This window comes from Pongo abelii, chromosome 7 (genome assembly GCF_028885655.2).
Source record: "Pongo abelii isolate AG06213 chromosome 7, NHGRI_mPonAbe1-v2.0_pri, whole genome shotgun sequence".
NCBI lineage: Eukaryota > Metazoa > Chordata > Mammalia > Primates > Hominidae > Pongo > Pongo abelii.
The window spans coordinates 105,852,641-105,996,819 of record NC_071992.2 but is presented as its reverse complement, the minus strand read 5'-3'; the positions used below and the strand labels follow the sequence as shown (position 1 = coordinate 105,996,819).

At 36.5% G+C, this 144,179-nt stretch overlaps 2 protein-coding genes and 1 long non-coding RNA gene across 4 annotated transcripts; 1 reads left to right on the top strand and 2 right to left on the bottom strand.

Annotated features, from left to right (window-relative positions):
• Positions 1-60,380: 60,380 nt before the first annotated feature.
• Positions 60,381-84,517, top strand: CALB1 (calbindin 1; the record flags this gene model as incomplete). Its single annotated transcript, NM_001133420.1, is given in 11 exon segments — positions 60,381-60,649; positions 61,166-61,242; positions 64,712-64,786; positions 73,896-73,979; positions 74,079-74,135; positions 77,152-77,229; positions 79,657-79,712; positions 79,798-79,837; positions 79,960-80,013; positions 82,423-82,494; positions 82,837-84,517. Coding segments are annotated over 11 exon segments (786 nt in total). The 3' UTR covers positions 82,951-84,517.
• Positions 76,846-82,843, bottom strand: LOC134761952 (uncharacterized). Its single transcript, XR_010141224.1, has 2 exons — positions 82,520-82,843; positions 76,846-77,088 (listed from the first exon to the last, which is right to left on the bottom strand). It is a non-coding gene; the product is annotated as an uncharacterized LOC134761952 (long non-coding RNA).
• Positions 84,518-90,823: 6,306 nt separating the features above from the next.
• DECR1 (2,4-dienoyl-CoA reductase 1) lies at positions 90,824-143,202 on the bottom strand. 2 transcript variants are annotated; one of them, XM_054519188.2, is made up of 10 exons: positions 140,879-143,202; positions 125,451-125,653; positions 123,814-123,871; positions 123,608-123,694; positions 121,739-121,886; positions 105,885-105,984; positions 100,028-100,100; positions 97,832-97,978; positions 91,086-91,148; positions 90,824-90,988 (listed from the first exon to the last, which is right to left on the bottom strand). In XM_054519188.2, the coding sequence occupies exons 1-10, from the start codon at positions 141,041-141,043 to the stop codon at positions 90,929-90,931; spliced, it is 1,104 nt and encodes a 367-aa protein (XP_054375163.1). In that variant the 5' UTR covers positions 141,044-143,202; the 3' UTR covers positions 90,824-90,928. The 2 variants fall into 2 exon arrangements, with proteins under 2 accessions (XP_054375163.1, XP_024106758.1); XM_024250990.3 differs by having other exon boundaries at positions 140,975-143,202.
• Positions 143,203-144,179: the final 977 nt, after the last annotated feature.

Here is a 144,179-nt window from a genome sequence, read left to right as displayed (position 1 = left end):
TATAAAAATTTATGTAGAATAAATATGGTCAAAGACTTAAAAGATAGTCATAATGAATGCATAAATGGAGAATGTCAATTTTAAAATGGAAGCTATGGCCAGGTGCCATGGCTCATGCCTGTAATCCCAGCATATTGGGAGGGTGAAGTGGGTGGATCACTTGAGCCTAGGATGTCAAGATCAGCCTAGACAACGTGGCGCAACCACCCCATCTCTACTAAAATCACAAAAATTACAAAAATTAGCTGGGTGTGGTGGCACATGCCTATAGTCCCAGCTAGTCAGGGCACTGAGGTGGGAGGACCACCTGAACCTGAAAAGCAGAGGTTGCAGTGAGCTGAGATCATGCTATTACACTCCAGCCTGGGTGACAGAGCAAGACCCTGTCTCAAAAAACAAACAAACAAACAAACAAAAACAAATGAAAACGTGAAAATAGCAGAACTGAAAATTACAAATACATGAAATAAAATATGCATGGGTGGGCTAGACACTAGATTAGAGATAGAAAAAGAAAAAAGTCACTAAATTTCAATATAGATCAATACAATTAAGGAGTGAGAGAGAGAGAAAGAGAAACTGGGGGAAAATGCACAAAGCCTCAGAGATCTGTGAAACAATAGAAAATGGTGTAACATAGTATGATTGAAATCCCAGGAGAAGGAGAAAATGAAGAAAAAAACTCAATAATGGCCACAAATTCCCCAAATTTGGAGAAAGGCATAAATGTATATTTACAAGAAGCTCAGCAAATCCTGAGAAAGATAAATACAAAGTAAACCATGTCTAGGTCAAACTGCTAAAAACCAAAGACATTTCACTGGTTATAAAACTCTTGTTCAATCTTTTATTTTTCTCAATACTTTAAAGATGCTGCTTCATTGTCTTCTTACTTGCATTGTTTCTGATTAGAAATCTGCTGCCATCTTGTATTTATTCCACTGTATGTGATACGTCATTTTTTTCTCAAGATCTTATTAAGAGCTTTTTATCACTTGTTTTGAGCAGTCTGGTTTTATAATGGGCCTTGGTTGAGTATTCTTTATCCCTCCTGAACTTGGGGTTTGTTGGCTTCTTGAATCTGTGGGCAAAGCCTCAGATATGTGAGACAACAGAATTAAATTTATAAAATTTTTATTAAGTTAAATTTTTTATTTTCATTACATTTAGAAAAATTTGGTCATCGTCTCTTTAAATATTTTTGTACTCACTTTTGTCCTCTCCTTTGGGGACACCAATTACATGTACATTAGGCCACCTGAAGTTTTTGCCCAGCTTATTCATACTCTTTTAAGTTTTGTTTATTTCAAATACTCTTTCCTCTCTGTTTTTGATTTTGGATAGTTTCCAGTGCTCTGGCTTGAAGTTCATTAATCTTTTATTCTGAAATGTTTACTTTGCAATTCATCCTGTCCAAAGTATTTTATACTTCTTATATTGTAGTTTTCATCTCTGGAAGTTCAAGTTAGGTCTGATTATATCTTCCATGTCTCAACTTTTTGAACAAATAGAATACAATTATAATAAGTACTTTAATGTTCTTATCTGCTAATTCTAATACCCGTATCAGTTCCAGGTTAGTTTTTATTGATTATTTCCTCATTGTGGCTTATATTTTCTTGCTTCTTTACATGACTGGTACTTTTTTTATTGGAAAGCAGACACTGTGAATTTTGCCTTGTTAGGTTCTGGATATTTTTGTATTCCTGTACATATTCTTGAGCTTTTTTCTGACACACAAGTTATAAGTTATTGGAAACAGTTTGATCCTTTCGTATCTTGCTTTTAGAATTTGCTAGGCAAGACTGGAGCTCAGTCTGGGGTTAATTATTCCTAAGTACCAAGGACCCTCTGTGTAATCTACCCAGGGTTTCATGAATCATGAGGTTTTCCATGCTGGCTGGTGGTAACTGACATGCAAGTGAGCATTAGGCACTGTTACCTCCATACTTTGGGGCAGTTCTTTCCTCAGACTCAGCTTGTCTCCTAACACACATGTGTTTATCAGTAATCACCTGACTACTTCAGGAAGATGATCTGCAGATCTTCATGGTTCTCTCTGTGCAGATCTCTCCTTTCTGGTACTTTGTCTTGTAAATTATAGCCCCTTTGATTTCCCTGGCCACTTAGCTCTGTGTCCTTAACTCAGGTAGTCAGCCAAACTTTGCCTGCGTTCCTCCTCCTTGCATCATGGCCTGGAAACTCTCTTAAGGCAAAAAACTAGAGCAATCATAGGAATCATCTCATTTTTCTCATCTCTGATAGATCACTATCATTCATTGCCTTTTCTTCAGTGACTTGAAATTTGTAGTTCCTTATAATTTGCTCATTTTTTAATGTTTCCAGAAGGAGGGTAAATCTAGTTCGTATTATTCCATTTTGGCTGGAATTAGAAGGGTATACTGATGTAAAGCTAACTAAAATTCTATGTGTAAAATATTAGGGGACAAATTTTTAAATGCAAAATTAATAAATGTAATAGTCAAGATTAATTTTGAAGAATCAGTTAATTTGGGGAACAAGTTAAAGAAAATATTATAATACTAGTCAGGTCAGTTTGGAGGCCTGTCAACTTTAATGGAATGCTTTGTTAAAAATATGCCATTCTTCATCCCAGTAGTGTGCCACAGAACATTTATACATGGAGACAGATGGTATTGAGGACCTTAAAAGCCACAGTAGAAAACACTTAAGAGAGCAAAGCCAGATGGCCAAAGAAAAACCTGAATCCATAAGAAAATGCTTATTGCTCTGAAGGTGTAAATACAGACAAGTTAAGATTGGTAGAAGATTTTTGCTCCAGGACAACCTGTACCCGTCTCACATATTTTGCTTTGAAATAATGCACCTACATACTATGTGCTATTCATTTTTAAATGGTAAAATGACTATCCTAAGATTCCAAACATTCTGGCCTGTGAAATATATGTTCTGCTTTATTTTTATATAATTAATATTTTCTTTTTTTATAATATAGTAATATTTAATAATAAAATAATTATATAATTATTTTATATAATTAATATTTTCTTCCTATTTCACAAAAGAAACAGCACTCTCTCTGTGTGCAATGGCACAAGTGAAGTTCAAGTGATTCTCCTGCCGCAACCTCCCAAGTAGCTAGGATTACAGGTGCCCGCCACCACACCTGACTAATTTTTATGTTTTTAGTAGAGACGGGGTTTCACCATGTTGGACAGGCTGGTCTTGAACTCCTGACCTCAGGAAATCCACCTGCCTTGGTCTCCCAAAGTGCTGAGATTATAGACGTGAGCCACCATGCCCAGCCAGAAACAGCACTCTCTTGATTTCACCCTCATCCCCTTGTCCAAGGCATCACCCAACAATTCTTCTCATCTCTTGCATTTCAACTTGCCTCCTACTCCAATCTTTGTCCTTAGCCTCCAGGTGTTTTATTTCTTCACCAACCCTAAATAAATTTCCTGTCAACCATTTTCCTCTTCAAACTCTAGCCTCATTTCTCCTTTTCTCTTTTGCCACCAAATTTCTGTTCCTGTTACCTCTTGAATTGAAACCTCTTTTCAGGCAGTTGCCCTCTGAAAAGGGTTTAACAAATTTAAAAATCTCTTCACAATATTCATTCTTCTCAAACTCTCTAATCTACTTAATATCTTCATGAGATATGAAAGATCTCATGAAATTCTATTTTCTTTGATTTTTCTCCGCTAAGGGATAAACACAGATCATCAGACTCATGGTTACAGAGCACTACTCTTAACTGGCTAACAGTCAGTGTTATACAGAGACTTAAGCAAATGAGCTACGGCTGATTCCAGGCCTGCTGGAATTAATTCTCACAGGACAACCTTTACTAAAATATTTATCAAAATCTGATGTGTGACACATATCTGTCTTTAAAAAATAGATTCCTTGAAAGTAAGAACTAAAATTTGCTCATCATGATCTTAAATATCCAGGTCAGTATCATGCATTCATTAAATGAGTTCTTCCTTAACTATATTAAAGACTGAATAAACTAAAGGACAAAAGCAGTGATAAGTGTTGACAAGTAAATAGGCAAATGGAAATACAATGAAAATTGTACAACCACTTAGAGATTGCATAATTAATAAAACTTATAGTTTCAAATTGGAAATTGGAAATTGCAGCAGCATAAGAAAAGCTACTTTTAAAAAGCTATTGAAAAACCTGGTTAGAAGACATATTTTTAAAATATTTTATTAATAGAAAAATTTAAACACTCACAAAAGTAAAACAAATTGAAAAATGAGCCCATTGTCAAATCATAATGATCAATTCATGGCTACTCTTGGAAAATTCATTTTTAAAACGAGAATCAAATTAGAAAAAATTTTAAAAGCAAAAGCATGTAGTTAATATTGTGGCTAAAATAAAAGAAAAATATTTCACGAGCATCAGCTACGTTAAGGGCCATGTGCTTTTTGCTATTCTTTGGAAATACAGTGTCTGTATCGATCACAGCCAGTGACACCCTCTTCTTAATAAAAGCAACTTTTTTAAGGGGTAGATTTCTGTCTTGATTTAACTTGCTGGCAATTGCACAGGCAGAACTACTTACTTTGCAAATAAACTCAGCTTCACAACAAACTGACAATGCGCCTAAAGGACTTAATTTCACTATCACCTAACTTATCAAGCAGCCTCCAAGATAGCACTGCCCAAATTACAAAGAGAGTAGATGTTATATGTTCCTGAGTTACCACAAGTATCAGCTCAGGCTCCAGTTACAGGATGTGCTCCATCTTGCTGATACAGTAGAAGGATATTGTGGTGTACAATATCCCAAGTGCAGTCTCTGCAGGAAGGATGAGAGTAGATGCATCCTTCTAGGTAAGGCACAGACTTCTAGCTACATCAGGATTATATGTGGTGCTGTGTAAGGTTTTATTTGGTTGATGACATTCGTGTCTTCTGGGAGCTAACTCACTTGGCCTCCAGAGTTCAGTGAAGTATTAACCCATTGTAGTTATCAGAAGAATATCACAAGCTGTCTCACTGGTGTAGTGACTAGAAGAGGGGGAATAAATCTGTTGTGAAGCTCTACTATGTCACTTGGCTTTTCTTGCTTTAAGCAAAACAATGAAAGAGGACCAGAAGTAGCAGTTGCCAACTATTACTGCTTCTTGGTATATTTCAAACTACATGAGAACCTATCTCTGATCTCTTTTTTGTTGTTAACAGCAATGTAGTTGGGAGTCTAGATAAAATCCACACTCCAAGTTTGAGCTTCACCTTCTTCCATTTTTGTTTTGATCCCCTCAACTGCCCTATTTAATTTCTGCTTTGTAGATGCATCAAGTGTTTCTTTGCTGCCCTAATTATCTCAGAATTCAAGGCTTTGAAGTGTTAGTTTTATGGGTTTTTTAAATATCCCACAACATTTGACTTTGTCTCTTCTTTTTATTAAGGAATACTCTGAAGAAATAATATATGGCTTAATTTCTCAACTCCCCTCTCTAGTAAGCTATTTCTCATGAATTTATATCTGAGAAAAATTGAAACAGGAAGTTCAACTTGCCCAGAGCAACTAGCATGATGAGAGGGTGTTGTGATAGGCAATGTGTTATTTCAGGGGTCCCCAACCCCTGGGACCGGTATCCGTCTGTGGCCTGTTGGGAACCAGGCTGCACAGCAGGTGAGCGGCTGGTGAGCAACTACCCGCCTGAACTCCACCTCCTGTCAGATAGATCAGCGGCAGCAATAGATTTCTCATAGGAGCACGAACCCTATTATGAACTGCACATGCGAGGGATCTATTTTGTGCACTTCTTATGAGAATTCAATACCTGATGATCTGAAGTGGAATAGTTTCAATCCCGAAACCATCCCTCTCCCCTCAGCCCCGTTGCTGTCCATGAAAAAATCGTCTTTCATGAAGCTGGTCCCTAATGCCAAAAAGGTTGGGGACTGCTGTGTTATTTGAAACTCTTCATCTGATGTAAGAAACACAGAAATGAAGTCTTGTCAGACACATTAAGACTTCTAATCAGAGGAAAAGGCACTAATTTGGTATACCAGCTGTTGGATAATTGTTGTTGGACAATAAATGATTGAAGAAGAATCAAAGAGAAGACTCTTGCAATTTTGTAACACATGGATGAAATTTCAGGAGAATCATTTCTATGATGCCATTCCTGCAGTAGGAGCTACCAAATTCACTCCATGATGTCAGTGACCATTGTTATTCTGTATGATAATAATTATCTTAGTAGTAGCATCACTAAAATGGGACTGTTACTGTCTATTTAGGTACCTCATTTTCTTGAAGAATTTATGATTGTAGACTGTAGCATAAAACACAACTGTTTGCATATCAGATATCTCCTGGAAGAAGTTTAAAGATTACTCAGCATATTATTTGCCAATCTAGGTTCATTTACCTTTCTTATGAGTTCCAAATTAAATGTGAATTAGTCCATTCAAGCCATCCTTCACAGGGATTTTCTAGTGCCACAGTGATTTTTATCCTCCTTCTAAAAGTAACCTTCATTAGTATGAACAGTTAGTTTTCCTTACCAGAGAGAGCTGCCACATCCTTCAAATTCACCCTGGATAGGCAATATGTTGATGATTATTTCCTTTTACTCCTTTTTTTTCATCACAAAACCTGCTCTTTTGGTATTTTCTATATCTGTTAGTGGTATCACCATTTACTCATTTGTCCAAGCTAAACATAAAAAAATCTTGTAATTGTTCATTCTTCCTATTTAGAGATTCTGCTATGTCATGCCCATTTTGCCTCTTCTATTCCTGCTGCCTTAGTTCCAGCCATCGTCATGTCTTACCTTGACCACTGAAGTAGTTAAATAGTTTAAGAAAGGGATAAACTTGCCTTTATTTCTTCTCTCTTTCACACTAATGCCTGAATTAATTTTTTCAGAATTCCTTCCCATAAAATACTCAGTGATTTTTCTGTGGCCTACACACAAAGGCATTACTCAAGAAATATTTAGAGTATCAACTATGTATTACAAATTAAAGAGCTGAGTACACAAAGGTAAAAAAGATAGACTCCTTTGCTCTCAAGAAGCTCACAATCTAGAAGGAAAAACAGCATATCAACATATGTGACAAGTGTTATGATATTAGAGTGATATGCAATGGACAGTGGTAGCATGATATGAAAAAGAAAGAATGATCCATCTCATCTGGAGTTATTGGAGAAAAATGTATGCATGTATGCCTTTGACTCTATCCTGACGTATGTGTAAGTTTTTTCTAGGAAGACAAATGAGAGAAGGCCTTTCAGGCCAAGACAACAATATGTGCATCGGTTGCAATACCAGAGTAAGCATTGCTTATTTAGAAAACCATAAGTTATTAAACAATGGGTAAGAGAGTATAAATGGTATTAGATGATGCATGTAAAGGAATCTAAAAATTTGATCTGAAGGTTATGATAAGCCATTGAAGAAATTTAAACAGGAGTATAATATAGGTCAGGTTTTTGTTTTACAACAAAGAGGCTGGAATGAAAGGGAGAACAACTGGCATGTTATTACCATAGGTAAGACATGACAAAGCCCTGAATTAAAACAATAGCAATTGAATTTGTCATGGCTGGAGTTAGGGCAGAGAGACAATGAATCCTTACCAAGTAATACAAGGCTCTACAAATTATGGTCAAATTCTAGCATAGTGCTTTCCACACAGTAAGTAGTTAACAAACCCAATAAGTATCTGTTGAATGAATAAACAAAATTACCTTCTGTATCTATTACTTATCACTGCCTAAGAAACCATCCTGAAACTTAGTAGCTTAAAACAGCAATGTTTATTACTTCTCACAGTTCTCTGGGTTAGTTGGGTGCTACTTCTGTTGATCTTGCATGGGTTCACTCACATCCCTGCTTGTCAGCTGGGGCTGGTTCCTCCCAGATGATGTGGTCTTGCTCTTTCCATGAGAACCTTCTCTTCATGTTCTCTCTTTCCACATGGTCTCTCTCACTTTTTTTTTGAGGGGTGGTGGTCACTCTTTGTCTATCAATCTTTCATCCTCAAATAGGATAATCTGAACTCTTTCAGCCTTGATGATTTCAAGGCTCTAAGCAGGCAAGCCCCATGCATGAGCATTTATCATGCTTCAACTTACATCACACAGTCAAGCTTAGTCAATATGAGAGGAAATTTTACAAAGTGGGTCTACTGGTAGGTGTGATTCTTTGGATACCATCATAAGAGCAACCACACACCTCTCTATTTATTTTACACCACTTCCCTCACAAGAACCTCATGTTTTAACCCATTGGTGTTCTCCTTTGTTCCCAGAAATGTCATGCACTTTCATGCCTTCTTGACTTTAGCCAGGTTTCTCCCCTTATACCTCACAGTGCTCCCTTCTGCACTGGAATATTATCTGCTCACAAATAAAAAGTACCTATTTTCAAAAGTTAGCTCAGATGACATCTCCTCTGAGAAGTCTTTCCTGCAAAACACATAGAAGGAAGATCTTTGCCTCCTCTCACTTACTTTGTTCATAAGTTATAGTAGTAACTTCAATGTGGAGGGTAACCCTGGCATTCTTGGCAGAACCAGTATAGTGATTCATAACTAGAAATAAGTTATATAGAGCCTACTTCCAAAGAACTTATTTCAGGGCAGAAAGAGGAAACTTCTTGAACAAAAGAGGGATAATATATCAGAATTTACTTCTGGGCCCACTTTTGAGACCCCTCCTCTTAGCCTCCCACAGGATCTACTACCTGTGTCAGAGACCATTTGCCCATGTGGTACTATTAATCAAAATGGTTCAAAAAGCCCTCTAGATTACTTCACATTTCATGCTTCTATCAAAACATCTCATGTACCCCATAAATAAATATACCTACTACGTACCCATGAAAATTAAAAGTTTACAAAACAAAGAGCACTCTAAATTATCACTTTAAACAATGTGACACAACTGTGGATATTCAGGATACCCTAGTGCATGATATACATAGCGGTCAGACTTATAGTCATTTTAGGGAATGAACTTCTTGTTATATATATGGACATTTGTACCAAAGGGTCTGACAACAGTTCTAGAAGCTACATGCAGCAACTGCAGGTAAGAATTAGTTGCTAGTTTGCTTACCATGTTGTGACAGAGATAGTAATCTTTATTAAATATTCTATTTGCTCTCCAATGCTCCCCAGCCTCTTCGCATCTAGGTAAAGACATATAACTACTTTTAGCCAAATAAACAAGTGCAAAATAGGCTATGCATGATTCTCCAGTCTCTCTCTTCCATTATTATAACATCTGAGTGGAGACCACTAATCTAGATAATACTGCTACAAGAGCATAGTCTCCAACAATCCTGGTGCAGAGCCCTCTGTCAACTATGATGACACAATGCAGAGCAAGAAATAAACTTTCGTACATTAAGACACTAAAATTTGGAGGTTGGTTGTTACCAACAACACAACTTACTCTAGCGTGACTAATACATATTCCTCAAACATTGGATTTTGCTTCAGTCATCCTTGAAATAATATTTGAACAGACATTTATTGAGTGCCTATTATGTACCAGGCCCTCTATTAGGTATTTGAAGTCAGTTGATGTTTTTAAAAATGCTATCTTCTGGAGTTTACATTCTAATCAAGAAAATGATAATTGCTATCAATAATTGTGACAATTAAGCACAAACAACTTTGACAGGAGATACTGTCATAATATTAAGAACATGACTATATGTATATTTTTTAGAAAACACAAACGTTGAATATGCTTAGCTGGGAACATAATATATTATTTATTTACATTTTATTCAAGTCTTGCTCTAAATTATTTAAAATGAGTAGCCTCTTGAAAGGGGCACCAAAAATTTTAGAATTCTGAGAAAAGGTGAATGAAAAAAGAAATAGTCACTACCTAGCCAAAGACTACTGTCATGCCAAATACAGTAATCTGTCTATACCCAGCCAGAGAAGTCAGTCATCATCAGCTTCCACTCATTATTTTAAAAGCATGTAGACAGCAAAGCCAGATTTCTTCTTGTCATTTGCTAAGGCAAATCACTGAGTTAAGGGTCTCAAATCCAAATGCCTATAGTACAGGTAGAAGTAGAAAAGGAAAGTAAACCAGGTGTTTGTTTTTGAAGTATCAGCTGCTAAAAAGATAACCATTTTTTAATTTTTACTAAATTATGGCTCAAAAATATAACAATGCAAACATGTATTATAGTGGAGATTATATTTTAAATTGTGCAATAGACATACACATGAAAAGACAGAAGTTGCTAAGATTAATTTTCTTTTTTCTAATTCCTGCTCCTTTCTTTCACACCAAGGTGACCACATCTGCTTGCATATTTTACCTGGTACATGCAGTACAGAATTTAGCCTTGAATCTTTTAGTAGAGAGTTTGATTGAGTTTTATTCAGAAAATAGCTATTCACAAACATAAATATATCTGGACATGTATAACATCTTTGTACAATGTTTTTTACCATTAATAAAACTGCTGCACAGAGATATTTGTAGAATTTTAGTATTTTAGACCTTCTATTTAGTTTTTAGTGACATATTTCTGCAATTCAGAAGATTCTTTCTTTGCATGATTAAAATTAATTGAGAAAGCTTAAGTTAATTAAAACTGAATGTTAGCTTATTTTTATAAACTTTGAAAACAGAGAGTATTTTCTAGAATTCAGTCTCAACTTCAATATCAGAGGGAATGTAGTTTAAGCCATAACTTTCACCTGTGGAAACCACTTCATCAGAAGAATATAAACCAATATTCCTTGTCAGATGGTTTCCCTAAGATTCAATTTTGCCTAAAATGGGCACATTAAGTCATTTGTAAACACTTGTGAAGGTCATTTCAAGGTATATAGATGTATTTTAACATCAACCCAAAAGCCTAAGATGTATCCATTAGTTCTGAAGATGAAGCAACGATTTTCCCAAGATGGCATGAGTCAGTCAATTTCTTTCACTCTTAAAAACACAAAAGTCTTTTCAACAGCACAGCTAAAGTGGTACAACTGAGTCACTAGTCTCTGCATAATACAACAGAAGACTTAGTCAACAGTGCTTCTAGCACATAAAGTAAAACATTGAGTTATCTACATTTCAAGCCACAGAAGCATTTCCAGCTTGAGTGTCACTTACCCCAACCAAGTCAGAGTCTTTTTTTTTTCCCACCATTTAGTACAAAGTAATTCCTGGCAAATTGCAATGTATTCATCCAAAGTTTACCCCCTGAGATTTTTATCCCAGGAGTTTGATGTTAACACAGACTTCCACAGAGGTTCCAGTTAGAGTCACTCCCTAGTATTTCTTGCCCCATCTTCATTAAGCATTGCAAGACTTGTTTCAACAAGTTCTGTTTTCTGATGTTGTGCCTCTCATGGGCTTTATTTCCAAAAGGTATTAAGTTTCATTTATAACATATATAAATGTATCGAACCAGGTGATATTTGTTTTATCTGGGTTTTCATCAGCTGCAATAAAACATGACACAAATATTTTAACTTCTTCCCTCAACTTATCCATTAGCTTCTTAGCTGTTTCTTCAAGACCTTGAGCTCATATTTCAAGTTAGAATTTCAAGTTAGAATGAGCTCAAGAACTTGAGCTCATATTTCAAGTTGCCAATTTAAACAATTATTTATGTTTAAGACGCATAATTTCCTGTGTCTTTATACTCTTTGATAAACTCCCCATCTATAAAAGGAGTTTCTTATGCCAAGGCAATTTTTGTAGGTAATACTAGAAAAATTGATAGCAATATTACTCAGATATTTTAAAATTCAGAAGCAAACCAAGTAAAAATAATTTCAGAACCTTTTCTCAAATCATTATGTTTCTCATCAAACAAGGTTTCCATTCATCAATCATATTTCTTATTGTGATTGCTTACATAATAGTATTAAAAGCTGTATTTTTTTTAAAAAAAAACACACATTTTGCATATTAAACAGATAGGAATAATCTTCACTTTTGGAAAGAAATATGCTCTCTGCCATATGCTGTGCTCTTAGATTATTATTTGTTTTCTCTCTTTTGATAAGGTATTTGTAAAAGAAATCATCTTTCTTTCTGCAAAAGAACATGACAATACAAATGCAATAATATATGGCAACTGAAATTCAGTCTCTTTATTAGGAGGGCAAAAAGGAAACTACATTCACTCTGCTACTGAATTTGAGCCTAGTGATGTCAGATCTTCTGATTCTCCAATGAAAGGCAAAACCTGAATTTTCTATAAAACCACCCAACTTTTATAGGTTGACAACTAATTCCTATAATGTTTAAAATATTATTCAGTCTAAACAAAAGTCAGAACAACATTCTGGCTTATGGTGGGTCATGTTTTTACATCACACAAATTCAGCCCCTTGTCCAACTTCCCTACATCTCACCTCAGATTGGGCTGCAGAGCCTGATTTCATAAATTCTTAAGTACATCAGTTATGTGTGGCCACTATCCATTGAAAGTACTGCTTGACATTCAAAGAAATAGTGAAAAAATGAATTTATCCAATAACTTATCAACGTTACATTAACATACTATCATCAGCATACATTGAAATATTTCAATGTGTTAAAGGAGTTTTAATCAAGAACAATATGTCAATCATGGCCTATATAACCTGAATCACAAATTAATAGAATAAAGATCAAAACATTATTCTTATCCATTAAAACAAATAATAATTTGTTTCATCACATAGCCAAAAACAGTCTGAAGAGAGCTTGTTTTACAAATCCTACACAATAGTTTTTACAAATCCAGATACATGCACAAAAAAAATCAGACTATTTCATTCCATGAGAAACAATGTGCAAGGATTCACTTTCTGACATTCTTCTCCAAGTAGGGAGACAAACTAGCAAATAAATTATTGAATCATAATGAGCTATCTGCATGGTCTTCAAATTCAACTATCATTTAACATGTAAACATTCAGGGCCAATAAGGCCCAGGAGATAAAGCCTGAAGGAAAGGCCAGGCATTCAGCTTGGAGAACCCAAGTAAGAGTAAAAAAGAGTAAAAAAAAAAATTTGATAAAATATTTTAAATATATAACATATGAAAAATGTTTTACACACATACACACACACACACACACACACACAGTTTGTCTCCAAAAGACAGAACATATTATGTACTGTATTTAAAAAAAAAGGTCTTGAAAGTTACATTTTCTGTTAGCTATCAGGATCCAAGAATATCTTCTCTTAAATTCAGAAAGAGCCTTATATATCATTAAACATTTATGTTTAATGATAAGGACGACATTATGTCATACAAAAACAACTGACCAAATGTGATCATCCCTTTCTTCTAAGACAAGATTTTATCCTGGGATGCATTGACAGACATCCTGAATTCCTGAAGTCCCTGAAAGTATGGATAAAATTTTGTGTGTATGTAAATTTTTCTAAGAACAGAGCTTACAGTTTCCATGAATTTTTTTTAAAATAATTGAACACATCCCATTGGTTTTAAATCATTATTGTGCTAGGAGCTGTAATGAAAGAAAGAATTTGATCAGTATTTCTGATTAAGAACCTAAGATAACCAAACCTTATCTAAAAAATAGCTTTCAAGTAAGTCATTCATAATTATTTCGCTAGGTCCTCATTAAATATGCAGTAAAGAATTAGGGCTGTTCAATAAATTCATTAAAAAAAGTAGTGAAGTATTGAAAAAATATATGGATTGAGGAGCCAGACAGACCTATGTTCTATCCAAGTTCTGCCTCTAATTAACTACATGACAAACAAGGTACTTAAACATTCTGAGCCACTATTTCTCCCTCTGTCAAAGGTAATAATTCCTACCTCAACAATGACTACCTTACAGAGTTTCAGAGGAATTAAAAATTCTGGCAGTTCCTGTGCCTAGTAGTAATTCAATAACAGTAAGTTTCCTTTCTCCTTTCTTTCCTACTGATTACCTAAAATATCTACTACATTCATTCCTGGTAACTGTGAAGGCCAAAGCTAGGTAACTTGTAAAACTGGCTACAGGATATAAAAACACCTCAACAGTATCCACCAAAATAAACAAAGGGAACCTAATATTCTTTCAACAGTGCTAAAGCCAAGAAAGGCCCCGTTCATGTAACAACTCTAAAAACTATTAACAAAGAGCAGTAAATATTTGACCGAACCTAGAGAGTAAACTGTCACTTATAAGCCTAAGGCTGAGTCACAAAAGGGAAATGGAAAACATTTTCAAGGGTAGTATTCCCTAGCTGGTGGAAGAGACTGCAGAAAAAAATTATGAAGTCAAGAGAGTACTTTTCCTGACCAAAACTGGCTTTGGGATGCAACTGGAGAGAGTAAATTGAAGGATTTCAGGACACCCACCAGGGCCCCTTAGATAAAGGGTGTGGCCACAGTGTTTGCACTCAGGGGTCCCTTGGTATGGACAGCACAAAAAAATAAAGTGGAGTTTTGCCACCTGAAAATATCCACAACTACTCTTGAAGTGGGCAAGTGTAAGATGAGGCCGAGGGCAAAAATTAGACTACATTGGCTCCCAATGCCCACAAGAGAAAAAGCTGCCATTAATCTGTATGGAAGTGAGAAAATGAAGATCATTGCCCTTACGTATGTATACTGCCAGATTTCTATTTGAGACTGTACTTTATATTTTCCTACTTCAGAGAAATTAAAATGTTCTTTCTTTTATAAATCTATGATAATAGTAGATAGAAGCTTCTCAATTAACTTATACTGCAAATTTTAAAATTGACAATATTATGTCTTTGCACAATTTAAAAAAATCTTATTCTCTTTGAAAACACAGTCTATAACTACTAATCCACCTAGCTACCAAGGGAGAGCATGCCTGCCAACATTTATTATCAATTAATCTAAATTCATCATTTTAATCATTATTAATATGACCAGACAACAGAAGTTTCCCAAAAATGTGGGGGAAAAAAACAGAAGGCAAAAAAGAAATTGACCACACTGGGTGATCAGAAGAAATAACTACTAGTGAATATGCTAATTCTGGAAACAGGACAGAACTTTAAAAAAGCTCTAATTAGAATTCTCAACGAGATTTGAAAAACATAATATTGCTTTTTTGAGAGTAAACTGCTATAAAAGAGCGCAAAAGGAGAACAAACACTTTTTAATAATTAGAAAATTGATTGACAGATTAGATAAATCAATAGAAGCAATGATTAGCAGAAAGAGTATTGCTCTGAAAACCAAGTCTATGAATCAAAACTTGAGAAATTCTTCAAGAAGAGGATTATGATCCTAGAATTATGTATGGTATGTCAAACTATCACTCTTGAGTGAAAGTGAACATTTACTCAAGAAACGAATGAATGAATTATAGGTACAAAGCATTACAAACCTATTAAAATTGTGAAAGCTGGTAGCAGATGTTGTTTCTCCCCTATGTGGGCCTGACTTCAACTGAAATTAAAAAAAAAAAAAATTAATGCTATCTTTCTCTGCCAGAGCCCATTCAGACTACAGATGAAGCAGGCCCTACCCCTGGTAGCCTTCAACAAGTTAACTAATAAGAGAAGGTCCATAAATCCACCAGCTCTCTCATTCTTTGGACAGTATAACTCTGAAATGTGTTTTCTACACTGGCTCCCACAACTGTCCCAGAGAGATTAAGCTGCAGTTGCTCAAAATGACAAACGCTTGCTAACGCATCCTTTACTGGCTTTCCTACCTTCTCTTTACCAATTCCCCATGTCCCTACCTACACTTCCTAGAAATGACTTGCCTTTGAAATCCTGCAAGCCAAGCTGAGATTACACTTCTGCTCCAAACAATTAGTCAAAATTTATAAGAAAAAACTATAATCAATGCAAGAAAGAAAACCACAAGCACAACTGGAAATTTTGGCACACCTCCCTGAGAATTTGATAGAAAAAGGAGACGTGAGTAACAAATGGCAAGTTTGATACAATGACTTGAATAAAGGAGAATATAATCAAAGATCTGCCTTTCCCATACAGCAGCAAACCAAGAAGACTTGCAGAAAAATTCAAAGAACAGATCATTTCTACCTTATTTAAACCATTACAGAGAAGAAGGAAGTTTTCACTATTAATTTTATGAAGCTACTATAACCTTAATTCTAAAAACTAGTCAAATTTGCATGTCTACCTGTAAGCATGCACTCACACACTAACTATAAAGTGATATCATTTGAGAGTGCAATGAAAAACATTCTAATGAAAATACTAGAAAATCAAATCCAAAATTATATCAAAAACATTACCACATGACCAAGCTGACTTTATTCCAAGAAAAAAAGGATTACACAATTTAGGAAATCTAATACTGTAGTTTGTTATATTGATATGTCAGTAGATTAAAACCATACATTTGTTTCTATAGATGATAGAAAGTCATAAAATATATCTATCCCTGTATTATGAATAGAGCTTCCTTAATGTGATTCAGACTAACAGAAAAAAGAAAGCATCATCATCTCTAATGGTGAAAATGAGGCACTTCTATTCAAGTCAAAGAGAAAATGAGAATATTTGCTGTCACTTCCATTACCTGACATTGCTCTGAAGTTTCCAGTCAACACAATGAGTCAAGAAAAAGAAGAGAGGTAAATATAGGAAAGCAAGCAAGCAAATTATCAGAATTTGCAAATGATATAATTATCTATCCAAGAAAAGTGAGAGCACCCAATGAAGAACTTAGCGATTACAAAGCATAGTAGATGACTACATTACAATATTAGTACACAAAATTAGTAAATCCTGTTAGCAATAATCAGATGTTTGAATGGAACAGCCCTTTTCATAGTCCTATAAAATATGAAAACTATATTATTACTAAACGTGAACCTAAAAAAAAACTATACCACTATAAAATATCTGCGAAGAACACTATAAAAGTTTACTGAAGGGCATAAAAAGACTTTCTAAATAAAGTTCATGACATACGGATTCTTAGATGGGAAGACTCAATTTTGTAAAGATGTCAGTTTTTTCCAACATAATTTATAAATTTAATGTACTGTAGTTCCCTATAGAAATAATGGGGAGAATGGAACTTACCAAACGGATTATTAATTTCCTAAGGAAGAATATATTTATGAGAATGACCAAGACACTGTAAACAAAGAAAAATAAGTGAGAATTTGTTCTACTGAACAGCAAAATTTATAAAAAGCAATAGTGATTAAAACAATATGTCATTGGCACAGAAAAAGACAAATAGATGTAAAAGATAAAATAGAGATCCATAAATGTATGAAAACTTTTGTATTATAAATGTGGCACTTCAAATCAGTGGGGAAAAAGGATAGATACATATAACAATTTTGAAACAGCTGGCTGAACACTTGGAATTAAAGTTTTGTGTGTCTCAGATAAAATCCAGGTATATGAAAATTTAAATAATTTTAAAAGTAAAATTATTATAATAAAACAAAGGAGAATCGTATTTTAATACTGAAGAAGAAAAGCAAAAGTTATTTCTTAGGTAATAAAAAATACAGAAATTATAAAGTAATGTAACTATGTATTTAAAATTTATAAGACAAAAACATTATGAATAAAATTTAAAAACAAGTAAACAGAAAAATTTCACAATATATACAAGAGACAGACAACATTCATAGTAAATAATGAATGAATAATGTCCTATAACAAAACCCTAATATTATATTATTTAGTAATATGATCATAATATATAATACCCTATTAGGAAATTAGGCAGAGATTAAAAACAAGCAATTTACCGAATAAGAAAAACAAATGATTGCAGGAAAAATTGCTCATTAGTTATTATAAAAATATCAAAATTCTGTTGTCTTTCAACCTGACAAATTTGCAGTTTTAAAAAATTTTAAGATGTTTTAAAATATTTTAAGGTAAAGTGCTAGCAAGGACGCAAGAAAACAGACACATATATTTTTTATGGAAATGTAGTTTGAAAATAACTTTCAGGACAGCCATCTCAATATCTTTCAAAATTACATATTATTTAATTTAGCTGTTTATTTCTGAAAATATTTACAAAAATAATAGGACAAAGGTATATGCACAAAGATGTTTATTGAGACATAATAGCAAAGAACATTAACTGGGATGTTGCTTGTGGAAAAACATGAAATAAGTTCTCAAAAAGATCAAGCACCCTTTTGTTTTAACATGGTAAGCAGTCTACAAAATGCCTTTAAGTCAAAGAAGCATCTTACATTCATTTTGTATCACTGTGATTATATACACATAAAAAATATGAATAATTCTAAAGGATGGAAGTAAGTACCCTAAAAAATTAACAGTAAATAACATTATGAAGTGGAATTACAGGGGGATTTCAAATTTTTCTGTTTTTAATATTTACCATAATTTGTATTACAAAAATATTCCATTTTGAAACAAAAATGAATAAGAAATTCCAAATTTTATATATTTTTTCTTTTTCTTTTTTTTTTTTTTTGAGACAGAGGCTCACTCTGTCACCCAAGCTGGAGTGCAGTGGTGCAATCTGGGCTCACTGCAGCCTCCGCCTCCCAAGTACAAGCGATTCTCGTGCCTCAGCCTCCTGAGTAGCTGAGACTACAGGTGACCACCACCACACCCATCTAATTTTTGTGTTTTCTTAGTAGAGTTGGGGTTTTGCCATATTGGCCAGGCTGGTCTCAAATTCCTGGCCTCAAGTGATCTGCCCCCTCGGCCTCCCAAAGTGCTGGGGTTATAGGCTTAAGCCACCACACTGGGCCTAAAATTGTAATATTTTTTAAAAAGCCATCTGACTGGCATCTTTATTACTTCCAGTGAAATCGCTGGTCTGAGTAAATGTTTACATTATCCATAAGCAGTGTAAAATAGGGGATTTTTTTTAGAGCTTGTGAATACAGTTGTGACTTAAAAGAAAGCACATATTTGATACTGATCCAGTCTATAGCTGAGTTTTAACAGTTTTGAGAAACAATATCTACCAACAAAACATCTATAGTTCCAAGATATTTGAAATTCTTAGCAAAGAGACTATGCATACAATAGAAAAAATAATCAAGGGTATTTTTTTTTCATTTTTAAAGGTTAATGTTGAGTAAGTCAGCAGATGATACAATAAATGACAATATTTTGTAGATCAGAGAATGACTGATTTTAATATTAGGCGTTTCAACCAGTTTGGACACAGCAACTCATTTGCCCACTTACATTTCCTAGCTACCCAAGGAGGTCATTTACAAGATCAAAGGATCTGAGTTTCATCAGATTGATCAAAAGATGCCGTATATGTACGTTCTTTCACAGACACCCATTAGCATGAATGAAAAGAACATGCTTATGCCAAATAAATATATTTTCTTTGTTAGTCTGATAGAACTAACATGAAAGTACTACAATATTTTTACTTATACTAAAATTTTACTGACACCACAAAAAGACATGCAGAATATTTTTTCATACACAAAGGAGTACTTCTAACACAGTGTATATTAGCCTAGATACAACGTAATTCCATGAAATCCAGTCAGCCAGCCAACCAAGTGAACTTTTAACATAAATACTCTAAGTCTAGAGGTGTGAAAGCTTTTTATGTTCCAAACATTTATTTACCCCCTCAAATGCAATAGTTTGTAAAAACAGCACTGTCTGCTGTGTAAATAATGTGTATAGTCTTTGAAAGTTCATAGTTACATAATTATCCTTTAAAGCAATCTCAGGTTTTGTCATGGTAGGCTAACAAAGGAGTTTGTATGAAAAATATAAGAAATGTTCATTTAAAACCGTTTATTTATAACAAGTTCTCCAACAGCATTAATGCTGAGTGGAATATTTTTACCTCGAAGATACAGGATTCTATGTTTGAATTCATTTTGAATTATAAACAATTTAGTTGTATAAACAGATTCTTTGTTGATGGTTTTCCTCTATTTAGTAAATTAATTTGTGGATGTAACCCAGTCACAATATAATTTTCATAAGCAATATTTTTAGCAACTATGTCTACCAAATAGCCAAAGTGTCCATCTATTATTCTGATTAAATAATGAAAAAAGCAGCCAATTTGATTTTTATAAAATAGGTTAAACATGTATTTGATTTTAAAAGCAAAAGCAAGAGGATGATTGAGTACATTTCCACTGTCAACTTCTCTGACATTGGTTAACTCTGTCTAATCGTTTCAAGATAAAGTTGTTACTTAGGTTGGGTGTATTTAAAGGTATCGTGGAAGAGTAGATGCACACAATAAATGTGAGGTTAGTCAATTACGACAACGCATATAGCCGAAGAAGCAAGAGAACACCAAGAGAGCACATGCACCTTTCCATTTAAGTCTTTCAACAATGTAGATGTCTTACTATTCTGTACTTCAAAGGAGGAAACCAGCATATGAAAAATGGAATAATCTTTCCAAAGTCACAAACATGATAAATGTTAGATTCTATTTTAAAACCACAACCCCAAACCTCCTCATGCTGCCTCCACAAGGCTCAAAGCAGTAGGTAATGTAGATGTTTTTGACAATATGAATTTATTTTATCTTTGTATTTATTTCACCGTTACATATGAATAATTATATTTACAAACTAGTACAAGTAGGTGGAGCCCAAGTTTCCTTGGTTAACAAGCAACAGGGCTCAGACTGGAATTGAAAATATGAAAACATTAGCTTACCTCTTCCATGCACTTGGCTAATAATCTTTTAAATTCCGTACAGTGATGGAAAAATAACAAAATATTAAGAGAATGAAACCTTCTTTCCAGGGTCAGGTAGTTTAATCAAATTCAGAGTACCCTGGGGAGAACTGCTTTGCCTATCTCAGACTCAGTTTCCTAAACAGGAAAGGATGCTAGATAATGAATATTTTATTGCTATCTCTGTTTTTCCTAAGGAGATAATAAAAGGAAAATTGAATTAATTTAGACATTCAGGAGAAATTATGACATTTTAAATAAAATCTCTTCCTCTCAAGAGTTAAAAAATAAATAAAAATAGCTATTATGTTGCTCCAAAGTTACCATAACTTGATAGAAGGAAAGGAAAGAAGGTACAATGACTGGCATAACCTACCTGATTCTCTCCTGGGATTTAACAGCTCTTCTGGGATTCTAATCAGTTGCTTCTTTCCCCGTAATATTAATACCCTAGTGGCATAAAAGAGTTACTGCATCTTCTTACAGGGAACAATTTTTCCATCAACCTGATTACTCCTAGTACCTTGGTTTGTTTTGAACTCTTTGAATGAAGCATGGTATTCTATAGTATTCTAGCTTCCTATTGGTTGTGCTACCCTGCCTAGTTTTTATTAAGCAATGCAATCTCGACTTTTTTCTATGAATAAGAAATCACAGACCGGAGAAATTTACTTGCTAATTTACACTAATGATGATGAGGACCATTGAAAATTATCACATTTTGTGGATTAGAAGGTAAATAAACATGATAAAAATTAAAGATACTGCCCAACTAAATATACATTTTCTCAACAATTGCTTGGTTGGAATTATTTACATAAACATCCTTTGATCTAAACTGTACCAAGATAGTCAAATATCACTAAGTGTTAGTATGTAACACTTTCAACCATTTAATCTTTTCTAAGCAAGGGGGTGAGACACTCCAATTTTTCTGAGAGAAAAAAAAACAGTCTCCACATTTCTTTTCTCCCGCAGAGCAAAAACAAGAGGAAAGAGGCTTAAATTCTATTAACAAGGAAAAACTCATTTTAAATGGTTGTTAAATGCTGGAATAAGGATAAAGGTCAAAAAAAAAGAACAAAGATAGGTTTTAAGTAGAGAATAGACTTTCTGTTTCCTGGAAGGATTCAGTTAACATTCAAAGACATCAGTTCCTACAAATCTAAAAAGCCTTAGTCTGCATTAACACATTAAAAGATGGGCCTTACCTTCTTCAATTTATAGGCAAGGAAAAAGACACAGCAGGATGAAATGGCTGCTCAACACCATACCATGAATTTGGGAATCACCAAAATTAGAATTTCAGGAGTCAGACCTATATTTTTCCACCTTGGAAAACATACTTTTCACTATCATCGTTGTCTAACTAAATAAATAAATGGTGCTTGTGGTTTGGGGAACATGGGTAGCAGAGCAGATGAAAACTCAAATCACAATGCTGTACCACTCCAAAAAATATTGGAGCTATGTTTTTGTTTTCACCCTTTTCTCTTTACATAAATTTTATATCGCTCTAAGACTCTTTACTCTTCAGAGACCTGATTATACAGCCACTGGCACAGCTTGCTTGGATTTGTGAGTTGTACTAAAGAAAAAGAACTTTGAGTTCCAAATGTAAAGACATATGAAAGAAGCACAAGTTTCCAATTTGTACAACATCAAGTATTGAAATTATTAATGACTTTTAAAACAAAGACCAAGGAGTTAATTTTGTCTCCAATTTGATAAACAGGTTTCTCAAAGAATTAGCAATCACATTCACCTAATATAAATTTGAATTCCCGCTATTATTTGGAATAAAGATAATTGAAGCTGTTATCAAAGGATTCACCCAAAAAGGACTTTTTTTTTTTGAGGCAGATTCTCGCTCTGTCGCCCAGGCTGGAGTGCAGTGGCCTGATCTCGGCTCACTGCAAGCTCCACCTCCCGGGTTCACGCCACTCTCCTGCCTCAGCCTCCCCAGTAGCTGGGACTACAGGTGCATGCCACCACGCCTGGCTAATTTTTTGTATGTTTAGTAGAGACGGGATTTCACCGTCTTAGCCGGGATGGTCTTGATCTCCTAACCTTGTGATCCATCCACCTCGGCCTCCCAAAGTGCTGGGATTACAGGCGTGAGCCACCGCACCCGGCCAGGACTTTTTAAGTAAGTGTTAAAGTAAGTTTAGCGTATAGCTGCCTCCTTTCCTATGTTAAGTCCAGCCTGAAGGTTTCACACAGTGAACTGTAACCTAATTGGATGTGTAAACCGTCTGTAATCTATTCTGGTAACAAGTAGCTGAGTCCCAACCAGTCACAGCAGTCATACTTCAACCACTGACAGGCGGCCAACTGTTCAAATTCTATTTAAATAAGGCAAATGAGAAGCTGTAACCAATCCAGCTGTTTCTGTGCCTCACTTCGGTTTTCTGGTCATCACTTTCCTTTTCCTGTCCCTAAGTCCTTCTCAACTATGCAACAGTACTAGAGTTGCTCTGAACCCATCTAGTTCAGCAGGCTGCCTGATTCAGGAATCATTCTTTGTTCATTTTAACTCTGTTAAACTTAATTTGTCTTAAGTTTTTCTTTTAACATAAGTAAAATTCACAGCAATAAAAATGGGAAAATATATAATGGAGAAATAAAATCTAAAAACATGCACTTATTTTATGGCAAACTCTAGACAGAGAAACTTAAAGGTATTTTAAGGTGGAAGAGAACAATAGTAATCACAGTCGTAATAATAATAATAGCAAGGTAAGAAAATAGTGCCTTCACTTAAAAAGAAAGACATTAACAGGAAGTAAACTGGCTAAAAGGTTTATATATACATCAATTCATATATGTATACACACATATGTATGCATGTAGATATATGGGTATACATATATGTAGACTACATACATACATTATTATACGTAAATACACATGGTTTATGTGTGTGTATGCATACAGACTAGTTAAATAAATCCTCTTCGTTCTAATTCTCATCACATGTCAATCCTTTCTCACTAAATCCTAAATTTTACATTTTTAAGACTACTAGCCAACAAAGTTCCTAACCACCCTATATGACTTTTAGTTACTTAATCTTCACCTGCATAAAACATTATTAATAAAAATTATATAAGGATTGCAATTTGAACATAAAAGAATATTGAAAAATCTAATCTTCTGGCCATTAACAAACAAAAAGCCCTGTAGCAATATTGCTCAGTAAATCCTTAAAAGAAAAAAAAAAAAAATCCACTGCTTTGCCACTTCTCTCATTTTGCAATTCATGATAACTGCAAAGGGAAATAATTTTTCCTTCACTGTTTGTACTTTACACCCACCAATGTTAATGAAAATGACACTTGAGAACAAATGCCAAATTGGTCTTTAGTGTTGCTGGAGCCCCCAATGTGACTAGCTGAAAATATGCATAGCTGATGACATGGCAAATAAGTCTCATTGGGGGTAATTCCACAGCTGAATAACAACAAATTTGCATTAGCAAATTCTAATTACACTGACTAATTTCCTTATCATCCCCTATGGCAATACAGACCTTTTTCAAGTTCACAGGAATCAAGGGATGAACTAGTTAACCTTTTAAGGGTGTGTACCTTAGTTTTGGGGGTTTTTTCCATATAATACTTTATTGAGATGCCCATCATATAATGTATTTGCTTTTGAATCACATTATATTATTTCCATAATAAAGAGCAGTTGGAATTACACAATCCAGAATCTCCAGTATTTAAGAATGCTACTACCTATGGATCTCCCTAGTTCCAACATGTGGCTAAAATGAATATATTCTCAAAGGATAATTATGACTTCTCAGATACACACAAGTGCATAATGGAATATTGTATTACATACATGTAGGCAAAAATTTATATTTCATTAATTGAGATCCAAATGTTCATAAATTACTCCAAATACTTTGTTATAAATTCACACACACATTTGTTTTACACAAAGGCCAATGCTTTCTTTTTTCCTGTTCAGGATACAGAAAAATTATGCGGGCTAAATATTAGAAACATTGTTATAACTGTCATGAAGTTTTCAGCAGGCCAAACACAATATAAACATCGTGAAAACACAGCCCAGCCTCCTGGGCTCTTATAAGCTACTTCACACTCCTTTACAACCCCACATCCTCCCTCTGCTATTCTTAATCTTTACTGTGTAAATAAGAAAACACTGCATAATGGAAGGACCCTGGAATACATCTTCAACCTGTGATGCCTCAATGCCACAACTCTCTTCACTAGGGAAGGCTTTCTGAAGCTGCTGGTTTCCAAATATCACAGATATTTAGAGTTGAAGGAGATCTTTTAAATGTTAGTGCAATCCCTTTTCTGATTTTTTAATTTCATCTACAACAGCTAATGACACAGAATATCCCACTTACTACTAATCCCACTGTCCAGATTCCATTTCTGGACAGTTCTGACTTTCACTCTTTTTCTCAAATTTTGAAATTAAAATCTCTAAATGTTTTATCCATTGGCCTTAAAGATAACTTTTTAATAAAAGGTAAAAAGACATACAGATTTTTTAGAACATTTTAAGTGCTAAAGAAGCCAAGAACCCAGAAAGCCAGTTAACAGGTTAAAAACAAAACAAAACAAAACAAAAAAACAAACAAACAAAAAAAAACAAGAACAGCCAACTTTTTGTAGTCAAAGGATCAAAAACAATGGCAGCCTAACAAAACAGAAGACTTACTACAACCAAACAAAGAGAGAAAATTATGGCACACCCCAGACCTGCCAGCAAAAGCCAAGAAAGGAACATAGACTTCCACTCTTATCCAGCTATAATAAGGCACCCTTCCTGCTGGGGGGGTGGGAGGTTAATCAGAGAAGCTGGAGTTGGGGAGCAGGACTTTAATCCCACCTGACAGTAACTCCCACCCCCATGATGTCAGTGGAAGCACATGTGGGCAGTAAACAGCCTCCCCTTTCCTCTCAACCAGAGTGGTGTCAATGCAGCCTGCGAGGAGGTTTGATTCCCACCTATATCCACCAACAGTGAGACACTCTACCCCTACTCTAGCGTTTCAGTGGAGGCTGAGGGGAGACTTGCACTTCTACCTTCCAGAGATAGGAATGAGGCTGCAGCCATGTTTGCCCACAGGTGCAGTGTCAGAAAAGACCTACTACATCATAAGATTTAAATCAAATCCACAGTGTTACTACATCATGCCAAAAATATGCAGGATACAATAAAAAATCTCCCATCATACCAAGAATCAGGAAAATCACAACTTGAATGAGAAAAAACTATCAACAACACCAACAGAGAGGTGACACAAAGGGTAAACTTATCTAACAAAGATTTTTAAAGCAGCCATCCCACAAATGCAAAGAAATAGTTCTTAGCAAGGAAATAGGAAGTATAAAATATAATGTATAAAATAGAACCAAGTGAAATCTCATAAGACAAAAAAAAAAATCAAAAAATCTCAGCAACAGCCATAATATCAGAATGGAGAGGACAGAAGAAAGTATTGGTGAACTTGAAAATAGAATAATTAAAATTACCCAAATTAACGAATGGAGAGAAAATAGACTGAAAAAAAGTTAAACAGGGTTTCCAATGGTACTATAACAAAAGATTTAACAGTTGCGCCATTGAAGTCCCAGAAGCAGAGGAGAAAAAAGGTAGGCCTGGAAAAATAATGAACAAAACAATATTATAGTTGAAAACTTCTCAAATTTGGCAAAAGATATAAACCTACATATTTAAAAAGCTAAACAAGGGGGAAGGAGCCAACATGGCCGAATAGGAACAGCTCCGGTCTACAGCTCCCAGCGCGAGCGACACAGAAGACGGGTGATTTCTGCATTTCCATCTGAGGTACCGTGTTCATCTCACTAGGGAGTGCCAGACAGTGGGCGCAGGTCAGTGGGTGAGCGCACTGTGCGCCAGCCTAAGCAGGGGCGAGGCATTGCCTCACTCGGGAAGCGCAAGGGGTCAGGAAGTTCCCTTTCCAGGGGTGACAGACGGCACCTGGAAAATCGGGCCACTCCCACCCGAATACTGTGCTTTTCCGACGGGCTTAGGAAACGGTGCCCCAGGAGAGTATAGCCCGCACCTGGCTCAGAGGGTCCTACGACCACAGAGTCTCGCTGATCGCTAGCACAGCAGTCTGAGATCAAACAGCAAGTCGGCAGCGAGGCTGGGGGAGGGGCGCCCGCCATTGCCCAGGCTCGCTTAGGTAAACAAAGCAGCCTGGAAGCTTGAACTGGGTGGAGCCCACCACAGCTCAGTGAGGCCTGCCTGCCCCTGTAGGCTCCATCTCTGAGAGCAAGGCACAGACAAACAAAAAGTCAGCAGTAACCTCTGCAGACTTAAATGTCCCTGTCTGACAGCTGTGAGGAGAGCAGTGGTTCTCCCAGCACGCAGCTGGAGATCTGAGAACGGGCTGACTGCCTCCTCAAGTGGGTCCCTGACCCCTGACCCCCGAGCAGCTTAACTGGGAGGCACCCCCCAGCAGGGGCAGACCGACACCTCACACGGCCGGCCAGGTACTCCAACAGACCTGCAGCTGAGGGTTCTGTCTGTTAGAAGGAAAACTAACAGATAGGACATCCACACCAAAAACCCATCTGTACATCACCATCATCAAAGACCAAAAGTAGATAAAACCACAAAGATGGGGAAAAAACAGAGCAGAAAAACTGGAAACTCTAAAAACCAGAGTACCTCTCCTCCTCCAAAGGAACGCAGTTCCTCACCAGCAACAGAACAAAGCTGGATGGAGAATGACTTTGACAAGCTGAGAGAAGAAGGCTTCAGACGATCAAATTACTCCGAGCTACAGGAGGATATTCAAACCAAAGGCAAAGAAGTTGAAAACTTTGAAAAAAATTTAGAAGAATGTATAACTAGAATAACCAATACAGAGAAGTGCTTAAAGGAGCTGATGGAGCTGAAAACCAAGGCTCGAGAACTACGTGAAGAATGCAGAAGCCTCAGGAGCCGATGCGATCAAATGGAAGAAAGGGTATCAGCCCTAGAAGATGAAATGAATGAAATCAAGCGAGAAGGGAAGTTTAGAGAAAAAAGAATAAAAAGAAATGAGCAAAGCCTCCAAGAAATGTGGGACTATGTGAAAAGACCAAATCTACGTCTGATTGGTGTACCGGAAAGTGACGGGGAGAATGGAAACAAGTTGGAAAACACTCTGCAGGATGTTATCCAGGAGAACTTCCCCAATCTAGCAAGGTAGGCCAACATTCAGATTCAGGAAATACAGAGAACGCCACAAAGATACTCCTCGAGAAGAGCAACTCCAAGACACATAATTGTCAGATTCACCAAAGTTGAAATGAAGGAAAAAATGTTGAGGGCAGCCAGAGAGAAAGGTCGGGTTACCATCAAAGGGAAGCCCATCAGACTAACAGCGGATCTCTCGGCAGAAACCCTACAAGCCAGAAGAGAGTGGGGGCCAATATTCAACATTCTTAAAGAAAATAATTTTCAACCCAGAATTTCATATCCTGCCAAACTAAGCTTCATAAGTGAAGGAGAAATAAAATACTTTACAGACAAGCAAATGCTGAGAGATTTTGTCACCACCAGGCCTGCCCTAAAAGAGCTCCTGAAGGAAGCGCTAAACATGGAAAGGCAAAACCGGTACCAGCCACTGCAAAATCATACCGAAATGTAAAGACCATCGAGACTAGGAAGAGACTGCATCAACTAAGGAGCAAAATATCCAGCTAACATCATAATGACAGGATCAAATGCACACATAACAATATTAACTTTAAATGTAAATGGACTAAATGCTCCAATTAAAAGACACAGACTGGCAAATTGGATAAAGAGTCAAGACCCATCAGTGTGCTGTATTCAGGAAACCCATCTCACGTGCAGAGACACAAATAGGCTCAAAATAAAAGGATGGAGGAAGATCTACCAAGCAAATGGAAAACAAAAAAAGGCAGGGGTTGCAATCCTAGTCTCTGATAAAACAGACTTTAAACCAACAAAGATCAAAAGAGACAAAGAAGGCCATTACATAATGGTAAAGGGATTAATTCAACAAGAAGAGCTAACTATCCTAAATATATATGCACCCAATACAGGAGCACCCAGATTCATAAAGCAAGTCCTGAGTGACCTACAAAGAGACTTAGACTCCCACACATTAATAATGGGAGACTTTAACACCCCACTGTCAACATTAGACAGATCAACGAGACAGAAAGTCAACAAGGATACCCAGGAATTCAACTCAGCTCTGCACCAAGCGGACCTAATAGACATCTACAGAACTCTCCACCCCAAATCAACAGAATATACATTTTTTTCAGCACCACACCACACCTATTCCAAAATTGACCATATACTTGGAAGTAAAGCTCTCCTCAATAAATGTAAAAGAACAGAAATTGTAACAAACTGTCTCTCAGATCACAGTGCAATCAAGCTAGAACTCAGGATTAAGAATCTCACTCAAAACTGCTCAACTACGTGGAAACTGAACAACCTGCTCCTGAATGACTACTGGGTACATAATGAAATGAAGGCAGAAATAAAGATGTTCTTTGAAACCAACGAGAACCAAGACACAACATACCAGAATCTCTGGGATGCATTCGAAGCAGTGTGTAGAGGGAAATTTATAGCACTAAATGCCCACAAGAGAAAGCAGGAAAGATCCAAAATTGACACCCTAACATCACAATTAAAAGAACTAGAAAAGCAAGAGCAAACACATTCAAAAGCTAGCAGAAGGCAAGAAATAACTAAAATCAGAGCAGAACTGAAGGAAATAGAGACACAAAAAACCCTTCAAAAAATCAATGAATCCAGGAGCTGGTTTTTTGAAAGGATCAACAAAATTGATAGACCGCTAGCAAGATTAATAAAGAAAAAAAGAGAGAAGAATCAAATAGATGCAATAAAAAATGATAAAGGGGATATCACCACCGATCCCACAGAAATACAAACTACCATCAGAGAATATTACAAACACCTCTATGCAAATAAACTAGAAAATCTAGAAGAAATGGATAAATTCCTCAACACATACACCCTCCCAAGACTAAACCAGGAAGAAGTTGAATCTCTGAATAGACCAATAACAGGAGCTGAAATTGTGGCAATAATCAATAGCTTACCAACCAAAAAAAGTCCAGGACCAGATGGGTTCACAGCCGAATTCTACCAGAGGTACAAGGAGGAGTTGGTACCATTCCTTCTGAAACTATTCCAATCAATAGAAAAAGAGGGAATCCTCCCTAACTCATTTTATGAGGCCAGCATCATCCTGATACCAAAGCCTGGCAGAGACACAACAAAAAAAGAGAATTTTAGACCAATATCCTTGATGAACATTGATGCAAAAATCCTCAATAAAATACTGGCAAACAGAATCCAGCAGCACATCAAAAAGCTTATCCACCATGATCAAGTGGGCTTCATCCCTGGGATGCAAGGCTGGTTGAATATACGCAAATCAATAAATGTAATCCAGCATATAAACCGAACCAAAGACAAAAACCACATGATTATCTCAATAGATGCAGAAAAGGCCTTTGACAAAATTCAACAACCCTTCATGCTAAAAACTCTCAATAAATTAGGAATTGATGGGACGTATCTCAAAATAATAAGAGCTATTTATGATAAACCCACAGCCAATATCATACTGAATGGGCAAAAACTGGAAGCATTCCCTTTGAAAACTGGCACAAGACAGGGATGCCCTCTCTCACCACTTCTATTCAACATAGTGTTGGAAGTTCTGGCCAGGGCAATTAGGCAGGAGAAGGAAATAAAGGCTATTCAATTAGGAAAAGAGGAAGTCAAATTGTCCCTGTTTGCAGATGACATGATAGTATATCTAGAAAACCCCATTGTCTCAGCCCAAAATCTCCTTAAGCTGATAAGCAACTTCAGCAAAGTCTCAGGATACAAAATCAATGTGCAAAAATCACAAGCATTCTTATACATCAATAACAGACAAACAGAGAGCCAAATCATGAGTGAACTCCCATTCACAATTGCTTCAAAGAGAATAAAATACTAGGAATCCAACTTACAAGGGATGTGAAAGACCTCTTCAAGGAGAACTACAAACCACTGCTCAAGGAAATAAAAGAGGATACAAACAAATGGAAGAACACTCCATGCTCATGGGTAGGAAGAATCAATATCATGAAAATGGCCATCCTTCCCAAGGTAATTTACAGATTCCATGCCATCCCCATCAAGCTACCGATGACTTTCTTCACAGAATTGGAAAAAACTACTTTAAAGTTCACATGGAACCAAAAAAGAGCCCGCATCGCCAAGTCAATCCTAAGCCAAAAGAACAAAGGTGGAGGCATCACACTACCTGACTTCAAACTATACTACAAGGCTACAGTAACCAAAACAGCATGGTACTGGTACCAAAACAGAGATATAGATCAATGGAACAGAACAGAGCCGTCAGAAATAATGCCACATATCTACAAGTATCTGATCTTTGACAAACCTGACAAAAACAAGAAATGGGGAAAGGATTCCCTATTTAATAAATGGTGCTGGGAAAACTGGCTAGCCATATGTAGAAAGCTGAAACTGGATCCCTTCCTTACACCTTATACAAAAATCAATTCAAGATGGATTAAAGACTTAAATGTTAGACCTAAAACCATAAAAATCCTAGAAGAAAACCTAGGCATTACCATTCAGGACATAGGCATGGGCAAGGACTTCATGTCTAAAACACCAAAAGCAATGGCAACAAAAGCCAAAATTGACAAATGGGATCTAATTAAACTCAAGAGCTTCTGCACAGCAAAAGAAACTACCATCAGAGTGAACAGGCAACCTACAAAATGGGAGAACATTTTCGCAACCTACTCATCTGACAAAGGGCTAATATCCAGAATCTACAATGAACTCCAACAAATTTACAAGAAAAAAACAAACAACCCTATCAAAAAGTGGGCAAAGGACATGAACAGACACTTCTCAAAAGAAGACATTTATGCAGCCAAAAAACACATGAAAAAATGCTCACCATCACTGGCCATCAGAGAAATGCAAATCAAAACCACCATGAGATACCATCTCACACCAGTTAGAATGGCAATCATTAAAAAGTCAGGAAACAACAGGTGCTGGAGAGGATGTGGAGAAATAGGAACACTTTTACACTGTTGGTGGGACTGTAAACTAGTTCAACCCTTGTGGAAGTCAATGTGGCGATTCCTCAGGGATCTAGAACTAGAAATTCCATTCGACCCAGCCATCCCATTACTGGGTATATACCCAAAGGACTATAAATCATGCTGCTATAAAGACACATGCACACATATGTTTATTGCCGCATTATTCACAATAGCAAAGACTTGGAACCAACCCAAATGTCCAACAACGATAGACTGGATTAAGAAAATGTGGCACATATACACCACGGAATACTATGCAGCCATAAAAAATGATGAGTTCACGTCCTTTGTAGGGACATGGATGAAATTGGAAATCATCATTCTCAGTAAACTATCGCAAGAACAAAAAACCAAACACCGCATATTCTCACTCATAGGTGGGAATTGAACAATGAGAACACATGGACACAGGAAGGGGAACATCACACTTCGGAGACTGTTGTGGGGTGGGGGAGGGGGGAGGGATAGCATTGGGAGATATACCTAATGATAGATGATGAGTTGGTGGGTGCAGCGCACCAGCATGGCACATGTATACATATGTAACTTACCTGCACATTGCGCACATGTACCATAAAACCTAAAGTATAATAATAATAATAATAAAAGAAAAAAAAAAGAAAAAGCTAAACAAAATCACAAATGAGATAAACCCAAAGTAATTTACGCCAACACATATCATACTTAAGCTTTTAACAACCAAAAGACAAAACAGTTAAGAACATCTACAATGTTAAAATAAGGGAACTCCAAGTCTGAAACCAGCAAAGTATGATCTTGCAGCTTAGTTGAATCATAAATATTTAGATGGGGAGCAAAGAACTAAAATTAAGTGACTGATAGTGTAAAGAAATTGTAGGGTTAGGGAGATTCTGAGGATGGCTAATGGCTGAGGTGGGAAAGGCTGGAAAAGTCATAGAGGATATAGAGGATATATACCTGGTTCTGCAAATATTAGTTGTAACATGAGTTTGTTTCCTAAACTCTAAAAGAGTTGTGCTAGAAAATTTCAAAGATCTCTTCTATAATAATACTAAGATTCTAAGTTCTGCTCACACAAGACAGAAAGTATCCCATAGTAAAATGAGCTGCAGATTTTGTGAGTATAAAAGCATGCATTGGAGTTGAGGAGGTAAGGTTCAGTTGCAACCTACAAAAGGAAAGGTTATAAAAAGTATTGGTGGGTCACAATAACCAGTACATCTGCTGTCTTTTTATCTGTAGTCTCCGTCCCAATATCAGATCTAAGCTGATCTAGTCTCTAGTAGTGAGTTCTGGGATGAATGGAACCAGCTTGAACTGGCTCTCAAGAGCCACTTGTTAAATATCCAGAAAAAAAAAAAGTTTGCAAGCCAGTTGTTCAATTATTGGTAGCATACAGCTGTGGTGGGAGTATTTCCACCACAGAAATGGGCAAGTACTACAAAACAGAGCATTTTATTCCAAGAGCAGTTTACTAGCATACCACTGAACGGCAATTCTTCTTCCACAGGCTATAGATTTATTCATATTTTGGCCCCTGCCTACCTCTCCAACCTCATATCTCACCATCACCCTCCCTCCATTCCCCCACATTAAATTCTTAATTTTAAGCAATACTTAAAAGATGCAGGCCCAGAAGCACCTTATGCTCCCTCTAGGCTCTGTGCTTTTGTACATGTTGTTCCCTTTACCACCACCACCATCACTACATCCACCATCAGCACTAACCCCCAAATCTACCTTCGACTCTACTTTTGCCTAGATAATTCCTTCTTGTGCTTAGATACCATCACATCCAGGAAACTTTTCCTGCCACAGTTGACTGGATTAGGTACCCTCTGTGTTCTCCCATAGGACTCTATAGTATCTTTCTATAACACATATCACATGGTGTTGAAATTCCTTGTTTACTTCTCTGTGTTTCTAGCTAAAGAAAAAAACCCTTGAAAACAGGAAGTGCCTGATTTAGTATTGCATCCCCAACTTATATACAGTGGAGGGCACATAGTGATTGTTGAAAAATTGTTGCTGAATAAAAACTTTATTAACAAATTCCAGACCAGTATTTGCTTTTCAGTTTCATTATCACCCATGAAAAACATTTCCAATTATGTAAGTGGAATGGGTTAGAAAATATGATTTGCTTTTGGAAAGTCAGTTGAAATTCAACTTCATTAACGTAAATACATTTCATAAGTGAAAAATGGCTCTATATATGCTCACATATCTACATATATACTTAGTGCATGTTTATCTACTTATAGATAACACTCTGCTTATCTTCAAATAATTTTTAAACAATGCTTATCATCATTAACATTATAATTATTGGTGCTTTAGTTAATTTGCATTTCCATGACACCAAACACCACGGTGCTGAGTGCTGTGCATATAAGAACATTCTAATTGCTTTCCATCTAACTAACAAGATATTTGTTTAGTGCTCATCAAGACTCTCCCTGGGCACATACATGATGTTAAAAAGGAAAAAAAGAAAAAACAATGAAAAACAACACTTTCCTAGAGGAATTAAATCTTTCAATCTGATTCAACTCTGAGTATACCAAAATTTCATTATTCCCAGAAACAAAATAGAGAAGAATCCAACTTTCTAATGCTCCCTAATGGTCAGGGAACATTCTTAATGTTTTGTTTCCTGAAAATGCACACACAAAGATCTTGGAATAAAATTTGTTTTGTGTCAGATGGATTTTCAGTGTTTCTTTCTCTCTTTTTTTTTATTTGTTACTGATTAGCATATTTTACTCTCATTTTTGTTGGGACCTTAAAATACTCCTTTTTCATCTCCCTTGAAGACATTTTTCCCAGGAGATTTATTGATTTTGTGCCATGGCTAATTGAAAGGGGTTTTGATAACCTAAGAGTCACTGAGACTGCACTCAGCTTTGGCAATCACAAAGTACCTCAAAAATATACTTACTGCTTATGATCAACAGATCTCACTTTGCTTCATGCTGGCATTGTTTGCAATGTGGAAGTCAAAAGGTCATGCAAAATGGCACCTGTGGTTAATGAATTATGACCCACGAATGGAAATTAACAATAACCATCCAATAATCATGCACCAGTAAAATCGCCATGGAATTTTTCTAACATAAAGGGCATGGGAATGGTTGCCCTAGTCAATTAGAATGTATCAGGATTAGATGCATCTTAAGATAAGAATCTTGAGTCTAAATTGAGCACTTTAATATGTTAACCTTAATAGATGCTTATTATAACTGCATTAACCACCAACTACTTGAACTGGCTAGCATCCCACCAAGCACTTTACATATGGTTCTTTTTTAATTCTTACAACAAAATGAGGTAGAAACCACCATTTTTCAGATTTTAGAACTACTCTTGACCAAGGTCACACAATTAGTAAGCAGCAAAATCAAGATTTTAAGTAGGTTTCCCTAACTGCAAAGCCTGTGCTTTTTCTATTACCCTGCAGTGCTTAATCGAGGATAAAAGTTATCTTTTAATGCATGATAGGATAACATTAAAAAATGCTGAATTGTTTAAACTCCCCAAACTCTCAAAAAGAGATGTAAGCCCACTATTGATATTGTTATGAATTTTACCCATGTATGCTGTTCTATCTCCCTTTCTACATATTCAACTTCAACCCACATCCTCTCTAACACTAGGTAAACCAGAAATAAATGCCTTTGGAATCTACTATTTTTCTTTCCCTAAACAAAACAAAAAAAAAATGACATTTTGGGCTGGATGACTAAAAAATTTATTTTAAAGAAAACTGAAACTAAAAAAATATACAAAATATTTTTTATATTCTGATATCCTCGCTTTCTCATGTACAAGAACAGTTAGTTGGCATACCGGCCTGCTTCATGCCCACATTTACAGACTGTCATCCCTAGTAAAAAAATTTTTAATCATGAAAATGGACGAATTGTCTGTTAGCATAAGTGACAGTAAGACGTCAGCATTTTTTTTCTTTTATTGACACAGCTATAAACTCTTTTTTCTTATAGGGTTCATTGGAAAAAGTAAAAAGAAGCCAGAGTTAAATGCCCACTAACATGTAAACCAAAAGTACATTCATAAAATACAACAGCATAAACTGGCTCCTTAAATTTTTTTATACAGGAGAATCTGATTGGATGGAGCGACTGGAAAACTTGACTTAAAACTTGACTGAATAGCAAGTAGACTGAGAATTACATACTGGGGGTTGTTAAAGCCCCAGAAACTTGATTATAGCTACTGAAGAAATTTCAAAGTAAAAACGAAGTTTCCTCTCTTCCAAAATTCTAATGATGGGTTTTCCGGTTTTGCGTGTAAGGAGCTTGGAAACGACCACTCCATCCAAACAACAAGTAAAAAGTTAAATAGATTGAAAAAACAACTCTTTTTGTGTATGTAAGAGCAGTAAGGTCACTAGATTAAACTGCTGATCCCAAAACTGGAGAAACAGACAGGCTAAAAGAGGGAGTCACAAGTTTCTGGAGCAGAGAATGACAAGTGGAAACTGTGGAAAGGCAGGAAAACCTGAACTGTAATTGACAAGTTGCTAGAGACTCAGTGCAGACAAGTCTGACGGTTAAAAACTCCAGAGAGACACCGTCAATGGGCACCCCCTACAACACACACACAGACACACACACACACACACACACACACAATATTGTCAGATTCACCTCTAAGAGCTCCCAGATTTCTAAGTAAATATCTGAGAAAAATCCCCTCTTGCTCTTCGCCGAGGTGGGGGAAATTGAACCATTCTGAAATAAGCCAGAGCACTCTGTTCTTAACAAAGCCTGCCCTCAGGGGAAACTAGTTAACCAGACACTAACTTGCTGAGGTATTATCAGAGCCTAGCTGACCTGGGGAGAAACAAATCTCTAACTCCAACCCACTCTAGCCTTCCATGTGAAGGAAGAGAAACACCCAACTCCTCCAGCCCACTCTAACCATCCTGTCCAACCTAAGGGAGGAGGAAAAAACCTGAGAAACATTTGTGAATTTCACAGGCCAGAAGCACAGGCTCACTAAAAGACTGATACATATTCATGGAATTATAGAATGCTTCCCCTCCCCACACACCTTGCCACCACATTATTAAAGGCCTATTTATAGCAGTTTTTTCGACCCAGTACATCATGTCCAGCTATCAAAAAAAAAAAATTATAGGGCACACCAAAAGGTAAAAAACACAATTCAAAGAGACAGAGCAAGTACCAAAGCCAGACATGACTGGGATATTGGAATTATCAGACCAGTAATCTAAAACATCAATGAATATGTAAAAGTTCTAATGGATAGACGGCTTGCAAAAACTGATGGACAACGTAAGTAGAGAAACAGAACTCCTAAGAAGAAACAAAAAGAAATGCTATAGATCAAAAACACTGTGACAGAATTAAAGTATGCCTTTGGCAGGCTTATCAAATAGATACAACTAAGGAAATAATCTCTGAGTTTGAGGATATATTAACAGAAACTTTTAAAATTGAAAAGCAAAGAGAAAAAAAGTGGAAAAAAACAGACTATCCCAGGACTATGGGACAATAATAAAAGGTGTAACGTACTCATAATGGGAATACAGAAGAAGAAACAGAGAAAAGAACATAAGAAATATTTGAAACAATAATGTTTGAGAATTTCCTCCAAATTAATGTCAGACATAAAACCACAGATTCAGGAATATCAGAGAACACTAGGCAGGCTAAATGCCAAAAAACAAGCAAACAAACCAAAAAAACAAACTACACCTGGGTAAATCATTTTCAAATTACAGAAAATCAAAGATAAAGAAAAAAACCCTGAAAGAAGCCACAGGAAAAAAAGCACCTTACCTGTAAAAGGAACAGAAATAAAACTTGGATTCAGCTTTTCCTCAGACACTGTGCAAGCATGGAAAAATTTGAGTGAAATATTTAAAGTGTTGAGAGAAAAAACACCAACTTAGAATTTTGTATCCTTTGAAATTATCCTTTAAAAGTGAAGGATAAAAGAAGACTTTCTCAGACTACCAAAAATGAGGAAATTTGTTGCCAGTACATCTGCCTTGCAAAAAATGTTAAGTTCTTCAGAGGGAAGGAAAATGATATAAGTCAGAAACTCAGATCTACATATAGAATAGAAGACCATTGAGGAAGGAAAAAGTAATGTAAAATAAATATGTTATTTTCTTAGTGTAACAAATGTTTGTTCAAAATAACAATAGCAACAATGTGTCTAATTATGTACACTTTTTATATATATACTTATGCATGCTAATATATGTGAACTGAATGACTACAATGAATCTGGGGATCAAATGGAAGAATTAGGATTATTTTGTTACTATAAAGTACTCACATTATCTATAAAGCACTATGGTGTTATTTGAAAGTGGATGTGGATTAGTTGTCAATGTATATTGAAACTAGATGTGGATTAGTTGTCAATGTATATTGAAAACTCTAGGGTAACCACTAAAAACAAAGTTTAAAAAGAAGTATAACTAATATGCTAAGGAAGGAGAGAAAATTAAGTCATATAAAATTCTCAATTAAAACTATAGAAGGCAGAAAAAGAATGGAAGGCAAAGAAGGAACAAATAACAAGGGCAACAAATAGAAAACAATAACAGATATGGTAGATATTAATCCAACTATATCAATAATCACTTTAACATCAATTTTTTGAGAGACAGATGTTGTCAGAGTGGATTAAAAAAAAAGGCCCAACTCTATGTTGTCTGGAAGAAACCCACTTTGAATATAAAGACACATATAGATTAAAAGTAAGTGGATGAAGAAAAATATACATGTAACACTAATCAAAAGAAATCAGGAGTGGCTGTATTAATTTAAGACAGAGCAAACTTCAAAGCAAGGACAATTAGCATGGATAAAGAGCAGTACACAATGATCAAGGGGTCATTCTGCAAGAAAATATAACAATCTTTAATATGTATGTGCCTAACAACACAGCATCAAACCACATGAGGCAAAAAATGATGAAAATGCAAGAAAGGAAAAATAAATGAATCCACTATTATAGTTGGAAACTTCAACATTCCTCTATTTGAAGTGGACAGATCCAGCAGACAAAAAAATTATTAAGGACATAGTAGAACTCAACACCATCATCAATTAACTGATGTAATCAACATTTATAGACGACTTCATTTAACAATAGCAAAATACACATTCCTTTGAAGCTCACATGAAACATACACCAATATAAAGCACATTCTGCACCAGGAAACATATCTTAACAAATGTAAAGGAATGGAAATCATGAAATGTCTGCTCTCAGACCATGGTAAAATTAAATTAGAAATCAATAACAGAAAGATAACAGGAAAATAAAAAATGTGTGGAAATTTACATACTCCTTATTTATTTATTTATTTATTTATTTATTTTTGAGACAGGATCTCACACAGTGGCCCAGGCTGGAGTGCAGTGGTGCAATCATGGCTCATTGCAGCCTTGACCTTCTGGGCTCAGGCAATTCTCTCACCTCAGCCTCCCAAGTAGTTGGAACTACTGGTGCACACCACCATGCCCAGCCAATTTTTTTGTGTTTTTTGTACAGACAGGGTTTTACCATGTTGCCTAGGCTGGTCCTGAACTCCTGAGTTCAAGCAATCCTTCTGCCTTGGCCTACCAAATTGCTGGGATTACAGGTGTGTGCTACTATGCCTGAGCTACCATACTTTTTAATAACACATAGGTCACAGATGAAATCTCAAGAAAAATCTAAAAACATTTGGAATTAAATAAAAATGAAAACACAGCAAAATTTTTGAGATGCAATGAAAGTAGTGCATAGAGGGAAATTTATAGCATTCAATGCATATAGTAAAAAGCAAGAAAGATAGAAAATAAATAATCTTAAGTTTTCACCCTTTGAAATTAGGAAAAGAAGAGCAAATTAGATCTAAAGTGGGAGAAAATAATAAGAATGAGAGCAGAAATCAATGAAATGAAAAGAGGAAATCCATAAAAAAGCTCAACAAAACCAAAAGCTAGTTCTTTGAAAAGATCAATAAGATCAATATGACTCTTGCCAGGTTAACTAAGAAACAGAAAGAGAGAACACAAATTAGTAATATCAGAAATAAAAGAGGGGATAAGAGAGAACACAAATTACTAGTATCAGAAATAAAAGAGTGGACGTGACAACAGATCCTCTGGACATTAAAAGGATAATAAGGGAATTCTTTTTTTGTTCCTGAGTCTCACTCTGTCACCCAGGCTGGAGTGCAGTGGCGCGATCTCAGCTCACTGTAACCTCCACCTCTTGAGTTCACGCCATTCTCCTGCCTCAGCCTCCCGAGTAGCTGGGATTACAGGCACCTGCCACCATGCCTGGCTAACTTTTTGTATTTTTACTGGAGACAGGGTTTCACCATGTTGGCCAGGATGGTCTCAATCTCCTGACCTCGTGATCCACCCTCCTGAGCTTCCCAAAGTGCTGGGATTACAGGCGTGAGCCAACGCACCCGGCGATAATAAGGGAATTCTACGAACAACTGTATGCTCATAAATTTGTAAGCTAGATTGAGCCAATGAACCAATTCCTTAAAAGACACAATTTGACAAAACTCATGCAAGAAAAAGACGATCTGAATATACTTTTATTTATTAAAGAAATTGAACCAATAATTAATAACCTTCCAAAGCAAAAAGACCAAGCCCAGATGAGTTCACTGGTGAATTCTGTGGAATATTAAGGAAAAAAAATTGTATGAATTCTCTACAATCTCTTTCAGAGGATTGAAGCAAAAATAATATTTCTTAACTCATTCTATGAGACCAGCATTACCCTAACACCAAAACGAGACAACAACATTATAAGAGAAAACCACAGGCCAATATATCTGGTGAACATGGATGCAAAAATCCTCAATAAAATACTAACAAACTGAATTTAAGAACACATCAAAAAGATTATACTCCACAACCAAGTGGGATTCATCCCTAAGGTGCAAGTTTGGTTGAACATACACAAATTAATCAAAGTGATACACTGCATTAACAGAATGAAACATAAAAAAACCCATGATCATCTTTATAGATACAGAATGCATTTGACAAAGTTGAACACCCATTTGTAACAAAAACTCTAAACAAAATATATATAGAAGGAAACTTCTGCAACACAATAAAGGCTATTTATGAAAAGGCCAGAGATGTCATAATCAATGAGGAAAAACTTAAAAGCTTTTCCTCCAAGATCTGGTAAAAGGCAAGGATACCTACTATCACCACTTCTAGTCAACATAGCAATGGATTGCAAGAGCAATCAGTGTAGAAAGGTAATCCAAATCAGAAAGGAAGAAGTAAAATTACCCATTTGCAAACGATCTTATACGTAGAAAATGCTAAAGACTCTACAAAAAAAATAAAAATCTATAGAAACTAATAAATAAATTCAGTAAAGTGGCAAAATGCAAAATCAATATACAAAAATTAGTTGCTTTTCTTTACACTAATAATGATCTAATCAAAAAAGAAATCCAGAAAACAAGCCCACTTAAAACATGTCAAAAATAAAATGTTTCAAAATAAATTAAATCAAAGAAGTGAAATACCTGTACACTGAAAACTATAAAACCTTGATAAAAGAAATTAAGGAAGGCACAAGTAAATGGAAATGTATCCCAGGTTTATGGGTTAGAAGAATGAATCTTGTTAAAATATCCATACAACCCAAAGCAATATACAAATAAAACATAATCTATATCAAAATTCCAATGGTATTTTTTCACAAAAATAGAAAAAAAATTCTAAAATTCATATGAACTATAAAATACCTTTTTTAGTCAAAATAATCTTGAGAAAGAACTAAGTTAGAATCATTACTCTTTCTCATTTCAAATTATATGACAAAGCTTTAAGTAAGCAAAACAATATAGAAACAGACACTTAGATCAACGAAACAGAAAAGAGAGCTAAAAAAATCCAACCATATGGGTTGATGTATGCAGCAAATCACCAAGGCACACATTTACCAAGGTAACACAAACCTGCACATCCTGCATATCTACCCCAGAACTTAAAAGTTGAAGGATAAATATTTTTTTTAATGGGGAAAAATCTGAATGGACATTTCTCTAAAGAAGGCCAAAGGGTATATAAAAAAGTCATCAACATCACTAATCATTAAGGAAATGCAAATCAAAACCATTTCAAAATGAGATATCATCTCTTACCTGTTAGAATGGCAATTATAAAAAAAAAGAATGGCGATTATCAAGAAGTCAAATGATAAGTATTGGTAAGGATGTGAACAAAGGGACACCTTTGTAAACTGGATGGTGGGAATGTGAATTGGCACAGACATTATGGAAAACAGTATGGAATTTTTTCAAAAAACTAAAAATAGAACTACCCCTGTGATCCAGCAATCCCTGCTCTGGGTATGTATCCAAGGAAATTGAAACTGGGATCTCAAAGAGACATCTGCACTCCCATGTTCATTGCAGCATTATTCACAGTAGCCAAGGTATGGAAACAACCTAAGTGTCCTTCAATGGATGAATGAATAAAGAAAAAGTGACTATTTTTCAGACATAAAAAAGAATGAAATCCCATCATGTGCAGCAACATGGATGAAACTGGAAGACATTATGCTAAGTGAAATAAATCAGGCACAGAAAGACAAAAAAAAAAAATCAACCGTATATGGTTAGCTAATTTTCAACAAGGGCACCTCACATACACGATGGGGAAAGGATAATCTTTCAAAGAATGATGTTGGCTACATTGGATAGCCACATGCAAAAGAATGAATTTGAACCTTTATCTTACACCATACACAAAAATTAACTCAAAATGAATTAAAAACTTAAACATAAGACCAAAAACTGTAAAATTTCCAGAAGAAAGCACGGGAATAAAGCTTCCAGACATTGGTCCAGCAATGATTTTTCAGATATCACAAAAAACCCTCAGGCCACAAAAGCAAAAACAAATAAGTGGGACTGTGTCAAACTAAAAATCTTCTGCTCATCAAAGAAAAAAATCGACAAAATGAAAAGGCAACCTACATATTTGAAGAAAATATTTACAAACCATATATCCAGTAAAAGAATAATATCCAGGATAATATAAGGACGTCATACAACTCAACAAAAAAATAAAAATAAACAATCCAATTACAAAATAGACAAAGAACCTGAATAGAGAGAAGAAATACAAATGGCCCAGAGGTGTATGAGAAGATTCTCATCACCACTAATCATGAAGAAAATGCAAATCAAAACCACACTGAGATACCACCTCACACCTATTAGAATTAATATTATCAAACAGACAAGAGATAAGTGTTAGAAAGGGTGTAAATATATAACCAAAAGAAATGAAATTGTTATTCTGTAGAGATATTTGCACTTGCATGTTTATTGGAGTATTATTCACAATATCCAGGATATGGAAACAATCTAAATGTCCATTGATGGGTGAATGGATAAATAAATTATTGAATATAATAAAATATAATATAATGTATACACACACAATGGAATATTATTCAGACTAAAAAAAAAAAGAAGATCCTGCCCTTTGCAACAACATGAGTGAATCTGAAAGACATTATGTTAAGTGACATAAGCCAGACACAGAAAGAAAACTACTGCATAATGTCACTTATATGTGGAAACTAAAAATGCTGAATACATAGAATAGAGTATAATGGTTGTTATAAGTGGAAGGGGATAGGGAGATGTTGGTCAAAGGGTCCAAAGTTACAGTTATGTTGGATAAATAAGTCTAGAAATCTAATGTAAACTATGATTACTGTAATTAATAAATACTGTATTGTGTAATAAAATTTACCAAAAGAGTAAATTTCAGGTGTTCTTACCACACATATACACACAACAAGGTAATTATGTGAGAAAAATGATGTAATTTGTTTCACTGTAGTAATCATTTTAGTATGTATAGGCATATCTTGTTTTATTGTATTTATTGCATGCCTCAGATCCTGCACTTTTTACTAATCAAACGTTTGTGACAACTTTGCTCCAAGCAAGTCTATTGGCACCATTTTTCTAATAACATGTGCTAGCTTTGTGTCTCTGTCACATTTTGATAACTTGCTATGTTTCAAACTTTATTATTATTATGTCTGTTATGGTGATCCGTGATCTTTACTGTTACTATCATAATTGTTTGGGGGCACAATAAACCACACCACATGAGATGGTAAACTTCACACTTGATCTTAGCCAAAAGGCCGAGAAGCGATTGAGATGACAAACTTATGTGACTTCTGACTGCTCTACCAACCAGCTATTTCTCCAGCTCTCTACCTCTCCTCATACTTTCACACTCACTAAGACACAAGAATACAGAGATCAGGCCAATTAAAATACCCCTATAATGGCCTCTAAGTGTTCAAGTGAAAGAAAAAGTTGCACATCTCTCACTTTAAAACATAAGCTAAAAATGGGTAAGCATAGTGAGGAAGGCACTTAATAAGCTAAGATAGGATGAAAGCCAGGCCTCTTGTGCCAGGTAGTCAAGTAGTGAATGCAAAGGAAAAGCCTTTGAAGAAAACTGAAAGTGGTACTCCCACGAAAAACACAAACGATGAGAAATCTAAATAGCCTTGTTGCTGGTATGCGAAAAATTTTTGTGGTCAGGATAAAAAGATCAAACTAGCCACAACATTTCCTCAAGCCAAGGCCTAATCCAGAGCAAAGACTTCACTCTCTTCATTTCTACGAAGCCTGATAGAGGTGAGGAAGCTGCAGGAGAAATGACTGAGGATAACAGAGGTTAGTTCATAAGGTTTAAGGAAAGAAGCTATCATCATAACATAAAAGTATAAGGTGAAGAAGGAAGTGCTGATACAGAAGTTGTAGAATGTTATCCAGAAGATCTGACTAAGATAATTGATAAAGGTGGCTACACTAAACATATACTAAACACAGAATTTTTTTTTTTTTTTTTTTGAGAGAGTCTCGCTCTGTCGCCCAGGCTGGAGTGCAGTGGCATGATCTTGGCTCACTGCAACCTCCACCTCTCTGGTTCAAGCAATTCCCCTGCCTCAGCCTCCGAAGTAGTTGGGATTACAGGTGCACACCACCAAACCTGGCTAATTTTTTTGTATTTTTAGTAGAGATGGGGTTTTACCATGTTGGCCAGACTGGTCACGAACTCCTGACCTCAGGCAATCCGCCCACCTCAGCCTCCCAAAGTGCTGGGATTACAGGCGTGAGCCACCGTACCCAGCCAACAACAGATTTTTTTAATGTAGATAAAACGGCCTAGTATTGGGAGAAAATTCCATCTAGGACTTTCATAGCTAGAGAGAAGTCAATGACTGGCTTCAAATCTTTAAAGAACAGTCTGAATCTCTAGTTTAGGGCTAATGCATCTGGTGGCTTTAAATTGAAGTCTACATCTTTTATGATTTCAAAAATTCTAGAGCCCTTAAGAATTGCCCTAAATCTACTCTGCCTATGCTCAATAAATGGAAAACAAAGCTGGATGACTGCACATCTGTTTACAGCATGGTTTACTGGATATTTTAAGCCCACTGTTGAGACCTACTGCTCTGAAAAAAAAAAAAAAATGATTCCTTTCAAAATTCCTGCTCATTGGCAATGCATCTGGTCTCTCAAGAGCTCTAATGGAGATGTACATGGAGATTAACTTTGTTTTCATGTCTGCTAACACAACAATTCTGTAGCCCATGGATGAAGGAGTAATTTCTAATTTCAAGTCTTATTATTTAAGAAATACATTTCATGATGCTGTAGCTACCAAAGATAATAATTCCTCTGATGAATCTGGACAAAGTAAACTGAAACTTTCTGGAAATAATTCACCATTCTAAATGCCATTAAAAACATTTGTGATTCATGGTAGAAGGTCAAAATATCCACATTAACAGGGATTTGAAAGAAGTTGATTCCAACCTCTGTGGATGACTTTGATTCAAGACTAGTGCAGGAAGTAACTGCAGACATAATGACAATAACAAGAGAACTAGAATTAGAAATGGAGCCCAGCCAGATGCAGTGGCTCACACCTGTAATCCCAGCACTTTGGGAGGCCTAGGCAGGAGGATTGCTTGAGGGCAGGAGGACTGCTTGAGGGCAAGAGTTCAAGACTATCTTGAGCAACATAGTGAGACCCTATCTCTACAAAAATCAAAAAATGAGGCATGCATAATGGCACATGCCTATGGTACCAGCTGCTCAGGAGGCTGAGGCAGAAGGATTGTTTGAGCCCAGGAGGCTGAGGCTGCAGTCAGCTGTGTTCATGTAACTGCACTCCAGTCTGGGTGACAGAGTAAGATCGTGTCTCAAAAAAAAAAAAAAAAAAAAGAAGTAGAGCCTGAAGATGTGACTGAATTGCTACAATCTCATGATTAAACTGTAATAGATGTGGAGTTGCTTCTTATGGGTGAGCAAAGAAAGTAGTTTCTTGAGATCAGTCTACTCCTGGTAATGATGCTGTGAACACTGTTGAAATGACAACAAAGAATTTAGAAGATTACATCAACTTAGTTGATAAAGCAGTGGCAGAGTTTCAGAGGATTGCCTCCAATTTTGATAGAAGTTCTACTGTGCGTAAGATGCTATCAAATAGCATCTCATGCTATAGAGAAATCTTTTATGAAAGAAATGGTCAATAAATATGGCAAACTTAATTGTTGTCTTATTTTAAGAAATTGCCACAGCCATCCTAAACTTCAGCAACCACCACCCTGATCAGTCAGCAGCCATCAACGTCAAGGCAAAACACCTCCACTGGCAAAAAGGTGATGACTCACTGAAGGCTCAGGTGATCATTGGCATTTTTAGCAATAAAATATTTTTAAATTAAGGCGTGCACACTGGTTGTTTTTTTTTTTTTTTTTGACATAGTGCTATTGCATACAAGAGACTACAGTATATTGGAAATATAATTTTATATGTGCTAGAAAAAAAGTTTTGTGTGACTTGCTTTATTGTGAGATTGGCTTTATTGCTGTAGTCTGGAACTGAACTCACATCTCTGATGTATGCCTGTGTATACATATCAAAACAAATTATTTACCATATATAAAATAAATATGCTTATAAAAATAATCTTAGAGAGATAGAAATTATTTTTAAAAAGAAAAGGATGAAATAGAAATTTGGGGTTGAAAATTACAATAACTAAAATGAAAAATTCACTCAAGAGGCTCAACAGCAAATTTGAGATGACAGAAGGGAGAATCAATGACTTGACAATAGAACTGTAGTTATAATTCAGTCTGAATAGCAGAGAAAAAAAAGATTGAAGAAAAGTCGACAGAACTTCAATGGCCTTTGGAACAACATCAACCATACTAAGCATGTGTAATTAGAGTCCAAGATGGAGAGCAAAAAGAGAACAAAATATAAAAAAAATTAATAATGGCCAAAAATTCCAAAGTTTAATGAAAAATATTAATCTACATATTCAAGAAGCTCAATGAACTTTAAGCAGAATAAAGTTTCTACACCCAGATGTGTCATAGTTAAACTGATGAAAGATAAAGACAAAGAAAAAATCTAAAGAAGAAAAGAAAAGAAAAAAAAGGCAAAACAATCAATTGCTAACTTCTCACCAAAAACAATAGAGTCCAGAAGGCAATGGAATGACATATTCAAAGGGTTAAAATAAAAATGTAGTCAATCAGGAATTCCATATGCAGCAAAACTATTCTGAAAATTAACATGAAATTAAGATATTCCCACACAAACAAAGCCTGGCAGAATTCATTGCTAGCAAACCTGTCTTACAAAAAAAATTAAAGGATGTTCATCAGACTAAAAGAAAGTGAAACCAGATGAAAATTTGAATCAAAATATGGAAATATAAAGAGTGATAGATGGTAAATATATATATAAATACAAAAACTATAAATATATTTTCTCATTTTAGCTTCTTTAAAAGAATAAGTTTCTATAATATAGTAATTTTGACACTTCTTGAGTTTATAAAATATATACATTATATACTATATAAATAATATAATGTATAATTATATGATTATATAATACACACACACATATACACACACATAAAAGTGAAGAGAAAGAAAAGACAGTGAAAGCAAAATTCAGGAGAATTATTCTAGAGTAGATTGAGGGGTTTAAATGTATATTTAACACCTACAACAATGACTAGAAAGGTAACTCAAAAGTAGTAAAAAATTAAAAGAGTTACTAAAATAGTTTGCTAAAAATATTTATTTTATCTTACTGGACAAAAGTAAGCAGAAAGAGAGGAAGAGATAAAAAAGACATGGGACAAATAAAAAATAAAGAGCAAAATGATAGATATAAATACAACCATATCAATAATTACATTAAACATAAATGAACTAAATATCTCATTCAAAAAAGCAGATGTTAAACAAGAAGGAAAAACCCCAACAGCATGCTGTCCAGAAGATATACTCCTTAGATTCAAAAACTACAAATAGGTTCAAAGAAAAAGAATGGAAAACACATGCAATGTAAAGAGTAACCATAAGAGAGCTAGAGTGGGTATATAAACATCGAAGAAATAGATATTAAAACAAGAAATATTACAAGAGACAAAGAGGGATCATTTCTAATGATAAGTGCATCAATGCATCAGGAATGTATAAAACCATTATAAATGTATAAACAGTTAAAAACAGATTGAAGCATTAAAAACATGAAGCAAAAACTGACAAAATTAAAAGGAGGAATAAATAACTGAAAAACAGTAATTGAATATTTTAATAACTCACTCTCAATAATTGAGAGACCATCTTGACAGAAATTCAGCCAAGTATATTGAAGATATGAACAACTGTATCTACCTACCTGACCAACTTTACAATCCTAAAACAGACTACCCAAAGACTGCAGAATATACATTTTTTTTTCAAATACAGATGAAACGTTATCCACAACCAACTATAGAATGGGCCATTAAATTAGTCTCAATAAATGTAAAATGTCTGAAATCATAGAATATATATACTTTGTCCTCAAGAAAATTAAATTAAATATCACAAAAGAAATAAATCAGGTTACACGGACAATAATTTTAAATAAAACAATACACTTCTAAGTAATGCATGGGATAGAAAGGCATCTCAAAGAAAATTTTTAAAATATTTTGAACTTAATGAAAACAAAAGCATAATATATAAAAATGTATGCGATGCAGCTAAAGCAATGCTTAGAGGGAAATTTATAGCTTTAAACACGTATATCAGAAAAGAGGAAAAATCTCAAATCAAAAACCTAAACTTATGCCATAAGAACCAGAAAAAGGTCAAACTAAACTCAAAGCAAGCAGCAGGTGGAAAATAATAAAGATTAATTAGAAATGAATAAACTAGAAATTGAAAAACCAAGAGAAAAAACAGTAAATTGCAAGGTTAGTCCTTTAAGAATATCAACAAAACTGACAAACCCTTAGCCAGACTAACCTGGAAAAAAAGAGGAAAGTTCCAAATTACCAAAATCAGAGATAAAAAGAGAACATTACTTACATCCCTACCTAAATTTAAAGCACTATAATAGACTATTATGAGCAATTTTATGCCAGCAAATTAGACAACTTAGATAAAGTGCACAAATTCCCAGAAAGACGCAAATTACAAGAAACGTATTCAAGAAGAAATAAAAAATCTGAATTGGCCTGTAACAAGTAACAAAATTCAATAAATAATTTAAAATCTTCCCAAAAAGGAATGCCCAGTCCTAAGTAGCTTTACCAGTGAATTCTATCAAATATTTCAATAAGAAATAATAATTCACATACTCTTTCAGGAAACAGAGGAGATAACATGTTCCAATTTATCTTATAAAGTTAGTATTATCCTGATACTTCCATCAGACGTATCATAAGTTTTCTTTTAAGAAAAGAAAACTAGACACCAATATCCCTTATGAATACAGATGCAAAAAGATTAACAAAAAATCAAATAAATATTAAATGTTAAAATTTAATAAAATATTGACAACCTGAATTCAACAATATATTAAAAGATTAAACCGTATGACCAAGTAAATTTGATCCCAGGAACGCGAGATGGTTTAACATTCAAAAATCAAGTAATGTAATACACTGCATTAACAGAATAAAGGACAACAAACCACATATATGATCTGTGTATCTGTGTGTCACTTCAAGTGATACACAGAAAGTGTTTAACAAAATCTGACACCAATTGATAATTTCAAAACTCTTAAACTGGGAAAAGAACCTACCTAAACTGATAAAGGACAGCTATGAAAAAAAACTACAGCTAATATCACACTTAACGAGAACACCAAATGTGATGGCAGTGGCCATCACGCTGGCTGCAGTAAGGAGACATGGCTCAGGCTGCACACACCATGGAGCTGGCGGGAGCCCCGCCCCTTCTGAGTTGGAGCTGCAGCGCTTCCAGTGCCACTGCAGCTGCCCAAACTCAGCTGCAGACCCAGGCCTCCTGCTCTATGGAGCAAGCAGAAGCCCCTTCCTCCTGGATGGGACTACATCTGCCCAAACTGCAGCCCTGGATGGGAGCCTCCTTGTGCTCTTGGGGAAGGCCTGGAGCAGGCCGGATCTGCCTTGCCAGGTGCGGCTGCAGCCACCCTCCTAGGCGCAGGACCTGGGCGTCTCTGCAGCCTGCACCCTAGGGGGCTGCAGGAAGGACCCTCCCCCGCCGCCATTTCCGCAGGTTCGGGGGTGTCTGCTCCCACTGCCTGGTCTCTCTCTGCTTCTGATGCTGGCTCCGATCTTGAAGTGGGGTTGGGGCAGAGATCCGGGGCCTTGAATGGCAGTGGCAGGCAGAAAGAGTCCTGGGTGGAAGGGGTAGGTCCCCAGTAAGGCCCCACCTTCAGGACAGGGAGGGCCTGAAGGCTGAGGGCCAGGTGGCCCGTCCAGCACCCATGGGCCAATCCCCACGCACTTCCTACCCTCTGAGGTCTATAAGAGCCCTGGGCTCAGCCAGAGCAGTGCAGAGTGTGGCCAGAGGACAGAGAGAGTAGAGAGAGTTGATGGGACTGGGTGACCAGCTTCAATGAGACGTACCCTCTCTGCTGATAGCTGGAGACAATGGGACGACCAACTGCAGAGAAGAGCACCCTCTCCGCCGAGAGCTGCAGAGATGACCTGCAGGCAGAGAGGAGCTACCCTCTCCGGTGAGAGCTTCACAGACACGGAGAGACGCCCGCAGAGAGGAGCCACCTCTCCAGGACCTTCTCTCTACTGAGAGAGGAGTACCCTCTGGGACGAGAGCTGCAGAAATTACCTGCCTACAGAGAGGATCTACCCACTCTACTGAGAGCTTCAGAGACCTCTAGACACCTGTGGAGAGGAGCCATCCTCTCCAGGGCCTCCTCTCTGCTGAGAGCTGCAGAGACAACCTCTCCAGGGCCTCCTCAGCTGAGAGAGGAGTGCCCTCTCCGCCAAGAGCTGCAGGGACGACTTGCTGGCAGAGAGGAGCTACCCTCTCGGCTGAGAGCTTCAGAGACCTGCAGAGATGCCTGCGGAGAGGAGCCACCCACTCCAGAACCTCCTCTCTGCTGAGAGCTGAACACTCGACGGGACGACCTGTCCACAGAGAGGAGCTACGCACTCCTCAGAGTTGTTCTGACACTAAGTAAAACTCTTCTTTTTCTTCTTCACTCTTCACTTGTCTGCACACCTCATTCTTCCTGGGTGCAGGACAAGAACTTGGGCAAAGGCGCAGTGGCCACAGAGGTTTCTGGCCAGAAAAATCGACACCCCAGAGATCCCGGAACATTTTCTTCCTAAGAACAAGAACAACGCAGAGATGTCCCCGCCCACGTCTTCTATTCAAATTGTTCCGGAGGAGTCTGAGGAAAACTAGGGGCAGGAAATGGAGGATAAGGAAAAGAAGAGGAAGGGGAATAAGAAGAAGGAGGAGGAGGAGGCAGTAAAGGGTGGGAGGAGAAAGAGGAAGAAGAGGAAGAGGAGGAAAAGAAGAAAAGAAATTCTGGTTTAAAATGAAGAAGTCAAAATGTCTATTGCAGGTAAAATGATCCAATATGTAGAAAATCCTAAGGAAGCCACACACACACACAAAATTACTAAGAACTTGAATGAGTTTTACAATGTCACAGAATATAAGATCAACACAAAAAATCAGTTGTACTTCTACCATACTACCAGTGAAAAATCTGAATGCGAAATTTAAAAACAATTTTATTTAAAATAGTATTAAATGAATTCAATATTCAGAAATAAATTTAACAAAAGAATGCAAGATTTATAGACTAAAAACTACAAAATATTTCTGAGAGAAATTAAAGATCTAAGTAAATGAAAAGATATTTCATAATGACATATAGGTTACATATTGTTAAGATGGAAATTCTCTAACAAATTGATCTACAGATTCAACACAATCCCTGTCAAATTATAGCAGGCTTTTGTGTAGAATTGCCAGTGTGACCCAAAATTTTAAGGAAATGCAAAGGACCTAACAATGTCAAAGCAATTTTTGAAAAAGAAGAAAAATAATGGAAAATGTACACTACTCAAGGTCAAAACATACAATAAAGTTAATCAGGACAGTGTAGTATCATTACAAGGATAGGTATTAACATCAATAGGACAGGAATGAGTATCCAGAAATAAATCCTTTTATTTATAATCAATTAATTTTCAACAAATATATCAAGACGAATAAATATAAAGAGAACAATCTTTTCAACAAATGATGGTAGGAAATTTTGAGATCCATATGCAAATGAGTAATCTTAGACCCTTACCTTACATCATACACAAAAATTAACTCCAAATTGATTGTAGACCTTAATGTAAGAACTAGAATGTAAAAACTAAAAGATAATTTAGAAAAAAAATTTGTGGCATGGGATTAAAGATCTCTTAGATGCAACACTAACACATAAGCCATAAAAAGAAAAGAAAAGATAAATTTTATTAAAACAAATAAAGTTTTAATAATAAATAACACTTTATTAATAAAGTGTTTATAAAAAACACTTTAAAAGACACTACTGTTAACAAAATAAAAAGACTAGTAACAGACTGGGGTGAAATATTTGCACATCATATATTTGATGGAATACTTATATACATTATAAATAAAGAGCACTTAATAGTCACAGGAAGAAAAACAACCCAATTTACAAAAGAACCAAGGCTTGAATAGACATTTCACAAAAGTAGGCATATGATTGACTAATAAGAACATGAAAAGTGCTCAAAATCATTAATCATAAGAGAAATGTTAATTAGAGCCATAATGAGATACCCTACACATCGACTACAATGGCTATTCTCAAAAACACAGACAATAACAACTGCTGGTAAGAATGAGGAGAAACTAAAATTTTCAAGAATTGTTAATGGGATTATAAATCATAAAGCCACTTTGGCAAAAAGTTTGAAAAATTTTTTGAAAGTTAAATCTAAATGTATCTTGTGGTTTAACAATTCTATTTCTAATAATCTACCCAGGATAAATTAGAACATTTGCCCACAGTTTTGTATGTGAATGTTCATAGCTGCATTATTTATAATAATGCATAACAGGAAACAATCCAAATGTCTACTAACTGGTAAATGAATAAACAAAATATTCTGTATCTATAAAATGGAATACTATTGAATAGACACAGCACATAAATAGTAATAAAAATGTAAGGGATATACAATAGAATAGTGCACAGGCATAAAAAGGAATGTATTAACAGCATTTGCAGTGACTTAGATGAGATTGGAGACCATTATTCTAAGTGAAGTAACTCAGAATGGAAAACCAAACATCACATGTTCTCACTGATATGTGGGAGCTAAGCTATGAGGACGTAAAGACATAAGAATGATACAATGGACTTTGGGGACTTGGGGAGAGTGGGGGGGCAGTGAGGGATAGAAAACTACAAATATGGTGCAGTGTGTACTGCTCGGGTGATGGATGCACCAAAAACTCACAAATCACCACTAAAGAACTTACTCATGTAACCAAATACCACCTGTACCCCAATAACTTATGGAAAACTTTTTTTAAAAGTAAGGAAATGTTGATACATGTTACAATGTGGATAAACCTTAACAACATTAGAAGCTAAATGCAAAAGACTGCACAATGGATGATTCCATTTATATAGAATGTCCAGAAAAGTAAAATTTATAGAAACAGAAGTGAATCAGTGGATGCCTGGGGCTGGAGGAGTGTAAGTAGAGATTTACAAGCAGCAGGCCTAATATAAATGCAAAAGGTGAAGGAAAAGTTTTAAAACTGTATTTTGGTGGTGGTTTCCCACCCTATAAACTTATTAAAAATCAATGAATTACACACTTAAAATGGGTGAACTTTCAATAAATCTATTAAAACTACTAAATATTTAAGCAGTATTCCTCAACGATGTTGGCACATTTGGACCATGTGGATAATTTTAAAATTTATGTCTGTGTCCCATTCTTTGATATTTTGATTTAATATTCTTACGATCTGGCATTGAGATTTTTTTTAAGCTGAGTGATTCTAATACACGGCCATATTGGAGAACCACTGCAATAAAGTCTTGTCCTTCCTTGAGGTCATTAATATATGGTATGCTAATCTTACTATTCTAACTCTCAATTAATTTATTTAACATCTTGTTAAACACTCACTATGTACTAGGCACAATATTTGACACAAAGGAGACAAAAAATTAGGAACACTTCATTTCTGTCTTTATGGACTCATGAACAAGGGAGAAGTACAATCCTAAAGGTATATCAATGTAATAAATTTTATAATAAAAGTAAGTACAAGGTTAGTGGAAGTACAAATAAAGGAATGATCAGTTTTAAGCAACAAAAGAAAAGGTCAAGAAAAGCTTAAGATGTAGTGAATCTTAATCCTGGAAGATTAGAGGGAGAGGAAATGGCAGACAAAAATATTCAAAGAATTGACTATTTGGAGAAAAGCAAGTAATTCAGCACAGCCTTAAAAAAAATTGAGGTGGGGGGAGAATATTGAGAAAACTGATGTCAGTTTTCTCAGTGAAATTAGACAAAGTGAAATTAGAGGGTATTTCATGTGCCATACCATGGGAAACCACTGGATGAAAGGACATGGTCATGTATGTGTTTTAGAAAGAGCACACTCACCAGGTGTGTTGGCATGTGCTGGTAGTCCCAGCTACTTGGGAGGCTGAGACAGAGGATCATTTCAGCTCAAGAGTTCTGGGCTACAATATGCTATGCCAGTTGGGTGTCTGCACTAAATTCAGTATCAATATGGTTACCTCCCAGAGCAGGGGACCAACCGATTGTCTAAGGAGGGATTTAAAGTTGGGCCTTTGAAACCACTTTATAAATAACTGTCCAATAGTTGAGAGTCCAGGCAGGGAAGACAGAGAATAGAAAACTACTCAAAGATACTCTACAGATGGAAGTATTACCCTTGGCGAGAGGCCAAGAGAGAACAAGCTGGCACAGTCTATACCTGGGCAAGGCTGCTGATGGATAATACTCCAACAGAAAAATGCTGAAGAAGGAAGAAAAGGAAATTTCCCAAAAAGGAGAGTAACATGAGCAAAGACATTCTCAAAATATATAGGATTTTTTAAATTTTATTTTTTTGTGGCCAGAGAGTTGGATATTATAGAACAGTGTTGCAAATAAGGCAGAAAATATATTACAAAGTTCTTTGGAGTCTAGGCTTATGGACCCAAAATCTATTCTTCATGCAAATGGTACCCACTGAAATTTTTGAAGATTAACAAATTTGCTCAAGTTTAAAATACAATTGATTTAAGATGCATGATTATCATATATCAATTTGCCAATTATAGAGCATTAGCTATAAGATGCATCACATATCAGAGATAAAATATAAAAAGTGGAGTTTAAAATTGATGAAAATTGGTATCAATGGCAGAAGCCTGATGACTTTAGGTAACTATATAAAAATTTTATAAAATCCGACTCTCATTTTTATATCATTTTTTCTTTATATATCAGGGGATTCTCTATCTTTGAAGAGTGAAAATATAATTAATGCAAATTAAAATATTTATAACAGTATTTTCTAGCTTTTGTAATTCAGGTGGTTAGATGAATTTAATGAGGCCAAGGACTTCAAAATTATCCCAAGTGTGCCAGTTAATAACTAGGAAAATCACTTTTGCTCAAGGCCACAGTCTATACTCCTTTCTAGAAGTCAATTTTGCAAATGCATACTACTTATCACAAAACTACCAGAGCAGGCACAGTCACAAAATTATAGAATTAAAAAGGTGGAAGAGATCGCAGAATTTATAAAGTCAAAACACCCTCAGTGCGTATATCCCCTCCAAGACACTCCCAGTAAAAGCTGGCCATTCAGCTTCTACTTCTACATTCTTCCCTGCAAACTGTGATCCCGTTAGGTCCAAGACTCTGTCTTGCTTATTATGGTAGCATCCTGAATAATATACTGTAGTTAATAAATATTTCTGAGTAAGTGAATGAGTGTTCTTATGGGGGAATTGTACCATTCATGCAGTAGTATCCATTGCTGTAGAAGAGCTCAAATTTGAGAAGCATTTTTAAAGGGCAGTAAAAGTCACCTCTGGTGTCTCTGAGAAAATCTGCCACCTCTTCTTATGTAAGCCTTGCAAATACTTGCAGGCAGCAACTCCAAGCCACACTTTCCTATTTCAGTCCACAGTTTGCCACATGTCATTGTTTCCAAGACTTTCTACTGTGCCCTATATGAGCTACATTTGGTCAGTTAAAAAAAAAAAACAAAAAAAACAAACTTCTGGTACCCAGAATGAAATAATTATTTACCTAGCCAGCCCAGGCGACAGAATTCTCTGACCAAAAGTATGCAAATCCCTCGCTTTGGGGGAAAAGTTCTTCAAATGGCAGTATCATGCTGATGAGGGATCTTTCAGGGAACACTAATAGGTAAAACTGTGAACTGCCCCAGCAGGCTTCATTCATCTATTAAGGACATCTCCGTGAGGAACTAGGATGCCAAGAGAGAGTGATGCATTATACTTCTCATGCAATTAAACCCATAGTAAAATATTTTGGGGGGTTTTCTTTCCTGAATGGAAGCTAAGAAAGCATTCATTAAACCTGGGAAGTTCTAAGTCTTCCAATTTGCATAGTGAATTGGAACTGTGGTAGCCTGAATGAATATGAATGGAGATGTGGTAATTCAGTAACATGAAATGGGAAATGCAGTTTAATTACCCCAGAGATTTTTTTTTGAAACATAAATTGCTTCTACTTTTGTAACAATATTGGATTATGAACCCATTCACCTTAATGTTGTGTAATGAAGCCTATAAAGCAAGTCATAAAAATGCTTTGTTTGCAATGCTGTTTTTAGAAACTCCAATCTTATGGAAAAATCTTCTCATTATTGAAAGCATTTGTAGTTCCCCCAGAATCCTAGAAATTAAAAGATTCCTGAGCGCAAGGTCCTTCCTACCTAGTTAATGAACGAGGGAAGAAATATTCCTCAAGTTACCTCAGATCTGTAGATCTGGATCATACAGTTCTTTACTAGTACCATAAAGTATAATTTAATCTAGAAATGGCCCAAAGTATACATCTGAAAAGAGATATTGATTTGAAGTGACAGTCTAGGACCAATAACAATTTTAAGGAAAAACACTTTTTATGAAATTACATTTCTGCCATTAGAAAAAATATCTGAAGAATAACAAGTTCACCTCAGAAAACCAAAAGGTAAATTTTAAAAAATTAACATTGAATGAAAATTAAAGGAAGAATAACAATCTATTTTTTACTTATTACATTAGTATAAAGTTTAAAAAGCAATAACATTCATAGTTAATGAGGATAAATCATCCTCAGACTTTGGACATTTGAGTATAAATTGCTACAAATTGGAGCAAATAATTTGGAAATGTGTATTAAAATCTAAAATATACATTCTATTAACTAAAAATACTGCTTTTGGGACTCTGCCCTGTTGTAATCAGAAACATGTATAGCTAATATAAATGTATAAAGGTGTTTATTGCAGCATTGTGTGTCACAGTGTACTACTAGAAATAAATCTGTATATCTGTAATAGTTAATTAATAAAATATTAAACTGTAAAAAGTATACATTAGATGTTGATGTTAATACTGGAGGGATGCCCTTGAATTAATAATAAAAAGTTGAGGGATAATGTACAAAACATAGTCCCTTTTCTGTAAAACCAAATAACAACAACAAAAAAAAAAACCTTTAGATATGGATCTATATATTTCCATAAGCATGGATCTTTTAGTGTTGATTACCTCATGGTAGGGGCAGCACTAAACAGTGCTTTAGATCTCCATAATCTACATTAGTTCCCTCAAAAGCCACTTCATATAAACATAAAAAGAACACACACAGAAAAGTGTACTTGCTGTTTGGACATAGTTCCAAGGAAGTCTCCCATTTATTTCTCACTCTCTCTCAAGTCACAGCACCTATATATTCCTAAATGGAAATTTGGAAGTTGCCATAGCTTCAGGAAAGTGAATAAGAAAAAAGATTACTTTCATATAAATATTTTTAACTTTTACAAATTATCTTGTAATACTTTTGGAAGTTAAGATAAAATTCTAAAAAACCAACAAACAGATTATGGTGAAAATGTTTAGGAATTTTTACCACAATGTGTGGTCTCGTTTTAGGAAGAAAATTAATTTTAATTGTTTTTTAAAATAGTAGAAATGTTGCTCTTTTTTCATCAGTTTGTTCAGTCCATATTCCTACATACTTTTTCTAGCATTTTTCTTTGTCTCAGAACTGTATCCAAAGTCTAGATATTGTTAGCTCTGTCAAGACTAGCAAGGGTCAGAGTGATTCTTCAAGTCATTCCTTAGTCACTGTGTTCTCACCCTCTCTTCAAAGTTTATTCTCTAGCACTGGTCTCCAAGTTCACACACTATATTTTTCACACAGTGACCCTGGCCACTAATATAGTGACCAATAGGACCATAAGTGAGAATCAGATGAGGTATCAGAAGTAAAAATAGTGTATGAACTGGAAAGTACTATGGAAGTGAGGATTCCATTGAGAAGATTACTGAAATAGGCTAGCTTCAAATTGATGGGTCTCTGAAAAGGATACTTACAAAAAAACTCCACAAATATAGTACTGGATAGAGCCCTAATCTCAAAAACATAAATTTGAGGGGTCCCAAACTCAATTACACAAGGTTAAGAATATAGAGCTTGGTAAATTCTTTTTTTTTTTTTTTTTTTTTGGAGACAGAGTCTTGCTCTGTCACCAGGCTGGAGTGCAGTGGCATGATCTTGGCTCACTGCAACCTCCGCCTCCCAGGTTCAAGCCATTCTCCTGCCTCAGCCTCCCGAGTAGCTCAGATTACAGGCGCCCACCCCCATGCCTAGCTAATTTTCGTGTTTTTAGTAGAGACGGGATTTCACCATTTTGGCCAGGATGGTCTCGATCTCCTGACCTCGTGATCTGCCCGCCTCGGCCTCCCAAAGTGCTGGGATTACAGGCGTGAGCCACCGCGCCTGGCCGGTAAATTCATTTTAATTCACTTTAAGTTTATATTGGCTATGTGTAGATTTTCTCTTGTTCCTTCATTTTGTTTTAGTACAATTGTAATTAGACATTTGGGATACATTTTTAGTGGACTTCAAGGTCCAAAAGACTCAAAGCCAAATACTCCAGAATCACTTATGTAAATAAGAAATAATCCAAATATATAATGAATTATATTAAAATACATAACACATGTACATATGTATATATAATACAGAACATATATACATATGTGTGTATACACACATATATATTACATATATATACACGTAACATAGCATACATTTAGTTAGATAGCTTCTCCAACTCTGATGGTGACTTCCAATTTCTGAAAAATTCTCCAGTAGGGGTTGCTTGGCATAGAAAAAAGGAGACGTGTGTGTTAAGGCCACTGAATGGGGCTGTGGTGGTAGCTACTTATGAAGCTGGATCAGATCTTTCCTTTCTCTGTTTTAGATTACTCACTCCTTCTAAACTGAAAGGCAGTAAACTCTAGTATCTGTAAGATGACTTCCTTATCTAAGATTTTAAGGTTTTATAATTTAACTGTTTTACTTTCCAATTATAATTCTACTTCACACTGAAAAGAAATCCATAATCTCGCTTTTTCATGTTGGCAAGGTTAGTTCATAGAAACCATCTTAAAAAACATTTATATGATGGCACAAAATAGAGTGATTATTGATAGCAGTCAACTCATTGTATACATTAATCAAATTATTCTAATGTGTGCCAATCTTTCACATGCTTTTTTTTTTTTTTCAAACAAATACTGAAAAGTCTTGGAGAAATCACACAAGAATATAATAATCCTTTATGTGATTCTACCCGTCATCAGCTTTCCCCTTCTATCTGAACATTAAAACCTCTCTAGGTAACAAAAGTTTTACTATAATATTCAGGAATAAGATTCTTCCTGGACTAGGAGGATGTAGGGGGAAATGAGCCTGTGTTTTCAGCATCCAATCTCTGAGCAAAGGATCTCCCACCACCTGCTGCTTCCAACAAGCCCAAACTCTCGCTCCAGCTAGCTTTCCTGGGAAGAGAGCAGAAAACTGGAAGGGAGGGGAAGAAGGTTGGTGAGAGCAAGAGGCGGGGAGTGAGGAATGGGAGGCTGGAGGAGGCGTGGCCCGGCTTGGGGCCGTCGGGATAAATACTGAGAACTGGGTGCGGGGTGTAGGGAGAGAACTCTGGAGGAACGCTGAGCTGAGCAGCACCGAGGACAGCGCCCGGCAGCGCCCGCGCCCAGGTCTCCCTCCGCAGCCCTGACTCGCGCACACGCTGAGCTTTTGCTCACTCCCCCTCGCGCGGACACAGACACACGCATATTCACACACCCAGACACACACCCCGCTGTACAATGGCAGAATCCCACCTGCAGTCATCCCTCATCACAGCCTCACAGTTTTTCGAGATCTGGCTTCATTTCGACGCTGACGGTGATTATCTTCTCTTTTTAACTGTTTCAAGACCCGTTTCCATGCCCCTTCCCATTCTTTGCCCTTTTCTGAGCCTCCTGATCCCATTATCCCTCCTTTCTATTCTTTACTTCTTCCCCCTTCTGCCTAATCTTATCTTCTTATCTCCCCGACTGGCCGCCAAACTGTCAACCTGAAAGTTTATATTGTTTCCACCGTAATCCCAAAACCTTAAACTTTTGTCTTTCCAGGAACGGTAATGGGAGGAGAGAGAGAGCAGGGATTGGGGGACACTGCCCCCCCAAAGTTTCTGTGGCTGCGCTTAGCACCCCAACCATCCTCCTTTGTCCTCAGTGGATCTAAAGTTTGATACCCCAGGAGGGGAGCGCTGCCGCGTCTGCACGCTTTGCTGGTTAATCAATGTCCAGGCAAGAGAGAGCCTCTCGGGTCGCCAGAAAGATAACTGTCTTGGAAAGTGAACGGGAAAGACACTTGGAATGAGATATCTGACACCTGGGTGCCTCTTTGTCTTTGCAGGAAGTGGTTACCTGGAAGGAAAGGAGCTGCAGAACTTGATCCAGGAGCTCCAGCAGGCGCGAAAGAAGGCTGGATTGGTAGGTTCAAGTTTGCGAAAAAGAAAAAAAGACTTTTAACCCCCAAATTAAAACATTCTTGTGTTTTCACAGAAAGCCAGCAGCGTAAAGCGCTTTCTGGGTAATGTAAACGTTTATTGACTGCGAAAGGCAAGAAAGAACACTTTTCCAACTCGAATACAGAGAAAGGGGAAAGGGAAAGAGACTGAGAAAGAAAGAGGGAGAGAGAGAGAGAGAAAGAGAAGGGAGGGACAGAGAAGGGAGGGAAGAAGGGAGAAAGGGAGACAGATTTTCTAAAGGGAAAAACCTTGCTATCTGAAATTGGAGCTTTAAATATATATATATATATTCTATACTAGTACTTGCATTAATAGGTCTTAAAAGGGAACTGTGGGTGCATGAGATTCTTTAGCGGATCACCACCTCTACCACTGAGCTTGATTAGGTAATTTTTAACTTCTCTTTTACTGTGTAAGAAATAAGGGGGTAGAAATGCATTTCTGCCCCTTGGTGGTCAAGAAACAGATCTGCAGATGATGGATCTCTTACTCTATCACCAATTATTATTGTTGTGATGTTGATGTAATTGGGGAGATGAGAAAACATCTTGTCCTCACTAAGGGAAAGTTGCCCAACTTGCAACCTAACAGTGAGCAAGAATTTAGCAAGAAAAGGTCTTCATTTCTGTTGAAAGCAAGAAACCCAAAAGGTAGAGAAGTAAAAAGTAAAACAATTTTAAGAATTTCATGTATTGTAAAAAAAGCAAAGTGATACTCTGATGGGCAGCAATTGATGGTGTTTTGAAAATGGCTATGTTTGTTATTTAAGCCATTAGTTAATTAAACAAATGACGATTCTTATTCATTATAAATGACTCCCTTTGGGCATAAATTAACCTGTTAAGAAAATATGTTGTCAGCATAAATATAAAATACAATCAGCTTTTAAACGTAGATGAGATGGTTGTCCAGAGGAAAATGGGTTAAAAATTGTACTACTCTATCGAGGTTTATGTAACACTGCCTTTCAGAAGGCAGTGTTGAATTGGGATGAGTTACACGTTAATGGTCTTTGGCCTTTTTGACTATGTTTAGAAAGAGATTTTACACTACCAATGATGTATATATTATATAGCAGATCACCACCTCTAATATTGAGTGATATATATAAAATTAAATAATATAACTTTTTGCCCTATCTAAATTGAAAATTGTGTAATATACATCTCTGTACAGCATATTCAAAAGAATCCCAGAGGGCTCTAAATGTATTATAATGCATTACAGAACTATCAGTTACAAAAATCATTGACCAAATTGATTTTAAACCAGATTGTGCTCTAGGGATAGTTTTACCCAGATTTAATATTATATAAACTAAAAGTATAATAGAACGGAATAAAATAGCATAAAAATGCTTTATATACTCTCCACCCTCCCCTTATCTTATATATTGCCATGTAAATAAATTTATGCAATACTGTCATTATAGCTTTATGTATCTTTGGCTAATCTAACAAAAGCAATTATCTTCCTCATTTAAAAATACATAGTTTAAAATCCGGTTGGAAAAGTCTTACTTCCCATAAAATTTAGAATTAAAACCTTGGAAGATGCTTCCGGCAGGTAATGATTATATTTTATTTTGTCCAGAAGTAATTTTAATATTGAAATCTATTTCAGCTTAGAAATTTAAATATTCATGAAATTAAAAAATATTTTTCTTCCTCTGATTTTAATATTTGTACCTTTTGTAAGCAATATCTTCATGTTGGAGATTTAGAATTTAATTATTTTTCTCTGTTTTGGAATATTCAAAGCTCCAATTATTAGACTATAATGTAATGATACTAAACAAGCATAGTTATAGGATTATATCAAGTTGCTTAATACCTTGATTCTTGAGCATTTTTCTGGAATGTAAATACAATCTGGATTTTTCTGAATTGAGTATTTTTCTTGATTTGGGTAGTTAAAATCTAAATCAAGATCTGGATTCAGAGTTTCATATAGTAGATACATGTTTCACTATACTACCAACTTCATTGCATTAAACCTACTTGTATATAGTTCTTCTCTTCCTTTAGAACATAAAAATTGCCCTTATAAACCAGGCTTTTCGCATTTCTAGCCATAGGATAACAGATTTCATTGCATTAATGGAAACATTGTTTGGCTTTTCGTATTAATATGAAATATAACAATGCAATATATTTTCAGAAACTATCCTTTTACACTAAACATAGTGTTTGGTCTTTGTAGTTGCACTCATTTTTATACATTTTTAATTGGTGGTGATTATATGCTTTGCACTGTTTAAAAAATAGATTTTGACATACTTGTCAGAAACTTCACAAAGTAAATGTCAAGTCTGCTAGTGAAAGTAGTGGTATTACACCATTTTAAAATTTAGGGACAGATGCTTTGGTTTTTGTTTACGTTAAGGTGTATGTAAAAATAAAAAAAACTGTAGGACTTGATATTCCCACTATTGCCATGGTTGGACACTTTCATTTTCTTACAATTGTTTCTATAACAAAATTAAATAAATACAAATTGTAATTTATCCATAGTCAGTTTTATAAAGACTAAAATATAATTATATTGCTTTGTTATTATTTATTATCTTGGTTCTACTAAAGATGTCTACATTGGTTCCAAACGGATTTTGTAAATACTAGTAATAATGATATTTAGTCTCAATATAGTCCTATAATTATATTAACCTATCTATCCCCAAAGCAAACTTGTGTGGTAGATAATACCACCATCTTGTTAGCTACGATGAAAGCTGAGACCTTAATTTGCTTTCCCAAGGACGTAGAATAGAACATTAGTAAGGGCTGACCTATTTTAAATAGGCTTCAGCTAATGCAACAGGGCTATTTTAAATGGGCTATGTTGGAGGCCCAACGGTAAAAATTAAACCTCCTATAATTTTTAAATTTATTTAATTGATGAACGCCTCTTTTATGCTTAAAACAATCTTTGCTTACAAAGTGAGTTACTCTTTAACATTCACATTTTTTGCTTGTTCAAACTGAAAACATATATTACTTGCCATAGATAAAACATTATGTTAGAATGAGAAAAATGTTGTAAGACAAGATAGTGTAGCAATATAAGGTAATCTTTAGTGAAGCAAGCATTGTTAAAAATATATTGATGGTGATGATTATGTTAAAATTCACTAAAAGTTATGAATGGAGTGATTCTGACTACACTTTCAAAGGATAGCACAGTCTCAAAATTAATAATAGAAGATAAATCATATTAACTGAGAAATAATCATGATTACAACTCTTTCATTTGGAACTGATAAATACCGTGTATCAGTTATGCCTTTAATTTTTATGAGAATAGTTAATCATTATGCATATTTCTAAATGGTTCTAATTTTGGTTTTTCTTTGCAGTAAATTATTAACACCATCACAAGCATAACTGGGTATTTTTTTAACAAACCTCCTACCTGCTTTTATATAATTTTAGGAGTTATCACCTGAAATGAAAACTTTTGTGGATCAGTATGGGCAAAGAGATGATGGAAAAATAGGAATTGTAGAGGTAAGGAATTTATGCATTTTTCTGATTTAATTTTAATAAATGAATTTCAATTTTGAAGTTGTCTTCAAGTCAAGTACGATATAGCAAGACCCATTCAGAGAGGTTTATTTTACCTAAGTAATACATTATCTTCTGTACAGAAGTATAAAGTTAAAAAATGTTCACAAATGAAAAACATCTAAGAGTATTCCTAACCCAGGGCCTAAATTTCATATATTACAAAATTGAGACCATGGAGAAATAAAATTGTTTGCCTCTGGTCATACAGCTGTTTGCTGGCACAGGTGCAGTTAGAGGAACAAGTCCCTGACTTCTACATGAGCATCAATCACATTCCATTACCCAGCCTCACTTCCATACAGTGTCTAAGCACATGGTCCGTCAGTATTTCTTATCACTTAACAGTGTAGACTTGACTTTTAAAATATAAAATAAAATGTTTGCAGTCCCTGTGAAATATTTACAGTCCTTATTTTTCATGGCAAAAAGCTGCATCCTGGTTTGACAGTTGGCCTTAGTAAAAACAGAAGAATTTAACTAGAGTGAGTGAATATTTTATGATCTGTTATAGGTACAGATTTCATGTGAATCTCTGAAAGTTAAAACTGTGGGTGTCAAATCTTATCCTTTCACAATGACTTTTCCTATTAAGGGCAACTTATTTTTGTCTGTGAATCAAGGAAGCAAAACCGATTATGCATCAATTCTTCTGCATTCTCAGATTTGTGAAAGAGCTGTTGCTTCCCTTATGTCTACGTTTCCAGCCTGTGGTGTCTTAGCCTCTTTCTTTATCTCAGCAGCCTATTAGAGAAATTGGGTGGAAGTCTTTGTCCAGAAAAATTAATTAGATCATAATTTAAAATATGCCAAATCATAACATAATTATGTTATTTATATAGTGTTTCTCAGTGTATTAGATTGCGAAGTATTCTGGCTCTCAACAACATTTAGTAATAATTTACCTTTGATTCAGAGAAATAACCTGGTTTTCAAATAATTGATCTTATAGGACACTTGTGATGCCAATGTGAAATACACTTATTTTAAAACAGCTGATACAAATAGAGTTAAGGGAGGACATACTATTATTATCTTTGTAATTAAAAATTTTCCCTGGAGTACATACTTTCCCCTTTACCTGTGTGTAACTCATTACTATATAAATAGATAATAGTAATGGGACTTACAGATTGACATATAGGCCAACTAATCAAGATATGAAACCATCAAGGATAAGAAAATAACTTTTAAATTAAACATAAATGAGATGAGGTAAATCTAATTACTCAAAACTAGTTTGGAAATATGACATCAGTGAAATTACGGATTGGCTCTTTTAGAGTTTGACATACTTTATAATCCTAGTTAAGGAAAACCTGTCAACTTACAGTTAACATACTTCACCTTGAAGGACTCCAATGGACTCAGCTATTTATTCAATTTCATTTCTTCAGTGATACTAGATTGTGCAGTAAAGGGCATTGATCTGATTCACATGGATTTTACATTTTTATAAGGATAAAATGGGTGAGCATGTTTTGAACCCCGGTTTTACTTTATGTGATACAGTCTAATCATTTATGACTTATTATTTGAGCACTATTTTGAATGAGAGGTTAGAGGCCATTTAGCAGACGCATTGTCCTGGAGGTTTAATGAAAGAAATTTCCTCAGAAGTTTTAGATAAGAAACTGTTACAGGAAAGAAAAGGCTTTCTGTGTAAGGAAAGATATAGAAATATAGGTAACAGAAGAGGACGGAGAAGGCAATGAAGTCTGAAATAAAGAAGTGAGAAGCTTTTATAGCAATAAAAATAATAAAAGAATTCACATTTGTATAAAACAAAATTGACAAAGTGTTTTCAAATATGTTATCTTATTTGATCCTCATAACTAGAAAATTAAGTTAATTTAAATATAAAATGAAGATCTATTTTATAGTTATAGCATGTGAAGCTTCAACAGGATTTGCCTAAAGTCACAGAAAAAGTAAGAAATAAACGGTAGAACAGCCAGAACCCAGCCATGTTCCCCCAAACTATTCTGCCTTTTTTTAAATAATAAATAATCTGTACATTTTCTGCATCAAAAGGAAAGGTTTTCAAGCTTCAGTTGGTTGATTACTTATGGCAAGGTTCTAAGTTTAGCCGGGTTGAATAGGGATGCACAAAGTGTTCTGCAGAGAAGTTATTTGGGCAAAGCACTCGAAACATAATTTCAGCAGAACTTTTGATCAGCTGAAGCAGAAATAATTTAAAGGGAGACAAATGAGATACATATAAACTGATTATAAGGTTTTAGTGTTCCAGGACATGGAACTTTTTGCTAGATGGGACTCTTGGGAAGAACTAGCCAACATTCCTCATTTTAAGGATGAAGAAACTGAAGCCCAAAAAGGTCAAATGATGTATCCAAGGTCCCACTTGCAGGGAGTGACAAATTCTATATACAGACTTAGATCTCATTCTGATTTTAGAACTCTTTTCATTAACCTGAGTTATCAGCCAAGACATAGGAGTAAGGGGTCTGGAAGAGGGCATTAGTTTGAGAGAAGAGAAATGGAGAATAGGAGGAAAAATAGGAGATTGCTTCAATAGTTCATATGCATGTTGGTTCACTCTGTGATGGTTAAGAGTGAAGAAAAGAGAAATTCTGAAAATAATTGGGAAATAGAAATTAAAAGTTACAGATTACATGTAGAAAATGCGGAGAGGGAGAGTAGGAAATGTCTGATCTTATATTTTGCTCTCTACTGTAACCAGAAAGCTGTATTAAATGAAGTTCATCCTTTCTTTTTCCAATTTGACATATATCACTTGCTTAGAAATCCTATAAATAATATAGAACACAAAAACACAAATTCTAGCCAGCTGTAAAGGAATGCAAAATCCTATGTTTTCTGCAATTTATAATAATCTACTTACTGACATCAAGCACACATTAACTTTGGTGTTCAAAGGGAAAGGAAGATGGATTTACTTATATGTTATGCTCACTTAATAGTTATATTCACAAACTCATCAAAATCTAATCAAAGTAAACCAAATGATACTCATGCAGTGGTCTGTGTCCCTGATGGAACAGGCCAAATTGGTTTGTCTCTGAAAGATGTCATTCAAAAGATTAGAAAATGTAATGGTTAACTTTCAAAGTTCTGACCTGACAAAGTTAACTGACACTTTCTAACAACATGCATTTGCTACCTAGAAACAAATATGTTTCTTTCTGAACTTTCTAATTTCTTGCCTTTAAATAGATTTAAAAATTCACACAAATACAGTTTAGAAATAAAGAGATTGTTAACACAAACTCAAGACAGGAGCATCAAAATTTTGAGATAATTTAACAAATAACAGGATGGTCAAAAAAATGTTCCAAATTTATTCAGACTAATAGCTCTACTGCAAAAAACGGCTGATTAAAATAATTACAAAGGAAGACTTAATGATTTAGCAGATAATAGAGCTTTCTTCTCTGGTGTTCACATGAAATATAGGTATTTCTCTTAAATGGGTGTCAAATCTCTTAAGTTTTTCACCTGATCCTTTTGGCAATGTGTGAGAACCTACCATCCTCTCCATTCTTACTGTTTCTATCTGTCCAGGTCAGTGCATCCATTGAAAAACAGACCTAAAAGCTATTTTAATCCTAAAACTGTAACAACCCTCCCAGGGAAGCAAGCTCTTCTCCAGCCTTTCCCTCTTTTCATCTGCAGTGGGATTTGAGCCTGTGAGCTTAGCCATAGTGAATATAATTTTTTATGGAAGACTACTTTTCCACCACAGAATTTTGGGAAATGACTGACAATGAAATCTGATTTTAAAATTCCCTTCGCATAGATTTTTCTAAATGATTTATTAGGAATACTTTTTTGATTGAGGATTTTAATGGAGGGTGATGAAGGTAAGGGACAGTCTCTAAGCCAAGAAAGTCAGACTCTGCCTTCAAATCTGGCTCCAACTACAATCTATGTAAGAGCAGGCCATTTACCCTCTTTGAGCCTCTGTTTCCTTGGTAGTGAACAAGGATGACAATGTATTAACTTCATAAGGTTGTTATGATCATCAGTATCAAATAATACATGTTGAACAAGTAGATCGACCCTGGCACACTGTAAAAACTCAACAAATGTATTTGCAGTTATTGTTACATATAAAAATAACTTACTACAAAATCGACCCCATCTTCTGAATGCCAAGCCTTTCCCCTCACTTATTATATAATTTGTCAAATTCAAATTATTAAACTGAAAGAGCTTTACATTTTTGATAGTTATTTACCTTTCAAATTTCCTGGACTCACTTCTCACTGGCTAGGGAAAACGTTTTTCTGGTTCTCAAGTGAAAAAAAAAATGAATGCTTGGCTAATACATGTTCAAGAATGTTAACATACCATGATTGTCTTTAAAAGTTAGGAATTCTGCCTCATGTGCACTGTGATATAATTTGTATCACTAATGAAGTTGCCTTTCATGTATACTCTCCTCACAACTAGTGCTTAGCTTTATTGTTGTTTTTATCTCCTGCTTTGAAATTGTCAGGGGAAAAGTTGTTTGAAAGTATCTGCCTCCCTATATGGTTCTCACTAGTGGTGACTGTGGTCACCAGCACAGTGCCTAGTATTTAGTAGCCAAATGAGCCACAGCAAGGGATTTCAACTTACTCCAAAACATCAGGCAAAGGCTCTGTATTATGCTAGAAATAAAACAGAGATGTAAAGACCCCTGTTATGGGTAGAGTTTCCTGGGAAGCAGATTTGAGTGGAACAGTAGCAATGAGCAGGCTTATTAGGAAGTGCTCTTGGGATCAATACCCCGGGACGGAAGTGAAGAGAATAGATCTGGGCAGAGGGAGAAGCTAGGCTGTGTCACAGTCTCAACGGGGACATCAGCTGACCCTACAGTGAGTTCTGAAGCTGGGATGACCCTTCAGGAATGTCTCTAGTTTTGAGTGAGACCGTTGGGCCTTTATATCCCCATGTTGATCAGTCACAGGATGCCACTTACTTGGGGACATAGCTCTCTTCAGCCCAGGTATTCCTTCAATGGGGCCTCACAGGTGAGGCTGCAGCAACACTCCCAGCACTTGAAGGGAGTTCTGGGTAGCATATTACAATGTCCACCCCAACCCCTATTCACAGTTCAGTAATAAGTTATTGGAATTATCTCCAAAGGAACTTTACCTCCATTTATTTACAGCCTATCCTGATGCTAGACAAATAGTTAATTGCCTTTATGTATTGCTTCAATAAAATATTTACTAAAATTTGTGCAGTTTCTGGGCCACAAAACAGTAAATAAGACACAGACCCCATCCTCAAGGAGCACGTAGACTAGCAGGGGAGACAAGCAAGTAGAAAGTTGTTGGGGTTTTTTTCCTACTCTTGATGACAAGCAACCAGTTCTCAGAAACGAAGCTCTGAGGGATTCTACTTATTTCCTTAGCTACCTGCCTTCCACTCATCCCCTTGATATTCTTCACTCTCTTCTCCAACTCATAAAAAAGTTTTGGGAGTTCATAAAAGAGCAGGCAGGCAGCCCAAAGATTACAGGATCACCAATAATGTTGGAATAAGAAGTATTGGGTACTTCTATAAACAGCAGTGACTTAGCATATCTGAGAATAAAGCAACTCTACTTAAAACCTCCTATATGAAAGACCTTTGGCACGTTATAGACATAGTCATAAAGGCTACAGCTGGAGAATTACTGTGCCAAGCTCTGAAACTTGAATATTGATTCATACACGTTGAGAGAAGAACCGAGAGACAACACAGGACCACCACATTGTGAAACATATCTTAAGAAAGATTTCTTTATATTCACTATAGCCACATCCTATATACACATAATAATCTTTTATATGCTTAAGACTCCTTTCTAACATTTATAAAATAGGATGGTATCATGTTGAGTGTAACATTAATGGTTCAGTGAAATTAAAACAGATTGAATATGTTGCACATTGATGTGATCTGTATTTTTTAATAATTTAAGTATAAGACCAAAGCAGTATGGGCAAGAAATACACATTTATAGTAGACATGAAGAGCATTTTTACTATCTATGTATCTGACATTCAGGAGACCTCTCAAATTTATGTGAGTTACATGAACTTTTATGTTGAAACAAAGATGGCAATTTCCCTAATTTTACATTTAGTGATTGCTTACTAGTTCATTCATTTATTTTTTTCGTTTTTATGTATTCAGTGAATTTGGAGATGTAAAATATTTAAAGAAAAATTATTCTTGTTTGTTCAAAGCAACACACACTAATTATAAAAATCCAAACAAAATAGAGAATTATGATGAAGATAAGCAAAAAATACTCTAAATCCTTTTAAGTACATGTTTTTAATAAAGTAAAATTACTAACCAATCCACAAGCATTTATTTCAGGCATATAACATGCTAGATATCATGCTGACCATTCAGGGGATGCAGAAAAGTATTATTCCCTGCCCTCTTGAAATTAATGGTCTAGAGGAAGGTCATGCAAAAATTGTAAGAAGTATCTAACAAGTTGCATACTAATAAATAAAGGACGAGTTGGTGTTAGCTATCTCCTGTTTCCTAAATGAACACTTACATTCATGAAAAAAACATAATAAAATGTGGCTAGACCTTCTATATAATGCAGAACCCTCCAAAATGTATACATAACATCCATTTCCATTGTTCAATCTTTCCCTTAAAATGTCTGCCTCTGATATATTTTCTTCTCTTTGATGTGTTTTATTGTCTTCCATCTTTGTTCCCTCTTCTTTCTTGCGTTACTTTTTCTTCTCTTCCCATCTTCCTTAAAATCCTCAAGAAGACATTCTTCAGAATCCCTCCAGGAAAGTATTATTATAGAAGAGGCCAGGCTCAACAAGACTGGATGGGTGTGGGTGCTTCTCCGTCCTCCAGAGCCCCTCTCCATGCTGAGCCCACCCACTGCCATTCTCCTTCCCTTCTCCTCTTCCCCCTTAGCTCTCAGGGGAGACCTACATTCTAGGCCTAACTTACCAGATATCTGGATACTTTATAATGAAAATCATTTATAGCTACTTTCCACTAGGAGCCCACTTACAGATGAGGAAAAAAAGGTATTTTTATAAGGAAAATGGTGTTTTAGATTTCAATGAGTAGAAACAGCCTATCATATTTAAACTACCTCATTGTCACGTGTAAAAATCACCAACAAATTCATTATTTGCAGTCCAAGAGCAAAGAAGCAACCAAACCATTCTATTACTGTCTTCAACAAGCATGTTGTTGACTTAATCTACTAATAATCACCAAATTAAAGTGATTTTCAGTCTGCCAATCATCAGGTCATCATTCAACCTCTTTGGGCCTTAGCATCCTCAATTGAAAAATTTGGTCTTTGAATTAAATTAAATTACATTATTTCTGAGGTATAGAATTTTATGATTCAAGTATTCAAAGGAATTGAAAGAATGCAAAAGTCACAGAAGTATGTCCTGAGTTTAATAAGGGACCTGGATAACACACACACACACACACACACACACTGCAATGATGCAAATGTGTTTATGTACCAAAAGTTAATTACATTTTTTTAAAAGTACTGGCACATTATAAACCCCCATTTTTACTTTTTAGATATATTATCATCTACTCACATTAGTGACCTTTCTTTAAAAATAAATAAGAAAATGTTTTATAACTAGGTCATATTAAACATGTTGATATAAGGTTTGGCCCTTTCCCTTAGTCTCACCCACATGTGTAGTGCCTATAAATCGAGTGGTTTTAATTTGAAATATTATTTCAAAAATCTAAAAATAAGATAAGCTAAAGGGCATACACAGGCATAAGAAAAATTAGATTCCTTGCATATAAAGTAGAATAGTGCATTTTATATTAAATTTTAAATTTTTAAATGAACTTAAAAGGATGAATTTTTTTAAAAAGGTTATGATAGTATTTTCCATAACTTGGTAGAACTTTTAGAACTGACTCTGACTTTAAGGCTGATCTAGACTATAGGGTCTTGGCCTAAAATCCACGGATGAGGGTCCATGCCCATGATCTAGGGAATTCATCAAATTCTGGAAATCAGATGAAATGTAGTGTGTGTAGATTCATTCTTTAATGGTGAAAATGCAGTGCTTCCAACAGAAGGCGTTTTGAACCCAATATATTCAAGGAACACTGGCTTCTATTTCAAGTCCTTGTTTTAGTGATGAGGGTACTGAAGTCCAGAAATGGCTCGGGGTTGCTGGGGACTACAGCTAATTAGCTACTGTGCCAGAAATAGATCTCACATCTGCAGTGGAGCCATCAATCCAGCTCCCTCCTTCTCTGCACGCAATAGATTAGTCATAAAATGGGATATGGAATCCTTTTTCTTCCAAAAAAAAAAAGAGAGGAGGATTGAAGTTATGAAATGAGATCTAAGGGAAAATGTCATAGAGGCATGCCGTGGAGATCAGAAAATAAACCCCAGCTCTGGATTCAAGCAGTGGATGTCCTTCCAGCAGAAAGCAACGGTTTGAGAACCGGCTTTTCTTATTCCAGTTTAATGCCCCACCATTCATGGTGAATTTCTTTTCCATTGCCTTACGATTGTCTTTGGTTTATCTTCTCTTGTATCTCATGGTAGGCTTTCTCCTAGGGCTTGGGAATACATTTTCCCTCTTCACTCCCCTCCCCAACATTTATGTTCCTCATGGTTTCTTTCACTTCACATGAAATTTATGGCCCCCACATGTGCCTTTCTGTGATCCTGTGAGGAGACAGGAGAGAGGCATAGAACACTACTCTGTGGCATAGAACACTTGAAGGGTTCAAGCCACCAGGATGAATCTGCCTGAATGTCCAGCAGACAAGAAGTGGCCACGCTAGTTCTACCTGAGCACAAGTCTGCTGCGGCCACCTCACTGACCAAAGAACCAAGCACACAAGGGCACACGAGCGTTGGAGAATCGACAGCACACCATAGGAAAGTACCAGAAAGGGAAAGCCGACTCTAATGTTTTTCCTCTCCCACTTTTCTAGCCTGTGAGGGAACATGTTGAAGAAAAACTAAGCAGCAGGTAATGGCAGAGACTTGTTTTTGAGCAACTTACAACAAGTTTCTCTCTTCTTAAATCTTTTTCAGTTGGCTCACGTATTACCCACAGAAGAGAATTTCCTGCTGCTCTTCCGATGCCAGCAGCTGAAGTCCTGTGAGGAATTCATGAAGGTATAAGAAAGCTGCCCCTTTAAGAAAGCTGCTTAAAGTAGGAAAATTGTTCCTTTTATTAAAAATGTGTTTGTTTTCCTTATCCAAAATTACTTACAGACATGGAGAAAATATGATACTGACCACAGTGGCTTCATAGAAACTGAGGAGCTTAAGGTAAGCAAATAAAAACTTCTACTAAGTTTTTCCTTTCAGATGCAATTATGAACTAAGAGTTTCCTAGCTTTTCAAAAAACCTCCCACAAAAGAAACTAATGTTGAACAGTGTCACATTTTCACCTACTCTTCGACATTGTTAATGAAGTACCAGATCAAAAAAGCAGCTTCAATTGCTTCTTGAAATTCTGTGCAGTAATGCCAGAAATTAACGTTTTCTGTGGTGTACACAAATATAAGACAGACAGACAGACAGAATTATAGATAAGCCGAATAAGCCATTCATTTTATTGAAATTTGTAGTTTTAGTTCTCAAAATAAACACATATATATATAAATTTCCTTACAAAAGAAAGAAGAAAAAGTTAGTGAATAGCTACTGTATGCCAACTACTTTACACATAATGTCTTATTTAATCTTTGCATAAGTTGTATGACATTGTATTACCCCAGTGAGGAAGAGTTGAGAGAAGTTAAATGATATACTGAAGGTCACACAGAAATCGGACAGAGCCGTGATGTGCAAATCCAGGCTTGTCTGCCTCCAAGTCCTGTAGACATTCTATACAACCTACTGTCTCTCAACAACGATGATAAAAAATAAAAAACTTCTATAATTAAACTTTTGAAAAACTGAAACTTAGAGAATGAATTTATCACTTCGGATATCACAGAGGAGGATATAAAGGAAAAGGCAGAGATCTGAAATCAAGTCTTACCTCATTAATTACTATAGCTTTCCAATTTTCTCTAATCTTTAAAATAAGGGTAATAAATCCTTCCTCTCAGGCCTATTGTGAAGCTCCAGTAAGATTCTGCACATGAAAGCTTTTGTGACATGCAACATAAAATAAATTATATTATTCATGAACTCAATTTACTAGCCTTTCAGGAATATGGAAGTATTCTTCTCATTTCCTCAAACCGACCCCAAAACATCTCCATCTGAAAGACCCTACTTTTTCTATTTTTAGAACATAGAGTGACTAAAATATAAGTGAGTTAATATTTACTGACTATGTGTCAGGCAGAATACAAGGTGCTTGAAATGTATTTTAAAATTTAATCCTCACAGAAAATATGCAAGGCAGGTATTATCATTCGTAATATAAAAACAGTGAGATTGGAATGCAGAGAGATTTGACGATTTTTCAAGATTACACAGCTGCCTAGGAAGAGAACCTAGATTTGTACCTAGAATATCTGATAATGCTAAGAATGATTCCCCACCCCACCCCCACAGCACTACATGCTTTCAGACTTCATTTATTAAGAGCTCCTCTTTCGCTATGTGGGGAAATATGAATATCAGCAGTTCTAGTCATAGTTCAACATAGTTTGAGTAGCATACAATTTTAAAGATGGAACTGGGACATTTGGGCCATGGCAAAATGGCTAAAACATACTCAATTGTATCCTCTTGAAAATGTAAACGTTTTTAATGTGAAGTCACTGAAAACAAGGTATTTTACAAACTTGCAGCTCAGCAACCCACAAGGTGACAGTTAAGCCACTGTGTTTTTATTTTATTAGTTAGACCAAAAATATTCTTTTAAAGATCCTTTTTAGTTCATAATGAAAACCTTAGCTCATTTCCAATACTGACCTCTAAATATTCTAAAAGTCTCCTTCTTTGTTCCAAATTTTATTCTCAGAAAGAGATTCTAAATAGAAGTCCTCTTCCCTGGGGAATTTTGAAGCTAAGTTGGCATTCTTTTTTAATGGATCTTTCAAGAAAGCTAATTTTAAGATCCATAATAGAGTAAAACATCACTTGCTCTCAGACACGACTTTGAATCTCTGCGTCCCAAGGTTTCTCCCAGGCTATTTTTGTGACCACCATTTTAGTCTCTGATGAGGCTTTTTAACCCAATTAATCTCTGACAAAAGCCCCAGAAGGCTCAAAAATAAAATTCAACCCCAACAGATAACTTTGAATTTTCCATGCTTCGCTTTGGATTTGAAGTGGAATATTTGAAGTAAAAAAATTTTATCAAACTAAGAAAAGAGTCTCTTTCCTTTAAAAAAGTGACATCAAATCAGCCCAGAACTGGAACATTTAGGAGGGAGATAAGTCATTGCTGAATCAAAGAAATCTAATCCTTCAATAATATCTGGGCACAGTATCTGCCTAGTTTTTCCTAATTGCATTAATTCATTTTCTGAGAAAATAAAGGAGTTACAAATGAATAGCACTAAACAAAATGAATGACTATTATATGCTTAAGTGCTTACACTGTCACTTATATGGCAAATCTTTGTAAAGCTTTTATTTATGTTTCTGTTAAAAAAAATTAAATTCACTCCTAAGCTCCAGCTGTCAAGTTAATAATCATCTTTTTTTCATCCTTCCCACATTAATCTCTATTTTAATATGATTCATATATCTTTCAAAGATTCAATGACATCAACTGTGGCCAATTTTGTTAATTTAAATAGTCAGCGGAAGCATTTTAACCAAAGTGCTTTGGACTGCATCAAGCCAACTGGCCCTCTGGAGAAATAAGCATCATGCTGGCTATAAACTAATGTGTAAATACAGCCTGGGGAGCAGAAAATGGATTTGAAATTAGGGATAGATCTCTATCTGGTTTACTGATATTTTTTCACACATATTCCAAAGGCATAAAGGCCCTTGTGTTTCTCACAGAACAATCCAATGAGTACTTGTGAAGATATCAGTAAGAAGAAATGCATCCATTGGGCTGGCTGGTTTTAAAAGGTTTTATTCAGGTTAATTGAAATCATAAAGTCATGGTAATGCACAGACAAGGACCAATGAAGTCTCAGGAAAAAGCAGGTATTATTCCTGTCAAAGGTAGTTTCATTGCTGGAATGCCAGGAGGACAACCTGGTTTAGTCTTTCTTCTATTATAAGTTCCTCTACTCACCTGCTTCTACCCTCAAAAGGAAACTTTCTTTGCATTCCTGGTATGTCCTGTTCCAAGCCATTCTGAAATGAAAGTAGATGATATATTATTAATGAAATTAATCTAAGTGTTCTTTGTTTTAACAGAACTTTCTAAAGGACCTGCTAGAAAAAGCAAACAAGACTGTTGATGACACAAAATTAGCCGAGTATACAGACCTAATGGTAAGACTGATCTTGAAAAGATTGCACCCAAGAGCTCATGAAGTAGTATGATGTTCTTGCTAACTCCCAAGGCTACACAGGATGAAATAAATAAACGGTGGTGTGGGCATCATATGCACATAGGTATCATTTTATTTGAAAACTGAAATACTTAGGGATGCTTACATCTTGTCATTTTGAGTTCTGCAGGCATTGGCTTTAAGACTCAACATATGAGCATTTTCTTCCTTGTAGAGCTGTGTAATTTTTATCTATCAAAAGATGACTTGTTTTTCTTCCAAAGCCAGTGTAATTATATCACTAAATTATATAACTTACACATATATAAGGTACACTATATATATAAATTATATCACCAAAAACTCACTTATTATAGAGTTCCTAAATCCATTTTTATCATAGTTTGGGAAATCACACTTTGTTGAGTTTAAAGAGACCATCTAGCTACTTTATTAATTAAGCAACTTAAAATGGGTCTCCTTTTGATTTTTGTTGTTTCGGGGTTTTGTATTGGTGCTTTGAATGAGGAAATCTAAATATGCCCTAAGGCTGATGCTATGGTAAATAGTGACAACTAAGATCAATTATAGAATGTTGATAATAGAGCCAAGAAAACTGCTTTACACATAGGCACTTACTGTTTCAGAAAAAAAAAAGAGCAGATAAATAAGGTTCCAGATAAAATAAAGCAATGTCTATGAAGTCAGTTTGTTTCTATTGGACGAAGTTTGCTCATTTTGACTCATCACAGAATTAGGATTACCAGGAGATACATATATTTATACAGCTTTCAGTACTGTGAAGGTACTGTGAATTCTTACTCCACGGATTTACATCAATAAACCATAAACATGGCTCTATACTACAAAAGCTACTGTTATATTAGATTGAAGAAGGAGTTAGACTTTTTAATTACTCCAAGAAACAATCTAATAAAGGGTTTGATTATATTTGATGTAACTGAGGTTTGCTTTCAGCATCTCAGCTTACTTTTATCTGGGTTGGGGGAGGGGGAACTACTAGAACTTTACTATTGCCTTATTCACTAACTAGTGCTATTTATTATAAAGTGGGGCTAAATTTAATTTCAAAACAACCAAAAAGGTTTTCATGGTCATCTTTCATTCCTCATTACATCTCCACTTACAATAGCACTAGCAAACAAATGGGGGAGAGTTTCTTGATATGTGTCACAATCAGCAGGTCTAAGCTCTGAATAACTTTTGGGTAATGGACAATAACCTACATTTATCAATTTTCTATTTTGTTCCAATCTTAAGGGACGCCTATTTAAAGAAAGGCTCCTTTCCAGGTAGAATATTGAAGCAGCCTTTCAAAACCCACTCAGATGGGAGTTTCCCTCTGTTGGATTGGCCTGACATATCTGATTAAATGTCATAAACCAGTTCAAATCCAGGAAGCAAATTAATCAAGAGCTAATTAAAATTTAAATATATATGTTGGGAAATATTTCCCCATGGGCACAAAACTAAGTGATCGAGCTGTCCAGTATCTTGGTAGATAGTGTGACAATATCAGAATGTATGGTCAATGGATTATAAAATGTTTTGTCAGCATGGGACCCTGAAAAAAATCTGCCTCCTACAAAAGATTCTTAGAATACCTCAAACACAGAATGCCCTTCCTTTCTTTCTTAAAAAGATGTCAGTAAATCTATATCCATTATAACACTGGACACATTCTGTTCTTTAAAAACAAAAATAATGTTAACTTTTCACATATTTAGTGTTCATTCAGTATACACATTTTATATATTTAATGTAATTCATATATACTACTTTGGTATAACATATTATAGCAATAGTTGCTACTGTCTAAAAAGGTGAATGCTTCCCAAATACGGGTATGAGTGTGTTTACATCTGGATGTGTCTTTGTGAATGAGGTATATATAAGTGCAATGGAGAGTTGGAGAGCTTTATGGAGTTTCTAATACCCAATAGAAAATAAAACAATTCAAAATTATTCAAAAATTCTATTCTCTAAGGATTTATTTGTCATCTGTTTTCTGATTCTGTTTGTGGTATTCTATGCTCTAAAAGGGTGAAATACATATTTATTTTCTTATTGGAGAGACTCCAGAAGTGCAAAAACTGTCAGACACCATCCCCCCCACATCTTGATACACATATAAATGTATTTGCAATAAAAAAGAGACAGTATTCTAGAAGCATAGCTAAAACCACTATTTCTGTTTGACTATTCTATATTATTCTGATAAACTCTAGCAATTGACATATTACAGAATTAAAAATTTGCATTGAAAGTTTTAAAAATGCTAGTTTTTAAAATTTTACTGTATATATACAAGTAGTTGATAACTCAAACAACTTTATTTTGAAGTTCATCTCCTTCATGCAATAAATTATTCCTCAAATAGCTAGAATAATGGCATTCTGTCTTTCAGCTGAAACTATTTGATTCAAATAATGATGGGAAGCTGGAATTAACTGAGATGGCCAGGTGAGTTTAGGAACCATGAAAAATGTTGTAAGTGGATCCTTTTCAAAAAATGTAATATATTAATATAATGTTTTTCTCTCAAAAGGTTACTACCAGTGCAGGAGAATTTTCTTCTTAAATTCCAGGTACTTAACTTTTTACTACCTTAAATAATATTTTCCTTGAAAAGCTAGAATGTGGGAGACTTGTCAAGGGAAACATACTGAAACATAGTAATAATATTTTAACATTTACTCTCTATCTTTAGGGAATCAAAATGTGTGGGAAAGAGTTCAATAAGGCTTTTGAGCTGTATGATCAGGTAAAAGTTTGTTACTTTTTCCTTTCTTTTTTATTGAAGTAAGAACACAACATAAGATCCTCTTAAAAAATTTAAGTATAAAATACAATACTGCAAACTATAGAGACAATCTTGACAGCAGATCTTTAGAATTTATTCATCTTATATAATTGAGACTTTATGCCCATTGGTGAATAACTCCTCATTTCTCCTTCCCCCAGCCCTGGCAATAACATTCTACTTTATGAGTCTGACTATTTTAGATACCTCATACAAGTGGCATCATGCAGTATTTGTCTTGTACTGAGATTGATTGATCATATGCAGTTCTATTTTTAATTTTTTGAGGACTCTCCACACTGTTTTTCATAGTGGATGCACCATTTTTGCATTCCCACCAATGTATACAAGAGTTCCAATTTTTCTTCATTCTCACTAACACTTGTCTTTTATCTTTTTGATAATAGCCATTCTAACAGGTGTGAGGAGATATCTTATTGTTAGTTTAATTTTTATTTCTCTGATTAGTGATGTTAAGCATTTTTTCATTTACCTGTTGGCCATTTATATATCTTCTTTGGATAAGTGTCTACTCAAGTCATTAACCCATTTTTTAAATTGGATTATTCATTTTTGCTATTGAGTTATAGGAGTTCTTTATAAATTTTGGAAATTAACCCTTTTTGGGATGTGGTTTACAAATATTTTCTCCCATTCTGTAGGCTGCTTTTGCACTCTGTTGATTGTTTCCTTTGCTGTGCAGCTTTTTAGTTTGATGCAGTCTCGCTTGTCTATTTTTGCTTGTGTTGTCCTTGCTTATGGTTTCATATCCACAATATCATTGCTAAGAACAATGTCATAAAGGTTTTCCTTATGTTTGTTTGCTTCTAGGAGTTTTACAGTTTTAGATCTTATATTTAAGTTTTTAATCTATCTTGAATTTATTTTTTATATGGTGTAAGCTAAGGGTCCAATTTCATTATTTTGCATGTGGCTGTATAGTTTACCTAACACCATTTGTTGAAAAAAGCTATCTTTGTCCCATTTTGTGTTTTTGGCACCCTTATCAAAGATCAGTCGACCATAACATGTGAAACTGAGAGCTCATTAGTCTATGTTTCAATTTTTGTTTCAGTGCTATACTGTTTTAATCACTGTAGCTCTGTAATATATTTTGAAATCAAGAAGTGTGATGTCTCCAGGTTTGTTCTTCTTTCTCAAGATGGTTTTGGGCTATTTGGGATCTTTTGTGGTTCCATATGAATTTTAGGGGTTTTTTATTTCTATAAAAATTGCCATTGGGATTTTGGAAGTGATTGCACTGAATCTGTAGATGTGTTTGAGTAATATAGACATTTTAACAATATTAAGCCTTCCAATCCATAAACACAGGACGTCCTTCCATTTGTTTCTCTGTTAACTTCTTTCATCAGTATTTTATGATTTTTAGTGTATAAGTTTTTCATCTCAGTTAACTTTATTCATAAGTATTTTATTCTTTTGGTGCTCTTGTAAATGGGATTTTCTAATTTCCATTTCAGATAGTTTATCATCACAACTAATTTTTGATTGTTAATTTTGCATCCTACAACTTTATGGAATTTGTGTATTAATTCCAACAGTTTTTGAGAGGTCTTTAGGGTTTTCTCCCTATAAAAATAATATCTGCAAACAGGGATAATTTAACTTCTCTCTTTCCAATTTGGATGCCTTAAAATTTTGTTCTTATCTATAATTTGATTCTTCAGAAGAATTTGGAAAAAACGATTATGAAAATTACACAAACAACTCCTTCTTTTCATAGGAAAGGTAATACGGTATGCCCAAATTACACAAACCCCTGATTCGAATCCCACACTATCATTTACCTGCTTTGAGACTTTGAACAAGATACCAAACTCATGTGAGCCTCAAAATTTCTTCATTTGTAAACAAGAGATAATAATAACACCACTTTGCAGGATTGAATGAGGATTAAACGAGGTGAAAATATCCAGCAAAATAAAGGTTATTTGTGATGTCACTAGGTCACATCCTTTGCTTCTAATTTGTTTACTCCTGGACCTGTGGGCTCTAGCAGAATTCTGCCACACCCTGGTGTGACATGGAGCCACATACCTTCCCCAGCCCTCCGTTTCCTCACTTGTCCTAGAAGATATGATATTGTTAACATTAAGTGAATTACATGTGTAAGTACTTTGAAAAGTTCAAGATCTTTTACAAATATAAGGTGTTGAATGAGAGGTAACTAATACCTTGCATATTTTACAACTTTGGAGCAGCTAAAACTTGGGTGACCTGACATAACAGATTATCTGCCAAGTATGCAGTTGGGAGACTTTCTAAGGATTCCAATTATTTCCATTTTACTTCATTTCCCACTACTGTAGATGGAGTTGGTTGTATACTATTTTATTTCTCCTCCCCCAGGACGGCAATGGATACATAGATGAAAATGAACTGGATGCTTTACTGAAGGATCTGTGCGAGAAGAATAAACAGGTAACTTAGTTACCATGGCACTTACTTCTTTAAGCAGACTCTGTGGATCCATCCAAAACCAACCGCACATCCATTTTGGAAATCTACTTTAACAATTTATAGAGGAGCAGAAATAGAATTCAGTTCTTAACTCAATTTGGTTCTGGCCTAAATCAGGGTAACTGTGATAAATAGATTTTAAAAACAACCTTGTGATTATTCACATTTGTATAAGAATTTAATCCAGCTCTTTTGTTAATGGATTGATGTAACAAGTAGTTTCATCTCACATTTTATCACTTGACAGTGGTTAATTAACTTCCATATTTAACTGGATTACAATGCCATTTATGTTCTATACAGGATCTGGATATTAATAATATTACAACATACAAGAAGAACATAATGGCTTTGTCGGATGGAGGGAAGCTGTACCGAACAGATCTTGCTCTTATTCTCTGTGCTGGGGATAACTAGAGTTGGTGGCCGCAACCACTTGCTAGTGATACACTGTATCTAAAAAATAACTGTGCACTATAAGGGAGTAGGCTGTATTTTCTTTTATATCTGTAAATTTAACTGCATATAGATAATTATCCAGGATGTGTGGCTCATTCTTTTCAGCTTGTTTCTATACTGTTTGTAATATACAGTTTTTGTAACCATATGATTGAAAAGAAGAAAGTCTATGCTTAGGCCAGTCAGTACATCCAATTTTAAAAAATAACATATTCTTGCTTTCACAAATATAGTTGGACAAGATTTCCCTAAAAATTCCATCCACCAGGATTAATCTCTAAAATTCTAGTCTCTGATGTGCAAATGCACATTTGTCACTGAATAATGGAATTATGTATAACAAGCCAAACATTCTTATTTTAGACAATCATAGAACTGCCCCATAAAATATTTCTAAAGCTTATTTCTATTAGGAGGAATGTGCTTTTGCATCTAAAATACTCACCAAAATATAGTTAATTGTGGCTTTATGAAGTTAACAGTCTCATTACAGATTTAGCTTACTAATCAACAGCATGTCTACTGCTTGGATCCATACAAAACTATCAGTTCAAGTTGATGTGACAAGGGAAGGGAGCACCAGATGACACATAAATCTGTCTGATTCTATGCCTGTATTTCCAACAAACTTACTGTCGGAGGATATGACCTAAATCCATTTTCTAAACTGTTTTCACGTGTTGCAAATTATTATAGTCAACTGCTGTTTTATGTCATACTCTGTGTAATCTCTGATTAAATTTAATATACTGCGTATCCTGGTGTCTAGTTTGCATACTTCCTGGATTTTCTTTCTATGTAGAACTGTTCATTTCCACCAAGGGTATCTGCTGCCTCTGAAAATATTTTTTTCTAGCTATAACAACTCTATTTTTTACTACATAATTAAATTTTAATGTAAAATTCATAGCATCCTGATTATTGAATGTTATATCATCAATACTTTTGTGTATTCTGTGGATTCTATATTTCATATTGAGATCAGCATTCAAAATAGTTCTATTTCTATCTGCAAATAGTTTCAAATGAGTTTAAAAAAATAACATCTGAAAAGAAATGCTAATGTAATCATTTATCTTATCTAGCAAGAAGATTCTAAAACATTCTTTAACACACATCTAAGTCACAGTTTCACATATTTGTAGCTAGAATATCCTATACTGGTTATAGTTGATATGTAACAGTTGGTGATTTTAGATTTCTTTGATTGTGAAACAGGGAGCTATGAGAGATGTGTCCATGTGAAATTTACAGTTACTGCCTAGGAGTTAATGATCGTTCCGGGTCAGCTTGAATGTCCCCATTCTATAAATTCAACACTTATTTTCTGAATTCATAAAATAACCAGAAAATGTGAGCTATAATGTTTCCCTCAAGAACAAACAGAAATGAGATTTGCCAAAAACTAAAATTCAACAAATGATGTTGAGTGGGAGATTGGCTTTGCCTTTAGCGTGTAAATGGAAGCACTGCCATTAGACTGAATTTAACTACTAAGAATAAATAAAGAAGAAAATAACCTTAATCTCTTGTATTTGTTTTTTCTTCAAAATGTCAACTGACATGCGATCCATGATGGATCCAGGTGGAAATGTAGGATGAAATTATTATGGCCTAAGGAATCTAAATAAACGTAAATGTGACTCAGTGAACTACTGGATACTTTATTGAATTGAGGGGTGTCTCTAACATTAAAATTTACAAAGAAATCTCAAAGTATCCAAATATTTGAAGTTTTCTGCCCAAATAACACAGTCAAATATTTCTTTTAATTTTCTTTTTTTTTTTTAAAGATGGAATTTCACTCTGTCACCCAGGCTGGAGTACAATGGCATGATCTCGGCTCACTGCAACTTCTGTCTCCCGGGTTCAAGCGATTTCTTCTGCCTCAGCCTTCCAAGTAGCTGGGACTACAGGTGCCCGCCACCAGGCCCAGCTAATTTTTTATTTTTAGTAGAGACAGGGTTTAACCATCTTGGCCAGGCTGGTCTCGAACTCCTGACCTCATGATCTACCTGCCTTCCCCTCCCAAAGTGCTGGGATTACAGTCGTAAGCCACTGTGCCCGGCCCATAGTCAAATATTTCTTCATGAAAGATCTCCAAAGGAATAATAGGAACATACAGAATTTTCCTATATTTAATTCTTAGAAAAATAACTGTTCACTACCAAGTATGCACCAAAACTCTACCAGGTTTGGCATTCTTACAGTAACAGCATGAGCAAAGAAAGAAAAACAACAACAACAAATTATGATAGGGAAATTTCTGAAGAGACTTCCTAGAGGGCTGTCAGGAATAACTGTCATGAATCTAGCACCAGGATTATCATGGTAGACTTTAATTCCTGAGCACTATCAGACAAAGAAATTCCTACACCTCAGCTACATCAGTCACACTTACCTATAAATGACAGGTCTGCTTCCTCAAGCAGAGAAGAGGGTGAAGAATGAAAAAAATGAACCTAGATAGGCAAATATAAAATTACAGGCACAATGCCTATCTCATACCACAAATAAAATTCATTCCAAGTTTATTATCAATATAAATGTGAAACATATGTAAACAACACAGGAGAATAACTTCAATACCTCATGCATGAAAATACTTCTTCACATCCAATTTTGAAGAAACAAATTGAAAAACTGGACTCTATTAAAATTAAGAATTTCTGTTCAGAAAAAGACTACAAACTTTAAAAAAAAAACTATTAAGAGAGTGAAAAGTCAAATTTCAGAGTGGGAGAAGATATTTGCAACACATATACTTGACAAAGGCACATATCCAAAATATATTAACATTACTCCTAGAAACCAATGTTTAAAAATATAACCCAATAGAAAAATGTGTAAGAAAGTTGAACAAATATTTCACTAGAGGATACCCAAATGATATCCAATAACATATGCAAATTAATCAACTTTATTAGTAATCAGGAGAAATGCAAATGGCCAGGTGCAGTGGCTCACGCCTGTAATCCCAGCATTTTGGGAGGCTGAGGCAGGAGGATCACTTGAGCCCAGGAGTTTGAGACCAGCCTGGCAACATGGCGAAACTCTGTCTCTACAAAAAGTTAGCTAGGCATGGTAGCATGCACCTGTAGTCCCAGCTACTAGGGAGGCTCGGGTGGGAGAATCACCTGAGCCCAGGAAGTCAAAGCTGTAGTGAACCGAGATCGTGTCACCGCACTCCAGCCTAAGCAACAGGAGTGAGACCCTCTCTCAAAAAAAATAAAGCAAATTAAAACAAATGAGATGACACCACGCACTCACAGAATGACTCAAAGTAAAGAGAATTTCAATGCTCACTACTGGTGAGGATGCAGCACAGTGGAAGTTCCCAAACAGCTTGGTGGGAGGTTAAATTGTGAATAGTCTTGGAAGCCATTTGACAGTATCTACTAAATTTGAACACAAGCATACCCTAAAACCCAGCAATTTCACTTCTAGGTATTACCAATCTAACAGAGAAAGGTGTATATATTTTCGCCAAAAGAATAGAATGTTCATGGCAGCTTTATATTTGGCATAGCCTCAAACTAGAAACAATCCAAATGTCCACTAAGAGCAGAGCTAACAAATAAATTGTGGTATATTCATATATACCTTATATTCTATGGAATATAACAATGAGAATGCATAAGCAATTATTACACAGAAAGAAAGCCAAAAAACAGAAGAATACATATTGTGTGATTCTATTTATATAAATCTCAAAACAGCTTAACGATGGGGTTAGAAGTCAAGACAGTGGTTAGTTGTGAGAAGGAGGAAAGGAGTCGTGATGGTGGGCAGAAGGGAGGCTTCTGGGTTCCTGGTAATGTTCTGTTTCTTGACCTGAAAAATGGTTACCTGAGTGCATTCGTATTGTAATAATTCATGATTTGTGCATATTTATAAGTCATACTTCAACTAACAAGCTAAAAAAATTGATGGGCTTTCTCTTCTTCAAAGCTTTTGTAATGTAACTGTTACCTCCTAAAAACCCTGTTATTGTCTCTTGATTTAAGTTATGATCCCAAGAAATATCTAACTGGGTAAGAGACATGAGCTTGACTTACTGTGTGACCTAGGGCAAGTCACATAATTTTCTAGGTCTGCAGTTTCCTCAACTGTAAAATAAAAACATTGAGAATTTGCATTTTCTAAGGCTTTTCCAGCTCTAAAATTCTATTATTCAAAGTCATTAAATTCTCATTGTTTTAGTTTCCACAAGAACAATAAGGAAACAATGGCTGTCACTCTATACCTGAAACATTTCCTGGAGGTGGTTTCACATGTTAATGGTAAGATAAGTGATATTGTTACCAATAATCTTTAATTTACTGAGTATTAACTCTTCCACTAGTAGAATAGAAGCAGGACTCTTACAGAAGGTATTGAGTGACAAAGTAGTAATTCTTAAGGTGAACATTGATGTGGTTACAGCCCACATGCGGTCTGTCATAGAATACAGTGATTACCCATAAACAATGTTTGTTTCTCTTTCAGACTCAGGAAAAAGTATCTGTTAGTCAATATCTCCATGATCTCTCTTCTCTGATCCTCTCTGCCATGCTGGCAAGCTTTGCTTTCTCATCAACCATTTGTAATGAACACATAATAATGATGTAATAGATGACTAAGAAACTATTAAAAGAGCTATTTTTGTCTTTAACAGAGGAAAAAATTGCATACAAACTCATACAAACCAAAAATTTTACAATACCCCATTAAGATACCAACAGGTAAAAAAGACAAACAGGAAATTCAAAAGTGTAGAAAAGTATTCGATCTCACTAATAATTAAATAAGTTTTTAATGGTACTATCATTTGTTACGTGTAAAATTGGTGAATAGTTTTAATTGTTGGCAGGTATTTGTTGAAACGGGCACTGTCACACATTACTTAGGAGGGTTTAAACTCACACAAATCTTTGGAATAACAATTGGATATGTATATCAAAAAAACTTTAAAAGCTTCATAACTTTGATTAATAATACCACTTCTAGAAATGAGGAAAAAATTCCAAATTCTAAAAATGTGTTATACATAAAAACGTTCATAGTTTTATTTATAATACTGAAAAATAAAAGTAACCTGTGATCTCACTTACGTATGGCATCAAATAAAGTTGAACTCATGGAAGTAGAAAGTAGAATGATGATTGACCGGGCACGGTGGCTCACGCCTGTAATCCCAGCACTTTGGGAGGCCTAGGCAGGCGGATCACCTGAGGTCAGGAGTTCGAGACCAGCCTGGCTAACATGGTAAAACCCTGTTTCTACTAAAACTACAAAAAATTAGCTGGGCATGGTGACATGCACCTATAATCCCAGCTACTCAGGAGGCTGGGGCAGGAGAATCGCTTGAACCCGGGAGATGGAGGTTGCGGTGAGCTGAGATCATGCCACTGCTCTCCAGTTTGGGCAACAAGAGTGAGACACCATCTCAAAAAAAAAAAAAAAAAAGAAAAGAAAAGAAAGTAGAATGATGGTTTACTAGAGGTTGAGGGAGTGGGAAGAAGGGGGTTTCTGATCAAAGCGTACAAAATTTCAGATAGAAAGAACAGGTTTTAAGATCTACTGCAGGGTGACTACGGTCAATAATAATGTACTGTATATTTAAAAATAACTAATAAAAGTAAATTTCAAATGTCTCTTCATAAAGGCCAATAGGTAAGAGAGGTGATAGATATGTTAATTAGCTTGATTTAATCATTCCACATTGTATACATATATCAAAACATCACACTGTACCCCTTAAATGTACAGGGCACCCCATAAATGAATTCAATTGTGATTTGCCAATCAAAAGTAATATTAATAATAATTTTAAAATGCATCGGCAAGGGAGGCATTAGCATTCTTGAAAAACATTAAAAAACAAAAAATTTTAAAACAAAGGCCAGGCTCAGTGGCTCACGCCTGTAACCCCAGCACTTTGGGAAGCCAACGCAGGAGGATTACTTGAAGTCAGGAGTTCAAGACCAGCCTGATAAAGATAGCAAGACATTGTCTCTATAAAAATTTAAAAAGATAAAAATAATAAATATAAATAACCCTATTTCCAATAAATTAAATAATGATACATCAAAACAATAGAACACTAAAAATAATATTTATCTGAAAAAGGATCTGATTTATCATGTAATCTGAATTGGTTTTTTTTGTTTAAAAAAAGGTTGAGACAACACTGGAAAAAAAATAATATTTATTAAGTTATATAAATGTAAACATTTAGTATAAATTTAACCAGAAAGAGAAATATGGCTATATTGGTGGAATCAGTGGAGGGAAAGAGTGTGTCTTTGTGTGTTTGGTGAGAGGTGGGTGGGAAGGTGGGTTTGGAAATGGAATGAGTGATAAACCATCATTATTGGCGTGTGAACACAATATCAACACAATAGTGTGATAGTGAATAAGTCTCACAAGATCTGATGGTTTTATAAATGGGAGTTCCCCTGCACAAGCTCTCTTGAGTGCCACCACGTAAGACATGACTTTGCACCTCACTCACCTGCCATGATTGTGAGGCCTCCCTAGCCATGCTGAACTATGAGTCAATGAAACCTCTTTCTTTTATAAATTACCCAGTTTTGGTTATGTCTTTATTAGCAGCATGAGAACAGACTAATACACAGGATTAGTACTAAAGGTAAAATGGAGACTAGGTACCTGTCTGCGTTTTATTTTGAGAGTATTGTATTGCAAGCATGTGGAGGAAAAGTGTAACAGCCTAAAAAAAAGCCCAGTGAAAGTCAGTACAATTGGAAATGTCAGGCCACTTATTCCAAACCTATAACATTCCCCTGTATGTACACAATTAAATGTAATAAATGTAATTTATGTACACAATTAACTGTCAATGTAATTGGGGTTTCCATGGGGCTTGTGGCATATAAATTCAACCAGGAAAACTGGATTCCTTTGCAGATTTATTCAGATGAGGTAAGATGGAAGCTGGTTTCCTCTCGTGTCAACTTGGGCAATGGGGATAGTCTAGTGAACATGTTATAACTGACTCCTGGGAAAGCAAAATGGACATTTTAAAAATATAGGCTCAAAAGTATAGCTCTGTAGACTTGAGACTTTAGATTCATTATTATTTGATTTTCAGGATGACAAATTAGTCAAACCAAAGATGAAATTTAATCAAATGATACACAAAAATATTTTATAGACTTTCTTTACCTCTTTTACCCAGAGAAATCTATTCTTCTTTTACAGCTGGGATGGCATGCTATCTCTTAGGCATCACATTCTCTAAACTCTGGAGACAGAATGAATTACTTCCTCCTCCACACTTAAATACTGCTGGAATAATACTTATCACAATGTACCATAAATAATTATTTATAAGTTTGACTATCTTGCTAGATAATGAATTTCAAAACGGCAAGGGCTATAGCTTATTCAGTACTAAATAAAATGCCTGGCCACAAATAGGTCCTACTAAAAATTAAAGGTTTGAATTAATACTGAGTTACCCAAAGAAGATAATTCACAAGTCCAATGAAAAGAAAGTATACTGGAAAGGCAAAGTCTATTATATTTAGTGTGTATCCTCTAATTTCTTTCTTTTAGGCCCTATCAATATAGGTAAAGTATAATATGTAACTCAAATGCTACCCCCACCATTGAGTTTCTCCTGATTTTCCAAGTCACAAAGATCTGTTCTCTCTGCACTTCTAAGCACTTTTTACCTCTATCAGTAGGTAAAGAGGAGCCTTTACCTACTCTCCCCATGCCTCCTTTTTTTTTTAGTGTTTTGAAGGACTATATTTCATCTTATTTATCTTTGAATATACAATGGCTATCACTGGCCTGGCACATAATACATATTCAATGAAGGTTTGTTAATTAAGAATTTATTAGACTTGAAATAGTCAAAAGATGAGAGATAATTTGTTTCATTTCTATTCCCTTTTCTGTAACCAAGATGAAGGCCAAAGTGGTCTTAGGAACCTTTTGTCTTCCTGATGAGTCCTTCTATGGTGTCCCACTGCTCCTTGGTGACCTAATACAAAAAGATGTCAATTTAATGTGCTTTTTACATGTTTTTAAAGCTTAGTATCCTAGCTGCTGATATTACATTATACACACAAAAGCATTACCTTTCTCAGGTCGTTGAATTCCCCTGAAATAAGTACTTCCTCTCCACCATCAAATTTAATGACCTGGAAAAAAACAAATTTTTAAACTCTGAAACTAACTCCTTTTAAAAAGTTTCTGAACCACTAGCCATTTTCCCATACTAACTGGATGGAATATCTCTTTGGCACTTTAAATCAAGCCCAAATTTTAAAGATAAAACTCATGATTAAACCTAAATTGATTTACTCAGTTTATAATTCTATTTCTAACATCTCCACAATTTCCAATATCTACCCAATATTGAAGATCATCTTAAAGGTATATCTACCAAGGTAATCTGCATCTATTAATTTATCACTTGATATGGTTTGGCTGTGTCCCCAAAAAAATCTCATCTTGAATTGTAATCCTCAATCTCTCTCTCTCTCTTGTCTCCCTTTTTTCTCTCTCTCCCTCTCTTTATCTCTATTGCCTGCCACTATGTTATGACTCTTCCCCTTCAGCCATAATTGTAAGTTTCCTGAGCCCTTCTCAGACATGCAGAAGAGTGAATCAATTAAACCTCTTTTCTTTTTTTTATTTTTTTTTATACTTGAAGTTCTAGGGTGAATGTGCACAATGTGCAGGTTTGTTACATATGTATACATGTGCCATGTTGGTGTGCTGCACGCATTAACTCGTCATATACATTAGGTATATATGCTAATACTATCCCTCCTCCTTCCTCCCACCCCACGACAGACCCCCATGTGTGATGTCCACTACCTTGTGTCCAAGTGTTCTCATTGTTCAATTCCCACTTATGAGTGAGAACATGCGGTGTTTGGTTTTCTGTCCTTGTGAGAGTTTGCTCAGAATCATGGTTTCCAGCTTCATCCATGTCCCTCCAAAGGACATGAACTCACCCTTTTTTATGTCTGCATAGTATTCCATGATGTATATGTGCCACATTTTCTTAATCTAGTCTATCATTGATAGACATTTGGGTTGGTTCCAAGTCTTTGCTAGTGTGAATAGTACTCCAATAAACATACATGTGCATGTGTCTTTATAGCGGCATGATTTATAATTCTTTGGGTATATACCCAGTAATGGGATGGCTGGGTCAAATGGTATTTCTAGTTCTAGATCCTTGAGGAATCACCACACTGTCTTCCACAATGGCTTAACTAGTTTACGGTCCCACCAACAGTGTAAAAGTGTTCCTATTTCTCCACATCCTCTCCAGCACCTGTTGTTTCCGGACTCTTTAATGAACGCCATTCTAACTGGTGTGAGATGGTATCTCATTGTGGTTTTGATTTGCATTTCTCTGATGGCCAGTGATGATGAGCATTTTTTCATGTGTCTGTTGGCTGCGTAAGTATCTTATTTGAGAGGTATCTGTTCATACACTTTGCCCACTTTGTGATGGGGTTGTTTGATTTTTTCTTGTAAATTTAAGTTCTTTGTAGATTCTGGATATTAGCCCATTGTCAGATGGGTAGATTGTAAACATTTTCTCTCATTCTGTAGGTTGCCTGTTCACTCTGATGGTAGTTTCTTTTGCTGTGCAGAAGCTCTTTAGTTTAACTAGATCCCATTTGTCTATTTTGGCTTTTGTGGCCATTGCTTTTGGTGTTTTAGTCATGAAGTCCTTGCCCATGCCTATGTCCTGAATGGTATTGCCTAGGTTTTCTTCTAGGGTTTTTATGGTTTCAGGTCTAACATTTAAGTCTTTAATCCATCTTGAATTAATTTTTGTATAAGGAGTAAGGAAGGGATCCAGTTTCAGCTTTCTACATATGGCTAGCCAGTTTTCCCAGCACCATTTATTAAATAGGGAATCCTTTCCCCATTTCTTGTATTTGTCAGGCTTCTCAAAGATCAGATGGTTGTAGATGTGTGGTATTATTTCTGAGGGCTCTGTTCTGTTCCATTGGTCTATATCTCTGTTTTGGTACCAGTACCATGCTGTTTTGGTTACTGTAGCCTTGTAGTATAGTTTGAAGTCAGGTAGCGTGATGACACCAGATTTGTTCTTTTGGCTTAGGATTGTCTTGGAAATGTGAGCTCTTTTTTGGTTTCATATGAACTTTAAAAGTAGTTTTTTCCAATTCTGTGAAGAAAGTTATTGGTAGCTTGATGGGGATGGCATTGAATCTACAAATTACCTTGGGCAGTGTGGCCATTTTCACACATTGATTCTTCCTATCCATGAGCATGGAATGTTCTTCCATTTGTTTGTGTCCTCTTTTATTTTATTGAGCAGTGGTTCGTAGTTCTCCTTGAAGAGTTCCTTCACATCCCTTGTAATTTGGATTCCTAGGTATTTTATTCTCTTTGAAGCAATTGTGAATGGGAGTTCACTCATGATTTGGCTCTCTGCTTGTCCATTATTGATGTAAAAAATGCTTGTGATTTTTGCACATTGATTTTGTATCCTGAGACTTTGCTGAAGTTGCTTATCAGCTTAAGGAGATTTTGGGCTGAGATGATGGGGTTTTCTAGATAAACAATCATGTCATCTGCAAACAGGGACAATTTGACTTCCTCTTTTCCTAATTGAATACCCTTTATTTATTTCTCCTGCCTGACTGCCCTGACCAGAACTTCCAACACTATGTTGAATAGGAGTGGCGACAGAGGGCATCCCTGTCTTGTGCCAGTTTTCAAAGGGAATGCTTCCAGTTTTTGCCCACTGGCTGTGGGTTTGTCATAAATAGCTCTTATTATTTTGAGACATGTCCCATCAATACCTAGTTTACTGAGAGTTTTTAGCATGAAGGGCTGTTGAATTTTGCTGAAGGCCTTTTCTGCATGTGTTGAGATAATCATGTGGTTTTTGTCTTTGGTTCTGTTTATATGATGGATTATGTTTATTGATTTGCATATGTTGAACCAGCCTTGCATCCCAGGGATGAAGCCCACTTGATCGTGATGGATAAGCTTTTTGATGCGCTGCTGGATTTGGTTTGCCAGTATTTTATTGAGGATTTTTGCATCAATGTTTATCAGGAATATTGGTCTAAAATTCTCTATTTTTGTTGTTGTGCCTATGCCAGGCTTTGGTATCAGGATGATGCTGGCCTCATAAAATGAGTTAGGGAGGATTTCCTCTTTTTCTATTGGTTGGAATAGTTTCAGAAGGAATGGTACCAGCTCCTCTTTGTACCTCTGGTAGAATTCGCTTGTGAAACCGTCTGGTCCTGGACTTTTTTTGGTTGGTAGGCTTTTAATTATTGCTTCAATTTCAGAGTGTGTTATTGGTGTTCTCAGGGATTCAACTTCTTCCTGGTTTAGTCTTGGGAGGGTGTATGTGTCCAGGAATGTATCCATTTCTTCTAGTTTTTCTAGTTTATTTGCGTAGTGGTGTTTATAGTATTCTCTGATAGGGGTTTGTATCTCTGTGGGATTGGTGGTGATATCCCCTTTATCATTTTTTATTGCATCTATTTGATTCTTCACTCTTTCCTTCTTTATTAGTCTTGCTAGCAGTCTATCAATTTTTTTGGTCTTTAAAAAAAAACAGCTCCTGGATTCATTGATTTTTTTGAAGGGTTTTTTGTGTCTCTATCTCCTTCAGTTCTGCTCTGATTTTAGTAATTTCTTGCCTTCTGCTAGCTTTTGAATGTGTTTGCTCTTGCTTCTCTAGTTCTTTTAATTGTGATGTTAGGTTGCCCATTTTAGATCTTCCCTGCTTTCTCTTGTGGGCATTTAGTGCTATAAATTTCCCTCTACACACTGCTTTAAATGTGTCCCAGAGATTCTGGTATGTTGTGTCTTTGTTCTCCTTGGCTTCAAAGAACATCTTTATTTCTGCTTTCATTTCGTTATGTACCCAGTAGTCATTCAGGAGCAGGTTGTTCAGTTTCCATGTAGTTGAGTGGCTTCGAGTGAGTTTCTTAAACCTGAGTTCTAGTTTGATTGCACTGTGGTCTGAGAGACAGTGTTAGAATTTCTGTTCTTTTACATTTGCTGAGGAGTGCTTTACTTCCACCTATGTGGTCAATTTTGGAATAAGTGCGATGTGGTGCTGAGAAGAATATATATTCTGTTGATTTGGGGTGGAGAGTTCTGTAGATGTCTTTTAGGTCTGCTTGGTGCAGAGCTGAGTTCAATTCCTGGATATCCTTGTTAACTTTCTGTCTTGTTGTTCTGTCTAATATTGACAGTGGGGTGTTAATGTCTCCCATTATTATTGTGTAGGAGTCTAAGTCTCTTTGCAGGTCTCTAAGGACTTGCTTTATGAATCTGGATGCTCCTGTATTGGGTGCAAATATATTTAGGATAGTTAGCTCTTCTTGTTGAATTGATCCCTTTACCATTATGTAATGGCCTTCTTTCTCTCTTCTGATCTTTGTTGGTTTAAAGTCTGTTTTGTCAGAGACTAGGATTGCAACCCCTGCCTTTTTTTGTTTTCCATTTGCTTGGTAGATCTTCCTCCATCCCTTTATTTTGAGCCTGTGTGTGTCTCTGCACGTGAGATGGGTTTCCTGAATACAGCACACTGATGGGTTTTGAGTCTTTATCCAATTTGCCAGTCTGTGTCTTTTAATTGGAGCATTTAGCCCATTTGCATTTAAGGTTAATATTGTTATGTGTGAATTTGATCCTGTCATTATGACGTTAGCTGGTTATTTTGCTCGTTAGTTGATGCAGTTTCTTCCTAGCATTGATGGTCTCTACAATTTGGCCTGTTTTTGCAGTGGCTGGTACCGGTTTTTCCTTTCCATGTTTAGTGCTTCTTTCAGGAGCTCTTGTAAGGAAGGCCTGGTGGTGACAAAATCTCTCAGCATTTGCTTGTCTGTAAAGGATTTTATTTCTCCTTCACTTATGAAGCTTAGTTTGGCTGGATATGAAATTCTGGGTTGAAAATTATTTTCTTTAAGAATGTTGAATATTGGCCCCCACTTTCTTCTGGCTTGCAGTTTCTGCTGAGAGATCCACTGTTAGTCTGATGGGCTTCCCTTTGTGGGTAACCCAACCTTTCTCTCTGGCTGCCCTTAGCATTTTTTCCTCATTTCAACTTTGGTCAATCTGACAATTATGTGTCTTGGAGTTGCTCTTCTCGGGGAGTATCTTTGTAATGTTCTCTGTATTTCCTGAATTTGAATGTTGGCCTGCCTTGATAGGTTGGGGAAATCCTCCTGGATAATATCCTGCAGAGTGTTTGCCAACTTGGTTCCATTCTCCCCGTCACTTTCAGGTACACCAATCAGACGTAGATTTGGTCTTTTCACATAGTCCCATATTTCTTGGAGGCTTTGTTCATTTCTTTTTACTCTTTTTTCTCTAAACTTCTCTTCTCACTTCATTTCATTCATTTGATCTTCAATCACTGATACCCTTTCCTCCACTTGATCGAATCGGCTACTAAAGCTTGTTCATGCGTCACGTATTTCTCATGTCATGGTTTTCAGCTCCATCAGGTCATTTAAGGTCTTCTCTATGCTGTTTATTCTAGTTAGCCATTCGTCTAATCTTTTATCAAGGTTTTTAGCTTTTTTGCGATGGGTTCGAACATCTTCCTTTAGCTCAGAGAAGTTTGTTATTACCAATCGTCTGAAGCTTTCTTCTCTCAACTCGTCAAAGTCATTCTGCGTCCAGCTTTGTTCCGTTGCTGGCAAGAAGCTGCATTCCTTTGGAAGAGAAGAGGTGCTCTGATTTTTAGAATTTTCAGCTTTTCTGCTCTGGTTTCTCCCCATCTTCGCGGTTTTATCTACCTTTGGTCTTTAGTGATGGTGACACACAGATGGGGTTTTGGTGTGGATGTCCTTTCTGTTTGTTAGTTTTCCTTCTAACAGTCAGGACCCTGAGCTGCAGGTCTGTTGGAGTTTGCTGGATGTCCACTGCAGACACTGTTTGCCTGGGTATCACCAGCGGAGGCTGCAGAACAGCAAATATTGCAGAATGGCAAATGTTGCTGCCTGATCCTTCCTCTGGAAGCTTCGTCTCAGAGGGGCACCCGGCTGTATGAGGCGTCAGTCGGCCCCTACTGGGAGGTGTCTCCCAGTTAGGCTACTTGGGGGTCAAGGGCCCAGTTAAGGGGGCAGTCTGTCCGTTCTCACATCTCAAACTCCGTGCTGGGAGAACCACTACTCTCTTCAAAGCTGTCAGACAGGGACGTTTAAGTCTGCAGAAGTTTCTGCTGCCTTTTGTTCAGCTATGCCCTGCCCCCAGAGGTGGAGTCTACAGAGGCAGGAAGGCAGGCCTCCTTGAGCTGTGGTGGGCTCCACCCAGTTCAAGCTTCCAGGCCACTTTGTTTACCTACTCAAGCCCCAGCATTGGTGGACACCCCTCTCCCAGTTTCACTGCCGCCCTGCAGTTCTATTTCAGACTGCTGTGCTAGCAGTGAGCGAGGCTCTGTGGGCGTGGGACCCTCTGAGCCAGGCGTGGGATATAATCTCCTGGTGTGCTGTTTGCTAAGACCATTGGAAAAGCACAGTATTAGGGTGGGAGTGTCCCGATTTTCCAGGTACCGTCTGTCAGGGCTTCCCTTGACTAGGAAAGGGAATTCCCCGACCCCCTGCACTTCCCTTAAACCTCTTTTCTTTATAAATTACATAGTCTCAGGTATGTCTTTAGCAGCGTGAAAACGGACTAATACATCACTGAATAAATGTCATAGGCTAAACAGTATATATAATATTTTATATTATTTACAACTAAATACATATTTTAAATCATATTTACATTCAGCATTGTCAGGATTGGTTCCACAACAGACCTCCCTGCCCCAAACACACTCCTGAAAAAAAAGTGAAGAGAAATAAACAACGCTTACTGCTCCATTAATCCAAGAAGCATAATCACTACAAAGGAAAGCAGCAAGATTTGCAAGTTCTTCTACAGTCCCCAGGCGACCACAGGGAATTCTGTCAATCATTTCTTTCTCAAATGTTCCAGTTGGGTCCAGACGGCTAAAGGCACCCTTAGAAATTAAGAAAACAATTAGGCTGTGTTGGGTTTTTCAATCAACTCCTTTCCTACTCAAGAAAAAAATGTGTATAAAACGGCATGCTACCATGCAGCTTAAAACCTTAGGCTTTGTAAGTCAAAAAGAATTTCACCAAATTCTTCTTAAAAAAAATAGATCACTGGAAAACAGAACCCTTTTAATCTTAGTTTCTTCTATGTAAAATGAGGATATCTATCTTAGTTACCTCACAAAATTGTTATAAGCATCAAATGAAAAAATGTATATAAAGGTATCCTGAAATATGTACAAGCTTAGGTGGTAAAGGCAGTGGTATTACTGGCTTTTCATTTAATAAACACAGAAAAGTGGCTCATAGGAAATATTTAAGAGGAAATTCCTGTTCTTTCATCCCAAAGTATTGGAAAAGGAAGAAAACAAGTATGTAGAAATTCAATTAGATTCTAGAGAGAGAAAAACTACAACTAAGTTGGCCAAACAATGTGCTTTCTGTCAATGATGTGAAGGAACAGACCAAGATGAATTATAGATGTGCACTGATCAATAAAAACAACTGGATTTTTCTGTACTACTGCCTTGAAATTTAGGTGGCAGTTTTCCTCAATAACGCAGCTGTAAGACAGAACAAATACTCAGAGGACTCCATGAGAGACCTCCAGTTATTCCCAGGAGGTTATAAAGCCCAGAGACAAGGGGTTGCAACTGGTCCCAGTCCTGGTTCTAAAAAGTGCATGCTAGGGAGTTTCTACACTTCAGTTTTATTTTAATCTCTTTAACAGTAAATAGTTATTATTTGGGTACAACTCCTATCTCAGTGACTAGACTGTAAACTCCTTAGTGGCAAGCACTTTCTCAGAGATACTTCTGTATCTTTCTCAGTACCCCTGGATACAGTGAACAGTCAATAAATATAGGTTAAATAAATAAAATGCAGGTGATTTTTCCCTAGATATTGGGGTCTTGGAGAGAAGCGTTTGTGTCTATAAGCCTCTTTTCAGATATGCTTAGGACAGGGCCACCCTGAATCATGTGTTTTAATGTATGTTTTTAAGTTTCTTTCCACTAATTTTATTAGACTGTTTAGTATTGAATTGTCAGATAAATAAGATAGTCAATCAAGTTTCAATCACTCAGGAAGTTTTTATTTCTATTTCCCATCCTTTAAACTGCTAAATAAACTAATATGGCCATTTCCAAGTTATTATTTAATACCCAGAGCTACCTATAACCCAAATATCCCTTAGTATTATTTTCCAATATGTTTACACAACTGAAACAAGTTACCAAATTTTGCCTGGTCTTTCAACATTACATCTGGTTGGCATTATAAATACTTGCTTTAGGTGAAAACCAAGAGAAGTGTGAGAGTGAAGTTATTTTGGGATAATGAGAGAGCAGAGAAGCTGTGGACATTCTGAGCAACATCTGTAACAACATTAGAGATAATTACAAGTTGCAATAAGTATCCACAAGGATTATTCCTTATAGGTGAAATCTATGCTGTCAGAAGGACTTATAATCAGACATGTGGGCGTTAGATGACATGCATAATTGACTGAGAGTGAAAGGGCACATGCATGAGTCAAGGAAAATGCTACCTACCTATAGCAAGACAAAGCCTGTATAATAAGTTACCAAAGCATCTCTCAAACTAAAAATAGAGTTACATTTCCTTGATTTTTTTAAAAAAAGGATGTCAGACAATGTAAGAGCCTTTAAAATGTCGTGAAAGTTAACAAATACAGGACAATAACTGACCACTGAAACAAATCAAACAAAGTGCCAACATTGATGGCATAAAAGATCCCAAAAGATTAAGACACTGAAATTGACATTATGAAGAAATTACATAGCTGCTATATTCCTGCCCGCCTCCTTATTTCTTATATTCGATAATGAATAAAGGCAAAGGCCTCTTCCCTAGAACCAGGGCTCTAAACCTAGGCATCTCTGGAAAGTCCTTTACACAACAATCAGAACATATCTATCAGTGTTTCATTATTTAATCATTCACAATGTGATAACAAGCAAAATACAACTTACTTTGGTTTTTATAGGCCCTGGTTGAATCACATTGAATCGCATTCCATATTTACCCCATTCAGCTGCAAGAGACCTAAAAATTAAAATCAACAACATACATTCTGAAATATTATACCATATGTTAAAAACAGTAATAACTGAGACTCACTAGATGCTTACTACATGCCAGAGATTACAACCCCAACAGGTAGGTACTATTATTGTTCCCTATATTACAGATAATATAACTAAAGCACAGAGAGGTTAAATCATTTTCTCTATGTCATATGGCCAATTTGTCAATCTCAAGAGGTCTAGCTTCAGTCTGTACCCTTAGTCACTCTACTGTACAACCTAAGCTTTACATTTAGTGTCCTTAACCACTATGCTATACCACCTACAATTTGTAGTTTAGAATATGAAGTCCAATGTCAATATACATTTTTAGAGTAGGTATTCATTATTCACATAAAAACGTGAGTGCTTCATGCCCTTCTCTCACATTTTCTGGAGTTCAGTCTTGTAGTTACAAAGTTAATTATAACTTTACTCATAGCCCTGTACACTGGATTACAATGTCTGTAACATCAGAAGTGCTTTATTTGAGTAAAAGATTATATCGATTGAAAATATAAACCACATCCATGTCTAACTAGGCTTTAATATAATTGTTGAACCAAACTTGAAAGGAAATAGGAATCTAACAAAATCTTGCTTAATGTCCTGAAGAAAAATATAACACTAATAGCAAACAAAGAACTTCAAAGGAACTTGTTTTAAAAGCTTACTTTACAGATAGCTCTTTTAAAATCTAAATTCATTTTAGGAATTTACATTCATATGTATATTTGTGTGTATATATACTTAATGTAATTTCAAATAATGACAAGGTAGCTTAAAAGAATACATATAATGCAAATGAGGAAGACAGGATAATTTGAAAGGAAGAAGGAAAGAAAAAAAGCAAGATAAAGGAGAGAAAAGCCGGGATAACGAAATATAATGGAGCCAAGAATGAAGCTAATATCTAAATGTACTGAAGTGTGTGATGTTCCATATAACTGCAATAGTCACATCACAAATTTGTATCTATTCTTCCCATGACTCTATACAAAAAAGGTAAGCCTAATCAGTTACACAATCCACAGTACCCATAAAGAAAAAGCAAGCTAATTGCTCAGGAAAAGCACAATTGTTTCTAATACAAAAAACTGTTTAAGTCTTTCTAGACTTACAAAAGGAAAATTGTGCAGTATAACAATCTCCTTAAGACACTGTATCCTTGCAATAGATAAAATGGGCTAAGTTCAAACTTGACAAATGGGATCTAATTAAACTAAAGAACTTCTGCACAGCAAAATAAACTATCATCAGAGTGAACAGGCAACTTACAGAATGGGAGAAAAGCTCTGCAAGCTATCCATCTGATAAAGGGCTAATATCCAGAATCTACAAAGAACTTAAAGAACTTAAACAAATTAAACTTAAACACAAACAACCCCATCAAAAAGTGGGGGAAGGATATGAACAGACACTTCTGAAAAGAAAACATTTATGCAGCCAACAAACTATGAAAAAAAAAAGCTCATCATCACTGATCATTAGAGAAATGCAAATCAAAACCACAATGAGATACCATCTCACGCCAGTTAGAATGGCAATCATTAAAAAGTCAGGAAACAACAGATGCTGGAGAGGATGTGGAGAAATAGGAACACTTTTACACTGTTGGTGGGACTGTAAATTAGTTCAGCCATTGTGGGAGAGAGTGTGGTGATTCCTCAAGGATCTAGAACTAGAAATACCATTTGACCCAGCCATCCCATTACTGGGTATATACCCAAAGGATTATAAATCATTCTACTATAAAGACACATGCACACATATGTTTATTGCAGCACTGTTCTTAATAGCAAAGACTTAGAACCAACCCAAATGCCCATCAATGATAGACTGGATAAAGAAAATGTGGCATATATACACCATGGAATACTGTGCAGCCATAATAAAGGACGAGTTCACGTACTTTGCAGGGACGTGGATGAAGCTGGAAACCATCATTCTCAGCAAACTAACACAGGAACAGAAAACAAAATACTGCATGTTCTCACTTATAAGTGGGAGCTGAACAATGAGAACACATGGACACAGGGAGGGGAACATCACACACTGGGTCTATCAAGGGGTGGAGAGCTAGGGGAGGGATAGCATTAGGAGAAATACCTAATGTAAATCACGGGTTGGTGGGTGCTGCAAACCACCATGGCAAATGTATACCTATGTAACAAACCTGCACATTCTGCACATGTATCCCAGAACTTAAAGTATAATTGAAAAAAATGGGCTAAGTTCTATGAAACTATCAGACATTCATTAATACAGTCTTACAGCATCATTTCAAAGGCCAATTCAGTAAAACCAGTTCTACAGGATAGGGTACATGTAATCTCAAGATAGTCTGTTAATCTGATTTAATCCATGAATGTATTTTAGAGAAATGGGTGGGCTGTATCTCTTTCAGACAGAACATACATAAAAATTGCTTCTCTGAGTGATGTTTTTGACAAAGTTCATTGCCATAGCTATCCTGGGCATTTATTTAGAGTGTATCTACTCTAAATTGCTTCATGTCTCAATAAAATTACTGTACTGAGCAGAGTCTATATTATCCTATGAAAAACTGAGCAACCTGTTACGAAAATCTGCCTAGAGGAAAAGCCATCCTCTTTGTGCTCAGAGGTGTGCCAGATACATTTGTTCAATTGCTAGCATGATCTTTCAACTGTCATTAAGCTAGCTGATATACTGAAGAACTACTGTAATCTGATAATGAATCCACCTCATACAGTTATCTCTGCATGTTAAGATGCTAAGAACAATATATTCAACATGTTAGCCATTATTATTGTTCATTCAACCAATGTTTATTATATACTTACCATGTGTCAATACTACAAATATTGCTTAGCCTCAAATAAAGTCAGTCCCTGCTCTCAAAAGAGCAGTCCCTCCCTCTCAAGAGAGGTGAGCCTGGTTATATAATGAATTAGTTACTAGGCTGGGAATTGTGTGAGGTAAGCCATACCTGCTTAAAAGAAGAAGAACCTAAGTGGGAGTGACAAGGAAGGCTTCTCTGAAGAGTTAACATTCTGAGCTGATGGGTGAAGAAGGATTAGGAGTTTGCTGCAAGAGGCAGGGGAAAGGAGGAGCTGAGAGAGTAGAAGGTAGGATGGTGACATGGTTTGGCTCTGTGTCCCCACCCAAATCTCACTCTGAATTGTAATAATCCCCACATGTCGAGGGTGGGACCAGGTAGACATAACTGAATCCTGAAGACAGTTTTCCCCATGCTGTTCTCGTGATAGTGAGTGAGTTCTCACAAGATCTGACAGTTTTATAAGGGGCTTCCCCCTTCCCTTGGCACACATTCTCTTTCCTGCTGCCCTGTGAAGAGGTGCCTTCCACCATGATTCTAAGTTTCCTGAGGCCTCCCTAGCCATATGGAAACTGTGAGTCAATTAAACCTCTTTTCTTTATAAATTACCCAGTCTCAGGTATTTCTTCATAGCAGCGTGAGAACAGACTAATACAGATGGAGAAGGAAGACAGCCAAGACATATGGGTCAGTATGAGCAAAGGACAAGGGCCCAAACAACATGTAGAATTTGGGAACCTATAATGCCTTATTTAGTAAGACTGTGTACTATAAAGTATGAGAAGAAGGTTGATGGGAACTCAAGCTGTAAAGGAAGGCACATGTTTACTGAGCGTCTATTATATGCAGGAACACAATAAAAGCAGCACAAAATCAGTTCTTAAAGGACATGAGATGAAAAGCTCTACCAAGACTGAAGAGTCCTTACAAAACAAATATTGACATTGAACAAATGTTGCCAAAATAGTCAAGTTCTCATTCTTTATTTCCAACACCACCTGACCTTAAAAAATGGTAATTATCTCTATTCAGACTAAGATTCAGCTTGTGAATAAATATTTCTTTCTATCTCAAACTAATGTGTATTACTGACTTAAATATTAAAAATGCTCTGGGATTACTAAAAGAAGAGTACCATAATTCAGCTCAACAGGCATGGAGCACCAGCTATGGACTAGACTCTTCTGGTCCAAGTGGGGAAGTCAGATTGTTTAATGTTATGTTAATGGAGGAAACCCCATCTCTACTAAAAGTACAAAATTAGCCAGGTGTGGTGGCATATGCTTGTAATCCCAGCTCCTTGGAAGGCTGAGGCAGGAGAATTGCTTGAACCCAGGAGGCACAGGTTGTGGTGAGTCAAGATCGCACCATTGTACTCCAGCCTGGGCAACAAGAGCAAAACTCCGTCTCAAAAAAAAAAAGCCCACCATGCCCTGCTCTCTCTCTCTGCTATATTGGTATATTACCTTCATTTTAGAATCTATTTATTAGTGTTTGTCCTCTCACTAGATTGGATTAAACAAAGTTTTAAGGCACAGAGAGGAGGAAATGATTACAGAGAAAACATCCCAAAGGAAGTAAGCAAAACATCACAGCAAAATTCCAACAACAATATAACTCAGGCATAGACATATGAAAGCTGTATGATAAGTTTAGGGAAACATGGAACAATTCAATGGAAATTAAAGCATGGAAATAATAAACAGAATAGTAAAAAAATTTAAGCTCAGCTAACAACGAGGACTGTTCTATTTCCATCACTATCATATCCCTAGGACGAAGCACATATAAGGTATACAATAAATATTTCTTGAATAAATAAATTAATTAACAATGGCCAGTGACAAGTCTGTTTAGAATGCCATAGTGAGTTCTGGCTTTTATTCCAAAGAGTGACAGGAAATGATCTAAGGTTTTTAGCTGGGGAGTGTCGTGAGCAGACATATATGTTCTTAGAAAGATAATTCTGGTGAAAATGTGAATACAAAATACAGGGGGAAGAGACTGGTAGCAAAGAAATATACCATAATTATAGCAAGCCAGACAAGCAATGAAATGATGAGAACCCCCATTATAACAAAGACAATGGAAAAGGCCAATGGAGGACAAATTCAAAAAGCAATCATGGCTGGGTGTAGTGGCTCATGCCTGTAATCCCAGCACTTTGGGAGGCTGAGGCAGGAGGATTTCTTGAGGTCAGGAGTTCCAGACCAGCCTGGGCAACATAGCAAGACCTCATCTCTACAAAAAAAATTTTAAAAATTAGCCAGGTGCTGTGGCACCTGCCTGTAGTCCCAGCTACTTGGGAGGCTAGGTGGGAGGATCGCTTGAGTCTGGGAGATTAAGGCTGCAATAAGCTGTGATTGTGCCACTGCAATCCAGCTTGGGCAACAGACTGAAGTCCTGTCTCTAAAAAAAAAAAAAAAAAAAAAAAGCAGTTATACTCTGCTGAGAAAAGGCCACTGGACTTGGCAAGTGCTCATAGTCTGTGTTAGTCCCATTAATCTTATACAGTATCTACAATAAAAGAATAAAGATGTGCTTATGAGAGGGGTTAGGGATGGCACTGATAAAGATCTATGGGAGAGCAAAAAAGCTATAGTCCTGTGGTGTCTAATATGTAGCCACTAGCCATATACAGCTACTAATTTTTAAAATTTAGTTTCTCAGTCACAGTGGGATATTCCAAGGGTTCAATATCTACACGTGGCTATTGGATAGTGCATATCTACAGAACATTTCCATCACTGCAGAAAGTTCCACAGGACAGCGCTGCTATAGACAAATAGGACTTATCTGGGAGAAAAAATGTATGTCTCATGGTGAATCCAAGTCTTTGTTTACTTTTCTCTGGATAGACACCAGAAAGCAGGAATTTAGTTCCCTGAGCCACCAAACTGTATTAGTTATGTTCAGCAACAGGATTGACAAGGAAGTACTTACTTGCTCATGGCTTCCACACCTGCTTTGGCAGAAGCACTTGGTACTACAAAACCTGAACCAGTCTCAGCATAGATAGTAGTAATAGCAAGAAATGCTGCTCCTGAAATTTTAAAAGGATACAGTTGATTAGCAATATAGCTGTATCACTTCACATAAGGAAAACATTATTTATAAAAATGGGATCTGATTAAAGAGGGTATAAGAAAAACTGAAGTATTTTTTAAAACTTCACTCACTCTAAATTAATGAGAGAATAATCTAAGACAATTGATATGTCTTGCTACTAATCTTGTGATTTAGGATGGCCCAGTCTACACTTACTTGGAATGTATGCCTGGCGAGTCAATACGAAAGCCCAAATCTCAGAGGCATGCCCCTATTGCACCTTGTGCAGCTGGTCAGGATTCCCATTAACTAAGTACTACTTGAATAAGAATAAATCAGAATTAAACTTAAACCAGCAGGGACTTCTGCATCCAGCCATAATGAACTTACCCTTCTGCTATAAACATCAAGAAAACTGAGTAAGACATATGCTACAATCATATACAGATACTGCACAGCAGGCAGGGAAGGACTACGACTCTGAGAGAAGGAAAATGAATAAGCCCTGAGATACCCTAGCTTTTTGCCTAAAGGTACTATATAGATGGAAGGATGAGGAGGAGGAATCTAAGCAGAAAATGGCATTCACACTGAGTTAAGAAGATAGAGATCGGTTTGGGGAGCCTGAGGAAACTAAGGTTTCTAAGAGTTCCTCCAAGGAGGAAAGTAGGCAGAGATATATTAATAGAACTCCATAAAGCTGCATGGAGTCTCAATGAGTCTTTAGACAAATAAGCTGTACATGTTTAGTGTGAGATTCCATTGAGGCCAGGCAAAGAACAACTACCAGGAAGCTGTAAGTGATGCAATTCCCAGAGCTTGCATAGGGCTGGGAGACATGGGAGTTCTAAGCAGCTTCATTGAATATCCAGAGCTTCCAGTAGAGAGCTCAGAAAAAAAAAAAAATGCCTTAGTAGGAGGGTTAAATTAGCCCCAAAGTAAAGACTACTATATACTTGCTGAAATAAAGCTTTAAAATGACCCTTAAAAATGATTAAGCTGATGCACAAGTAGTTTAGAAGCTTTCCAAAATAACAAAAAAACCACACACCTCAAAAGAAAATTAAAATACACACAGACACAAAACACACAACAACAACATAACATTCACAGCATGCAATAAAAAATTACTGCACATAAAAAGACATAGAAACCTAACAAGGAGAAAAATTATTAATAGACAAAGAGTCCCAGAAATGACAGAGAAGACAGAAGTAGCAGACAAACAGCCTTTTAAATGTTATTACAAATATTTTTAAAGATTTCACTGAAAATATTTATACAATGAGAAAAATGGAAAATACAAAATAGAAACCAATATGGCTTCTAAAGCAGAAAAATACGATATCTGAAAGGAAAAATTGAACAAATAAGCTTAGCTGTAGAAGAAAAGATCCATGAATCTGAAGACACAGCAATATAAACTATCCAAAATGAAAGACAAATGGGAAAAAAAATCTGAGGAAAAACCCAGAACCTCACCAACCTGTGGAACAGTATCTAGCATTCTAACAAACGTATAGTTACAGTCACAGAGGAAGAAAACGCACATGAATAAGGACTAAAAAATTTCCGAATTTGGTAAAAACTATAACTTACAATGCAGAAAGCTAAACGAATCCCAAGCAGGATAAACAGGGAAAAAAATCAAGACATTATCATAATCAATAACTGAAAACCAGTGATATATAGAATCTTAATAGCAGCCAAAGGTAAAAATAAACAATAAAAATACACAAACACAGATAAAAATTTTCATTGTCTTCTCATTTCTAAAAATAACGTAAGCTAGAAGACAATGGAGTTATATTTTAAGGTGCTGAAAGATAAAAGCTTGTTAACTCTGAATTCCATATCCATCAAAAATACCCTTCAAAAACCAAGGTGATATGAAAATGGTATTATAGAGAAACTGAGATTGTCAAAAGGAAAGAAATAATAAATATGTAGGTAAATATAAAATATTTTTTCTTGTTTTCTAAATTTCTTTTTAAAAGGATTGTAAAAAGCTATATTAAAAAGTGATACTGCACATACAGTGGTCAATAGTGTCTAGGACACAGCAGGTTCTCAATAAATTAACTGAATGAGGCCAGGCACAGTGGCTCACACCTGTAATCCCAGCACTTTGGGAGACCAAGGGGAGCAGATCACCTGAGCTCAGGAGTTCGAGACCAGCCTGGCCAACATGGTGAAATCCTGCCTCTACTAGAAATACAAAAATTAGCTGGGTGTGGTAGGGCATGCCTGTAATTCCAGCTACTCAGGAGGCTGAGGCAGGAGAATCACTTGAACCCAGGAGGCAAAGGATGCAGTGAGCCGAGATGATGCCATTGCACTCCAGGCTGGGTGACAAGAGCGAGACTCCATCTCAAAAAATAAAAAAATAAATAAATAAATAAATGAAGGCTTAAAAGGGTAATCTTTAGGTCCTGAGAAATCAGTGATTTCTCTACTTCTTATTTATTCATAACACGGGATAAGACAATACTTAATATTTGCAAAAGGATCAAAATAAGTTTACATCTTTTACATAACAGCAAATACTTTCAGAAATTTAAATTTGAAGGACTACAAGAAAAGTATTTTGAAGAATATTCAGATAAGTTTTTTCTCTGCTCCATATATTTAGTTTCTCTTTCTCTCAGCATTTTCCAGAGTAGAAAGAAAACTCAGCACATCCTGGGAAACACGGGGGTGGAATAGGGGGCAGGAGTACCATTTTGAGGATAGGAAAAAATAAGAATGGTTATGTTAGTCATTCTGGTAACTCCTTTTATATATCAAACAGCCTTTCAGATTGCTGAAAATTACTTTGCTTCCAAAATCGTACTCCGTGAAAGAGGAGGGATGTAGAACATTAGTGGGCTCCATTACAGTACATTGACAACAGATGCTAACTGTATCATTCTTATAGCAAAATTACAAAAAAAAAAACTGCTTTAAAAGTGGCAAATACAAAGCAAATGCTCCAATGGAAAGTGCACTATCTTTCAACTAAGACTGAACAAATACATTTCTCCAAGTGTGGGAAAGGAGTTAAGCCATCCTAATACAATTTAGATGCTGAAATGAAAGTTATTTTACTATTCTCTTTATCCCTTTAAGGTTTTATTTTCTCAGCCTAGAAAATTCGGGTAGCCCATCTCTTAGAATGAGATACTGCAGCTTTTAATTCTCCTGAGTGTAAAAGAGAGATAAAGGTTTGAAACTGCACTGTTCCAATAGCATTAATGCTGCAAGGTGAAACAATTATCGGCTTCAAAAAAATGAACAATGGTGCTAAAGTGCAAAGTAAAGAATTCCTAGATCCTCAGGGTTAGTCACATATATTTTCCTTCTTGTACAGAGGCCCATTATTTCAGTTAGAATAACTGCCCATGGAAAAGCTTTATAAAAGGCAAGTTTCTAACAGCTCAGAGCAGACAACAGAAATAAATCTATATTATTAATGAGGTTAAGAAAACAGAGAAGGGAAGCAATAAATGAAATAAATATTATGTTAGCCCATCTTTTGTTATTTTGACATGGAAAAAAATAGTAATAAAAGAACATCAAAAATCATATTATCAAAAAAGCTATGATATGTGCAAGATTATGATCTAATTTCAAAAGAAGATTCAAAAGTTCTAAAATCTGGTTTCAATACAAACTATGAATTGAAAGAATCACTAAACAATTTTAGTGATTCAATACAAACTATGAAAATTGAAAGAATCACTAAATAAATTTAGTTCCAATGACCAACAGAAGGGGAATAGTATAGACACCTGGGCTCAGAAACTGATTCCACTATTTACTAGCTGTGTAGCTGTGAGACTGAGGAAGTCGCATCCCTGCTCTGGACCCTAGATTTATCACCTGTAAAACAGGAACATAGGGAGTATCCAGCAAATGTCATTAGATTCTAAGGATTACTTGTTAATTTACTGCTGTTGTTGATTCCACCTATTACTCTTCTGCTCTCATGCAAAAAGACTGCCATTTACTAGCTGTGTATTAATAATTTGGCAAGTTGAATTAGGAAACATCACCAGAATGGAACTCCAACAGGCACCCCAGCCCCCTAGTTTCACAGACACATCCAAGAATTTGTTGAACCGCCGGTGGGTCAGGGCTGCTACACATGGTTGAGCAGTGCATAAGGGTGCCATATCTAAGGAAGCATGTTTTACATGACAGATATTACATGATTATTTACTTATTTCAAAATTTTCTGGTTGTTCTGAGGGTTTCATTTCTAACAAGATAAGAAATATATGTGGGCAGAATGGCCCCACTTAAAGATCCCATGCCCTAATTCCTAAGAACTGAATTTCTTATTTTACTTGGCAAAATAACTTTGAAGACATTAAGAAAGATTACAGAATTTGAGAGAGGGGCCTTTCTGGGATTATCCAAGTAACACTGTCTAATCACATGAACTCTTAAAAACAGATAACTTTCTCTGGCTGTAGTCAGAAAGATGAATTTTAAGGAGCAGGCAAGAGAGATGTGGTAGAAGGGAAAGTCAGTCCCTAAACATGAGAAAGACATATTGTGGTATTGCTGGCTCTGAGATGTACCAGTCCCTATGTAAGGATCAGAGAGAGGTCCCTAGGAGATAGGGTGGCCCTGAGCTGACAGCAACCATGAACTTATACACTTCAGTCCTACAACCACAAGAAACTTGATTCTTCCAACAACCTAAATGAGCCTGGATATAGACTCTTTCTAGAGCCTCCGAGACATGAGCTCTGCTGAGTGACTCCCTGATATTAGCCTATAAGATCTGAAGCAGATAAACCAGCCAAGCAACTCTGTGCATTTACTTGCAAAAAACAGAATTATAAAATTATAAGTGTATGATATATTAAGCTGTTAAGTTTGTGATCATTTGTCGTAGCCACAATGGGGGACTAGTATAGTGTATTATGTCAACTTTCCAACAAACAGAAATAAAGTATCTTAATTTTTTTTTTAATCCTTGTTTAACTTTACCTATCACCGAAGGATAAAGTCCACATTGCTTGGCCTCATCTCCTACCCCTCCAGGCATTATATGTCACATATAAGCAACACTGAACTCCTTGTATGCCTAAATACACAACTGAGCTGTTGGTTGCAGTTCTAACTCTTCTACTATTATTGCTAGCAATTAATCTTACTGACAATCATGGTAAGAAGACAAACTTCTCTGTCTTTTTGATGACAGCACAGAGGATACCTGCCTCCGAGCCATTTTTCAATGAGAGCCCATATGAAAATCTAAAAATCCTTAATTCTCTAAAAGCTACTCAAAATAGGACTATAACATTTAAAAACTAGAATAACCCTATATAAATAATATTATCTACTAAGGAAACACTTTTCTCATTTAAACATTTAATATAAATACGTCCCTCATGTAGGCTGCTATTTTTAAGTTTAATTATAGTAAGAAGGGATATCAGGGCTCTGGTTTTTCTAACCAATTTTAATTATGAGTCAAAACCTAAGTTTCAGATAGTTGATGGTCCCCCTGTAAAAGATGTGGTAAAAATACATTTATCTTGGAGGAAACTTAACATTTTCTTTCATAACTAACATTTAGTGAGTACTAGTCTGCCCCGGGAACTATTCTTAACACTTTATAGACACTAGCTCTTATAATCATTACAGCAATCCTAGGAGGAAGGCTTTATTATTAACATTATTTTACAGAAAAGACAGGCACAGCAAGCTAATCTGTCCAAGTTGATAGGACTAATAAGTATTAACCAGGATTGGAACTTGGCAGTTAAGCTCTAGAGCCTGCAATCTTAACTACTATGTAACTACTACTGCCTTGCCAAGAAATTTCTAATTATTACTTAGAAAGAAAAACTAATTTATTTTCAAAATTCTCAGATCACTTTACCTTTACCTTATCTTCAAAAAACATCAAAATAAGGTACACAGTTGCTCTAAGAAATTTTAACAGATGAGGTGGAACTCTCCCATCAAACGAGATGACTCTAGAAAAAAGTGATTTTAAAAGGATACTAATACCACCTTAATAAATTTCAACTGATAACTAAAAATGTGTTTTAAAATATTCTTTAGATGCACCCACTGTTCTAGAAAAAACAAAATCTCTGGACACAATATAAAGAAATGTACTCATGTGGTTCTTATCTACTCTAAGCAACATACACCTTGCACTCACACTACTGACAAATAAGAAAAGCCTTCCGCTATGCTCTACTCTTCCCACTTTTGAAACAAGGTGCATTTGCTTCCATTCCAAGTGATCATGTCAATGACTGGTCATCTTTTCCCTCTAATAGTAAAGTTGAAGGACATAATTGAAAGAAGTGTTAAGTATGTACTCAACTCACCTTCCTTTTGCAGGTCTCCAAAATGTTTCACTGCATAAACAAAGCACCACCTTTGTGTTCAGTGTTGAGTTAGGAAATGGTGGGGAAGGAATGGAAAGGCTTTGCAGGTGGGGCAGAAGTAATGCACCCTGATAAAAGAATTTCTAATGGATGAAGAGTTGATGGAAAAGGAGACTTACAACATGAAACAATAACTAGATGTAGCATGATTTTAAGTGCTAAAGCAGGGGACCCCAACACCCCAGCCCCATACCAGTCTATGGCCAGTTAGAAACCCGGCCACACAGCAAGAAGTGAGCAGTGGGTGAGCCAGCATTACTGCCTGAGCTCCACCTCCTGTCAGATCAGCGGTGACATTAGGTTATCATAGGAGCGCAAACCCTACTGCAAACTGCGCATGCAAGGAATCTTGCTTGCACATTCCTTATGATACTCTAATGCCTGATGATCTGAGGTGAAACAGTTTCATCCCAAAACCACCCCCTGCCCCTTTCCCTGGTCTTTGAAAAAATTTTCTTTCACAAAAATGGTCCCTGGTGCCAAAAGGGCTGGGGACCACTGTGCTAAAGTGTGCATGCTAGCCCCTGAACTGGTAATCCTTCACTGAGGAGTGGACTAGAGCTGGGAATGGAGACTCTATGGCTCAGGGAAATAATGATTCTAATCAGGGCATGTGTAATGGATCAGTCAAATGGGCTAGTATAGAGACTGGACAGGCTGAGGGTGCTGCATCATGGAGGACAAGGAAGAGTAACTGGCCAAGTACAATATCTATGGGTTGGAAAAAAGAATGTTTTGATATTTATTCTTGTGTTTACAGTTCACACATCAGGGACTCCAGAAGAACAGCAAGATGGTTAAAAAATCTTGTGTTTTCTGATAATTTAATTGAACTGCAAAAACAGTATAATGTATTTTACTTAGTTCAATGCTTCCAAGGCCTCTGGCCTTGAAAACTGTTTCTTCTTCTCTATTGACTAAAACAGTCCTTTGTTTTTATTCTTTCTTCAGTTGGTGATTGACATTTATTCCCTTCCTCTATCACAAGGCTGCTGGTAAGATTATTCACTTCACTCTTTCCCTTTCCCCAACACAAGCTCCATATGGTTCAAGCTTCCTTGGGTTGCTTCTACTTCTTAGTTTTAAATTCCCTGAGGTTCTTAAAAGTTATTTCCACCAAAGTCTTTATGTTAGCTAGGCTATCGGATGTCCATTCACATGTAAGAAAAAGCACATGTACATCTGTAAAACAATTTATATTTTTCATGAGGCTTCTACACCTAACACCTTGTTCTGTTACTAAATATTGGAGTAGTAATTTAGTATCAAGTCTATTTTATAGATGAAAAAGCTGAATAACAGTAAAATATCATCACTCACTAACTGTCCAAGTATCAGGTGTAAACTAAGTGACTGACTATGACTAGAACAAAAAGTCACAGTTCCTTGTTTTTCTCTACTAGACCACTTACAATAACTAATTTTTAAAATTATGTCAATTGTTGATTTTAATAGTAATAGTTAACACTTAGGTAATTAATAAGCCATAGTTTTTCATCTGTAAATGTGAGTGTTAAAAATTCACTTCCTATATTAAAAAAAGATTATACCTCAGTTTCCACCCATGTCTATAAATGGGAATAAAAGAGCACTTACTTGCAAGGTCCTTGCAAGTGATAAATGAGTTAATAAGTATTTAGCACTTAGAACAAAGCCTGATACAAAATAAGCACTCACTAAACATTAGATGTGAAAGAAAGAAAGCAAAAAAGAAGGAAGGAAAGAGTTTTATAAGAGAAAAAAAGAAAGGAAGGGAGGAAGGAAGGGAAGGAGGGAGGAAGGAAAGAAGCAAGTAAAAATAAGTGAAAATTTGGTTAAAATTAGGTAATGTCTTTAAAAAGAATATTTTACTTTTTGCTTATTCTGTATTCCAACACCTGTTACATCATATACCTTTATTTAATATAGAACTTGTGGCAATCACTATAGAATTCTCATATGTTATTAGGTATAAGGAATTCTAGCTTTCTGGTATAAAGTAATCCATGTGATTCAACACCAAAGCTAGTCCAAATACATGCAAGAAAAGCAAAAAAATTAAAAAAAAAAGTTTTATCTAGATACAATCAAAAAGCAATTTTAAGACAACAATAGACATGAGGCCAACGTTTTAACTTGAATGTTAAGTAACTTAAGATTCTAAAAAAAAATCCAAATATGAAGAGTATCACACTATGTTGAACACTTATGTAATATGTCTCTGATGGCGGCACAAGAGGCTTTTGTTGGATTCAGGTTAAAGTAACAATTTCGCAAAGCAAGGCTGTAGCTAACATATCACCTGTTGGACAAAGCTGCCAGAGCAGGTGCAAAGGACAAGGTAACATCTGCATATAAACTCCCCTCAAATCCTAATCACTAAACTAAGCAAGCACAGAAGCTAAGAAGCTCAATGAAAAGTAACACTTGGAAAATGACAAAGTAAGCATTAAGAAAATTTCAGCAAAACAAATCTAGCAATATACAACTAGGATAATTTACCAAAACCAAGGAAGATTCAGTCTAGGAATGCAATGGTGTTCAATATTCAAAAATTAATTAATGTAATTCACCATATTAACAGGCTTAAAAATATACCCATCTCAATAAATATAGAAAGAAGGCTTATATTAACAAATTCAATACCTATTCAGGATTTTTTTTAAAAAAAAGCTATAATGACAGGATCAAACTCACATATAACAATATTAACCTTAAATGTAAATGGGCTAAATGCTCCAATTAAAAGACACAGACTGGCAAATTGGATAAAGAGTCAAGACCCATCAGTGTGCTGTATTCAGGAGACCCATCTCACCTGCAGAGACACACATAGGCTCAAAATAAAGGGATGGAGGAAGATCTACCAAGAAAATGGAAAACAAAAAAAGGCAGGGGTTGCAATCCCAGTCTCTGATAAAACAGACTTTAAACAACAAAGATCAGAAGAGAGAAAGAAGGCCATTACATAATGGTAAAGGGATCAATTCAACAGGAAGAGCTAACTATCCTAAACATATACGCACCCAATACAGGAGCACCTAGATTCATAAAGCAAGTCCTTAGAGACCTACAAGGAGATGTAGACTCCCACACAATAATAATGGGAGACTTTAACAACCCACTGTCAACATCAGACAGATCAACAAGATGGAAAGTTAACAAGGATATCCAGGAATTGAACTCAGCTCTGCACCAAGCAGACCTAACAGACATCAACAGAACTCTCCACCCCAAATCAACAGAATATATATTCTTCTCAGCCCCACATCACACTTATTCCAAACTTGACCACATAGTTGGAAGTAAAGCACTCCTCAGCAAATGTAAAAGAACAGAAATTATAACAAACTGTCTCTCAGACCACAGTGCAATCAAACTGAACTCAGGTTTAAGAAACTCACTTGAAACTGCTCAACTACATGGAAACCGAACAACCTGCTCCTGAATGACTACTGAGTACATAATGAAATGAAAGCAGAAATAAAGATGTTCTTTGAAGCCAATGAGAACAAAGACACAACATACCAGAATCTCTGGGACACATTTAAAGCAGTGTGTAGAGGGAAATTTATAGCACTAAATGCCCACAGGAGAAAGCAGGGAAGATCTAAAATTGACACCATAACATCACAATTAAAAGAACTAGAGAAGCAAGAGCAAACACATTCAAAAGCTAGCAGAAGGCAAGAAATTACTAAGATCAGAGCAGAACTGAAGGAGGCAGAGACACAAAAAACCCTTCAAAAAATCAACAAATCCAGGAGCTCGTTTTTTGAAAAGATCAACAAAATTGATAGACCACTAGCAAGACTAATAAAGAAAAGAGTGAAGAATCAAATAGATGCAGTAAAAAATGATAAAGGGGATATCACCACCGATCCCACAGAGATACAAACTCCCATCAGAGAATACTATAAACACCTCTATGCAAATAAACTAGAAAATCTGAAAGAAATGGATAGATTCCTGGACACATATACCCTCCCAAGACTAAACCAGGAAGAAGTTGAATCCCTGAACAGACCAATAACACACTCTGAAATTGAGGCAATAATTAGAAGCCTACCAACCAAAAAAAGTCCAGGAACAGACAGATTCACAGCCAAATTCTACCACAGGTACAAAGAGGAGCTGGTACCATTCCTTCTGAAACTATTCCAATCAATAGAAAAAGAGGGAATCCTCCCTGACTCATTTTATGAGGCCAGCATCATCCTGATACCAAAGCCTGACAGAGACACAACAAAAAAAGAGAATTTTAGACCAATATCCCTGATGAACATCCATGCAAAAATCCTCAGTAAAATACTGGCAAACCAAATCCAGCAGCACATCAAAAAGCTTATCCATCACGATCAAGTGAGCTTCATCCCTGGGATGCAATGCTGGTTCAACATTATGCAAATCAATAAATGTAATCCATCATACAAACAGAACAAAAGACAAAAACCACATGATTATCTCAATAAATGCAGAAAAGGCCTTTGACAAAATTCAATCGCCCTTCATGCTAAAAACTCTCAATAAATTAGGTATTGATGGGACATATCTCAAAATAATAAGAGCTATCTATGACAAACCCACAGCCAATATCATACTGAATGGGCAAAAACTGGAAGCATTCCCTTTGAAAACTGGCACAAGACAGGGATGCCTTCTCTCACCACTCCTATTCAACATAGTGTTGGAAGTTCTGGCCAGGGAAATTAGGCAGGAGAAGGAAATAAAGGCTATTCAATTAGGAAAAGAGGAAGTCAAATTGTCCCTTTTTGCAGATGACATGATTGTATATCTAGAAAACCCCATTGTCTCAGCCCAAAATCTCCTTAAGCTGATAAGCAACTTCAGCAAAGTCTCAGGATACAAAATCAATGTGCAAAAATCACAAGCATTCCTATACAGCAATAACAGACAAACAGAAAGCCAAATCATTCACAATTGCTTCAAAGAAAATAAAATACCTAGGAATCCAACTTACAAGGGATGTGAAGGAACTCTTCAAGGAGAATTACAAACCACTGCTCAATGAAATAAAAAAGGACACAAACAAATGGAAGAACATTCCATGCTCATGGATAGGAAGAATCAATATCATGAAAATGGCCATACTGCCCAAGGTAATTTATAGATTCAGTGCCATCCCCATCAAGCTACCAATGACTTTCTTCACAGAATTGGAAAAAACTACTTTAAAGTTCATATGGAACCAAAAAAGAGCCCGCATTGCCAAGACAGTCCTAAGCCAAAAGAACAAAGCTGGAGACATCATACTACCTGACTTCAAACTATACTACAAGGCTACAGTAACCAAAACAGCATGGTACTGGTACCAAAACAGATATATAGATCAATGGAACAGAACAGAGCCCTCAGAAATAATACCACACATCTACAACCATCTGATCTTTGACAAACTTGACAAAAACAAGCAATGGGGAAAGGATTCCCTATTTAATAAATGGTGCTGGGAAAACGGGCTAGCCATATGTAGAAAGCTGAAACTGGATCCCTTCCTTACTCCTTATACAAAAATTTATTCATGATGGATTAAAGACTTAAATGTTAGACCTAAAACCATAAAAACCCTAGAAGAAAACCTAGGCAATACCATTCAGCACATAGGCATGGGCAAGGACTTCATGTCTAAAACACCAAAAGCAACAGCAACAAAAGCCAAAATAGACAAATGGGATCTAATTAAACTAAAGAGCTTCTGCATAGCAAAACAAACTACCATCAGAGTGAACAGGCAACCTATAGAATGGGAGAAAATTTCTGCAATCTACCCATCTGACAAATGACTAATATCCAGAATCTACAAAGAACTTCAACAAATTTACAAGAAAAAAACCAAACAACCCCAACAAAAAGTAGGCGAAGGATTTGAACAGACACTTCTCAAAAGAAGACATTTATGCAGCCAACAGACACATGAAAAAATGCTCATCATCACTGGCCATCAGAGAAATGCAAATCAAAACCACAATGAGATACCATCTCACACCAGTTAGAATGGCAATCATTAAAAAGTCAGGAAACAACAGGTGCTGGAGAGGATGTGGAGAAATAGGAACACTTTTACACTGTTGGTGGGACTGTAAACTAGTTCAACCATTGTGGAAGACAGTGTGGTGATTCCTCAAGGATCTAGAACTAGAATTACCATTTGACCCAGCCATCCCATTACTGGGTATACACCCAAAGAATTATAAATCATGCTGCTATAAAGACATATGCACACATATGCGTATTGTGGCACTATTCACAATAGCAAAGATTTGGAACCAACCCAAATGTCCATCAATGATAGACTGGATTAAGAAAATGTGGCACATATACACCATGGAATACTATGCAGCCATAAAAAGGACGAGTTCATGTCCTTTGTAGGGACATGGATGAAGCTGGAAACCATCATTCTGAGCAAACTATTGCAAGGACAGAAAACCAAACACCGCATATTCTCACTCATAGGTGGGAATTGAACAATGAGAACACTTGGACACAGGGTGGGGAACACCACATACTGGGGCCTGTCATGGGGTTGGGGGAGGGAGGAGGGATAGCATTAGGAGATATACCTAATGTAGATGATGAGTTAATGGGTGCAGCACACCAACATGGCACATGTATACATATGTAACAAACCTGCACGTTGTGCACATGTACCCTAGAACTTAAAGTATAATAATAATTAAAAAAAAGCTAACAGCAAATTAGATATAGAAGATAACTTCCTAAAGCTGATAAAGGATATTTATGAAAACTTACAGGTAAATCATAATTAATAATGAAAATCTAATTGCTTTCCTCCTGGCATCACGAGGAAATGTATTTGATTTGTTCTTAATACTAGGAACAAGCAGAATCTAAGTTTTTACCTATTCAATGTTTTAGTGAAGGTCCCATCCAATAAAATAAGGCAAGAAAGAAAATAAAAGGCTTATCAATTGGGAAGGAAAATATAAAAACTGTCTTTTTTTCACCAACAGTATTATGAATGCAGAAAATCCAAAGGAATCTAAACAAAAAAAAAAAAAACTGTAATAACCATTAAGTGAGTTTAGCAAGCTCCTAGGGAAAACATCAATACACAAAACTAATCCATTGTATTTCTAAATACTACAAGAAAACACCTAGAAAATAACATTTAGAAAACAGTGCCATTTGCAATAGCACCAAAAATTTAAATACTTTGGGAGAAAGTTAACAAAACATGTACAATGCCTATGCAAAACACTGCTGATAGGAATTAAAGAAGACCTAAATAAATGGTGAGAGATACCACACTGAGAGACTGGAAGACATGATATTGTTAAAAATGTCACGCTTCAGTTCCTTGACTGTCGATCCAGTACCAGAACAAATCCTTTACCGCGTACTCCCCTCAGCCGAGTGGTCTAAGTTCTCCAAACTCTGTCAGCTTATAGCATCAATAACTGACAGGAATCTTGGAAGAATAAAAACTGGCTTCCATCTTTTAAAAAGATATCTCATCTGATATATTTTTAATGAAGCCCATAGAATTTTAATCCAATGTGATGAACAAAAATAGATCAGTCTATGTTAAAATGAAAGACAATAATGAGGAAAGAAGGGAGAGTCAGACAGAAATCGAGGGTCACCGAGATGAGCGAGGGAAGAAATAAGAGACAATGAGGCAAAGAAGGATAAAGAAACGAAAGAGATAGATGAAGAGAGAAACAGAGAACCAAAAATGAGGAGCCGACAGAGGCAGAGCAGTAGAAAATGAAATTGAGATATCAGCAAGGGGTAGGGCGAGAGAAAATCAGACATGGACGCAGAGACACAGGAGAGATACAGAGATCAAGGTTCCTCCGACACAGAAGGGAAGAGAGAGGAGTCACACTCTTCCCTGTCCCCCCTTCCCACTCTTATCCATCTTCCCGCCCCTTACTGAAAAAAAAAAAAATCAAATCAAACACTTATCCAAAATCCAATTATAAATCACATCCATTCTGCCATCATGGAAATGAGTAACCAGGAATTTCAATTTCAATGAGTGCACAGAAAGGATGGAAGCTATTAGTGTATGTGTGTGAGCACACACACACACAGAGCTAGTGCCTCTGTAGCATCTCTGCTCCTACAGCATATCTCAAGCTGGTTCTAGGATCACCTGCGCTGCACAAAAGAAGAAATTGAACCGTATAAGGCAAAGCTTTCTGAACCAGAGGGAGGAACCTAGCCAGCTCCATGCTCTCTTTCCTCCCCTCAACCCTCAAAGGACATCCTCTGAGGAGCATGAGAACTCTTCCTCATTTTCCTTGTTTAGAATACTCTCCACCTTCTCTAAGAAAATACCCGCACCCTTCAAGTTCCCCAAATTATTCAGGGACAGGGTCTTGTCCACCTCTGTGCTTTGAGCATGAGTATAGGGCCTGCTACCCAAAAGTCATTAGTAAGTGTCTGTCAGGTGAATAAATGTATGCTGGTTCTAGATATATATGAATATACACACATATATACATTAGACATGTTTGCTATCCATTTACATATGAACTTTTATAAAGTAATTCATTCATAATACTAACAAAAATGTTCTCCTAGTAAGTTCTCTCTAAATCTATTTTCCCTCCAGTGTCCTTAATCTCATTGGTATTATCATCCAGACTCTTCACCCCATCTGAAAATACTCTCATCAAATCAATAAGGCCTGTTGATCTTATTGTCTTCTAAATGTCTTCTACTTTATCTCCCATGCAATCTAGCCATATGCTAAAAGAAAAATCAAATCCTCCTGAATGGCACTCCTTCTATCATCCATTTTGTTGTCACTAACCTTTCCAATCAAGTCGCATTCTTTGTTCCACCTTCAATGGAAATCCATACAAAAATACTTCCTATTTCTTTCAGAATTAACATTAAACTCCTTATTTTGGTATTGAGAACTTTCCCAATTACACTCCAACCCACCTTCCCAAAATCATTTCCTATTCCTTTCCCCATCTCTAATAACATCAAGGTTTTCATCATTCCCTATGTACTTATGCTCCTCCTCTCCACCAGGCCTCTATCCATTGACATTCACATGTCCTTTCCCTCCTCTTTCTCCACATCTAGATCTTTGAACTTTCAGCTTAAGTTGCATCTTGTTCCTCAACCTGATCACTGATCCTAGGGAGAGTTAGTCATTCCTGTCTCTGGATTGCCAATGCACTAGAAACATGTATTTATTACTGCTCAAATTGTAACACATGATAATTATTTAAATATCATTTTTCTCCATTACACTGTGAGTTGTACAACTGTAGACTGTCTCATTGACTTTTAAAGTATCACAGAGCTTACCACAGAACCTTGCACACATAGAAGTCAAATAAATATGAGAAAAGCAAATAAACATACCTTTCTGTGCTTTAATTAGTTGTTTTCCAATTTCTAGTGTCATGAAGGCTGTGCCATTTAGAACTATGTCAGTTATGGTTTTCCAAGCATTAGGAGAAAGTCTTTCAGTAGGAGAAATAAAATTCCCTGCTGCATTGTTTATCACAATCTAATAAATGAACATGGCAAGTTACAGAAACTTTAGATGAGGAAAAACATTTTCCCTGCAGGGTTTTGTTTCTGAAATGTATTAATAGAAATAATACAATAAAGTTGAAGTCCACAGCTACCTATGAAACAATACCATGAGATTTGGTAGTCTGAGTCTGTGAAAACCTCCTATGTTAGTTACCAAATTTCAGAATCCTAAGCCGTCTTTAAATTAGGGTAGATTCTCTTATTAAGAAAACTAAGGCTGGGTGTAGTGGCTCATGCCTGTAATCCCAGCACTTTGGGATGAGTTCAAGACCAGCCTGGGCAACAAAGCGAGAACTCATCTCTACAAAAATTTTGTTTTAAAAATTAGCTGGGTGTGGTGGCACATGCCTGTATTCCCAGCTACTTGGGAGGCTGAGGTGGGAGTATCGCTTGAGCCCTGGAGGTCAAGGCTCCACTGAGCCGTGATTGTGCCACTTGCACTCCAACCTGAGTGACAGAGCAAGACTCTGTCTAAAAAAAATGAATAAAATTTTAAAAGTTAAAAAAAAAAGAAAATTAATACAGATTAAATGTATTTACCATGTGACTGCATTTTATTTCAAAGAATCTCAAGAAATGCCTTTTTGTTTCTGGTGTCATTTTAGTTTAACTTAACCAGTGCAGCTTGTGGTTGATGATCTATTTACCACCAGTAAAGATTCTGGCTAGTTCTACAGGAGATTCAGTGTTACTGGTTCTGAAAATACCTTTAACATAGAAAAGTGCTATCTTTGAGACTACTGGAAGAAACGGCTTCTCTCCAATAAATGTACCAAGCAACAGCAAAATATTCATGCATATTTCAGGTCTTAAAAGGAGAAATTTTGAATTTCTTATAGTTTTTCATGTTTATATTGTTCTCCTCACTGAGGAAGACAATCAAAAGTTACTAGGAGAAGCAAAAAGCATCAATCATTTAAACTCAATGCTGTGCTCTTGGATAACTGCTCTTGTTATTTCATAATCTTATTAAATAAAGTGAAATCAAGTTTGTTTTCTGATCAATCATAAATGGATTCTTTAAGTATTCCTGAAAGGAAGTTGTGTAGCGGTCTTCCTACTCTGTTCTTTGCTTTAGCAGAACTGGCATTTTCCTAGGGACAGAAAATAGGTGCTTCTCAACACAGCACTTGCTCATATTGAGGTAGGAGGCAGGCCTAACTCTGGAGGCAGAGCTCCATCACAGGACCAGATTGAGGACTAGTTAAACCAGGTCCTGGATGAAAGCACCCCCTCTTTAGACATACCCACCAATGCACCATGTTTGTTTACCATTGCCATGGCAATATCAGCAAGTTACTGCCCTCTCCATGGCAACGAACTGATGACTCAGAAGTTACCAACCCTTTTCTAGAAATTTCTGCATAAACCTAATTAATTTGCAGGTAATTAAAAGTGGGTATAAATACGACTATAAAACTGCCTCTCAACTGCTATGCCCAGCACATTGACTATGGTGTTGCCTTGCTCTGAAGGAACAGTCACAGCTCCATTCCACTGCTGCTGCTTCAATAAAGCTGTTCTCTTCTACCACCGGCTCATCCTTGAATTCTTTCCTGGGCGAAGCCAAGAACCCAGATTGGGGCTTGCCTGTCCTACATCAGTATCAATATTTTATTTCCTTTGTACACGTTGGTGGGTGTTATCAACATCAAGTGTCTTGCACTTTGGCTTCATCATCGCTACACTTACATTAGGATGTCCTGCAACTTTGATCAGTTCTGACACAGTGTTTTGAACCATATCAGGATCCCTCACATCACACTGAATTGCATGAACCTGCAAAATAACAAAAAGAATATGACATTTTCCAGGTTTCTTAAACCAAACGCATGAACAAATTATTTGAACATGTTACAATTCCTAAATCTAAATTAAATAACTGATTTTTAATGTACCTTATTTCCAGTTTGGGAAGAAATTTGTTCTGCAGTAGCTTTCAAAACATCCATCTTCCTAGAAATAAACACCTTGTATGACTTCATATTATATTTTTCAGTTTCATAAATTGAAGAATACAGAGAATCCATAGCTTAAAGAAAAGCATTTCTGAGAAAGTATAGATGTTATTTATATACAAAAATCAATGTAAATTTTTTCTAAAAGTCAAATTTAGATCATTTTTATATATTTGATACTAATTTATTGAATTAGTCACTTTTAAACCAGTTTACGTTAACATTATCTACTCACAGATTTAAATTATTTCCTTGATAAGCCAGGTTTACAAAGAAAATATATTCATGGTATAATGTCAGTAGGTTTTGTACTAAATTTATGGGTTCAAAGAGTCTACATTTATTCACACAGTCTCACATTCTACAAAAAAAACTATGAATATAAATTATTATTAAAATGAAAATAATATTTTAAAACTCTTAAAAACATTACAATGTAAAAACAAAAAATATTCCGGCCAATCTGCAATTGCAAATGACATAGTAACTGTTGTTTGGATGACTACTTGGCTTACCTAAAATTTTACACCATTCAAAATGGTGAAGGGGTGGGTTTTTAAACCAGTCTCTAAAGCCTCAGACTTAACAGAGTTTATAGGGTACCAGAATATGCCTAATAAGAAGAAATTCCTTCCACATGGTCTTACCCTTCCTATATTCATCACAATAATAGATACTTTGAAATACCTGTTTATTTTATAGAAAATGAAAGTACTGGCTGGGCGCGGTGGCTCATGCCTGTAATCCCAACACTTTGGGAGGCCAAGGAGGGTGGATCACCTGAGGTTAGGAGTTCAAGACCAGCCTGGCCAATATGGCAAAACCCAGTCTCTACTAAAAATACAAAAAATTAGCCAGGTGTGGTGGCAGGCGCCTGTAATCCCAGCTACTCGGGAGGCTGAGGCAGGAGAACTGCTTGAACTCAGGAGGCGGAGGTTGCAGTGAGCCGAGATCACGCCACTGCACTCCAGCCTGGGCGACAAGTGCTGGACAAAACTCCATCTCACAAAAAATAAAAAATAAAATGAAAGTACTGCATCAATTATCCTGGTATAAGGTTAATTATTAATTAAAGCAGTAACCATCATCATTCCCACTGAAGACAAAGCAACCTCCATATGGTGCTTAAAAAAAAAATGTTTCTTTTGAGACAAGGTCTCACTATGTTGCCCAGCTGGTCTCAAATTCTGGGCTTCAAGTGATCTTCCTGCCTCAGCTTCCCAGTAGCTGGGATTACAGGCACACACCACCCCACCTGGCTTCATGTCGTACTTTTTAACTTCATCTTCGTGTACAGAAAAAGAAATATTCTACCACTGAATTGGGGAAATTAAAATAATGAAAATTGCAGATGTTTACCCAAACATCAGTTCCACAATTCTTATTGTTTCTTTCATCTCAAATAGTACCTAACTTTTTCCAAAAAGATATATTTAAATAATCTAAAGAATATTTCTAATATTTTATATAAGATTAAGATGCTAATCAAACAACTCTGGCGAACAGTGTTTTCAATACTATGGCACAGAAGAGTTTCTTCAAAAGCGTCGCCAATAGGCTTGATGTAAGGGACTTACCGGCTGGCTATCACGCACTGAGCACCTAGGCTGGACAGAAGAGTTGTCATTCCTTTACCAAGGCCAGTACCTCCCCCAGTAATGAATGCCACTTTTCCTTGAAAACTATTAGGTGGTAGCATCGCTTTTTGAAGAGGTGAAAAGAATTTAGACTGCAAAGCTTCAGTGTTTTGATATAATATTTTTGTCCCATAACTGAAAAACTAAAAGAGGAAAATGAATTGAAATTTGCATACATATATTTCCAAAAAACAGATGAATTTTTTAAAACATGCTCTTGAATTTAATAGTAACCAAATTCTTGTATTAACACAACTCACTGCAAACATATTGGTATTGTACTTAATTATTATTCTTTGCTTTCTGATTTAAAAAGCACAGGCTCTGGAGCTGGACTACATAGCACAGAATTTTCTCCCAAGCTATGTAACTTTCAGCAAGTTATTTGACCTCTCTGTGCCTCAGTTCCTTCATCTACAAAATGGGGACAATAAAATAATTTCTTCATATGGCATTGTGAGGATTATATGAGTTATTACAGGTAAAGCACCTAGAGCAGTGTGTAGCATATAGTAAGCACTACAAATGCTACCATTATTAGCTGCAGGTGTTTTGCTTAAATTAAATTTTGTTGTGTTTTGTTTTGGTTTTTGGTTTGTTTTTGTTTTGTTTGTTTGTTTTTTTGAGATGGAGTCTCGCTCTGTAGCCAGGCTGGAGCGCAGTGGCATGATCTTGGCTGACTGCAACCTCCGCCTCCCGGGTTCAAGCGATTCTCCTGCCTCAGCCTCCCGAGTAGAGTAGCTGGGATTACAGGCACACACCACCATGCCCAGTTAAATTTTTGTATTTTTAGTAGAGACAGGGTTTCACCATGTTGGCCAGGATGGTCTCGATCTCCTGACCTCATGATCCGCCCACCTCGGCCTCCCAAAGAGCTGGGATTACAGGCATGAGTCACCACACCCGACCAAATTTAATTTTTAAAAAACCAACATAAAGCATTTTTGTCTTTCAACAAGAATAATCTGGACAAAAATCACTTTCCACCTTTGAATCACTGAAGAAAATTGTTAAAAATTCTCTATAAGGATTATTAAATCAAATGCCTCTTCCCATGCTAGCTTCTGGCCACAAAACATAAAACAGAATATTTCTGTTATTTATTTTAAATGGGAGGAAAATCAATCCATTTTGGAGTAAAAAATATTTGTATTGCCCTATTTTATATGTAACAGCTTGTACTTACATTACATGCGAACATCACTGCCATTCTCTTGCATTTAATCATAAAACAAACTTTAGGTATCTAATATAATGAACAATAGGAGCTAACATTCATTAAGTAGTTACCACCTGCCAGGATTACATATCAAACTGTTTAATCTTCCAAACAACCACATGAAATAGGTATTAGTTTTATCCTATTGTACAGAAAGGGCTCAGAGTGATAAAAAATATATATATTGCCAAAGCTGCAGAACCAGGGTTCAAACTGACTGACAGGCTCCAGAGCCTTCTCTGATAACCAGCTTGCATATTCCTCTGTCTGTTCTCTGAGATCCTGCTAAGCTTAATGGTCACACCAGGGAGGTTATGTGATATTCCATTAGGTCATGGTGGCAAGATTAAAACTCCAGTTAAAACTCCAGAAGCTACCATTTCCTTCCAGAGTATTCCTGTAAGCTAAATAGGCTGTCATCAGTTGATTCAGGATATCCTGAAATTTATCCTAAGGAAAGAATAAGAAATGCGGTCAATGATTTAGAAGGAGGCTGTTCATCAACTGGAAATTGCACAAGAAAACATTTATAACGTGATGTTAAATGAAAAAAAAGAAACAAATATACAGTATGTTTTTAACTACAAATAAAAATATATGCTTAGAAAAAAAGACGAGAAGGAAATAACAACAGTAAGTAGTAGATTCAATATTTACCATACAGTCCTCAAAAGAGCTCTATAAGGTAAATTCAATTGTTACTTCTATTTTATAGATGAAAAAAACTGAAGCACAGAAAGGTCAAGTAGCTAACTTTTAAAGATAAATAATAATAGGGAATAAAGACTTAAATCCAGTATCTGTCTGACTTCAGAGTCCACCCATTACTTTACAGTTATAGCTAAGTAATGAGATTATAGATAATTATTTGGTTTTTTTTTGTTTGTTTGATTGGTTTTTAGTACTTTCCAAAGCTATCCAATAAGTATGATTAGATCTTTATAAGCAGAAAAAAAGTTACTGAAAGACAAAATTTGAGATCATGTATAAAATAATTGAAGACATATTTGTAAATCTTGTTATGCTCCATGCCAGTCATCATATTTATTTTAGCTTCATGTTGACATTTTCTTTTCACATCCTTTTGCCAAAGCACAGTAATCCAAGCAACTCTACAATAATCTTTTTCTACATAAGTGGCAGTTTTCCTTAAGGCTGCCACCTGCCTTCAGAACTATTACATTAAGATGATGAATCAAGAAGTTTACTCAAGTAGAATGGTAAATTTGTCACTAAGTAATAATAATGAAAAAATGTATTCTAATTTTCTGAAGGCTTTACCATAATTTTTAACTTTTTAATGTTAATGTGTATAGGGGATTTGATGTGGGACTTCATGAAAATAATTAAACAAGATATTTGCATACAAACTTTCTTTTTAAATTTATTTTAAAACATTTCCTCAACCTCCACACTGGTAGAGAAAATGATATAAAGGTAAAAATGTCACATGTGATAAAAATAATTCCTAATGTCTATAATGTAACAGGTTATTACATAGCACATTTTTATTTATCTTATATGATCTGATCAATATTAACCTTATGATTCCACTTCCCCACCAAACCAAAGTGAAGAAATTGATAAGCTATTTTAATTCTCATTACCCTCTGACAATACACAGCATATGTGTTAATATAAATTCAAGCCATCTTCTCTGCCTAAAAGGAAGATGTTCATTTCAACCTTAAGACCCATTGAGATGATCAGATCTCACAGGATCACATCATATTCAATCCTGTTTCTACAAGGAAGCATCCTTAATAACCTTAAACAGTATTTTGGTTGGGATTTTTGAATTATAAAAAGTAGATACAAAACAGGCTTTTAAAGATTTTCAAGTCTTGCTTTATGGTTTTTAGAGAAATAAGTTTTTTTCAAAAATATAAATAACACTTTTCATATCAAGATTGATTTCTCTGGAGATCTTTAGTGACCTAAAATTCTTAAAACTTTAGCTAGAGTCTTCCAACTTTGGCAATACAGAATTATTTTTTAGTTATAAGCTCTAAATCTCTCCCTCAAAAAATTAGCTATCACCTACCTTCCTCACCATACTCATCCCTCTCCCACATCATATAAACAATAGCTTCCTCCATGTATTCCAAAATTACAGCATCTAAACTAATGAGACATGATCATACTTTTAATCTTCAAAATGGCAGTTCTGAGAGTCTTGACACTGCACCTTCCCCTCAAGGATAAGGACTGTATATCAATGAGATATATACCTAAATTACTTAACTATATTTTGGCTAGTCTAAAATGTCTAGGGTAAATATCTCAAATAAAAGTAGATTAGTGATTCTAGGCCAAATATGTTTTTAAAACTTGAGCCCAAAGTTTTTAAAACTTGAGCCAACATTTAGATAATGGAAGAATTCACATAAAAGTCAGAAGCTCTACCAACACTTGGGAACACCTTACCACATGATTAAGTACAACTATGACTGCTCTCTTGAGACAAGGCCTGAGCTCTGTCCAGCCCCGACTCACACAGGAAAAGTGAGCCCTTTTCACTGGGTGGCCTTTCATAAACAAGGCCTTCAAGGACTTCAGGCATCTGAGTATGTGACTCCTAGATGCCTATTCTAAGTAACACACAAGAAACCAATACAAAAACAAACAAACAAACAAATAAAAAACGAAAGAAGAGGCAAGGCTTTTATTTTGGAACCATAACTAAATTTCATGTAAAACAAATTTCTACAAAAATAATTGTTTAATGTGTGTGCTAGGTACATTATTAAGAAGATCCAGTTTCAAATATATAAAATTCATACAATAATAGTCTCTCATATGGAAGTTGTAAGGCTAAATGAGTTATCTTTTGAGCACTTAGTTTAGCTATTTATCATCATCGTCGTCGTCATCATCATCACTATGGATGGGTCCTCCACATTAAAATTCCATTCCTCAAAAACATGGATGCCTTCCAAAGTCAAAAAGACAAAAATCAAACTCTTGAGCATGGCATTCAAGCCACTGGACAATATGGTGCCAACGTATTAATACTTTCCTAGCCCCACCTCGTGACTGATCTGCCATGTAGAAGTAAACTCTACACTTACCAAGCCCTCAGCATTCCAAAAACTTGCCAACTACTTTCACCTTCTGGCCTTTGCTCCTGCTTTCTCATTGGCCTGAACCACCCACTGTCTTTCTCAACCCAGCAGAACCGGCCTTCAAAACCAGACAACATTGTCAGTATCTCTGTCAACACTTTTTAAATTGCACCCTATTAAAAACAGGCAAATGGAAGGCTTCCAAATTGGCCTGCTAAGGAGTTGCCACAATTCATTTCAACATATCAGGATGCTTAGGAAGCCAGGGACACTACCTTATATTCATCACTACAGTACAGTTTCTGGCACCAATTAGGCATTCGGTAAATGCCTGTCTTACTGAATATAACACTTGGTTGGCCAGACTCCAATTGCATTAGAAAGCACATGGATACAGACATGTAGAGTCTTATGTGAATATATGATTGAAATCCAGCTCTTTGCCACTTGTTTTAAAAAATTAGTCATTTCCAATGACCCTAAATTATGACATCTTAAACATTAGCATAAGCCCAAGAATAGAAAATCTAAATCATCAGGCCGGGCGCAGTAGTGCTGTAATCCCAGCACTTTGGGAGGCCGAGGCGGGTGGACCACCTGAGGTCAGGAGTTCAAGACCAACCTGGCCAACATGGTGAAACCCCATCTCTACTAAAAATACAAAAATTGGCCAGGCGTGGTGGCATGCGCCTGTAGTCCCAGCTATTCGAGAGGCTGAGGCAGGAGAATTTCTTGAACCCAGATGGCGGAGGTTGCAGTGAGCCAAGATCGTGCCACCGCACTCCAGCCTGGGCAATGCAACAAGACTCCCTCTTTAAAAAAAGAAAAGAAAAGAAAAGAAAATCTAAATCAATCCATACAAAGTATTGAGTTACTTGCAAACAGAAAAACTAAGCAAAGGGCTTAGAAAGGTACTCCACACAAACAAAAAACAAATATACAACCATATTTATAACTAAATAAGCATATTTAAACAAAAGGAGACATAATTTTTCTCTTACCAGACCAGTAAGGTTCAAAATTTTATCATCTATAATACAAGAAACAGCTGATTAAAGCCACCCTTACAATCTGTTGATAAGAATTCTGGCAACTTCTTAGGAGGCCAATCTGGCAACATTTTTTTAAATGTTAGATACAAATACTCTTTGACCCAGCAAATCCACATGCAGGAATTTATCTAAAAGAAATACTCATTCATTTGGGAAAGAAGCAGGGGGAGAAGGAGCTATGATCAAAGATATACATTAAGATAAAAATGAAATTAAGAAAACAATTCTGTTTATAATCATATTGAAAAGAATACTAATACATTTAATAAAAGAAGTACAAGACTTATAAATTGAAAACTACAAAACATCATTAAGAAATTAAAGACATAAGTAAATAAAAAGACATTCTATGTTCATGGACTGGAAAGCTTAATTTTGTTAAGAGGACAACACTTCCTAAATTGATATACAGATTCAACAAAATCCCTATCAAAATCCTAATCAGCTTTTTGTGAACGTCGACAAGCTTATCCTAAAATTGTTTTGAAAATGCAAGAGACTCAAAATAGCCAAAGAGATTCATTAAAGAATTGTTTGTAATAGAAAGACTACAAAACAATCTATGTGTGTTTCCTTAGGGGACACAGCCAATGAATTAGAGCACATCTATATTATAAAATACGGTTATATGGATCTATTATCTACCAAAAGAAGGAGCTAGAATGTATATGCTGACTGTAAACATTGCTATAGATGTATTATTTTTTAATTATTCAATAAGTATTTGTTGGATACCAACAATGTGAGACATTATGTGTTAAGTGTAAAACTCAAGGTAGAGAAATACATGTAACATGCTCCCATTCATGTGGTTTTTTAAAACGAGGATATCTTCATACATATGTTGACATATGCACAAAAACTGTCAGAAGTATCCACAAGAAACTATTCATAGTAATAACCATAGTAATAATAACCTTATTACACTGTCACTGCATATCCTTTTATATTGCTTGAATATTCAACATGTTCATAAATTTTTTTTAACAATAGCTAACAAAATTGAATCATATAGGCAAGCACACAATACAAGAAGTGTGTAGAGGAAAACAGAGCAAGAAAAAAATGGCATAGAATCAATTTCATGATGAGGACATATACCTTACTTGAAGCATAACTACTCTATATTAAACACTAAAGTGTGAGCTATATTTATAAAAATAATGAAATATTTCCATATCTATTTTCTTGGAGCTTCTAAGTATCTGTTGGTTCAGGTTGAATCAATATTTTTTAGATCAAATTTACTCCAACTCGAATTCACAGAAGAGTTTTGCAGACTGGGCCTTAACTGCCATATTAAAATATCAGCGTGGTAAACACTGGACAACCATGTTTTTCAAAGGATGAGTTTCAAAAATGTATATCTTTGCATTCCCAAAACACCTTATGTACTCCCTGAATACAGGAAGCCTTCCATAACTACTTCCCAATTTATTTTGTCCGACTGCTAGAAGGCCATGCATGCATTCTTTCCAACGGCCACACCACTGCCACTTCAGCACAGTGTATGTGGTCCTTAGCTGGAGGCATCTGGAAATACAAGGGATACTTAGGTGGGATGTTCTACTGGATGTTCCAGTGCAGAAAAGGACAGCCTTGCAGAATGAAGAACTGTCTCACCCCAAATGCCAACAGTTGCCCTGCAGACATTAAAATAACTGAGTGCCACACCGAAGGCTTGCCACAGGCCTTGTTAACTCACGCTCCATGACTGTGTAGATTGCTTAAGCACATCTGCCTGCTCCTTAACTTACAGCAGGGCATTGAACAGAGGCCACTGATATTCTCAGCTTCTGCAGAGCACAGATCTTGTTGCCACAGCAACCTGAAGGTAAGGCTGAACAAATATAAAAGAAACTGCCTAGCTGGACTCCAAGCTCCAATGGCTAAGCTGAATTATGCAGTTGCCAGGAGCAGGACAGAAATTACATTTTTGAGGAATGATACATTTTGTATCAGTGAACATGAGTCCTTGAAAATGTCGGTGCTCTATGCCATAGGGTGTACATCTCATTTTATTACAGTGCTTATCTGTCTGCAGTTAGATGCAGACTGAACAGATGTTTCCCCAATACAACAAAATAAAAAGAGATGAAATCACAGACCTAAGAGACAATTTGAAATTTTCAGCTAGGGTCTTCACTCCTGTCTGCCTCTGATTTGAGTCATCTCTTATTGATCCCCTATCATGTTAACCAAAACTATAATGATAATCTTTTTTAAACCAAAAATTAGAATCTCTGCTCTTGCAAAGAGTTTGTTTTGATTTGAGAATTTGCTTACATGAAAAAGTATTAGGGATAAACATGACATTATGATGGATATAGAGTTTATTCATTTACTCATTTTAAGCAAGTGTTTATTGAGCATATATTAAGCCTCAGGCACTGTTCTAGGCATGGCAGTACAGCAGTAAAAAAAAAAAAAAAACAGACACAATACTCTATTCTCAGCAAGATTATCCTTGGGGGAATGAGGGATAAAGAAATTAAATTAAAAAATATGTAGTATATTAAAAGTTGATATGTAGTGTGGGAAAAAATAAGGCAGAGAATAGGGGTAGAGCATTGCTACTTTAAACAGGGTCATCAGCAAAGGCCTCATTGAGAAGGTGACATTGGAGCGAAGACGTGAAGGAGAAGAATGAATCATAGGGTTTTAGGCAAAAGGGATTGGGAGCAGGGGGCATGCTTATGGATGGGGTAACAGTCAGGAAGCCAGTGTGGCTGGAGAAGAAGGAAGGAGGGAGACAGGGGCCGAAGAGGTCAGTGAGGTAAAGGGGACTGGACCATGCAGGCTGAGTCAGCCACTACGGAGACAGGCTTTTACTCTGAGGTAAGTGGGAAACATCTTCAAAGTTTTGAGGAGAGAATGGACATGATCTGCCTTAAGTTTTAAGGGGATTGTTCTGGCTGCCATGGAGTGTAGAGGCAAGGTTGGAAGCAGGGAAACTATTAGGACACTTGTATAACAAGCCAGACAGAGATGGTGATGCTTAGCCCAGGATGCTATCATGTGAACTGGTGGGAAGTTAGCAAATACAACTACTTGCAAGAGCAAAGGTCCCAAAAAATGAGGACGTAATGAGTTACCACTGTACCTAATATTGCCTGGTCCAATTATTTCTTCTTTTCTTAACGTTTTATTAATACATAACATTTTTACCTATTTATGGGGTACATGTGATATTTTATTCCATGCATAGAATGTGTAATGATCAAGTCAGGATATTTAAGATATCCACTAGATCCATGATTTCTTCTTGCCTCTTGCCCAACATGAGCTTGGACTTTTGTTCTTGATCTATTTCATCACATTTTTGCCTGTTTCATTAACAGCATATAAACAGGTCTCCTGTTTACTGAAAAGAACTGAGAGAGATTTTTCTACCTCTCTCATCTTTACCTCAATATCCCTGTTACATCTGCACTGCCTTTGTGTTCTAGAAAAATTAAGATTTAACTGTGAGCCAGAAAAAAGGAAATAGAGACCCATTAGACAGAAGTCATTAATTGTATGTGAGAGATACCGAGGGCAGTAGAAATTAAGAGTTAAGACAACACATTCCACACACATTTAACATGTAAATTAGCCTGAACCCAGAACCCAACCAGCCAGACCTGGCAAGTAAGGTGAGAGCTGCGGAAGGTAACTGAGTTCTAGTTTTAAGTGGCTGCATGCAGAGTGATGCTGTAACTGAAACGACTGGGTTGACATGAGAAGACCAAGTTGGAGCATTGAGGATAATGAGTTCTGCATTAGAAATGCTGCACCTGGGATGCTTCTGGAATAGTCAGGTAGAGATATCTAAGCTGCAGTAGGAAATATAGTTTTGAATCATGAAGAATAAATTAGGGCTAAAGGTAAATGGCAACATCATTTCATCATTCCAGCAATTATGAAAGCCTACAGTTCTATCACTGCTTTTATGTTACAATTCAGTGTGAGGGTTTCTCAGACTGGAAGGGATAAAAGCGCAGTTGACCTTGTATTCTAGACTTACTTATCATTACCCTGGCACTTCGATCTCAGAATGATTCATCAACTTAGGAAGAGAAGAGCGCAGGATAGCTGAGAATGCTGATCATTTTCTACCTAGAATTTTCTGCAAAAACTAAAAGTTGCTAAACATCTATGGCATGTTTTCTACCATGGGCTGTAAGAAACTCTGGATAACCTTAAAATTCCCCCCTCTTTTGATGTCATTACCATGACCTTTGGGAGATATCTGAGATCTAGATTATTTTTTGTAATAATATAAAGTTTGCTTTGTAGTTTGGGCAGGAAGTTTGTTTGAAATTTCTTCAAATGCATACTTAAGCTACAAGGCCAAGATTCATCCATTAACCCCACCCCCGCCACCTGCCCTGCCCTGCCCCACCTTGGTGACTCCCTCTCCTCTTGACCTGATACATCCCATCCGTCTATAAGCTCCATGCCTTTTACCTCCCCAGTGTCCCTCTATATCCACCACCTGATTTCAAACCCCTATCTCACAACATTCACAAACATTGGGGGCCTATTCTGTGTTATCTTTTAACTGATCTCCAGAGGACTGCTAACGGGATCATGTTACTTCTCTCCTTAAGATCTTCTAAGGGCTCCTGGTAGCTGCAGAACGTCCAGATTCCTTCACTCCCCACAGTGTATGTCTTCATGACCTCGCTCCTGTCCCTCTCTTCTGCTTCATCTCCCCTGAAATTTACACTCAGGAAAACAAAGTACTCAGGATTCCCCAAACATGAACTCTTTCCTACCTTCCTGTCTTTACACAAATTGCTCCCTATCGTCACCTAACATTCATCATTGAAACCCAGCTGTGAGAGCTCTGGTGCTTTCCCTAACACTCCCAGGGAGAATTAACATTCTCTCCTCCACTTCTGTAGCTTATTTATCTATATACCACTTGAGGAGTCCCAGACTCTACTGACATTTCAGGACTGATGTCACTTACTCCTCTTCTCCCTCCAGCTCCCACTTAATGTCCTCACTCAAGAGAGTGGCACTGTCCTTAGCTCAGGGGCCAAAGACAGAAATCTGGGCTTCGTCTTACCCCATACATTCAAACCAAGCCCAGTTCATTTTAGTCCCCAATAGCTCTAATGCTACCCTCAGTTCAGACTCTCATCACTGGTGTTTTGATGTTTGGTCTCTCTACTTCCAGTCTTACCTGATGATATCATATTTCTGCTCACAATTTTGATGGCAACATGTTACCTCTGAGCACAGCCCCATCTCTCATCCTCACCACCAACCAATCACCAAGGCCTCTGATTTTACCTCCTAAATATCACTTGACTTTGAGTGTCTCCAAACCCAATGCATGCCCTCATTGAGGCCACCATCACCTCTCAACAGATGAGAGGATTACTCAGGGTTTAGCCATTTGTCTCCACTCCCACCTCTCAGGACAAAGTTCTAACTCTTTAACGCAGCCAACAGGCTGCTCACTAAGCTGTCTCTCACCTCCTGCCTCCCCACTCTCTATTGATAACCTCTACACTGGGCCTTCACATAGACTACTCTCCTGTTTAAAACATTCTTACATCTCTCCCTTTGGCTAACTCCTACTCATCTTTCAGGTCTCAGCTTTGATATATACCAAACAACAACACCACTCTCATAAAACTGGACATACCTCCCCCATGAGCAGGAGATGCTTCTTCCCCAGTCCTGACATCTCCCTACTGTGAGAAGTTCAGGTAGTACAACTCCAGGTTTCTTTCTGTCCCCTTAGTCAACCTGCTAAGGATGTTTGGATGTCTGTCCCTTGAAACCTCATGTTGAAATGTGATCCCCAGAGTTGGAGGTGGGGTCTAATGGGAGGTGCCTGGGTTATGGGGGCAGATCCATCATGAATGTCGTAGTACCATCCTCATCCTGGCAGTGGCAAGTGAGTTTGCACTCTATTAGTTCCCACTAAAGCAGGTTGTGAAAGAACCTGGCACCTCCCAACACCCTCTCACTTCCTCTCTTGCTGGCACCTCCCAACACCCCCTCACTTCCATCTCTGCAAACTCCAGCTCCCCTTCACCTTCTGCCACAAGTGCAAGCAGCCTTAGGCCGTCACCAGATGCAGATGCCCAGTCTTGAACTTGTCCAGGCATCAGAATCATGAGCCAAACAAACCCTTTTCTTTATAAATTACCCAGCCTCAGGTATTCCTTTATAGCAACACAGACTGGTAAATTTTGACAGGATCGTTGGGTATGAACAGTCCTCCTTGGTCTTCTTCCTCTTGGGATCCAGCTGCCTTCAGAGGGCAATGTTCTGCCCTCCTCAGAGTTATGTAAGTCTGCCTACTTCGGGAGATCCAGCTGATGGGCCCAGCTTCCTCTCACAAACCACAATAAAAGTGATACTTTGGCTTCCATCTTTACTCATTTTTCAGACTGGAAAAAATGGATGCTATTTATTTGGGATCCCCTCCAAAAGCAAGAATACCCAACCTAACATACAGCACATCATACCATAATGCCATTGGACTCTATGCTTCTTGACAGCAGTAATCAGCTCTTCTTCTCACCCTCATATCCCTAGTAAGGTGCCTAGCAAATAGTAAATGCTCAATTTTCTACATAAATAAGAAAAGCCCACCATGCCCTGTCCCCCAGCAACCTGACTGATCTCATCTCCACATGCTTCTCTCTGTTCCCATACTTCACCAACTCCACAATACCAAACCACTTGAATTTTTATAAATAAGCCACTCCTTCACTTCTTGATACATACAATTCCTTAGGTCTATATTGCCACTGGGACCACACAAATTCCAACTCCTGGTTTAACAGTAGGCTTCTGGGGCCACCTCCTCCATGAAGCCTTCCTTGCCTCCTCTAGGTATGCACAGTTTGGGTCATATATGCATTATAATACATATCTGCGTCTTCACAGTCTATTGATGTCTGCTGGTGACTCACTAGACTATCATTTTTCAGATTTTTCTCACTGTGAACCATAGCAAGAAATCTGATTTCTATAGCAACATACACATGCTCATAGCAACACAGTACACACGTTCATTCATGTAACAGATATTTGTCACATGTTTACTCTATGCTAAGCACTGTTCTAGGTATAAACAGTGAACAAAACAGATGAAAATCTTTGCTTGCATAGAGCTTATATTCCAGAATTTTACACTGAATAAAGAAATACTTAGGCTTCCAGATTAAAAAAATAAATAACAAAAACACATCTAGCTGGTTTTATACTGCTCCAAGACAATATTCATCGTGAGAAAACAATGAAACAATGTTGACTAAAGGAAAATGTGACATCCAAGTAAAATTATGCCTATCCATCCTTTTTCCAGAATAGATGCCTGGAATTATGTTCACCAAATGCTAACCCAAGTTAATTCTAGGTGGCCAGTTTGAGGTCATATCTTACTTTGTTAACTGTATTGCTGAATATTGGCCAGGAATCATTTTTCTAAAAATAGTGATTTTACTCTTGATAGTTACTATTCTTTTATTTTTTTTTTTTGAGATGGAGTCTCACTTTGTTGCCCAGGCTGGAGTGCAATGGCGCGATCTTGGCTCACTGCAACCTCCGCCTCCCAGATTCAAGTGATTCTCCTGCCTCAGCCTCCTGAGTAGCTGGGATTACAGGCGTGCGCCACCACACCTGGCTAATTTTTATATTTTCAGTAGAGATGGGGTTTCACCACGTTCATCAGGTTGGATAGTTATTACTCTTGATAAAAACAAAAGGAAAAGAAAAATGGCAGTGTGCATGATAGTAATCAAAGAATGAATCAAAAAAAGGAAGAATGGTAAATTTTTTTTAAAGTTTCACAAAATAAACAACCTTACTACATGAGATGAATTTAGATATATCCTATTATATTCCCATTTTTTTTTTTTTTTTTTGAGATGGAGTCTCACTCTATCACCAGGTTGGACCACAGTGGCACGACCTCGGCTCACTGCAACCTCCGCCTCCCAGATTAAAGCAATTCTCCTGCCTCAGCCTCCCAAGTAGCTGGGACTACAGGCGTGCGAAACCACACCCAGCTAAATTTCGTATTTTTACTAGAGACAGGGTTTCACCATTTTGGCCAGGATAGTCTTGATCTCTTGATCTAATGATCCACCCGCCTCAGCCTCCCAAAGTGCTGTTTTGCTCCACTAAATTGATTTCAAGGCCTACTCATTGGTTATTATTTGTAGCTTAAAAAACATATATAAGACTATAGTACATTGAAGGTAGGAATGTCTTTCAACCACAAATTGCCAAAGAATGCCCAACACTTAATAGGTACTTAATTAATTAGTGTTTCCTCATAAACGACTGAATGACTGAATGTTTTCCTCAACAGAACTGAGAGCAACTTGAGAGCAGTTGAGAGCCGGGCTCGTATTTTTTAAATTTTGAGTCCCAGGGCATAGCACAGGGCCAGACACAAAGCCAGTCCTCAATAAATATTTATTAAATTGAAATGAGGCCTACTAGCCAGCAGCACAATTTAACATAGCACTTCACAAACAGGTTTTATAACAAATTAAACATTTGCCTTGGTTCTTGGTAACAAAAATATTCAAATTAGGGGTTTTAATTATAACAACTTGTATTTGCCCACAAAAACATGAAGTTCCCTGGAACAACCTCCCACATCACAGATGTAAAGACTTTTCTTCTCCCAGGAATTCAAACTTGAGGCTACATGTGCTAGGAAGGGGACAAACCACACTAACAGGTACCTCTCTTGCCTCCCAACCCCGAACCTCAAAACTTCCATATTTTTCTTCAGCAAAGGAATTTCAAAATTGTCAGATTACAATTAATTTTTAAATGAGTTCATTTTCTTCCTCTCAAACTGTATTGTCTAATGGTGTCAGAAGAGCTCGGATAAGGTCTGTATGACCTTATTACTACAATCCTAATGATGTGTGTTAAAAAATGAAATCTCTGAAGACATCACAGAGCTGTTGTAGGTTTCAAATGAGAAATGTCTCTGAAAAGTATCAGAAAATATGGGCTTCCTTTATAATGATCTATAACCCAGTTTTCACAGGGAGAGGAAAAAAATCAGCAAAACCCTAACCCTGAACAAATCTCACTTTTTAAAAGAAAGATACCTTACTTGAGGAAACCACCATACTAATTCTTTGTATTCCTATTTGGAACTACTGCTGCCCATAGTTTTTGAAAAACAACACCATGGCTGTCTATTCTATCAAATCAAAAGAAGTTTTTTCACAGTTGACATATTAATTTTTCTACCTGGCTAAAGAAAATGTGCTTTTTAGTTTACTTATTACAATTTTGTAATTTAGATGTAGGGAGGGCTTGTCTTGGATATTATTGCTGCTTTTTGTTTTTGTTTCTCTTTCTTCTTCCTAGCTGTTTTCACTTGCAGTATTTTATTTCCACTATGGGTGCAATGGAGATGCTGACAGGAGTGTGGGCCAGAGAGAGGGGGGGAAGCCAGTGTGAGACGGATCTCTCCCAGCTATACATCTGGGAAGGGGAGTCTATAAACAGCTGGGGTTTTGTTTTTGTTTCATTTTCATGATAATTTGTTTGTATTAGTGTTTAATTCCATAACTAACACATAGATGGACTTTCCTCACAACAAAGGACGTCAAAGGTCAGTGCTCGCTCGGCCTGATCCCTCTCTCACTCAAGGGGTGGACGGGCGCCGTATCCTTCCCTACCTCTTTCTACCTATTTACACACAAGTTGGAAACCTGCAGAACTGTGAAAACTTCGAAAATCACGTCTCTTCCCTATTCCCCTACACATATCAGGGCTTCATCTGACAGTGGAATACGACCCGGGCCCCAGTGCTCACTCCCGGCGTTGCCCTTCGCTCCGGGACCTGGCGGTCCTCTCTGCGCCCCAAAACGCCCTGTCCTAGCTCCATGAGCCCCAGGGACGCCAGGTCCTCTCTTTGTGCCCCAAGACCTCCTGCCCTTTCTCTTACACCCCGAGATGTCCTGTCCTCTCTCCCGCTCCCCGGGTTGCCCCGTCCTCGCTCCCTGAACCCCCGGGACGCCCTGTCCTCTTTGCGCCCCAGGATACCTTGTCCTCGTTCCCCGAGCCCCCGTGACGCCCTGTCCTCTCTCTTTGCGCGTCGGGACGCGCTGTCCTCGCTCCCCGCGCCCCCGGCCGCCTTACCCGCGGAGGAGCGAGGCCACAGGGCAGCCGGGACCCCAGAGTAAACAAAACCCTGGCCAGCAGCTTCATGTTGAGTCTCCGGAACTCGGGCCGAAAGGCGGCGCAGGCGGTTGGGCGCAGGGGGCGGGACAAAAAGAACAAAGTTCTCGGGGCTGGGAGCGCTGCCTAGGCCGCCGGGGGCTGGGACGGGGACTGGGACGCAGGCGGCGTGGACGCCCACCGGCCCTGACGTTCAGGTTCCGGCCGAGGGCGCCGCCTAGCTCGGCCTAGCTGATGCTCTTTCCTGCTCTCTGGGCCAGGAGTGCTTTGTATGGCAGAGAATGGAGGTTCTTTGCGTCCTTGAGCGGGTGGACGAACCCCCGCGCCCTGCAAGGGTTTGCAGATTGCAGCTGCGCGCCCCATACACTGCCCACCAAGGGCGAAACTCTTTTTCAGTCGTATATGTTTATCCGTTAAGTGCGTGTTTAAGTGCAGAGTGCGCGTGGCGCCAAGTCACGTATTATCAGAATAATAATATGTTGGATGTAAAACACGGCCTCACTTTCCCTAAGACCAAGAGGCTGAAAAACACCAAGGGCAGCTTCTGGCGTTTTGACTCTTCGCAGGACACACCGCCCCCTGTCGCCGGATGCAGCGTGACTCCGACCGCCCAGCCTTGGCTTTTTTCTCGAAGTTATACACACGTTAAAGGCAAACGCAGATTCAGCATATCATTCTCCATCTTAGTGTAATATACCTGTTGACACAAGGCATTAGCTCAGATCACATTTCTTTCCTCATTCGTAAAATGTGAATATTCATAGCTAATTCAGAATTTTAGATAAAAGAAGATGGGTGTTAGGCCCCAGGCTGAGGCTGATGGTAGATGATATTGGGTGTTTACTATTTGCCTGGCATTTTCCAAATGCTGATAAAGAAAGCAGCCCTTGATATTCAGAACCTGGCCTGGGACTCACAGCTAGGCCATACTAATCTATTAAACTTAAACTATCACACAGAATACCAATTCAGACAAGGCTGCTCTGCAATCATAATAAGGTGAGGCAAAGCAAGTCAACTTTATAGTTCTAAGCACCGACGAAAACAACTCATGGTGCCACCCACAAAACACCAAACACAATGTCTCTCAGCCAAAACGAGTTGCTATTTCTTTTCCAATTACAACTTTAACCTCATTCTAGTCTCCCCTACCTATAGACTTAATCTTCCTTCACTATAAGTAAGATTCATTGAGATTCTCACAGAATTGCCTGCCCTTTCTGACAACATCCATTCTAGAGTGAACCCCAACTTCCTTAGACCATCTCCTAAATCATTCGAAGTCCAAACCCTATAAGAAGTTCTTTCTAACTTTCTAACCCCTCTTACTGAGACACCCTATAATTTTTCATGGCATGTGTCCTTCACTGCAAAAAATAATAAACCAAACTAGTTCACCTGCAGATTTGTCCCTGGTGATCTTTGGCTGGAAGGTCTCGAGAGTGCCCTGAAAGCAGTATTAATTCATGGTCTCAGTGTTGGTTTTCCTGCAGCAGACTCTGAGGCCGGTATCCAGTGCAAGTGACCCATTTGAGAACTTGGGGAAGCACCAGCAGGGAAGAGAAGGTAGGCAACCCAGGTAAGTTATCCAGGCGGCTCGCAGTGGGCAACTAGAGCTTAATGCCATAGGGGAAACTCTGGGTGGAAATGGAGAACCCACGCCTCAGAGAAATCCCATCCAAGGGACGAGGGAGCTGGGGTATTAGCACACAAACTCTCACGCCAACGGTTGATGGCTGGGACTGTTGATTCCCCAGCACTCTGGCCTGTGACAGTAGCATCAGGGCTTGCTTCAGAAAAAGACCTCAAGAAAAGTGACACAGACACTATCATTGGAGTTAGATGGTGCCCTGAAATAGTGTTTACCACAAACTTAGCTGCAATAAAAGTCTGACTCCCTTTTTTGACGTTTGATTGCTGATAGTTCTTCCCCTGTTTCCCACATCTGGGCAAGTTGATAAGAAAGCCCAAACGCTCCCTCCTTTGGCGCTGGCAGCCAAGCCCTTTCTCATGTGTGGAAAGCCTTTGTCCAGCCCCATCCCCTAACCATGATAAAAACCCCAAAACATTTTTTCCTTGCTATATTAGTTTTCTAGTGCTGCTGTGAGAAAGTGTGGCAGGCCAGGTTTCACTAACGCAGGCCTCCATCACAACTTGTTTCAGTACTGAGTGGATAAGTTAAATATTAAAAGCTAAAAAAAAAAAAATTCAGTGTCCTTATACAAAGGCTGGGATGTAAGAAAAGCCCATCAACAGTTTTTCCTAGACTTTTCCTGGGCCTTAAACTTAAAGCATGACAAAATAATGAAGGAATTCTTAACAGGACCCATTTAGGATTAAACAAGTTTTATTGGAGGTCTGAAGAAACTTCCCAGGCCTCCACAAACAAGTCTGTTGGAGGTCTGAAGGAACTCCCCAAACCTCCGTAATGTAGCAGGAGACAAGATAAGGGTAATCACCCAGCACCTAGACCCATTTAGACTAAGTAAATTTACTGAGGCTCCAGAGGAAGGTCTTCAGGACTCAGACCTTAGTTATAGATTAAAAGAAGGTAATCACTTATATCTTCAGATGAATGTACACTTACATGTAGACATGTAGCTTAGAAGGTATATAAACTCTGAAAAACTTTGTAATTTTGAGTTGGTCTGGTGATAATTTCCAGGCCTTCTCCCTGTAACTGGTTACAGAAATAAAAACTTTCTTCATCCCCAGTTCATCGACATCTCATTATTGGCAGCAAGAAATAGCAGCCTGACCCTCAGTTTGGTCCGGGAACAAAACTACCACAGATTGGGTGGCTTAAATGGAAATTTGTTTTCTCACAATTCTGGAGGCCACAAGTCAGCAGAGTTGGTTTCTTGTGGAGCCACTGTGGGACCATTTTCTCCCTGTGTCTTTACATGATCCTCCTGTGTACCTTTCCATATCTAAATTGCCTCTTCTTAATAGAGGACACCAGTCATGTTGGATTAAGGCCCACCCTCAATGACCTAATTTAACTGGTATTACCTCCCTAAAGACTCTATCTCCAAATATAGCCACATTCTGACATACTGGGGGTTAAGAGTTCAATGTATATATTTGGCTGGGAGAAGAGGGAAGTAACACAATTCAGCCCAGAACACTTGCCCTCTTAAATAACTTTTAGACCAGCTTAGGAGGC

Coding starts and splice junctions, on each gene's coding strand:
- DECR1 (XM_054519188.2), bottom strand. CDS start 141,043: ATGAAGCTGCTGGCCAGGGTTTTGTTTACTCTGGGGTCCCGGCTGCCC. Junction 121,887..123,607: donor AAGTTGCAGGACATCCTAAT/GTAAGTGTAGCG, acceptor TTCATTTATTAG/ATTGTGATAAACAATGCAGC. Junction 90,989..91,085: donor AATTCAACGACCTGAGAAAG/GTAATGCTTTTG, acceptor TTTTTGTATTAG/GTCACCAAGGAGCAGTGGGA.